The 144,179-nt window shown below is 36.1% G+C and overlaps 9 protein-coding genes, 1 long non-coding RNA gene and 1 other non-coding gene across 16 annotated transcripts; 3 read left to right on the forward strand and 8 right to left on the reverse strand.

Annotated features, from left to right (window-relative positions):
* Positions 1 to 17,463: 17,463 nt before the first annotated feature.
* LOC104232741 (protein MAIN-LIKE 1-like) lies at positions 17,464 to 18,147 on the reverse strand. Its single transcript, XM_009786006.1, has one exon. The coding sequence runs from the start codon at positions 18,145 to 18,147 to the stop codon at positions 17,464 to 17,466; it is 684 nt and encodes a 227-aa protein (XP_009784308.1).
* Positions 18,148 to 20,345: 2,198 nt separating this feature from the next.
* TRNAS-UGA (transfer RNA serine (anticodon UGA)) lies at positions 20,346 to 20,427 on the reverse strand. Its single transcript has one exon. It is a non-coding gene; the product is annotated as a tRNA-Ser (tRNA).
* Positions 20,428 to 25,678: 5,251 nt separating this feature from the next.
* LOC104232738 (protein NUCLEAR FUSION DEFECTIVE 4-like) lies at positions 25,679 to 29,719 on the forward strand. The gene is made up of 3 exons (XM_009786003.2): positions 25,679 to 26,059; positions 27,393 to 28,327; positions 28,628 to 29,719. The coding sequence occupies exons 1-3, from the start codon at positions 25,724 to 25,726 to the stop codon at positions 29,133 to 29,135; spliced, it is 1,779 nt and encodes a 592-aa protein (XP_009784305.1). The 5' UTR covers positions 25,679 to 25,723; the 3' UTR covers positions 29,136 to 29,719.
* Positions 29,720 to 29,784: 65 nt separating this feature from the next.
* LOC104232737 (large ribosomal subunit protein bL27c) lies at positions 29,785 to 32,439 on the reverse strand. Of its 2 annotated transcripts, none has more exons than XM_070155819.1 (4): positions 32,358 to 32,439; positions 31,897 to 32,187; positions 30,270 to 30,371; positions 29,785 to 30,187 (listed from the first exon to the last, which is right to left on the reverse strand). In XM_070155819.1, the coding sequence occupies exons 2-4, from the start codon at positions 32,176 to 32,178 to the stop codon at positions 29,999 to 30,001; spliced, it is 573 nt and encodes a 190-aa protein (XP_070011920.1). In that variant the 5' UTR covers positions 32,179 to 32,187; positions 32,358 to 32,439; the 3' UTR covers positions 29,785 to 29,998. The 2 variants fall into 2 exon arrangements, with proteins under 2 accessions (XP_070011920.1, XP_009784304.2); XM_009786002.2 differs by having other exon boundaries at positions 32,292 to 32,426.
* Positions 32,440 to 32,851: 412 nt separating this feature from the next.
* Positions 32,852 to 37,239, reverse strand: LOC104232736 (uncharacterized). Its single transcript, XM_009786001.2, has 7 exons — positions 37,092 to 37,239; positions 36,904 to 36,944; positions 34,761 to 34,818; positions 34,040 to 34,133; positions 33,741 to 33,825; positions 33,600 to 33,665; positions 32,852 to 33,312 (listed from the first exon to the last, which is right to left on the reverse strand). The coding sequence occupies exons 1-7, from the start codon at positions 37,168 to 37,170 to the stop codon at positions 33,199 to 33,201; spliced, it is 537 nt and encodes a 178-aa protein (XP_009784303.1). The 5' UTR covers positions 37,171 to 37,239; the 3' UTR covers positions 32,852 to 33,198.
* A 4,920-nt stretch (positions 37,240 to 42,159) lies between these two features.
* LOC104232735 (B2 protein) lies at positions 42,160 to 45,634 on the forward strand. Of its 2 annotated transcripts, none has more exons than XM_009786000.2 (6): positions 42,160 to 42,260; positions 43,163 to 43,728; positions 44,272 to 44,372; positions 44,859 to 44,942; positions 45,054 to 45,164; positions 45,261 to 45,634. In XM_009786000.2, the coding sequence occupies exons 2-6, from the start codon at positions 43,173 to 43,175 to the stop codon at positions 45,300 to 45,302; spliced, it is 894 nt and encodes a 297-aa protein (XP_009784302.1). In that variant the 5' UTR covers positions 42,160 to 42,260; positions 43,163 to 43,172; the 3' UTR covers positions 45,303 to 45,634. The 2 variants fall into 2 exon arrangements, with proteins under 2 accessions (XP_009784302.1, XP_070014569.1); XM_070158468.1 differs by having other exon boundaries at positions 42,220 to 42,368.
* Positions 45,635 to 46,441: 807 nt separating this feature from the next.
* On the forward strand, positions 46,442 to 51,564 carry LOC104232733 (plastoglobule-localized metallopeptidase 48, chloroplastic). 3 transcript variants are annotated; one of them, XR_712404.2, is made up of 9 exons: positions 46,443 to 46,763; positions 46,905 to 46,962; positions 47,689 to 47,756; positions 48,360 to 48,539; positions 49,086 to 49,182; positions 49,966 to 50,075; positions 50,174 to 50,307; positions 50,402 to 50,583; positions 51,321 to 51,564. XR_712404.2 is itself a non-coding variant. In XM_009785996.2 (8 exons), the coding sequence occupies exons 1-8, from the start codon at positions 46,530 to 46,532 to the stop codon at positions 50,520 to 50,522; spliced, it is 1,002 nt and encodes a 333-aa protein (XP_009784298.1). In that variant the 5' UTR covers positions 46,443 to 46,529; the 3' UTR covers positions 50,523 to 50,653. The 3 variants fall into 3 exon arrangements, 2 of the variants coding, with proteins under 2 accessions (XP_009784301.1, XP_009784298.1); XM_009785996.2 differs by lacking the exon at positions 51,321 to 51,564 and having other exon boundaries at positions 50,402 to 50,653; XM_009785999.2 differs by lacking the exons at positions 50,402 to 50,583; positions 51,321 to 51,564 and having other exon boundaries at positions 46,442 to 46,763; positions 50,172 to 50,301.
* Positions 51,565 to 51,728: 164 nt separating this feature from the next.
* Positions 51,729 to 64,548, reverse strand: LOC104232732 (uncharacterized). Of its 2 annotated transcripts, XM_009785995.2 has the most exons (15): positions 64,272 to 64,548; positions 63,601 to 63,715; positions 63,378 to 63,489; positions 63,234 to 63,278; positions 62,970 to 63,037; positions 62,810 to 62,864; positions 62,656 to 62,735; positions 62,489 to 62,572; positions 62,208 to 62,321; positions 61,486 to 61,604; positions 60,712 to 60,829; positions 53,660 to 53,790; positions 53,382 to 53,532; positions 53,121 to 53,200; positions 51,729 to 52,163 (listed from the first exon to the last, which is right to left on the reverse strand). In XM_009785995.2, exons 1-15 carry the CDS (start codon positions 64,463 to 64,465, stop codon positions 52,076 to 52,078), a joined length of 1,554 nt encoding a protein of 517 aa, XP_009784297.1. In that variant the 5' UTR covers positions 64,466 to 64,548; the 3' UTR covers positions 51,729 to 52,075. The 2 variants fall into 2 exon arrangements, with proteins under 2 accessions (XP_009784297.1, XP_070012566.1); XM_070156465.1 differs by lacking the exon at positions 62,489 to 62,572.
* A 4,340-nt stretch (positions 64,549 to 68,888) lies between these two features.
* Positions 68,889 to 75,362, reverse strand: LOC104232731 (triacylglycerol lipase 2-like). The gene is made up of 9 exons (XM_009785994.2): positions 75,025 to 75,362; positions 74,506 to 74,616; positions 71,206 to 71,346; positions 70,977 to 71,087; positions 70,597 to 70,740; positions 70,086 to 70,126; positions 69,773 to 69,852; positions 69,570 to 69,665; positions 68,889 to 69,466 (listed from the first exon to the last, which is right to left on the reverse strand). The coding sequence occupies exons 1-9, from the start codon at positions 75,235 to 75,237 to the stop codon at positions 69,147 to 69,149; spliced, it is 1,257 nt and encodes a 418-aa protein (XP_009784296.1). The 5' UTR covers positions 75,238 to 75,362; the 3' UTR covers positions 68,889 to 69,146.
* Positions 75,363 to 90,831: 15,469 nt separating this feature from the next.
* Positions 90,832 to 94,773, reverse strand: LOC104248909 (uncharacterized protein At3g27210-like). The gene is made up of 3 exons (XM_009805262.2): positions 94,336 to 94,773; positions 91,718 to 91,798; positions 90,832 to 91,496 (listed from the first exon to the last, which is right to left on the reverse strand). The coding sequence occupies exons 1-3, from the start codon at positions 94,514 to 94,516 to the stop codon at positions 91,078 to 91,080; spliced, it is 681 nt and encodes a 226-aa protein (XP_009803564.1). The 5' UTR covers positions 94,517 to 94,773; the 3' UTR covers positions 90,832 to 91,077.
* A 47,392-nt stretch (positions 94,774 to 142,165) lies between these two features.
* Positions 142,166 to 143,127, reverse strand: LOC104248910 (uncharacterized). The gene is made up of 2 exons (XR_011402413.1): positions 142,922 to 143,127; positions 142,166 to 142,794 (listed from the first exon to the last, which is right to left on the reverse strand). It is a non-coding gene; the product is annotated as an uncharacterized lncRNA (long non-coding RNA).
* Between the last annotated feature and the right edge of the window lie 1,052 nt (positions 143,128 to 144,179).

Genomic DNA, 144,179 nt, shown 5'->3' on the forward strand with positions numbered 1-144,179 from the left:
ATTTTGCCATAATGTTGCACTGGGTCAACAATTAAATGAAGAAGTTATGAATGCTTTTTATCCTAATGAAACTATCTTTGAAAATGATGAGGAAAATGATGATTTAAATGAAACGCAACCGGATTTAGATGATACACCTACTAGTCCTGTTAATAACCCAAATGATGCCCCGCCTGACCCTCCTATAGTAACCCCTACTTTTAATAGACAACCTTCTAAACGGCCCGAAACATCTCTTGTTTGACATTTTTTTACTCAACTAAGAGAAAAAAATAAGGCTAAGTGTAACACTTGTGGGTCTCAACTAGTTCATAAATTTACTGGAGACCGTAGCGGTACGGGCAGTTTGACTAGACACATATTGAAACACCCTAGAGATAAAGCTAGATTTTTACAAATGAAAGCTGCGCAAGAGGGGACAAGTGTAGATAGTACGGTTAACCCTAGTACAGGTTCAAATCTAGTTCAACCGGGAATTAGCACTATTACCGGTGGCATTTTATATTATGATCCAAATAAAGATCGTGAAGAATTGGCAAAAATAGTTACTGTTATGTGCTTACCCTATAGTTTCCTTCTAACTCTCATTTTGTGCATTATATTAGAAGAGTTTTTAATCCTACTTATAAAGGATAGCCTTGCGCAACCGTAAAGAGCGATATTTATAAATATAATTATGAATATGAACAATATTTGCGCTATTTATTTACTCATATAGATTGTCGCATTGCTATTACTACTGATATTGGTAGAAGTGGTAATGACTGTGATTATCTAACTGTTACAAGTCATTGGATAGATGAGGAGTGGATAATGCAAAAGCGCATTATTGCTTATAGAATAATTAATTCACGCCACACAGGTAAGTTTATTTCCTTTTAATGGTGGTATTAGTACCTTATTGTGCTCATTCCATTGGGGGGAGGAAGACTAAGAAAGATATTGTCATTCTTTGTTAATGTCGTAATAGTAAAATAAATAAGACATTCCCTTGAATATTTCTTTGCAATTTATTTTGTGTTTAAATTTGATATAGTATATATATTATATATCTAATACATATAAACTATATATATATATATATATATATATATATATATATATATATATATACATACTATACATACTATATATATTTATATAGCTATATATAAGCAATTTATACTAGTATATACATATATAGTTTACAAGAAAGTGTCTTAGATAAAAAAAAATAAAAAAAATAGTCCGGAATGTGTGTGTGTGTGTGTGTGTGTGTGTATATATATATATATATATATACATACATACATACATACATATATATAAGGCAATATATATTACATAAGGCAATATATAATTATATATACACATAATACACCCTTATATATACATACTATATATACTATATATATTTATATAGCTATATATAAGCAATTTATACTAGTATATACATATATAGTTTACAAGAAAGTGTCTTAGATAAAAAAAAATTAAAAAAATAGCCTATATATATGTGTGTGTGTGTATGTATATGTATATATATATACATACACATATATAAGACACTATATATATCTATATATATATATATATATATATATATATATATATATATATATATATATATATATATATACATACATACATACATACATACATACATACATACATACATACATACATACATACATACATATATATATATATATATATATATATATATATATATATACATATATATATAAGGCAATATATATTACATAAGGCAATATATAATTATATATACACATAATACACCCTTATATATACATACTATACATACTATATATACTATATATATTTATATAGCTATATATAAGCAATTTATACTAGTATATACATATATAGTTTACAAGAAAGTGCCTTAGATAAAAAAAAATAGCCTGGAACGGAAAAAGCCCGTTAGGCCCGCGGGCCTAACCCATTTAGCCCGGGACCATGTGGGCTTAGGACCGTCGTGGGCCGGTTCCACACATTGGGATCATTTGGCCCGGGACCGTTTGGCTCGGGACCGCCTCAAGCTCAGGCCCGTTTGGCCTGGCCCGTTTAGGCCCGTTTGGCCCGGACCACAATACAGCATTAGTTCCATTTCTAAGGTGCAAAGACTACTGCGATTTGTAAGTTGCATTTGTCAAATTCTGGTTATTATGTTATACAAAGTATATATTATACTTGTTTAACTTTAAATCCCAATATTAATTTTAGTTAAGTAAAATAAAATTGTCCATGACTAAAACCTAGAATATCAATCAATCGAAAGGCACTTACGGCTCGTTTGGTATGAGGGATAAGGGATAACTAATCTCAGATTTAAATTTGAGATGAGTTTATCCAATATTTGGTTGGGATAAAAACGTGGTATAACTAATCCCCGGATTAGTTATCTTAAAATTATAGTATTTTTTTATCCCTATGGCAGGGTGGGATAACTAATCCCAAAATCATTAATAATGGAATAACTTGTTTTCCAACCAAACAATCCCTTAGGGTCTTTTGGGTGGAGTCCGGAACCAAAATGTGATTTTTTTAGAATCAAAGAACAAAAATATGTGGAAAAAAAATATAGTGACCAAAATATGTATAACTTCTCTGTTAAGGTATAGCGCCTTTTTAAAAGATGCTATATGTATAATGTTTTTCACTAAGACGCTATATATATTATGTGAGGCCACAAATAATTCTTCTGGGATTAACTGACATAACAATAATTCAACTGGGTATAGCATCTTAAGCTAAGACGCTATACCTCAAATAATTGACCCCCGGACTGGTTTTTGCCTTATAAAAAAACGTTAAAGATTTTGTAAAAATCCATTCAGAAATATTCTCAAGTCTTGTGAAATTTTTCTTTGTTAAATTGTTTTGCATTTTGTCATAATGTCTGAAGAGCGAAGAATTAGGGTTTCATTATATTAAGGGGGAGGGGATGAGGTTGTGGTGGCGAATAACTTAGTAAACTATAGTTTATCTCCACAGTCTCATGTTAAGTTGCAACTTACAATGGAGTACGATACATTGGTATCGTTGTTATGTAAAAAAATGAGTGTGAGCAAATGTTCGGTAAATCGTAAAGTAATCAGAAGATATCCATATTTTGTGACTCCGCAAGGGATTGCTTGTTATGCTGAGTTTAACATCAAAGACGATGAAACTCTGAGAAATTTTTTGAGCACTCCGGATGAATACCGAGAATTTATTATGATAAAACTATTCGAAATATACGTCAAGGCTGAAGACGTTCGCAATAATGAGGTTGCGCAAAGTAGGGAAATCCCTCAATCATTGGGTGGTTATTTTGGAGCAGTTTTAGCCAAACAAGTTCCGGCTGAAAGAGTTTGGCTGTCACAATCTGGATTTTCCACCCTCGGGAGTCGTAATGGCGCCTACTAGTGGAAGCTAGTCAAGCCGACCATTTGCACAAATTACTCATTTCCTATTTTAATTCCTTACCAAGTGTAAATCAACAGTTATAAACAGCGAAAATTTAAAGCAAGCGAAAGAAACGATAAACCATTTGAATATATATCCAATACAATGTCTTAAGCAAAAATCTACTCAGAACTGATGTCACGCTTCACAGACAGTCTAGAACTACTACAAACAAGGTCTGAAAAATAACTAATACACTGTTTCGGAAATATGTGAATGAAACAGGATGAAGGGTTAGAGGGAGATGCCAAGGCCTGCGGACGCCTGCAGGACTACCTCGGAATCTCCAATTGGACTGAAGGCAGCCACCCAAGCCAAGGTCTGAATGTTGCTGCTCCGGGATTTGCACACTGTGCAGAGTGTAGTATCAGCACAACCGACCTCATGTGCTGGTAAGTGTCTGGCCTAATAAACCTGTGCAATTATATCATATACAACGGAAAATAGAAATAGAAATATACAACTAAGGATGGGAGGGGGGCATGCCGCGGGGGAATATCATTTACCAACTGTAACTCAGAAGAAAAGCATAAAGAACAATCTAAAATTTGCGGCAGAAAGAATAAAGAAACTATAACCAATCAATAACCACTTTTATCATTTATTGTTGCGGCGCGCAACCCGATCCAAATAATAAAAATATTGTTGCGGCGTGCAACTCGATCCATACTATTTATCACTGTTGCGGCGTGCAACCCGATCCAATTATAATGTTGTTGCAGCGTGCAACCCGATCCAAATATAATATTGTTGCGGCGTGCAACCCGATCCACATATAATATTGTTGCGGCATGCAACCCTATCCATATATAATATTATTGCGGCGTGCAACTCGATCCACATATAATATTGTTGCGGCGTGCAACCCGATCCCAATATATAATTCAACACCAATCACAAGAAAAGAGTCCCGGCAAGGGAACAATAAGGAAACAACACTATCCCGGCAAGGGAATCGACAATATAAGTAAATACGCCCCGGCAAGGGAGTCAGCTATAACCAAACTTGTTCCAACATTTAACTTCACAAGAGAAACCTCATCTAGCACCAATACTCAACCATAAGCACTTACACGGGAATAATCATAATTCTTGCCCAACACAGAAAATCAACAACTTAGGCATTCGTAGTACTTATTAAGAACACAACAATTTCAATTTAAGACTCACGGGCATGCTTGACACCAACGTATAGATACTCGTCACCAAGCCTATACGTCGTACTCAACAAATAACACATAGCAAATAGGACACAACTCCTAAACCCTCAAGATAAGGTTAGACCAAACACTTACCTCGATGCCACGAACACAATTCAAGTCTCGACTATCGCTTTACCTCTTGATTCCACCACCAATTCGCTCGTATCTAGCCACAAGTTACTTAATTACATCAATAAATGCTAAATGAATCAATTCTAATGCATGAAAATAAGTTTTTTAAAGTTTTTCCCAAAAAGTCAAAAATCGTCCCCGGGCCCACATGATCAAAACCCGAGGTTTGAACCAAAACCCGATTACTCATTCTCTTACGAACCCAAATATATAATTTGTTTTGAAATCGGACCTCAAATCGAGGTCCAAATCCCCAAAACTTAAAAAACCTAGGTTCTACCCAAAACACCCAACTTTTCCCATGAAAATTATTGATTTTGAGTTGAAATCATGTGAAAAGATGTTAAAGATTGAAGAAAACTAGTTAGAAACGACTTATAATCAATTTGGAAGAGAAGTTGTCTTTGAAAAATCGCCCAAGAGTGTTTTGGTTTTGAAAGAGTGTGAAAAATGGTTGAAATGCGTCTAAGTTATGAATTAACAGGTTGCATGTTGTGACCAGGGTTCGCAATTGCGAACGCAGAAGTCTACTACTCTCGCATTTGCAAAGGGATTTTCGCATTTGCGAAGTCGTTTTTGCGATAAATCTGTCGCATTTGCGACACTGGGGAAATCCAGGCCACTTCGCAAATGTGATGTCCCTTTCGTATTTGCGACATCGCTTTTGCGATGACTGCTTCTCATTTGCGACCCCAAGGCAGATCAGGTCCCTTTCGAATTTGCAGCGATTTTCTCGCATTTGCGAAGCCTGCAGACCTGACCATACCAGCTGAAAAACCTGCAATTTTGCTAAGTTAAAATTCCACTCTGTGGCCTATCCAAAACTCAACCGAGCCCTCGGGACTCCAAACGAAACATGCACACCAACCTAAAAACATCATATGGACTTGATCATGCATTCAAATCACCAAAATAACATCAACAACTATGAATTTAGCATCAAAATCATGAAATCGCTTAAGAACCTCAAATTTTCCAATTTTTTCTCAAATACGGTCCGATTCACGTCATTTCAAGTTTGTTTCTTACCAAATTTCACAGACTCAACTTATATCACATATAAGACCTGTACCGGGCTCCGAAACCAGAATACGGGCCCGATACCATCAAATTTTAAACACATTTTATTTCCAAAAACTCATAAATATTCCAGAAAATAGTTTTCTTTAAAAATTAATTTCTCGGGCTTGGGACCTCGGAATTCAATTTAGAGCATACGCCCAAGTCCCATATTTTTCCACGGACCCTCTGGGACCATCAAATCATGGGTCTGGGTCCGTTTACCCAAAATATTGACTGAATTCAACTTAAATTCATTTTAAAAGCAAAATTCATCATTTTTCACATATTTGCACATAATGGCTTTCCAGTTACGTGCTCGGACTGTGCACGCAAATTGAGGTAAGATATAAAGAGGTTTTTAAGGCTTCGAAATGCAGAGTTTATTTCTAAAACAATGGCTGGATCTAAGCTTATCTCCACGGGCGAATGAGGAGCGAAGAAATAATTTCTCCCCTGGTTTACATAATCCATTAGCCTAGTGGTAAACTTTAATTTTCCTTTGTATTGCGATGTATATTTTTGTGTATTGTATTTGTATTAACACTCATATATTCCACAAAGGGTACCAACCAGATATGACTTTTACAAGTTATGAACTAACGGGCAGTTGGAATATACCTAATTTTGGTGTGTTGGATCATGATAGTCAATCCGGGAGTCAGCATCAACAAGATAATGTGCATCATGGGATATCAACACATTATGATTTGTAAGTGAATAGTAAAGTTATATGTATTGTTTGGACCAATTTGAGTAACTCATTATTTCTTCGGTTGTTCAATGAAAACGAGCAAGTTAATGGTCCTATCCTTACTCAATTGCCCGAAAATGACATATTTAATCGGGATTTAGCATATGCGCAAAGTCAGGAAGAGAATAGTGATTATGACAATAATGCCGATGAGTTTGGAGATGACACACCCTTCCCTGACGAGGGTGATGAGGAGGAGGAAGAGAATGTTTAACCTGATTTGACGAGGGAGCATGCTCCACCTCCCGTTAGACCAAGAGTGTACGAGTCCCAAGTGTCGTTTCATTGAAGGCATATTCCATACCTTGATCATTTGTCAAGTATGCCGGATGTGGATGCCCTCACAAGGGATATTGACGAAATTCGAGCAGTAATGTGGGATGAATCTAGATCAACGATGTTGTCAAAGGGCATGCTTTTTCCTAATAAAGCGCGCCTAAGCAGGGCGGTAAAAATGTACAGCGTAAAAGAGTGGCATGAGATAATGGTATGGGAGTCATCTCCGGATGTATACAAGGTTGTTTGCTGGTAGATGGTTTACGGGTTGTAATTGGATGTTGCGTTAGAGGAAGAAGAAAATAAATATGTGGGTTGTGGGTAAATACATTGGCACCCACAATTGTGAAATGGATATATTTAGTGGGAATCACTTTAACTTGGATATTGACTTGATTTCTCTTGTCTTGATTCCACACATTGAAGCCTCCATAAGGTACAAGATCAAAGAGTGTATTACATCTGTCCACCAGGAATATGGGTATGCCATTACCAAAAGAAAGGTATTTCTCGGGCGCAAACGTGCATTTAAAATTATTTACGGTAACTTGGATAAGTCATTTTCATCTCTAACCAGGTACATGGCCGCATTGCAACACTTTAACCACGGGACTATTGTTGAATGGAAGCTTGAGCGGAGTCCTGGAATACGAGAACATATATTTAGATATGTATTCTGGGCCTTCAAACCAGCAATTGATGGTTTTGTGCATTGCCGGCCGGTAATATCCATAGACGACACTCATGTCTATGGAAAGTATGATATTAAGTTGTTGATCACTGTTGCATTAAATGGTAATGGAGGTATATTTTCCCTAGCTTTTTCTATTTGTGCCAATGAAAGCCAAGAGACGTGGACGTTATTTTTGAACTACTTGAAGGAGCATGTTGTTAACTAACGTTCAGGTATTTGTGTTATATCTGATCGGCATGGTGATATTTTAAGTTCTACCAATGTTAGTATGTGAGGCACCTGAAGGCCAATATCCAGAAGGCACATCCCAACAGGGACTTGCATGGTTTATTGTGGTTGGCTGCAACTGATCACTAATAGTGCAAATTCAGGAGGCGCATGAAATCAATCAGGCAGGAAAACGAAGGAGCATATCATTGGTTGATGTGACATGAGCTTGACAAGTGAACATTGCATGCAGATGGTGGCAGATAGTGGGGAACCCTGACTACAAATATGTTAGAGTCTTTCAATGGGTTATTGAAGTCTGCACGTGAATTGTCTGTCACTGCCATGGTGCGGATGTCATTTAAACAAATGGCGGAAAGGTTTGTTGAAAGGGCTAGAGGTGCATCGTCATTGATGGAAAGGGGTGTTGAATTTATGCCAATACCAATAAAAAGATTTAAGAAATACAGGAGGCGAGCACATTGGCATTTATTTTTACAACATTGCAACGAGCGAAATATTTTTGAAATTCGCACCGCTATTCATCAAAATTGGGGGAATAATACACGCACTATAAATGAAGCCAGAAGGTTGTGTTCTTATGGGAAATAGTCCATCTACCACATGTCGTGCTCACATGCCATGAAGTACTTTCAACATACAAGCTTCGCGGCAACCAGCTATGTTGATAAGGAATATAGTATTGCTGCATACTTAAACACCTATAGTGGACAGTTGCAGCTAGTGGGTGCTGAGCATTATTGGCCACCGGAATCATTTAAAATTGTGTATAACAAGGAGTATTTGCGTAAGCTACAAGTGCAAAAAAGAACACGTATACATAACCAAATGGATGTTGGTGATACCGTTTATGTGCGTAAATGTGGCATATGCTCGCAAACAGGACACGACTGTTGTAAATGTCCTTCAGCTGGTTTGGGTGGCGGTAGTAATCCAGCTCCTGGTGAAAGTTCTTCTAATGTACCCAACTATCAAGGATACACGTAGTATTTTGTTTCAGTAATGTGGTTGTAATAAGTGTATGTACTTGTTTATCTTGCAGAATGTATGAAATAAAATTATGTTTCCATTAATGTTAAATTTTTTTTATATTTAACATTAATACTCCAGTACAACAATCTAACATAAACCCATTTAAAAAAAAATTGTCTTTCGCCATATTTTACTTCTTTTTGAACCACTTGTTAAATATTAGTGGAACTTTTTAATGGATGTTGTAATGTTTATTCAAAAAGTCTTTGAAGTACATATGACTTGGTTTAGTTTAAGAAGCTTTCTTATACCCGAAATAATTATTATCACGCGAAGAATAGCGCGGTTAAATACCACGTTATGTATATTATCTTGTCGACCTGAAAAAGCCATCGTTATGAAAAAGTTGTCTTCTAGAAAAGCTTTATTGTACCATAAAGAATCATTAGCATGTGAAGCATAGCACAGTTACATACTACGTTATGTGTATTGTCTTGTCAACCTGATAGAGCTGTCGTTCTGGAAATGATATCTTCTGGAAAAGTTGTATTGTACCATAAAGAATCACTAGCATGTGAAGCATAGAGCAGTTAATTACCACGTTATGTTCTTTTTTCTTGCCTATAAATGACTAGTGCATTTTAGTTATTATTTGCGCTTAACCAAAACAAATAACAAAACTTTCCATAAATTTTTCATTTTTCTTGCATTAACAAATGTCTGGACGCAATGACCAACCAAGGTGCTATTGTGGCAAACGACATATTGGTCTGATGGTAATGTTGGCGCAGATACTGGATGTGTCAACAATTGTTTGGACGAAATGATGGAAATCATTATTGTCACACCTCCTTTTTGCGCGTCCGGCCCCGAAGGGTTAAATGCGCGAGGGAGTTTTTCCAATTTAAGTGACAATATTCGAAATGGGATTATTTATTTAATTCAGAGTCGCCACTTGGGAAAGGTTTGGTTTTTGGTGTCCCAAGTCACCGGTTTATCTTGAATCCCAAATCGAGGAAATTTTCGACTTTTCCAAATGAAGTCTGCGAACCAGAAATTCTAAGTAAGGAATTCTGTTGACCCGAGGGAAGGTGTTAGGCACCCTCGAATCCCGTGGTTCTAGCACGGTCGCTTAAATTGTTATAATGGCTAAATATCTGATTTAAATACATGTTGTGACTTATGTGCTTTTATTAAGTTTTAACCGCTTTTATTATTATCATTTATTTTTATAGAATTGCAACGTCGTGAAAATGTATCTCGAACCACGTCACAATCAATGCACCCGTAATTGTTAACACATTTCGACTCCATTGAGATTTGAAATTGGGTCACATAAATGCGCACCCGAATTTAGGAATGTAATTTGATTAAGTCGCGCCTAAAGAATCTAACGCGTTATTGTCTTCGGGGAGGGGAGTGGAATTCACTAAACAGCCCGTCCCAAATTCTAAGTATTTATTATGACCAATTATTGAGGGCCCCGCAATTTGCCTTTTGATTCGGCGAGGCTCGTCTCATTATTTTAGAAGGGTACCCTACAAGGACTACATTTTTACTACATTTATCTTTAAAGGGAAGGATGATGCCGAATTTTGCTGGTTTAGACAAATACGGACTGAATCCTTATTATGTTTGCCGAACCTAAACTTGTTTGATTACCTGATTGATTGTTCATGAGGTGAAAGCTACGGCATTCTTTGTCTTCAACAAGTGAATATGCTTATTAATTCGCTAAGTGAGATTGCAAACAAACTAACAACATATATTGAGTTATGTTTTAACGACCTCCAAGTTCTATTCTTAACACTCTAACCTATTTGAAATTGATAAAAGAAATCGGCTGTTTTATTAGGAAAAATTACTACTAATTGAACTCAAAAATGATTATTAGTTTTTCTCAACAATCATTACATCATTTCGAAACGAAGAATCTGTACCGAAACCTGATATCAAACCGGCATTGGAACAAATAAACTGACAAGCGAAACTGGCATTCATAGCCAGACTTTTAATATGACTGCATGAGAGTTTGTTTGGGATACATCTATCCCAGACCTAATACCACAGATTTGTCGATTCAGTGGTCTAGGCAGAAATACATACAATGTTCTGTGTTATATAATCATTACCAACCAAACTAGATTGCTAAAACATATGAAAACATGTCTAATCGATCTAGCACCGTGTTATTTAACAGTCCCAAAATCGCGTCTGAGTACGTTCCGATTCACACAAAGTAAATACAATTAGGATGAGCTTAAACAATCACAAACTATTTTATCATTCATCCTATTACTACATCTTGAGCATAGATATTGTGAAGCAGACGAGCATTCGTTTTATTCATTTCAAACTCCAACCTCAAGCTTAACATCAACACATGGTGTCAGAAATATGTACCTGGAAATGCTTACAAATGAAGAAGAAGATGGAAGCAGAAAGTCAGCCACGACTCAAATGGCAGCAGTGACCACAAATAAACAGCAACGAACAGCAGCAGTAGCAACAAATAACAGCAGAACAGATTCCAGTGCAAGAATGCAACTATAACCGATGGAAAGCAGTAGCAAAAATGACAGCAGCAAAACAGCAGAGTAGAACCAAGACCCCAGATGGACAAACCCAGAAACAGGCCAATGAAACAAGCACCCGGTAGACTCAGTTGGGACTTGGAAATACCAATGTTAATCAACAGGTCGAAAAGGTGAAATCAAGATAACACTGGGAAAACGGTTTCTGATTTTCAGAACTAATGCCCTGAACTCTCTACTGTCTGATTGACCCTTTCTAATTCAGAACTATTTTCTCTCCTAATTTTCTAACTTCAGTCTGTATCTCTCTCTTTTTCAAATCTATGTATCTATTTCTCTCTATGTGTCTATATATGTCCCTAACTAATGGAAAACCCCCTCTATTTATCCCCTATCAGACCACTTTAAAAGCCTCTTAGACAAACTGAACCCCCTCCCATGTGGCCTCTTCTGTTTTTCCACTCACCAGTTTAAAAGAAAAGATAGCCCATCAGATTCCCCTGACAGACCATCTCCTCTTATTAAAATGGTTTATCATTTTATTAGTTTGAACATGTATGGGCAGCAGGGGTGTGTTCTGACAGCACATGCTGTCCATTTTACTCTAATTCCTTAGCAGCTGACAAAACACATGCTGCCCAAAACCTAAACTAGGTGAACATGCTATCAATTTAAACCAAAGTCTGAAATCTAACCTAGACTGCAGCTATAGATCAATTCTTAAATGCTTTCTGACTTAGCTAGGAGACTAACACACAATGACAATCAATTCTCAACTGATTTGAATAAAATCAAACCGACAGGAATCAAATTACTATTATCCCAAACAGAAACTGTTGGACGACATGTATTGAATCGACTGTGTGAATTACAATGCTTTCATTCAAATCATACCAAAGGAATCAGAATCAAATAGTACTAAAGGGGTGCAAATTGTACTGCCCAAAACAAAATTAAACCTGAAACTAATTCATCGACCCAATGTATTTTCAATCGATTGAATAGTTTACACACATACACTTGATCAATTAATGAAAAAAAAACTCGACCAAATAAAAGGTCTCATGAAGACAGGGGGGAATTGAAAGAACATGCCGGAAATAATCAAACAAATTAATTAAACATGCTGACAAACTAATCTAAACTAAAATAGACAACAAAGGGGAAAAGTGAACAAACCAGAACAGCTTAAACACAGATGACCCAGGCCCGAGCTTGATTTGCCCATCCGAGGTGGAACAGATATTAATTGAGGTGTTCTCGACCGAGAACACATTCGATTAAGGTCTATTAGACCCCAAACTTCCGTTTAAATCCAAGCAGATTCCATAAACTCTTGTGTTCTAGGGTTTGAATCTTCAGATTTGGGTTTTTGGGATTTGTGGGTAGATTCGGACCAACCAAGCTTGGTTTGGTCACGAGGAAGGTCAAGGGGATACCTGGTATGAATTTGGGGTGGTTTGGTGTAGATCGAAGTCCGGCTCGAATCTTCAAATGAAGATTCGAGAACCTAGGGATTGATTCGAACTAAACGGTTGGTGGATTTGGATTCAGGGTGATTGGGTGGTCCTAGGGTGTTAAGGTGGTGGTCATCGGCGTCCTTGCCGCCGGCTTTACGGGGAAGGTGCACAGGGGCGGCTAGGGTTTGGGAGGTCCGTGTTTGGGACGATGAAGGAGGGTGTTTGGATGGGGGCGTGGGGTAAGGTTTTGGATTTATATAGTTAGTGAGTGATCAGATCCTGGCCGTCGGATGAAGCGAGATGAAGGGCCAGATCTTTCAGCTGGTGAGGAACGGTGTCATTTCAAATGCAAGGGGTTAGGTTGGTCCGGGGTTGAACGGGTCGGGTTTAAATGTGGGTATGAGAATGTGATCTTGGTCGTTGATCCTTTTGAGATCAACAACCCAGATCAGGCATGACCAAAATGACGTCGTTGGGATACCCCTGAGGCCAAACTGGCCTGGACCGGGCACAATAGTGTTTTTGGGCCTGATTCTGGGTAGGGGTGGGCATCGGTCGGTTCGGTTCGGTTTTGAATATTATCGGTTTTGCCTATCGGTTATCGGTTTACAAATATCATAACCCTATAACCAAACCGATAAGATATTGGTTATCGGTTATCGGTTAATCGGTTATTGATTATTATCGGTTCGGTTATCGGTTTACCCGATAAGGAAAAACTAAAACTAAGAGTGCTGATTGCTGAACGCTGAAGGCAGGCAGGTTATAATCCCCAGATAAATATCCCCTAATAAGATAGTGAAATCAGATGCATATTAGTAAAGTTTTAACTCATCAAAAAAGTTATATCAAAGTGATTCACATAGCTTGGATATATCAAACAGATGGGTCACATGTATAAATGATAATGGTACATACACTATTTACATGTTCAACAGATCAAAAATTGTTATTGCAAATGATAATAATGTGCACGTTATTCATGTTTCAACAGATCAAATTTATCAAAAAAGACTCAAGTTTCTGTTTCTGACAACTTTAGGAACCAACCTTGTACAAAAATCGGAAACCAACTTTGTTTCTTGTCTACATTCATAAATATAATAAGTCAAACTAGTCCCACGATCTCTTAAAGAGAAATAAACTACATCATATAAATGGAACAACGGCAACATCTACTTGAACCGAAAACAGAATAACTGTTTCGGTTTAATGGCACGGGCTACATGAATTAATTTCCATACCTGGACAGCTATGAATGAGTACATCGTGTGATTAAGTTTCCAGTGCCCCAGCTCATGCGCAATAACAGCAACAACCTCCTCATCATTCTTGCACTACATACCACCAGCAAATAAATTAGAGGAAAGAAATCAAACTGAGAAAATGTTTGTTATGTTAGAATTTGGGTATTAGCATAGTAGAGTAATATCAAAATCATGCAGTCTAGCTATAAAGGATACCAGATGAGAGAAGCAGCCCTATCATATAATGCAGCATGCTATCCACATTCTATCTCTTTGAATCACCAAGAACAACATTTTCTCAAAGTAAAAAAGAAAAAATTGAAGAGCCTCCTAATAAACATAAACACATATGCCCCGGAGTGAGCTTAACTGAGGAGTGAGGACTTCAAGAACAGGAAACTGAGGAAAGGAAAGGAGTTAGTGAGGCTGAGAGGAGGCGGACAGACTAATGAAAATGAAACCCTAGTATTACTAGACTAAAGGGTATACTAGTAAATTAGTAAACCCTTATTGGGTTATCGGTTTACCCAATAACAGATTTGATAAACCGAGCCCGAACCGATAACCCAATAAGAATTTTTTTTAAACCCGTTACCGAACCATTAGCCCAATAACCCAATACCGATAACCCAATAAGTAATTAACGGTTCGGGTTATCGGTTTTACTCGATATATGCCCACCCCTAATTCTGGGTCCAATTTAACGGCCCAATTCCAATTTAAATCATTTCTTTTCCCTTCTTTTGATTTGAATAAAATTCCTAACTAAACTGTAAAATCAAAATAAAACCATACAAATATTAATTAATACTCAAACAACAAATCTCACCTTAATTAAAATAAAATCATTTAATGACAACAAATAGAATAAAAGACGTATATTTTTTTATGATTTTCCTTTTAAAACCAAATTGTAGTTTGATTAACTCCTAATAGTAAAATGACATCCTAAACTCACATGCGACATATATATTTTGTATTTTGTTCGACAAAACTAAACAATCATAAATAAAACTACAAATAACTGCCAGAAATGCTACATAAAATCCAAAAATTGTACAACAAAATTATTTGTTTTATTTTTTCTTTTGGAGTGATTGTCGCGTAAACAAAAATCACGTGCTCACAATTACATGTTTGAGGAATGGTATGATGAACTCATTAACTAGGAACACTACAAATCAAGTTTGCAGTATGTTTGGAATATGAACGGTGAATACCAACGCCAGATCTCTGAAATGCAATAAGAAATTGTAGTACTGCAGGAGAAACTAAAAGAGGCGGAAGAAGAAGAAATAAAATAGAAGAGAAATTTAAGTGGTTGGAGCAGAGAATAATGGGCGGTAGTGACTAAACAAATACATGTATGTGTTGAGTGTAGTATTTTATCTTTATATTTTTCGCATCATGTATTTTTATTAGTTGTATCGAATTTAAATTATGTTAAGTTGCTATGTTTGTTTTGCCCAGTTGTTATATTAAAATAGCAAAGAAACCGAGAATAAAAACATAATGTGCATATAATGCTAAACCATAGATAAAGTTGCTATTATTTACTGAGTGTCATATGTACATAAAATAAAAAAAATCAATGTGTCCCACAACCTTTATGCTTTAAGCAGCCACTGGCCTCAGGTGTATCTCATCCTTCCCGGCTACACTATCAGGATCATCCTCATCATGTTGTCTCTTTATCGGAGGATGAGTTGCAGCATAATCGTCAATAAAGTTGGCAGGCTCGGTAGAATGGGCCATCGGTGCAGTAGTAACCTACAGAATAATGAGATATTTTAGTATATGAAATATATATTGGTAATGTATGTGTTAGCTAAAAAAATTAAAATGTCTTACATGTCAGCGGGCTCTTGAATATAATCATCCGTCTCAGGCAAGTCAGTATCGCACAAAGTGGCCTCTGTGATGGGCGAGGATGATGGCTTCAAAAAAATAAGCGTTAGATAATTATGACTAACCAATGGGATAAACACAAATATAAGTAATAGTAATACAAACTAACCAAATCCTGTGGGAGATCCTCAGCATCCCTCCGTGATGAGCCATAACTCAGTCGGCATCCACTATCCACATCTCGTACCGAACGAGCATCAGCAACCGTAGATGCCTCTGGAGGGTCAGGAAAATACGCATCCTAGTCATGTGAGATAATAGTCATGCCCGCGATCAACGATAGAGCTGACGGAGTCACCAGCGAAGTCCCTGGAGTAAGTTGCAGGTTGAATGAGGGCATATCACTAGGAGCATGATGTGGCTCAGGGTGGTCACCTGGTTGATCAACTCCAACATCCTCAACAGGTGCCTCAATGCCCCCTTACTATGGACCACCTCCTCGCCGACCTCCACGACCTCGTGGGATACCTTTACCTCATGGGGCACGCATGCCACGTCGACTAAGTTCAGGTTGCACTGCTAGCCCATGATGGTACTGCGTTGGCCTAAGCGCTCATCATCCCATGTTCGCTGCAATGTCCGGGCAGCCAAATCTGTAACTTGCCGGCCATAGTCGTGCAAAGCGGCCGCTCCCTCGCTGGTATGCTGCTGCATCTGTAGTCCCAACTGGTAGAACGGATGTAGGCCAATAACTTGCACAATATGTAAAATATTAATTATGGAACAGTAAGGTTAACAGTATAACTAAGTATACCAAATAACATACCAGCGCCTCATGCCTCCCAGCATATGGAACAAACCAACTGCCAGCGTGATGAAGGGGATTCCCTATGAGCAGTCGAGTAATGCTGCGGTACCAACTGACATACGTATGTTCACTATCCATAAGATCGGGTGGAGGGGGTGGCGGAATCAGGTCACACCGCTGATCCCAAATCTTAATCTGCATCTCTAGACATACCTCGTATGTCTAGTCAATCGTAGAACGATCATCCCGCTGGTAATGTGTTATAATCTAAGTAGGCGGTGTGTATAAGTTGCGGTCAACCAAACTGCCGAAGGACTCGTTCGGTGGCATGATGCTCGACAATATCGAGACATATTAACGGGATGGAAGAGCTCCATATAAGTCACCAGGTCGAGTAATAATCGTGCAAACCAGCTATTAGCTCGTCTTTGTATAGCCTCCAAATGAACTATCACGTAAAAATAGGAACTGTGAGTATACGCAACACATATAAATCCAGGCCAAGTAAACTTAAGTATAGAATTACCTGTGCGACCTCCAGCAAATCCAACAAAACCCTGCAATAAGGGAGATTATGTCGAGCCTCGTACTCGCATCTGTATCCTCTCTTATCAACCCACCTCCTAGCTAAAGGGAGAAACGACAGAGGTGGTGCATCTTGAGCTATGAGTGGTAGAGGTGGCTGAAATTGCACGAACCGCTCCCAAGCCCAAACCTTATATACAATTTGGACATAAAATTTAAGGTATATTTTTATGATGTATGTTATAATGAAGAGAGTATTTAACTATATTTTCACCTACAGTAGCAGCATAAATCCTGCAACATCTTGCTGGGTGCCCATGCATGCCCGACACATCTGCCAGTACAAGTAACCAAGAATAGCAGCACCCCAGTTGTACCAATGTAAATTATCTAGCCGCTCAAGATGATGAAGAAATCTCAAGCTGACTAGGTTTCCCAAAGTGTTTGGGAATAATACGCCTCCAAATAGTAGCAACAACCTCGTGTACCGGTTACTATGAAGATCTGGTGTATTATCTGTAATGTCAGCATGCATCGCCTCCAGATGCAGCCGGACGGGTGTCAACACAAGACGACTAGCCCCAACCAATGCACCCTCATCTGCTGGCCGGAAACCGGTGAGGCACTGCAACGTCTCCAGGTACTGATCTCTCATATACTCTCTCATGGCATGTGGCAAAGCAACAGGAAGTGCATCAACCGATAGCCCATACAGAACCTCCACGTCATGCAGCGTGATAATGGCATCACCAATGGGCAAATGGAATGTGTGCGTCTCTGGTCGCCACTGCTCTATCAAAGCTATGATCAACGACCAATCCAGCTGCAGCCGGCCAATTTCAATAATCCTATAGAAACTTGTATCCTGCAGGCGTCTGACTATACAAGAATGGAGATTGCAAGTCTTAAGAAAGTCCCACATATTATCTATTCTTCTAGCACGGAAAGTCTGGTCCATTAACTACCCCTCCCATATGTAGGAAAACCCATACTCAGCCTGTAGCAATAGTAGCTCTAGTGAGGCAGGTCCGAGATGCAAAAGCGGAACCTCCATGACCACGTAAATTGGACAAAATTAATTACTTCATTTTTCTTTTACATTGATAAATATATTGCAATACCTTTAACATTAAATTTTATTCGATATTTTTACTATATTGTTAATTAGGTTAAAATATTTTTAATACTATAATTTTATATTTTATATATTAATTTAATATGTTAGTTTTATTATTTAATATATTAGTTTTATTATTTTATATGTTTGTTTGTTATTCACTTATTTTTCACTATAATAAAATTAAATAATTAATTTTTATAACTATATAGGATTTAATTATTAAATATTCACATTTTGGTTCCGGACACAATATTTGAGGCCCAGTAGCACCAATGCATCCTGAATTCTTATGTTTATAATGAGAAAATTTCCCCAATTTATCACTCAACAAGTCCGTTATTTTATATATTAATTTATTATTATATATGTTATTTTATTATTTTATATGTTAGCTTTATTATTTTATATGTTTGTTTGCTTGTTACTGACTTATTTTTTACTATAATAAAATTAAATAATTATTTTTCATAGCTATACACGGTTTAATTATTAAATATTTATATAACAATACTTAGTTTGACAAATATTGTTGTTTTCTCATGTTATTTTCTTACGTTTGTTGACTATAATTGGAGATAGTTTGTTTTGAACTATAAACTTTTTGACGTATTTTTGGGAATAAAAGATACTTAAATGATTAATTTCTCTAACTACAAGGATACTATGCTAAAGGGCACGACGTTTTACTATGCTAAAAGGGTATTACATTACAAATAGGAGCACTACATTAAGCCACAAGATACCACTACAGGGAACTAAAGTAACAATTTATCTAGTTTACTAGTCTTTTAGCAAATAAATAATCTAAACCGGATAAAAATAACAAATCAATTTAATCACAAAACAATCACGAAAATACATATAACACAGTAAAAAGTAACTAATCAATATTTTTTTAACAACTAATAACAATTTCTCTATTTTACGATTTTTTTTAGCACACTAATACTATAGTCGGATAAAAACAACAAATTAATTAAATCGCAAAACAATCACAAAATAACATAGAACACATAAAAAACAAGTAATATGCATTTTTATACAAGTTTTAACAAAAACTAAGTCGGAATACTTCGATTTAAGATTTTTAGAAAGTTGAAAATTTTGTGATTTGGAGCCGAAACGAGCAACTCACTACGAGATAACGTCTTAGCTAGGATGTGGGACCGAAATTTTTTACTTTTTGCGGGACAGGTGGGCTCCACTCAAGTTTTTCGATTTTGTTTTGTTACTGTGGGGAAGACAATATTTATATATGTATAGCGTCTTTTATTAAGACGCTAGACGCTATACTTTCCCGCTTTATTTAATTCAAAAATAGCGAGGGCTGATCTACGACCACCCTTTCACTCACGGCACACATGCTATATGTGTGATGCCGACACCCTGATCTAGACATCCACTCCAGATTATTTACCTTATTTATTTTTTTTCACACATTTTTATTCTTTGAGTCCAAAAGAATCATATTTTGGTTCCGGACTCCGTTTTGGTGTAAGTAATGGTGGAATGTTTCTCATTAAATGAAGTTCCAACTGAGGATGATCACTACTTTAGTCTTGGGCCTAAAGTTTCAAGTTTGGAAATACTGCATGGGCTCTTATATCAATCAGCAAACTCAAAAAATTGGTAATTGCATTGGTCCAAGAAGACTTCTCCAGATTAAATAGAGTTTACTACGAATAATTACAATCATCGTAAACAAGATACCTCTCTAAATTTAACAAATGAATTTTGCTTTTCTGATTAAGGTTTAACTCTTCAATCTGGGGGACTGATAGTCATGCTATTATCCTTCCCTGAAAATGGCTTTTCATTCATTTAACCATTGCCTGAGGTTAAAAGCTTTATTTTATTACGCATTTTTATGGTACTAATATATCATCTCCTATTGCTTTTTTGAGCCGAGGGTCTCCTGGAAACAGCTCTGCGTACATATTACGCAGTATAATCCCACAAGTGGGGTCACCTCTACCCGAGGGACAGAGAGGCTGTTTCCAGGAGCTTTCAGATATATGCAAAAGAAAAAGAAATAACGTCGACAGCAGGGTTCGAACCTGCGCGGGCGAAGCCCAACAGATTTCAAGTCTGTCTCCTTAACCACTCGGACATATCGACTTTGACATTGTAGTCGATGTTATAATTATATTTCATTGAGCATAGTGTAGAGTTCTTATATTTAGAGACAAGTCTAGGCCAGATGAAATGATTCATGTTTGGGATTGTTTATTTACAACAACAATATACCTAATATTATCCCACGTCATGGGGTCTGTTGATTGTATATTTGTAATAATCAATTTTAGCATTAAGTCAATGTTTAATAACTTAATGTATTGTTGAGTTGTGTGATATATGTTCCACTTACTAACATATGTGTATGACATTTTTAAATAAGTTGGACAATGAAATGGATTTTGAATAATTAGGATATGAAAGGGGTTCTATATACTAATTATAAGTTATACTATTCTGTCTTTTTTATTCTTTCAAATTTTCCTTTGTATTCTGACTTTTCCCAACTTCCTGATTTTGCTTTAACACAACAACAACCAAGACGATCCAGTAAAGTCCCAAAAAGTGGGGTCTGAGGAGGATAGTGTGTACGCAGACCTTACCTCTACCCTGATAGGCAGAGACGGATTTAGGGGGGCGCAAGGGTGTTCACGCGAATACCCTTCGCCGAAAAATTACACTGTATATATAAGATAAAATCTATTTTTTATCTTTATATATTAAGTTTTGAACACTCTTAACACAATCCAAAAGTGTATTTTAGTGGTCAAGGGGGTTCAGAATCTTCATAATGTCATGAGTTTAATTCCCACTAGCTATAAAAAAAAATTTTGAACCCCCTTCGTGAAGAAATAACAGTTCATTAACAGCTTGGCATGCACCACCCTCTAAAATTATTTTAGTACTCCTTGTTTTCTTAAAAGTGAAACTAAAGTGAGCTGATGATGATGGAAAAATATTCTTTTCAGTCTCTCCTTTTCACTTTTCGTTTTGTTTCTTTTCCTCAATACCGCACATACAACAATAAGTGTTTCAAGAAAAGCTTAGGTTCGAATAATGATTTATAGATTTTTAATTAAACTGCGTCATTATTACTTAGTATTTTATTGCGTAAATGACAATTTCTTTGCTGACTTTGCCAATTCTTCTCTTTTTTAATGAGCGAGAATCTGATTCAACAGGTCCGAAACGGGGTGTATATAAGTCGGATTGGTTCGAATTTTTCAATTACCAAATTAAATCAATGGTGAATGATTTTTAAATTTATAAGCCAAACCAATCCAATAAAGTCAGGGTTTTCAATCTCGATTTTTCTCAATTTTTTCGATTTTTTTTCGGGGTTTCAGATTTTTTCAGGTAAAGTCTTCATAGCACAAAATACGTAACGTGTGCTCCAATATTTCTTTAGTCTTAGTGAGATACAACTATATAATATATTTTTCTAAAAATAACACAATAATATGAGATAAGTCGTAGCATTATGCTAAAATATTCAATAACAAAGATAATAAAATTACATAAAGCAAATATTATTAATAAATAAATTATAATAAAAATTAACATTACTATATATGTCATGCTAAATTAAGTATAGCTAATAAGTACGATTAATTACATAACTAAGCACTAAAGAAAAAGATTAACTAAGTTGTGCATTTTCATTACAAACCAAATGTAAAACTAAAAAGTAGATATCCAACACTATCGTCATTCCTAGTGTTGAATTGAATTTATTTTGTTAATATACTATTAATTTGAACTTTGTTTGAGTTACTATATTTATGGGCTATAAAATTTATCTACCATTCAATAATGTTAAGACCAAACTTGAAATAATACTTCAAAAGATAAAACATATGAAAAAATTTAAGAAATATTTATAAATTATATTACAATAAATATTTCTATGTATAAAATATTTTAAAAAATTGTATAAATGTACTGTCGGATTGGTTTAGGCTCGGTTTGACTTTTTTTAGTTAAAATCAAACCAAACCGATTATGATCCCCAATACCAGACCAAACCACGATTAGTTTTCTTTTTTTGTTTGACTCGAATTATCGATTTAGTGCAATTTATCGATTTTCTCTGTAAACCCCTAGCTACTTCATTGGAGAATCAACAGCATGAGTTTAGATTCGTCCAATAAAAGAAAAACAACATGAGTTATTATTAGCTTCAGATCCAAATGTAACGTTTGATCTTTTTTACTTTATCCTTGTTTTTTCATTACTGCCTGTCGGCTAGGCGTGGTTAGCCAACGAAAGAGGAAATTATTGAAAACAAAAAGAAAAAGAATTGAATTCGTACAGGAGACGACATGTTAAAAACTAAACTAATTAAATAGATTGTATCTGCTCAGTTTTAATTTACGTGAATCTATTTTTTTTGTCCGTTTCAAAATGAATTTTTTTGTTCTAAGTTTGAAAATAATTTAATTTAAACTTACCCTTAGTGAGACGATTTTAGAGTCACACAAATACTATGATATGTTTAAGAGCTTCAAAAGAATTATATCCACACAAATTTTATGATTTGTTTAAGAGCGCATAATTCAATTTTTTGTTAAAATTTCGTGACCAATCTAGGTTCACATAAATAAAAATAAACAGAGTAATAAGATATTCCAATCTCTAATAAGTTTACCATATATAGAGAGAGAAAACAAGCGACTAATTAACTTGTTAAACCATAAAATCAAGTACGCCTAGGAGTATAAAATGTCCTATGGTACAAGACAATACACTTTAAATAACAAAAAGTTAAAAAATGACAGTTCGTTGCACAAGGTATTTCGTGTTCACTCAATATCTAGAGAAGAGCCATATCTCAAGAAATGCGATGTAGACATGCAAGTATTAGTGTCTACTACCACAACTCAAACCCGTGACATCGGGGCGGCCCTTCCATAAAACAAGTAAAGCAACCGCTTTAGGCCTCATATTTGTGGGTGCCTCATTTTTTATTAAACCTAATAGACTATGTATAAGTTTAAAAAAAACTTCTGTAAAGTGAAAAAGTTTGATTTCTTTCTAACAAATATAGAGAAGAAGGATTTGCAACTACTATGATTTCTACTAAGGAAATTGCACTTGAAATGAATATCAAACCCGAATTTCGTAAGAAACGTGTGATATATATGAAGTAACAATTGATGCGAATGTTGATAATGAAATCTCAAAATCTTTCGAAGAGTCCTTTAGAGTTGATTACTTTTATACATAATAGACAAGGCTATTTTTTCGCTTCAAAATAGATTTGAACAATTCAAAGTGTATGAAAATATTGTTGGTTTTCTATTTGGCAGTAAAAACTAAGATCACTAGATGTTGAAAATTTGAAAAAATATTGCCTTAATCTTGAATGTTCCTTAAAACATAATAATCAATTCAATATTGATGATTTAGATTTATTTTCTGAATTAAAAGTATTAAGGAAAATAGTACAATCAGAAGATAACAGTTTAATTAATACACTTAATCAAATAAGAAGATTTAATTCTTTTCCAAATGCCTAAATTGCTTATGGAATAATATTCATAACTCATGTTACCATTGCTTCAAAGGAAAGAAGTTTTCAAAATTAAAATTGATAAAATCTTACCTAAGAACAATAATGTCACAAGAAAAGTTAAATGGATTAGCTATATTGTCAATTGAGAAATACTTATTAGGAGTTATTGATTATAAGAAAATTATTAATAACTTTGTATATAAGAAAAGCTAAGAAAAATAGAGTTCAAATAAATAATAAAAAATAAAAAAGTTAAGGTCCTTCATGAAGTTTGGCTTTAGGCCACAAAATTTATCGGGCCATCAGTGACATATAAGTTAGAGGAAAATAACTTTATTGTTGCTTGAAGACTCTCGTTCGGAATAACGAAAACAACAACAACAAACAACCCAGTATAGTCCCACTTAGTGGGGTTTGGGGAGGGTAGTGTGTACGCAGAGCTTACCCCTACCCTAGGGTAGAGAGACTGTTTCCAAATAGACCCCGGCATCCTTCCCTCCAAGAACTTCCCACCTTGCTCTTGGGAAGACTCAAACTCACAACCTCTCGGTTGGAAGTGGGGGTTGCTTACCATCGGAATAACGAAAAGTAAATAAAAAATAAAAAAAGATAAGCTTTAGACTGCTAGAAGACATATGGTGAGTAGCGACTAGTGATGAGGAGGAGGCCAATATAAGCCCCCACGTAAACACAAATTAAGTAGAGCATGCAGGAAGCTGCGTTAATGTTTACCACTCAGCGTACAGTGTCGTGTCTCTGCAACATACAACTCTTCGATCTGGTTACATGCGACAGTACCCTCTCTTTAATTTGTTTTCTTCTATACTCTCAATAGTATTTCTTTTGGATCGTTATCTCCCACCCTTTCCGCTAGATTCTTTTCTTTTCATTCAGTTACATAAATTATGGTACATTACAACCAGACAAAACATCATACTTACTAGAAAGTACTATGATATACTCTGTCCCCGACCTTTATCCCCTTCTCTTTTCACTTCTTTAAAAAAAAAATTAACAATTATGTGCCGTTTCATAATGTATTGTAATGTACTGTTTCGTTTTGATATATATATATATATATATATATATATATATATATATATATATAATATTTGGATAGATTATATTGTTTGTTCTTGTTTTATAAAGAGTAGACTTGTAATATTATGAAGAAAAAATAAGGTAAATTTGTTATATAAAAAGATAGGGTAAAAGATAAAGTATAATAGAGAGAAAAATAAGGTAATGATACAGTTACATCAAATTGGTCATTTCATAAAATGGTGTTTTTTTGTCGTTACGCAACGAGAGATTTAGCGATACGATACGATAAAATTTAAGTAACAATCAAAACAAATACTCCCTCCGTTCCAATTTATGTGAACCTATTTGATTGGACATGAAGTTTAAGAAAAAATGAAGACTTTTGGAATTTGTGGTCCTAAACAAGTCAAAAAGGGGCCCAAAGTATTTGTGTGGTTATAAAAGCTTCTCACTAAAGGTAAAATTGTAAGTTTAAACTAAATTGTTTCTAAATATAGAAAGAGATCTTTCTTTTTAGAACGGACTTAAAAGGAAATAGGTTCACATAATCTGAAACGAGGGAGTAATAAGGAAGGGCAAGATGATGAGAGAAAAACAAGGTAATGATACAATCACATTAAATCGGTCATTTCATAAAATGATATTTTTTTATCGTTATGTAACGAGAGATTTAGCGACACGATACTATACGATAAAATTTAAGTAACAATCAAAACAAATATTATATTCGTAAGAAAGTGAGCATACTTACATGATAAAAGCAAGGTCTGTGGTCCTTTGATTAAAAACCATACACTTGATCATAAGCTTAAGAATATCTATCTCAAGACTCTTGTAATAATGGTTCATTTGAAAGAGAGTGTTGGTTTCTTCTTTAACAACAGATGGCTTGTTTTTGTAGCTGCAATGTGGATTCAGACATGTGCTGGCATTGGATATTTATTTGGCAGCATTTCTCCAACGATTAAGAAGTCTTTGAATTATAATCAGAGGCAAATTGCGAGGTTGGGTGTGGCTAAAGATTTGGGTGATAGTGTTGGATTCTTGGCAGGAACTTTGTGTGAAATCTTGCCTTTGTGGGCTGCACTTCTTGTGGGTGCTATTCAAAACTTCGTTGGCTATGGTTGGGTTTGGCTCATTGTCACTTCTCGAGCTCCTTCTTTGCCATTATGGGCTGTGAGTACCTCATCTTTTATCTTCATCTCATCTGTTTAATTCTGATTTCAGAAAGACCAAACTTTCATTCTTAATTTCTAGTAGTTTTTAGTTGAAAAGGTAAAGGTGAAGGCAGCGTTGGGTGTAACTGGTAAAGTTGCTACCATGTGGTCACGGGTTCGAGCCGTGAAAACAGCCTGTTACATAAATGTAGGGTAAGGCTGCGTATAGGCCCTTCCCGAACCCTGCGCATAGGGGGAACTTAGTGCACCAAGCTACTCTTTTTTAGTTGAAAAGGTCTACTCTGTTACTGTCCTTTCTATTATCTATGGGTATGGTAAATCCGCTTGTTAAATTTTTTATGAATTTAAGTTATTTGTATATTATTTTTTTCACCATCGGGTAAATATGACCTGCAACAATAGGTAACAATTGGTAATTCTTTATATCAAGTTTAATATGGTAACATGAAAAATAGAGTGATAACCTGCTATATTGGTTAAATTGCATCGATAGTGTAAAAATTCTTTATATACGCCGTCAGTGTACAAAACTAGAAGGAGAGCCTTGGCTTAACTGTAAGGTTGTCTCCATGTGACCAGGAGGTCACAGGTTCGAGCCATGGAAACAGCCTCTTGCAGAAATGCAAGGTAAGTTTGTGTACAATAGACCCTTGTGGTCCGGCCCTTCCCCAAACCCCGCGCATAACGGGAGCTTAGTGCACCGGGCTGCCCTTTTTAATGTACAAAACTTATATCCATTCATTAGTAGTCTACTAAAACCTATTTTGGGTGCTATACATTGAATTTATAGGCCAAGAAGGTATAAGGTTGCACAGGTTTAGATGTTTATCCAAGTGACAAACTTTTCTTAGTGAAAACCCCTTGGAAGTGCTTTTTAATCTTTTATTTTGCAGTCCTGTTCGCTTTTGCATCAGTTAGTAATAGAAAGTGCTCCATATCTTGATATTTATCCAATTTTCTTCATCAGACAAGAACTATGCTTATTTTCTTGTTTAACAACAATTTTAGACTGTAAATAGATATTTTAATTGATTTACATTTGAATATTGCCTTGTGAAACTGATTTGCTTCTCCTAGAATGTCCAGTCATTCATTTGAACATGTTCCGTTAAAGTTATGTTGCTTGGACTCTTCGAAAATGACGCCAGTTGTGTGTCGGATCTCCAAAAGTAGTGCATTTTTTAAGGATCCGACACGGGTGCGGTAGCATTTTGGAGAGTCCGTGCAACATAGGATCAAACTCACTTATTTTCAGACCATGTTGATCATGCAGTGTTGTGGACTCCTAGTTTGATCTAGCAATTGACATAGTTTTAGCTGCTTCTTTCCAGATGTGTATTCTTATATTTATTGGAACAAATGGCGAGACCTACTTCAACACAGCAGCTCTGGTGTCATGTGTGCAAAATTTCCCTAAAAGTCGCGGCCCTGTGGTGGGGATACTTAAGGGATTTGCAGGTTTGGGTGGTGCAATTTTGACACAGATATATGCAGTGATCCATTCTCCAAATCATGCTTCACTTATATTTATGATAGCTGTTGGACCAGCAATGGTAATTATCGCGCTCATGTTTATAATCAGGCCTGTTGGAGGCCACAAACAAGTCAGGCCTTCGGATGGTTTAAGTTTTTCGTTTATTTACAGCATATGCCTCCTCTTGGCTTCTTATTTGATGGGAGTTATGCTTGTTGAAGACCTCATTGATTTGAGCCACACTGTCATTACAATCTTCACGGCTATATTGTTTATCCTCTTGGCAATTCCTATCGTGATCCCTATCTGCTCGAGTTTTTTTCAAGATCCAAGAGAACCTGTAGAAGAGGGACTTCTATCTGAGTCAAAGAAACAAGAAACTGGCAAATCTGAGCATGGTGATGGTCATGAAATTATATTTAGTGAAGTGGAAGACGAGAAGCCTAAGGAAGTGGACGCGCTTCCAGCTTCAGAAAGGCAAAAAAGAATCGCGCAACTACAAGCAAAACTAGCTCAAGCAGCTGCAAAAGGAGCAGTGAGGATCAAAAGAAGAAGGGGACCTCATAGGGGAGAGGACTTCACCTTAATGCAGGCTTTAATAAAGGCAGATTTTTGGCTTATGTTTTTCTCACTACTTTTTGGTTCGGGATCTGGTTTGACTGTGATCGATAACTTGGGTCAGATAAGCCAATCTTTAGGATATGATAACACACATGTATTTGTTTCCATGATCAGCATATGGAATTTCCTCGGCCGGATTGGAGGTGGATACTTTTCTGAAATTATAGTCAGGTATGCAGAAACGAAGTCAGAATTTTCGTTAAGGGTTGTCAAAATTTTATAAAGTTAATATACGAAGAAGTAAGAGGATTCAACGCATAGTATATATACATAAAAACATAAACTTTTACCTATCTAAATAATATAATTTTCCGATGAAGGGGTGTCAATTTTGACACTCCTCGGAGCTATGTGACTCCGCCATTGGGTAATGACATTCACTTCTTACTTGTCGTGGCATTAACAGAAGTTTACATGAATGTTCAATTCTAAGAAAACTTTTCTCGTATAACATTGTTCTTTTTACAACAGGGGTTATGCCTATCCGAGACATGCAGCAATGGCTGTTGCTCAAGCCATAATGGCCATTGGACATTTCTTCTTTGCTATGGGTTGGCCTGGAGCTATGCACATTGGTACTCTTTTAGTTGGACTAGGTTATGGGGCTCATTGGGCGATCGTGCCAGCTGCAGCTTCTGAATTGTTTGGCTTGAGAAATTTTGGGGCTTTATACAATTTCCTCACTCTTGCAAATCCTGCTGGTTCAATGGTATTCTCTGGTGTTATTGCTAGTAGTATATATGATATGGAAGCTGCAAAGCAGGCCAATGAGTATCGTGGCACTGAATCAAATTTGGCATCAGTTTTGTCTAGCTTTCTTTCTGTAGATGAACCTCTGAAGTGTGAAGGTGCTATATGTTTCTTCCTTACTTCCATGATAATGTCTGGACTCTGCATTATTGCAGTTGTCCTAAGCATGATTCTGGTACATCGAACAAAGATTGTATATGCTCATCTGTATGGAAAATCTCGTGGATAATTCATCCATCACATGAAACAGGGGTAGAAATTTGATTTTTCCAGAAGACACTATCAATGAGCTTATGCTTCCGAGACCATAGGGAGGTGACACTGCAAGCCATCACTATTAGCACAACTCCAGGCTGAGATCAAGCAGTAAAGAACAGGGGGAGATACCTTTGCTGTTTAGACCAAGGGTCTCATTCTCTTAGCTTATAGCCTACAACCTGATCTTAAAGCATATTTTTGTGTTCCAGTCCCTTGTATTGACCACCTTACTGTATTTAATCATACTGGCTTGCTGAAATAATGAGTTCTAGAAAAACTCAAAGTCTCCTGTTATCCACATTAAGGGCAGCCCGGTGCACTATGCACTAAGCTCCCGCTATGCGCGAGGTTCGGGGAAGGGCCGGACCACAAGGGTCTATTGTACACAACCTTAACCTGCATTTCTGCAAGAGACTGTTTCCGCAGCTCGAACCCGTGACCTCCTGGTCACGCGGCTCCCCTAGGCTCCCCTTTTCCTGTTACCCACATTGAAGTAGTTTAACTCTGTGCTTGAGGCCACCTAGAAATATCATTGTCTTTATGACTTTTATCAGTTGGGTGTCTTGCATTTGAAGGGAATTTAGCCCTAGACAGAAAGGAAATAAGAATTATACAGCCAATTTTGTAAAGGAGTAAAGAATCAGGATTAGACATTTCACTCTGTATTTATGCAACCTGTCACAAGGTCTCATGCTTTGAGTAATGCAAAATTTACAAACAAAAGACATCAATGGCAGAAGCACAATGTAGAAATGTGGCCTACATATGTTCCAAAGTGAATGCTAACAAATAACCAAAATGACCACAGAATTGTTAAACATCAAAAGACCAATATCAGCAAGTAGGACTGGCATTGTCCTCAGAGGATTCAGCAGCAGCAGAAGCAAGTATCAACTGAGGCTGAAGGATGACGCCCTCTCGTCGAGCCTTTCTGCGTTCACGCTGTAATCTGAAGGACTCTCTCTTTCGGTTTCTATAACTGTTGGGGTTTTCAGGTTGCACCTCACGTGGATAAACACTTATCTGCACATTTATTCACATTCAGTATCAGTTAATCACACTGGTGTGACCACAAAATACAAGCAGTGAGCAAGAGAACTCAAACCTTTTTCCTATCAGGCCCAAACTTCTCGAATTTGACTAGTCCATCAATCAAAGAAAAGATCGTGTGATCCTTGCCAAGTCCAACATTCTTTCCTGGGTGGAACTGGAAAAATCACCAAGGGATGATTGGTATATCAGCAAGAAAACAGAATACATAGCAATGCTAAATGGAGGAATGCAATTTTTGAACTAATCTTAAAGCAAACAAGCCAATAATAACAGGGGCAAATCTGAGCAGAAAATAATGTTCCAACCATTGGCATCAACTCCTTTATACCCATTATGCAGCTCAGCGTAAGCATTACATTATCAGAAAGTTTCACCTTTATACAAGCATCGAGCCTTAAAGTATCAAAAGATTCACGTCTTGATCTCAGAGAAATGTTTAGAGCCAATTACAACTGCTTCTCTCATTCCATCCAGACAACTTTCTATAATGTTTAATGAAGGTCAGATATCAGGGCCCAGAACGTTAGAGTTCTAACATCTTTCCTTTTTAATGACAACAACTCCCGTTATCTTCCACCTCATTTTGTAGACAATCTGCCTTAAGGAAATCCACAGATATCCGACAAATAAAATACAAACCAATGCTGAAGGTCAGAAGATTGAAGGAAATCGACAGGAGTTCAGGACCTAGTAGGCACATATATGTTTGTGTGGCATTGAGCTGCGAAACTGGAATTGCATAGAACCACACTCTACTTGGGTGGTTCATCTAAATTCATTTCAACCACCACTTGTTCAATCAAATAAACTATCACAATTTCCATACCACAATTTATAAGGAAGATGTAAGCATTCTTTAGTGCAAACCCCTAACTGCAAAAGAGCAAACTGCATTGTAGAGGACCAATTGTTTATCATCAACCTACAACCTTGTGTAGCTAGACACCAATTACTTGTCTCTATTATGGACTTCACTAAAGAACTAACTTGATAGTCTACGCAAGCTTGAAATCACAATGATTGCCAAAAGGAGACATCCTCACTACAAAATATAACACTTCAGAGACACTAGCTGAGGAAATGGCTAATTTTGTGCACATTCCCGGAACAAAAGAGATGGAACGATCTACTTCTACCAAAATCAAGAAATGAGAAACAATCGCAAATTATAAGAGATATTCAGACCTATAAAGTCCAAAACTAGAACGAGTATAAAGCAAGACAAACGGAAAAAATAAGAAGAGATAAAATATATCCAATAGTGATAAAGGTGTTTCTTTAGACAAAGAGTCCATTTTTCCTATTTTCAGATGATAAATATTTCTCAGAACATGAAGGGACTATACTCCAGACACCATGGTCTTTAGCTCTGAGCTACAACCCCCAACCTTTCTCCAGTGGATTTATTTGTTAATTCAGTCCTTCATTTGAAGAACACACCTCTACTCCTTTTTTAAAATCGTGGCAGCCTGTATAGCCCACAAGCAACCCCTTTTACTGTATCTCCATAGTTTATTCCTTAAATAGCATTTCTATTCTTTCTAATTATGCACACCGAATGGCTGATTCTAAATATAAATAATCCGACAGAGTCGTGAAAATACATACAAAAATATGAACTTTTAGCAAAAATTGGCAGAAAATAGAGGAAACCCATAACAAGAAGTAAAAATTGAGACCTTAGTACCACGCTGGCGAACGATAATAGAACCGGGCTTGGCAACTTGGTCACCAAAAATCTTGACACCAAGTCTCTGACCAGGAGAATCTCGACCGTTCTTAGTGCTACCAGCTCCTTTCTTGTGAGCAGACTCAATTGTCAACGGAGATTTCAACGGAAACGAGACCGAGAACTTTGGAGCGACGGGAAAAGCAGCACCAAAGTCACCTTTAAGGAAAGAAGAGGAAGAAGCTAAAGAGAGTCCTTTGAATGCTCCAACTAAACTGAAACTCACTGCCATTTTTACACGCTGCAAAAGGAAAAACAACAAATGAAGATAAAATTGTTCAGTACGTAAATGGAGGTCGAGGATTGGGCTTGGGGGGAGGTGGGGGGGGGGGGTGTGAAGCTTACCCTCAGAGGGGGAAGGGACTGACGTTGCCAAAAGAAAAGGGAAGAGAGCGAGTGATATTAAAAGACCTTATCGCTTATCCACTTATGGATGCGTCGCACCAAATCCTTTTCTCCCTCCCAATTGATTTATACACTATTTTTTGGTAAAATTACAGCCTGCAAGTATAAGTTTTAGAAGTATGAAAAGAAAAATAGAAGAAAATTTAATTCATATGACTCAAAGTTTTCCAAGAATTTAAATGATTAAACTGGCTTAGATCTAATATTGTTAAGATATTAATAAGTTTTTACATATAAATTTATACTTTGTACCGAAAGTTATAGGTGTACGAAAGTTATAGGTTCACCCGTAACCGAAAGGCTACATCCGCTCTTGCCATCAATCATCATCATCAATTCTTTGCCGTGTGAATCACTCGTTTAAGGTTGCCCAATTTCTACTTTCAATATTTCCTTCTGAATGGCTAAATGAATCGAATTCCTAAGCAAACAACATTTGATGTACAAGTGAGGCCGTGTGAAGTTCCATTTCTGTTAAGCTGCAGAACTTCTAGTATTACTTCAGCGCAAGAGAACGGTATAATTCCATCACTAAATAGATAACAAATGTCTCCTTAAACCACTTCATAAATAGACTTTGAAATACAAACGAAATTAATACTACTTAATTCAAGCAAACAAACTGAAACTACAGCCCTCAGCTTCCTCGATTTCAGCCAGTATATACTAGACAGCAGAGCAGAAAATTTCCACCTAACCATTTCATTGCAGCAAACCAAGCAGCTGCTATTGTTCACTCGTTTTCTTTTTCCTCTTTGTGTGACAGGGGGAGCCATGGTTCAACATCTAATGGCACAGTCGAATTAAAATGCAAGTAAAAACTAGAAACACCAGGAAAGCTCCGTGATTATCTGGGCTGGAACAAAGGTGATACTCTCCGTCGAACAACATCCTGCATCTGCTCCACTGTCAGCACAGAAGCTTCAGTGTCAAAGTTGGCCTTCTCCAACTGCTGGTGAATCTGTCAAACATGCCAGTCAATTTAGAAAAGCATTGGTACAACATGCAAAATAAGTTGCTAATTGATTGGGAAATCTAATGTAAGTTTCATCACTTTTATGGAGTTGTAAACTCTGACAACAAAAGCTCGTGGTCGACAAACCCCATTACTTCGGGTACTCTTCAACTTCTAAAAATGTTATCTAGACTTATTCAAGCAGAGATTTCATGCTTTTTAATGTTCTATTTATGAAACCAGCATCTTCATTCATGGGGAGATCGTCTTAATATGTAGTCTTTCATCATTACCTTCTCAAGTATTGCAGACTGATCATCCATGTGAAAGTTGCGCATGTACTTCAGCATCTCCAGTTGCTGTCAAAATGTTTATTTCCACTATTATTACCACATCTATAGCATAATTAAGCATCAAGAGAAGAGAACTCTTACCTGCTCTTGTAAATTTTGTTGCATCTTTAATCTTTCAGCAAACCCGTCAGGACCAAGCTCGGCCTCTTCACAAGCCATTTCTTCTCTTCATGGCCAGTAAAATAGAAGGAACAAAATCCAAGTTATTTTCTTCAGAGAACTCAACATTCATTACATCTGTATTGGATTTGTTAGCAAGAATGGCCTCAATATCCTATTGAACACTGTGCCAAGAAATTTTCTTCAAAAGGTATAAAGGGGAAATAACACAAAATGGAAGTTCATCTTAACAATACGCAGATGGAATAGGCTGATCTTACTTTGCAACAAATTCATAAAAACGAATCATCAGGTCTCGATCACTCTCATAGGTCATGTTTATTTTCCCCAAGCAAGCAAGACCAAATCTTGGATCTGCGGCAGAGAAATAAAGATCTCCCGTTGGTTATAGTATTATTATGATATAACTATATGAGGCATGAATAACGATTGGAGGTATGCTTTTTCCCCATTTATTAGATGACACCGCATATCACCAATGGTAAACTTTAGTATTAGTTTTTGAACCAATGAAAATAACAAAAAGAGAGCAGAAACTCAATCTAACTTCTTATCAAATTAAACTAAGAAACAAGCAAAATGACAAGATTATCATCCTGTAGAAAGTGGGCAATATAGTTCTTCTTCCAAGCTAAATATACCATTTTATGAAATAGCAGAAATACCATCGGCATCACAAGTATATATTAACATCTGCAAAATCACATTGTAACAGATCTGCAATTCTGCCCAGCTCTATCTGCAAAACTGGTGTTTGGCATCTCTTTTTTGAAAAACAAGGACCACTATATAATGACCAAGCAACACGGTTCAACTAGATTAGAGTAAAAAGTGCTTAGTCTTTGCACGAATGCTCGAACATATGTACAGACTAACATACGTATGATATACAGCAGAAAAAAGAGCACTTGCTCTTTAATACTCAAAAATTGCCTAAGTTGAACTGTCCTTGAAGTAAAGCACGAGTAATTTAAAGCTCACCAATTCCCATCTCGGAAAATATCTCCTCTTGAATGGCAGTGGTAACAGCAACAGCCTCCTGCATACAACGATGTTCCATCTTTCAATTTCAAAGCACAACCGTAAATGGAGAAAATTAACTATTGATAGAATATGGAAGATATGGACATTAAACAAGTCAATGGAGATCACAACTATTATATTCATGAGAAAGGCATTTTTGATTCTCCAAAAATCAACTCTTACCGTATTGATACAGAAATAAGACGCCAATCACAAATGATCCTCCCAAGTCCAACATTGTTGGGTTTAAGCTTCTTAGAGCTTAAAATAGAGTGAATGAGAAATGGTGGGAAAATGAAATTTTTTGAATTTCCCTCTTTGACAAAGGGATATTGTCTCATATTGGAGGAGGAAAAGAGTTTTGATGTGTATATATACAATTGCACTTCTTCTAGCACTTAAGGAGTTGAGAAGAAGGCAAGTCTAACGTCGTCGTCGTCGTCGCTCAGCTCGGCTTTGGATTTGGATTTGATCAAATTATTTGATTGATTAACTTATTGGACCAAATTTATTTATTAATATTAACGCAATATTAATTAATCCAAATTAGACTGTTTCTATAACGGTAATTCTATTTTCCTCCGTTTTAATTTACCCATTATAATTTGAATTTGGCGGTTTGCATAAATGGCCGTTTTATAAAACAGCCATTTTGAGTTGCAAGTTGCAACCTTACATGAAGAGTTGTAACTCTTCAGTATAACCCAACTTTTTTGGCTATAAATACCATGAACTCTCCCTTAGATTTTCCTTACAAAAATTCTGATTTCTCCTTCTTTCTGCATTGTTTTAATAGAAACGAAAGCAGTAAGTGTGATTTACTACTGTTCTTTGCGTTCGTTGTCACTGGAGTTTGAAGTACCGTTACACCAGTGAGGGTAATCCGTTCTATCCTGGGAGGAAATAATCCTAAACCTCGAGTACTAGGTGGGGATTTAGTTCCTTAAGGAAACACTGTGAATTCAACGGGCTCGGTATAATTTTGTTCTTCTGCATTTATGCTTTTATAGCATTTTTTTAATTTTTGAATATATTTTCGAATACAGATTGCTAACAAACATGCCATGGTATTTGTTTCGTTAAGAGTTCACATGAGGTACTCTTGTTCTAACATTTTCCATTAAGGCACCATTGGCAATTCATTGTTGCACCTTATAATGATCCATTTAGGTTTTGATTCCCCAATAGAGGACATCGAGAGGAACAAAACCAACTAGGAACTTCCTTTGAGTGCATAGGTAGTTCATGCGCCAATGTAGTACATACAAGATGAACAGAAGTCCCATGACGTCCTACCCCCTAGGAGTGGGGAATATACACTTGGGCTCAGGGGATCATTATGGCCTTTTCCAAGCAGAGAAGCAGATTTGATGCTTTCCAAAAGGAGTTTGATTAAATTCATGGATGTAGAAACAAATATTATTGCATATCTTAAGTGATAATTTGTCCACTCATTTATTTCAATAGGTCCTTCAAAAGGAAATTCAAAAACTGAATCTTCTCATAGTAAATCCCACAAGCATTTCCCGTAAAATCAATCATTAAATCAACCATTTGTTAACTAGAAAAGACTCTAGTATAGTAAAATAGTAAACTAATAAGTTATAATTTTTCATTTATCATACATTTGCACGACTCATGTCGTCCACACTCCACGTGCATACTGCAGTCTCACGGCCCAATTATAATTATATCCATAAAGTTAATAGCAAATTATTGCAATAAAAAGTTAATTTGAATATTGAGGAAAAACTTTATGAATGATAAAGTGACTTCACATAAAGATGAACCTCTAAGAAACCTTATTTCTTAAGAATCGACCACAAAGTAACCAAGTGGAAATAATTTTTTTTACAGCATGCCAAAAGTGAATAAGAAGAGTATTCTTTCACACAATTACCAAAATTCTTTCATATAAGCCTTTTTTTGAGCTTTTAGCTGCTTCAACATTTGCTTAATAGAGCTTAAAAGAACCTTTGGTATAGCTACACGGAATCAACTGCTTTAAAAGCAAGCTGCTACAGATGCATAAATTCAATAAACATAAAATTACACTTAAAAAAGTTGAAAAAACAGTTATTTTCAAAGACGAAATTTTCACCTGCTTGTCGCTGACAGCATCAGCAATCCTTTTCTTGACATCTGTTGAGAAATAAAAATAATTCTTAGCAGTAAGAAAAGTAAGGAGAAATGGTAAATCTCTTACATATAGTTATAAAAGAAATTATAAAAAAAAGCAAAGAAAACGTAAAGATGCAAATGAAGTTGAAGAAAGGAAGAGGTCTGTACCAGGTTGGGAGGTGAGGAACGCGAAGCGATCAAAAAGATGAAGCAATTGCTCCTTCGATAGCATTTCTGAGGCTGCCATTTTCGTGCGCCGATTGCCAGAAAAAAGCAGAGACTAAAATTGGAATGTGTAACTAAAGTACAGTGACTATTTCCAGTGCGACGACGACGTTTTGTTTGCTTGATATTAGCCTTTTGCCTCTTCGCGTGTGTGGCCAAGGTAAACTCAAAATCAACGGAAAATTTTATTTTGTGTCCCATGCAACCGATACTATTGAGTTATTTTTTTATCTCACAGTTTTGTAAATTTAGAAGTGTAAGATTGAGGTCCACAAATTTGTGAGATAAAAAAGAGTCTCACACAACTAATGTCAATTGTGTGAGACGCACAATAAAGCTTCTCGTGGTTTTAATTATTTTAAAGAGTATATGTCATTTTGAGTATACAAGTTTCATTTGTCAATCACTACAAATCGCATTTATGATTGTGAATTATAAAACGTACTTGTCATTTGATTTATAAAACAATAGTGATTTATAAGCGTATTTTTTAATATCGATTTATAAGTCGTTGTCACGAGTGATTAATTATGAATTATAAGTCGGTTAGCGAATGTTCGACAATTGTAATTTATAAGACGTATTTGACAATTGCATTTTATAAATCACAATTATGAATATTGACTTATAACTCGCATTGCTCAATGCAGTTGCGACTTATAATCGATTAGTATATTGCGACTTACAAATCAGATTAGTATATTGCGACTTACAAATTAACGTATTGCTACTTACAAATAGCTTCTGTATATAGTTTGCACTTTCAAAAACCATCCAAATTAAAAAGGAACAGACAGTAGCAAATTGGAAAGCCACTACACATAATTTCTTTTCTTTTTTTATAGATATTGCAATAATCGCACAACTTTCTCACCTTTTTATTTTTTTCTTTCTTTTCTTCTAAAGAAGATAAAAGTTATGTGTTGCAGCCAAACGTACACGCAAGTATACGCAGTCGTCAAGTAATAAAGTGACTAAAAGTCGGATGTCGAATCTACGAGGACTTGTGATTAACTATTAACAAAATTAAACTATCCTAACTATCTAAACAAGAATTAAAACTAGAAGTATTTGATTCTAAACTAATTAAAATAAAGAAAATAAATAATGAACTTTAAACAGAGGAAGAGCAGATTTTTTATGTTATCAATATGATAAAAACGATCTGGGGTTATGGCTATCTAACATTCCTATTATATTCTTCAATTGAATTGACTAATTAATTTATCTAGTTTATTGTTTTACAGGGTTAATATTGCTCATAAGAATGTGTCGAGTTCTTACTCGTCTATTCAAGCTAACCTAACGCCTATATGTCTATGGAATTGGAACTAACTAGAGCGCATTTATAATTCCTGTAACTCAACCAAGCAAGGCAATTAGATATATGTCTATCCTAACTGTGAATCGGTTCCTCGATGCCCAGGTTCAAGAACTTGCCAGACTAAAGCCTTGTTCAGCCTGGCTTTTGGATGGCCTCGCAGGCTAAAGTCTGGTTGAGCTGGCCTTTGCCTGGCCTCTCCTTTTCACTGTTCTCGAGCACACTTTTAACGTTTAAGTATCTCTTTTGCTCTACTTTCATCTTCAATTCACCTACACATAAAGTAGACTCCATTACGCACAAATAAAGTGTAATTTATCATTAAAGTATGTAAAATGCAAGGCACATAATGTACGAAACTATGGAATTATAGCCACACATCAGCCAACAAATTTTGAAAACAAGACTTTTATAAAATTACATGACACTTCATAAGCAACAATTTAGAAACACGTGGTGACATCTTTCCCTCTTGCCCCCACAAGTACGGATACATATTTACAAATAATATAATGTATCAATTTAAGACATGCTTTTAAAGAGAACCCCTCAAGAAGAGTAAGTCTTAATCAACTTACCTCAACCTTCAACCTCCAAAAAATACTACAATGCTTCAATTGATTAAAATGCTCAAATATTGCCCACAATTCAGTATCTACACTTAAATATCCCAACTACAAAATAAATACGAAAAGATTCATAAATATTCATTTAGGCTTCACAATTTGGCAACAAGCCTTCAGCCATCCTAAATTTTCCAATAGGCTGACCCATTAGCCTATTCAATTCCATTCTTATCATTTAATACTCATTTCAAATCATTAATAACACCACGTTAATTATCTAATATCATGAAGTCACTATTCATTATCTTCTCCAACAAAATTCTAGGTTACAAGAATACCCATTTTAAGAACTAGTGTTGCATCTTGTCCAAATGGTGATTCCCTATTCAATTCGTTCATCAATTACGTTATCAAAGTCTATTGGAATCATTAGAAACTCGACATAATCCCATTTATATCAATTCATCACTATTCATCTTCTTCTTTGTCCAAAATATCATTTTCAAGGCCCACCCTTAGGATTCATTCAATATCCCATTACAACTTCAAATAAAACTCATAAACTTGCTACCCATACTCGAATATGACATATATATGAAGCTCAAGTGAAGGGATTACCTCTTGGTGGAAGAATCTCACTTTTCCTCTTTTTGATGTTCTTGAAGATTCAACCCATTTCATATGGATTTGATCCATAATAGTATTAGTGTTATCACCAAATGATGTAATATAATCATCCTTGTACCAAAAAAACTTATCTTGAAGTGTACCCATGGTGGAAGAGCTCCTCATTCTCTCTAGAAATCAATTCCAAGTTGAAAACTAACTTTTTCTCTGTATAAACCCCTTGTTTCAGCCCCTTTAAAATGGCCCCTAAAGCTACGTAGCCTATGCCTAAAACCTACGGAGGAGGCCTTTCCCTTGGCCAAAATCTGAAATTGGCTACGCAACTGCTACGTAGCTGCACTACCACCTTCCGATAAAAAGCTCATAACTCATTGTAGAAATATTCAAATGACGAACGGTTTGAAGAATTAGAAACTAGACACATAGACCTTTCATTTAATAGGTCATACATCATATAACACTTCATATCTTGAGATTTATGCTTGTTTGAAATTAAGTCTTGTGCGAACTCACTTGAAACTTTAGCCCATCATATAATTTCCAACTTGACTTAGCCTTAAAGCCTTCTTTAGACCATAAACCATTACTAATATACCTCATACACATATTATCACGTTCAAGCGATATCATTTATGTTATTGGCCCTTGATCACACGCGAATTAATATAATTAGCACATGCCGATCTTCTTTAAAGCGTTTAAACACTTCGAAATTTTTCTCGGGGTGTTACTGTTCCAATGTTCAGACGGACGAATGCTGCTAGGGGATTGCAGAATAGACCAGCTGAAGATGGAAGAGTGAACGTTGTCAAGCCTACATCTTTAGAATAAAATCCAGTTAGAAAAGGAAATCCAATTAGAGATAAGCTGCCCATGAGCATCATTCATATATTACCTTCCTATATTTAAAAAAAACACATAAATAAAAAATGTTAAGATATTCTTAATGATCTTCGGGCTTCTACCCAACAGAGTCTTCCATAACTGACCGACCGGTGAAAGGATAGCCGGACCCGTTGAAAGTTGGCAGTTATTGATGGCTCGGAAAGCCACCCAATGTAGGACGAATTACCTCCCATCCGTTCTAGCTACTCCACACTGGCCTTAAAAGCGCCTACTTTTTTTTTTTTTTTGAGCTCTCACATTGAGCCGATCTTTTTCAATGGATTTTGACTTTCTCACTTGAGCTTTCTATCGAATTTCCATTGATGGACTAGTGGACTCATTGGACTTTCTATCTAAGCTTGAGCCCGAAGCGAGTGAAACTCGTCCTTCATTTCATACCTCAGTCTGGTGCCTAAAGTCGCATATGTGAATTCACCTTATAAATCGCATATGTGAAGTCACCTTATAAATCGCATTTATGGAATGTAACTTATAAAGCGCAATTCCACTCTCATTTGAATCCCCTCCAATTAATGGTTAATAACCTAAGATTAAACCAATAGAGAAAACCAAAAATAAAACTCTAATATAATGCTAGCTTAAGCAACAACTTGGGTTTAACAAATTATATAATACCCCAACCACTCCCCAACTCATGAACATGGGGAACAATGAATGTGGCCTGAATATTGTAGTTTGTAGAGCACATGAAATAGAATCTACACCGAATTTAATATTGCTGGAATCTGTTTTATTATCTTTTAGTACTTTTTTAAAATTAAATTCAGAAACTTTTTAAAACGAAGATGCAGCCCTTTTTGGTTTTTTATATAGTTTTGATACATGCCCAATAGCACATTAATAACATCACGATAAAAATTTATTCGCATCAAATATTTACAATAATTTATAGCGCTACCTCTATTCACATACAACACACTTGATTAGTATTCTTAACGTCCAAATTTTCAGTTACACACTTTTTCGCCATTTTATGTTCTTTGATTTTATTTTATACAATAGTACATATTTGATTATACTCGACATTTAAGATATTAATTTAAGTTCTCAAGTATTTTAATGACAATGGGAGAAACTATTAGATTAATTAATAAGTTAGTTTGATAAAAGAAAATACATTAACTAAATTTAAATAGTTAAAATAAACCTAAATCTTTCAAAAATTATAAAAGTGTGTATAAAGTAATATTCTATCATCTTCATCTAATAAGCCATTTCTTCATTCTGTCTATTCCAAAAGATAGATACCTTCATATATTTAGATACTTTTTAATATTTACATTCTCATTTTGTCTTTAATAATATATTTTAATGAAGTTACCATTGCATGATAAAAACCACTAAATACCAAAAATATTTTAATTTGTTACTCCATATATGGCCTCTTTGAGCCGAGGGTCTCCTGGAAACAGCCTCTCTGCCCCTCGGGCAGAGGTAAGGTCTGCGTACATATTATCCTCCTCAGACCCCACTTGTGAGATTATACTGGGTTGTTGTTGTTGTTGTTACTCCATATATATATATGAAAAGAGTTTCTGTTCCAAGGGAATTTGAGAATGGGCATGGCAGTAATGTAATTTAGCTCATAAGTGTGGGCATCTCAGCTGAAAGTCTTGGCTATAAATATCCAAAAAGCTGGCCCAGCTTCTCCTCTGTCGCATCTTCCGGAGTTTCGCAGCGTAGCAGATAAAGGTCTCTCTCTCTCTCTCTCTCTCTCTCTAGATTTGGATCCCAAAAATCTAGGGTTATTCTGAATTGAAGATTTTTTTGGCTGATCTGCAAATTACCTCAATTTTCGTAGTAAGACTAGCTTTGAACTTCATTAATCTTTGATTACATGCATCTGTGCAAGTCAAATCAGTTTATTGCTGCATTATAGTTAGCATTTCCATGTCGATGCTCTGATCTGTAATTCATTGGATCGCCATAGCTTGATGTTTTCTTAACTGCCCTGTCTAGGGCTTGATTTGAGAATTACTTATTCTTTACTCTTTAGTCACATTTTTACTTATTCTTATTTGGACTGAAGTTAGTAACTTTACTGAAATTATTGTTGATTCAAGCCTTATTCTTAGCACACTCTTCTTCTCTCTTTTTTTCCCAGCTTTTACATGTAAAATTTCGTTGCTGTTATCTCTACAAGATCGAATTGACATAATAGTTGTTCAGTTGAAACTGCTTTCAACTAAGCATTGCTTTAGTTTTTGACTCGTCTTGCTATGATTATATAGGTGATACCTGTTACCTACTAGCTGAGAATAGGTTTTAGTATTGTAAGTAAGTTGAATTTGAACCTTTTGCTTTTTTAGGAGTATTTTGACTTTATCATAGGTTTATAAGCCATTAAAAATATAGAAAACTTCTAATATTGTTATTATCATTATTATTTCTCTCTCTCTCAATATGATCCTTGAGGATTCATATAGCCGACTGCAATATGTTTGGGAGTGAGGCGTTGTTGTTGTTGTTGCTATGATATGTATATAGCCTCAATTTCTATGATGGACTCACTTGTCACGAGTACTTTAGGCTTTTTATCTGTTTTAGCTGAAAATATATTCATAGTGATTCTTGGGGTATGCTTTTATTGTCAGATATTGCAGCATGGATAGTCTTCACAGCTATTGGCAGTTTGGCGACGAGCTTCGAGGTCAGTCAAAAGTTTCAGAGGATCATCAATGGTCAACGGCTGCTATGAAATTGGCTCAGCAGATAAGGTCCAAGGGTGAACGGAGGAATAACCTAGACCTTTCGAAGGGCTCATCTGAAATTAGGCCCAGGGATAATATAGGGTTTCAGGAAGATAACAAGTGGGAAAGCCTTAACTTCTACATGTTGAATTTGGATACCAAGATGAATGAAAATACGTCGAAGAGTTCCATTACAAAAGGCATGTATAACATGAATTCAGCTTATCTTAAACCCAACGCCAACAACTTGGGAAATGTGTCTTTAAGCAAGTTCAACATTGGGAAAAACACAAAGGAAAGCAACAACAACAATAACAACAGTGAGAGCGCCAATGGGAATAATGCCACTGACAAAAGGTTTAAGACTTTGCCTGCTGCCGAGACACTGCCCAGGAATGAGGTTCTTGGTGGATATATATTTGTTTGCAACAATGACACGATGCAGGAAGACTTAAAACGCCAGCTGTTCGGTATTTCTCTAGCATCTTAAGCTTTCTGCCTAAATGGTCTTGATTTTGCGACATGGAATATTATCATATTTATATCTTGTTAATACATAAGATTATATAAACAATCTTTCTGCATTCTGATCTTTGAATAAAAATTGTGGACGGAATAGTGGTCTTATACCTTATTCCTTGTTGTAGAAGCAAACCGTATGGAAATGATAATGAAAGAGTGATGATTGAAGGACAAGAATGTCAATTTTGTTACTTGCTCCTTTTTGTATAAACATCATTTACCAATCCAATCAAAAATCTGCTTTATTTAAGTCGTCAGTTTTTATGTATCTTATATCTTGTTAGCTTTTTGGTGTTTGTGGCTGCCTTGATGTAGAACCACTTGCAAAGAAAGGAGAATGAGATCCTTATTGGATTTGATTATTAGCATGTTCTAGGATTCTATTTGTGCCAATAAAGCAAACTGTTGATAAAAGTTGAAGCTACTGATAAGTAGATGGTGATGAAAAAGAAGTTGCTTCCACTGTTACAAGTTCAATCATTCTTTCGCAGGTCTACCTCCAAGGTACAGAGACTCTGTGAGGGCGATAACACCAGGCTTACCCTTGTTCCTCTATAATTATACTACTCACCAGTTACATGGTATCTTTGAGGTTAGTTGTGCCTTTTTTTGTTATTACTGGTGTGACAACAGATATAACATCAACTGGTCTACACTATTAGCTAAAAGGCCAGAAATTATGAAAAATTGTATGCATACACACTCATTCCTTCATCCGTGCTTGCAGTGTGTATCCTATTCTTTTTTCCCGTGGAGCAGCAGTGAATATCTGTTCTTTTCGTAGTTTTTTTCTTCTTGTTTTATGTTAAGATTTCATTATCCTTCAAGCATAGTGGTTTGAAGAGTTGTTGTTTGCATTCCTTTCTTATCACACCCCCCCCTCCCCCCCTCCCCCCCAAAAAAAAGAAAGGAATTTCTGTTTGCAATTTACTTGGTGAGGGGTCTTATTGTGTTGCTGTCTTAAGTTGCTGGCCTCTTATTTTATACCTGTCAAAAATGAGCTATACTAGTTTTCTGTTGCGTGCTTTATTCAAAGCATAGAATCTCTTTGACCATTTCTTTAACAATTTTCTGACAGGCAGCAAGTTTTGGAGGTTCTAACATTGATCCAACAGCTTGGGAAGATAAAAAGTGCAAAGGAGAATCAAGATTCCCTGCTCAGGTAAAGATATGGATCCACAATTTATTTTTATTTCATAAAAAATGGAACAACAATTATTTATTTCTATAGGTATTTGATGCATCTGTATTGATATCATGCATTTGCACTTAGGTGAGGACCTGTGTTAGGAAAATCTGTAAGCCTTTGGAGGAAGATGCTTTTAGACCAGTTTTGCATCACTATGATGGTCCCAAGTTCCGTCTTGAGCTCTCCATACCTGAGGTAATATGAGAAATGTTGTCATGGATTGTTTCCCCTGCACGTGACAGTTATTGTAAGGTTGAAAATTGGTTATCTAAAACCTTATTTGTTATGCAGACTTTGGACTTGCTAGACCTCTGCGAAAAAGCTGGTGTCTAGGAATGCTGAAGTAATGGACTAATTGGCATAAAGAAATTGTAGCAGTGTATGTGAATGTTATAGGTTGTGTTGTGCTTGTCAGTGGTGTGCTTTCCGCAGATTTTCCAAAGCGCAAGCTTCGGTGGTAAGTCTGAAGGGACTTAGTTGTAGGATTGTCTTTTGTAGCCAAATAAGTGTAATGGTTCTCTGTGGAGATGTTTGCAAAGTAGCTTCACAAATCTTGTACTAAGCTTGAGAAGTAATTATGATTGTGTAATGAGTAAAGATCGTATGTATTTCTATTTCTGCATGGAACTCTGCGTAATCCAATTTGTGCAGTGAATTCTGAACTACCTGTATTTCTGTCTTTGCTGGCTGCAATTGTTTTTGCCAGATCGATTTTGATCCGCCAAGCTCTAAGAGTATTCGATTGATGGTGAAGGGCAGTTGGCCTAAAAAGTTTCTCAATTACTCTAACTTCTGGCTCGGAGGAGAAAATGATATTCTGAAAGTAGAAAGAGAACATGCCAATCACTTTGTTTAAAGAAAGAACAAATAGTTTTATGCATGCAGGCTGGGATTATTATACCTTCTCATGATGCATAAACGGTGTATAAGGGTTTTGCCAGTGCATTGCAATATTCAGTAACAGATAATTTGAAAGTGGACAATAGTTTTCTTTTCATAACAAATTAGAAAGGCTTTATTCAATTTGAATTGGAGAAAACAACAGTATCAACTTCAAAGAACGTTGGTCTAATTGTCGAGATAAACGTTACGTTTAGTAAATTTGTGTTTTTAAATGCATAAGAGGCAGGGCGTAAAATTTATGTGATCTCTTCTCATAATTATACTAGTACCACTTATATCTTTAAAAATAACACACACACACATATATATATATATATATATATATATATATTCAAAAATAATAAAAAAGGTACTAAAAGGAAAGAAAATTTCATTGTAAGAAAATTTGTTTACCGTTTTTGTGTAATAACAGATAAATTGAGATATTTAATTAAGCAGCGGATATTTGTTTAACAAGAGTCAAAGTCAAGGGACAATGAAATGGCGGGGAATAGTTACCAAGAGTACGGCTGTGGTCAGAAACTAAACTACGCTTCCATAAAAAGAACAAAATATTGCGTGTGGCGACTTTAATTAAACCAATTAAAGGCCTGGATTAGATAGTAGAGAGCCAAAGAGCAGAATTCAGACGCTAGCAAATCCAATCCAGGACCTCCAATGGCTTCCGTTCCTCTTCCTATGGCACCATTAACGCTAAACTTATCTGCTGCAAAAGCATCTCTTTTCATTAATTCTTCCTCTAACAATCCTCCTATCAATTCGCTTTGTACTGTTGGATTGGACAAGTTGGGGACGAATCCAAAAAGGTTGAGGTCTTTTGTGTGTCGAGCTGCTTCAGTAACTTTTCGTGATTTGGACGCCGATGATTTTAGACATCCTCTTGACAGACAGGTAAAATGCAGACTATGTTATCGGTACAGTTGTTTCTGCTTCTGTCTTCCTATAATTAAAAAAAAGAAGCAAATTTATTCCGTTTTAGCAAAAAAATAGGTTGATTTTGGTCTTTTGATGTTTAATTCTTATGTTGCTCAGAATACGTTGCTTTTGAGAGCAATACCTGGTCTCAACGACATTGGAAAAGCTTTACTTGGTAAGTGCTTTTGTTTACGAACCATGGTTGTTGCAGTTATGTAAATCGCCTTGTCTTAAAACATACCACTTATATTTATTTATTTTAACTCTACAAAATGTCAAATGTAAGCTTTGGACCACGTAGGTGAAACATTTTTATGGTGAAGGTGAAACATAGGCGGATCTAAGATTTGACATTTATGGTTCCTACAACAATAATAATTGGTTTTACAGTCAAATAGTTAGAAATATTTAATGAATTTCTTAATATATATACATGGTCTGGGCAAAAGCTACTTGGTTCACGTGAAACCGTAACCAATACTATAACCGTAACCTTGCTTTATGTGATAAATGTTGAATTTTGTAAGCCATCTCAGTTAGAAGCTTGAAATGTTAGGGATATCACAGTATTATTTATATAGTTAAAGTCTGCAACACTTTAGAGAGATGACACTTTTATTTATTTATTCAAAGTATGCAACAATGGGGAACCCTTCAGGTACTCTATATATAACATCTATAAACCAATAAGGTGAAAAGGAAAATATCTGCAATGAATACTTGGTTGCGTGGAAGTTCACCTGGAAAAAAGTGCCTTACTATCCTGTCATCTTGACATAGCATGGAAATTGGGGAGTTATTTAAGTAATAATGAGTTTTTATGTTAAGGCTAATTGCTTTTTCTTTTCGTGACAAATGGTTGAAGTCAATCTGTATATCTGATCTGAAGATGCTATCACAGGGAGTGTTTCGGAACAAGTTATGCTTCTGGAGAACATAGGGACATCAGTTCTTGTTTCTGAGAATCAGGTCATTCATTTTTCAGTTTAGACCTCTATGTGATAATGACTTAATCCACGTTGCTGTTAGATCTTTTCATAGCACTTCTTCCTATGCTCTATGGACGCTTACTTGTGTAGTAGAATCATCTCTCGAAATCACATAAAATTGTCAACTTCCGGCCTTGTCGATGGTTGTTTACCTTTTAATAGTCTCAATAACTTGTTTCTACAGCCTTCTCATATGCTGATTGACATCCCTAATTATGTTTATGGAGCAGATTATTCTTTAATTCTCATATGCTTGTAATTGGTTTTTCTAGAAAGGTTTTGATAGTCATACGACATCAGCTTAACAGTTGCTCACATGCTTCATAAGTAAATGGATTACATCTTTGAGGAGTAAAACTTTCTTCCTTCCAGATTTATCTTCTATTCGGATTTCCTTGTCTTAATCATCACATTCAGCAACTCTGAATTCTTCTTTGAGCTTGTATTGACTACTATGAAATAGCTTCTTACGTTTATTAGTATGTGGACTGGGACCTCGTGCTGGTTCCAACGTACTTTGTCGTTAAAGATTAAGAGGTCACAGAAAATTTCTCTCATCTAACTGATTTGGCATGTCTTTCAGCTGCCTGAACTTCATCGCTTAATGGTTGAGGCTGCTAGAATACTCAATATTGAGGCTCCTGACTTATATGTACGTCAAAGTCCTGTACCCAATGCATATACTCTGGCTATCAGTGGTAAAAAGCCTTTTGTAGTTGTTCATACAAGCCTTGTGGAGCTGCTGAGTCGAAAGGAGTTGCAGGTCTTGATTCTTTCTTTAACTTAGATTAACTTTCAGATCCGGTGCTGTTAGTTTCTGTTCTTGTGGTTCTTGTATGCATTTTCAACGGAAGGCAGGTATCAGTTGAACTACTGCAAAAGAGTCTAAGATTGCTTGATCTTTTCGTTAGTATATCCTTATGACAGGTTTAAGAATTATTTGAAAATCTTAATGTACTTCGATTTGTCTTCCATTTTTTCCTATTTCATGCATTAAATCTGTTGAAGTATGTAACCATCTCATCTAAAAGCTTAAATTGTTAGAGAGAGCATACTTTTATTTACTTAATTATGTCTTGAACAAAATCATCCCAACATTTTTGGCTAACTCGAATTCTCAAGCTCAGGATGTGATTCTTTCTCTTTTGACATCCATGGTACCTTAATTTTCTAATCAAGTAAACTGGGATGTGATTCTTTCACTTTTCTCTTCTGTGGTCCCTTATGTTTCTTGTCTATTTCGACTTATAACTTTTGTAGCGTATGTTTAATTTGCCTCTTTTATGTCCTTTGTTGTTTTTAATTCCAGGCAGTCTTGGCTCATGAGTTAGGTCATCTCAAATGTGATCATGGTGTGTGGTTGACATTTGCAAATATTCTCACTCTTGGTGCCTACACTGTTCCTGGTATGACTTACATTCTACTTTGCATAACACAGGAAATTGTGAGACGAACACAACAGTAACAGAGAATCCAGCCATTTCCGGTTAATAAACCCTCAAAAGGGCTAGGATATAGAAGTTAAACAATAGATAACATAGGCGACTTTTGTAAGTTAACCATGTTAAATATCAGCTAGTAGTAATTGTTACTATATTCATATCACATAATTCTTATGGAAGTGCTTCAACATGTATGGGTTTAGAACTGATCTCTTTACATATTAATTTGTATATTTTTACTGGATGTCCGTGAAGGGGGACTATATCATATATACCAAAATGTAAAGTTATATATGTCAGGTAAGTGTTGTGCAAAGCTTTTCTCTAACTTGTTTGGTACGTGGACATATTACATGAAGCGTCCTTATGCTTTTCTATTTAAAAACATCTTCTGTTTGACAGATTCATAGTTTTTATCAATAACCTGATAATGTCATCTCTAACCCTGGAGAACAAAAAGATCGTTGCTCTGAATTGATGATTCAAAACTAGAAAACTTGTTCATAACATTTGTTTGTTAGATTTTGTTTGCCCAAAATTATATTCTATGGGATGTTTGGGTAAGGTTCAAAATGGATTTCATCTTAATGCTGGTATAATATAATATTCAAACTTGAAGCTGCTTGAGTGTGAATCAATTGTTTCTTAGCTGCCAGCATGTGTTATATGGGATTATAATTAAGTAGCTGCGTGCAAAGAGGGGCTTATTTCAGTTACAAATGATTTTGAATTTTTTTCCACCCACAGGTATTGGTGGTTTGATTGCTCAGAGGCTGGAAGAACAGCTCTTCCGCTGGCTTCGAGCAGCAGAACTCACTTGTGATCGTGCAGCACTTCTTGTTGCTCAAGATCCAAAGGTAGAGGAAACTCAAACAGTCAATTCTCATTTTAGGGCATTAACCACATTAGAAAATCTTATCCATGATTTTCCTTTCTTTTCATGCTCCCACAAGAGGTGGTCGTTTCAGTACTAATGAAACTAGCTGGCGGCTGCCCATCTCTGTCGGATCAACTGAATGTGGATGCATTCTTAGAGCAAGCTCGCTCTTACGAAAAAGCATCATCAAGCCCAGTTGGGTGGTATATTAGGTACGTATAGCTATCTTGTATCTTGAGATAGGTCGGCTGCAATTTTCTTATTTTCTTAAACTCTTTTAAGTTCTTCAACATGCTTTCTCTTCAGAAATGCTCAAACAAGGCAACTTTCACATCCACTCCCTGTTTTACGTGCACGTGAGATTGATGAATGGTCGAGAAGTCAAGAGTATAGGTCTCTTCTTAAGCGTGCAATACAGACTGTGTGAAATGTTTAGCACTACGTGAGGATGAACGCCAAAACTGAATACATGTAAATATCCAATACAGGTACATATGGTTTACTCTTCTATGCACTAATGTCTAGGAATTGGAGCTTTTTGTAAATGTTTTAGTACTACATATTCTTCCATTTTGGATTGGGTTAGAGGGGTTGTTACTAAAGGTATGAGGAGCATTTACTTTGGCTAGGTCTGTATTAATGCTGCTAGCTGAGCAGGATGCCATTTGAGAAAGTCCTGTGGATATAAACCAGGAAAAAGTGCTTATTGTGTATGGTTTACAGTAGTGGCAGATACTCGAGGGGTTCCACAGGTACTTACGACTATCAGCTCGAACCAACAACAACAACATACCCAGTGTAGTTCCACAAGTGGGGTCTGGGGAGGGTAGAGTGTACGCAGGCTTATCCCTACATTTAAAAAGGCAGACTATCAGCTCAAACCCCATGTATATGTATCTGAAAATCAAGTATACATTAAGTTAAATGTGTATTTCAGCGACTCTCATCTCAAAACTATAGTATCAAAATTTTAAAAGCCACCACTATTTTACAAGCCGTTATTTCTACCAAATCCATCGATGAGATTTTCTATCTCTTTTCATCCTCCTCATTACTATATTTATTAAAAGATGACAGAAAGGTTTCCTGCCTGTCAATGGCAGTTAATGAGAATTGGTCTTATATGGCTTGCGACCTTTAATTTTTCTTTGCTTTGTAAGTCATTGTTTAACAAGGTTCGTGTAGTCTCTTTTGAGCATCTTCGTCCTAACATACAATCTTGCAGGATTATAGGGTACAAGTGCGGCTGCTCAGGCCGCAGATTTTACGTGGAATATAAACCCACTTCAGCAGTTGATGACTTGATATCAACCTACCATTGTAGTTTCAGTTGTCGAAGTACTAGCTTTGAGTATATTTCCTTGGTCAATATAATGTAAAAGAGGTATGGTCTGAATTTGTATAGTCATTAACTATGTGTATATCATCAATAGCTCTGTACATTCAAATACAAAGAAACTTTGGTTTGATGATGGTCATCAACGAGTAGAACTGACCGGCAACCACGATTGTCCTGCGTTTTAGCTCAGGCTATTGCACGATCTTGAAAGATCTCTTGGAAAGGAACTTCCACCGATGTCTGGCTATCTAGAAGTAGTATTTTAGTACATTTAGCATCAGATACTTTTGCATATCATAGAATAAAGAACAATAGTATTGCTACTATCATACTTTTCATTATAAAGCATCCAGATGTCCAATGCTCTGTTACCTATAGCAACCTAAAAGATAAGAACATTGAAACGATAGAGACCAAGCAGAAAGACCGGGGAGATGCTTGAAGAGCCAAAAGATTATTTCTTGCTACACATGAAATCATGAATTCTTCTCCCTGCCCCAAACAACCCCTACATGAGGAATGCTCTTATGCCTTCGAAAGAATTCCAGAACGGGGGCTGCTCCTTTCTCCTGTTCTGTTCCTTGTAGTTTGCTTCAGTTGAATATGAGCTTCAACATTGACTTCTTCTTTTGCTCGGTTATTCAGTGGGGTCTCTTTTGTTTTTTCCCCGATTTCTTCTTCTTGGTGCTAGCTCCTCTGCCGCGTTTAAAGACAGCTAGAATCTCAATACTGCATCCAGTCAGATTAATTTCTTTAAAATGATCAGTTATGAAGCTATGCCCCACAAACATAAAAGTCACTGAAGCAGTCAAAAGAATGAAAGTTCAAGCAAAAGCATTTGAGCATCACATACCAACCAAGCAAGGGACAAAGATCTTGAAGAACAGATAAGAATATGCATAAGGAAAAAATAAGATGTTAGAAAAAAGAGGGGACATTTTATATTAACAAGAATTATCTTATGACCAAAACAGAGGAAATTTTCTTTCTATTCAGTTTCTTTAGAATGTGAGCATCTACAAACCCTGCCCCTCCAACCTCTTGGTCCTCTGCAATGCCTATTTCATTCCCTTGCTATCTCCAATGGGATTGGTGAGTTCCAGTTGAAAGCAATATTTTCTCAACAATCAGGGAACACTAATGCACAATCTCAAATGTAGAAATGTCCTTATTACAGTCATACTTAAAAATTAGTAAGTCCCTTCAACACATCTAACAAACATCAAGTAGCAATTTCCACATAGAAGTGCTATTCATTGGCATGTCTGAGTATTTGTGAGTGGTGATTCCTTGGATCATAAACTAGGTGATAATGGAAAGGAAAAGAACTGAAAAAAGAAAATGTATAAGAAAGAAATATCATCTCTCCCATATAGATGTTCCTATACAGAAATGCCAAGAATCTTCCATCCTCTTCTCCATAGTGGCACAGGCATAAAGCCTTTTCATTTAGTTTCTCCCCTTATTGGAACACTATACTGGAAGACCATTCGGAAATTTTTGTGCAACACACAGTTTCTTCCTTCAAGCAAATGTGTTTATTATGCACATACATGAATGAAATAATAAATAATACTTGGTAGTTTTTTGTAATCATGTTCGATGAAATTTAATTTTAGTTTGACACAGATGCAAGTTTAAATTTGTTTGTAGGACTACATGAATTACAAGAGGGAAAGGCAAAACCTTTGTGTTCCAGGAAAGAAATTAAAGCCATGGGCTTTATGCAAATGCCATTCCTTACTAGCTAGCAGTGACAAACAATCCTGCATGAAAAAGGACCTATAATCAGCTTCAAGATGACATAGTTCAGTGCCCAAAGTTGAATTGCATTTTATGAACCAAAAACTTGATGAAATTGAATGGTAGTTCAACGAATTGTATTAAGACACAGAGATCAAAGAGCTGCATCTCAATCTAATATGGATTTGAAGGAAGGCCACATACCTCTTTAAAACTTTCCCAACCACAGCTAATATAGATAAGAATCTGAGGCAATGATTGATCTTCCTCATGTACAGTTGTGTTTTCAATTTGAATTGCAGCTTCTCTGGCACGCAGGACCCATGGTCTCTTCTCGTCTCTTACCTTTTCAGGTCTACCATAACAAATAAAACATAAGTGGATGACAGGAACATCATTGAATGCTGTAGCACATCAATGATCGTGAATTTTCATAACAATATAGCAACCCATTTACTTCCCAGAATTTCCTTTTACTCTACCTTTTAGATGAATTGGTTCTCAGTTCCAATGCTGAGATGTGCCGTAGTTCCTTCACCAAGGACGGGTCCAGCCCTTTCCTCGGAGGGTCAACCACAACAACATCCGATCCCAAGAGCCATGAAGTTGGTTCCTATGCAAGTTGTTACTTGAAGTGAAAACTTATGCAACAACAAAATCATATAGAGCTATACAGCATACCAAGAGAGTTCTAGGGTCCGGAAAAGAAGATTAAAACAAGTTGAATCCATACGGATAAAGCAAAGTTTCCACCAGTTGAGTTTCTCTCCGGAACTAAATTAAGAGGTCAAAGAGATATAACATAATGGTAATTATGATGAAGCAAATAAATGACCAATACACTATATGATGACATCTAAATCACATGCAAGACCCCGAGGATACTGATAAGAGCTATTAGAACAAGAAACCCCCCAAGGAGGTGTTTTCTATCTCCACATCACAACAAAAACTTTTTTTTAAAAAATCTTTTTTATTATTCTTAGCGGAGAAGGGGAAATAGGGAGGAGATTACAAGGTGGAGAATCGACCCAAGGGACCTCCCCCCCGCCACCCTCCCCCCCCCAAAAAAAAAAAAAAAAAACAAGGGTGGAAGCTTAGGTAGCCAACCAACTGGGCTACCATGATTCCCCACAATAAAAGCTCTTCATGCCTCCAGAAACAGCTTAACTGGTTTTCCTTTCTTTTGGTTAAAGGTGGTAGTTTTTTTTTTTTGGTTTGGGTTTTGTTGGGGGGGGGGGGGGAGGTGCTACCCATTTTCACTACTGAATCCAATCCATAGAAGGAACATTAAGTATTTGGGAGCAATAGGATTCTCAACACTGATTAACACTAAGAACCAAATGCATTGATAACTCCTTTATCAGGAAGTCTCCAAGAGACTCAGCTTCCTCTAAAATTTAAACAATTTAAGGAGATTTAATAATTATTCCAAATGATCTGTTACTTTAACAGGGGAGCATCCTGTACCTCCCAGGGAATACATCCCATGCTATCAACCTTTATGCCACAAAACTGTAGATCAGAACACTCAGTGCCCCAATTGCTCTCCTTTACCATCATAGATGATGCAAAATTTTCCATTAAATGGGTGCCATGCCAGCTTATAAATAGGCGTACCTCTATTTATCTTACACTAAACTGATCAAGCTATTACATGTTCTGCCCACCTAAAAATAATATGTAGCCTACATTTCCAGGTGATTTTGAATTCTTAATCTTATACTGTTTAAGAATAAACTGTTTAATTAACTGCAGACATTCGTGAAGAACTGACCTCCTTCCCGATTCCCTAGCTTTACAGAGTAAATCAATACCTCTCCATATATTGTTGCTGCTTTTTTTAAACTTCAAACAGAGGGAACAAAGAAATAAACATACACACACATGTACTGCCAAAGTCACATAATTATTACTTGGGTGTGGGTTATAGCAATGCCCACACTTCATTACACAGTATCTAAATGAGATGGAATATCTATAAGTATGTTTGTTCTGTTAATATTTTAAGGCAATTAGGGCTTACATGTTACTCCACTGTGACTAAACTCATTGTTAGATAATGAATGTAGACATAATCTTATGCAGTATACATAGCTAGCATAATTATAGGGATTCACAGCAGATTTATAGGATTTCCTTTATTATCCTTTCCATAGTTAGGGCTCTATGTACTTGTATATATACTTGTTACTTCTTGAATACAAGATAAGAGGGATTGCTCTATTGTCTCTGTACTTTATACTTTACATGGTATCCGAGCCTATTGGCTCGATCGTTTGACCAGTCATCTCCGGCGACTGGGTGTGAAGAAAGTGGATGTCACGCGCCACCTGTAGCTCCGGTCTGTTCATCACGCGCCGGTGCGTGAAGGTGCATGCACTGTCAGCTTTGCTTTTTGTTTCTGTTTTGTTCTCCATCCTCGTCTTCTCTTTTCCGGCAGCTTCTGTGACTTGTCTGGTTAGCCGAACTTGCTGGAAGTAGATCTTCGAGTCACAACCTGTTTGGTTCGCTTCTTGGGTTGTTTCAGGTTTCACAATACTGTTTTACTTTGTAAGTATCTCATATTTGATTTCTTTTGCTTCTGTGGCTGTTGGACTCTTGTTTGGGAGTTGGGCTGTTTTATTATTTGTGGGGATAGCTATTCCTTTCTTGGTTTAGCCGATTGGTGTTGGTATTATTTATTTGGGGGTCATCCTTTGCTTAATTGCTGGTTGTCTGGAATTGATCATTATCTTGGGTTGGTTTAAACTCTGATTTGGTTTCTCTGGTGCTTGAAACACAAAATATTTGTCTCCAACTCGGTCAGTATCAGATTTGCAAGAAGTTGCATTCGGTCGAACTTCTTAAAACTCATATTGCTTACTGATTTTGTTTGGATCTTTACTAATCACATTTGGGACCTCAGATTTGGTTTGAGATATTTTTATTGGTGCAACTTCAGGGGTATATTTAATAGTTGAGGAATTTTGCTAGTTCCTCTGTCAATAATTAAGCTCAATTGGTATTTCTTCACATAGAACTTTTGTTGGGTTCTCTATCATCTGTTTTGATACTTTGAGAATTTTATTGGTTTAAAAAAAAAAGAATGGCTACCAATAGTAAACAAGGAGGAAATAATGCTACAGCTCGTGGTCCAACAATTTTGGTTTCGGATGAGTTCATGAAATTCCTTCAATATCACAAATCAATTAAGTTATCTTCTTCAGTTGCTTTTGCTGGGTCAGATAAAACATGTCTTTTCACCTCTTCAAATAAATGGGCGATTGATTCAGGTGCCAATGGCACCAAATCACATGACGGGTAATCCAAATATTTTTTCTAGCTTTCGATCACACAAAGTACCCTATCCGGTTACTGATGGGTCAACTTGTAGTAGTGTTGGATCTGGGATTGTTGAACCAACTTCCTCTATTACCCTGTCATCTGTATTATGTCTACCAAACTTGGCCTTCAATTTGATTTCTGTTAGTAAAATCACCAAAGACCTTATTGTTGTGTTGCGTTCTTTTCTAATCATTGTTTGTTTTTTGATCTTACAACGAAGCAGGTTATTAGTAAAGGATATTTATTTGGTGATCTCTATATTCATGATGAATGGGAGCCACGGCCTATTGCATGCTCCATTGTTGTGTCTCCTTTTGAAGCACATTATCAGTTGGGACATCCCTCTCTACCTTTGTTGAAGAAGTTGTGTCCTCAGTTTCCAAATATTTCATCATTGGATTGTGAGTCATGTCGATTTGCAAAACACCATCGCATCTCGTTAAGTCCAAGGGTTAATAAGCGAGCGGAGTCATCTTTTCATTTAGTCCATTCTGATGTTTAGGGACCATGTCCGGTTGTTTCTAAAACTGGGCATAAGTATTTTGTCACTTTTGTAGATGATTTTTCTCGAATGACTTGGATTTACTTTATGAAGAGCCGCTCTGAAGTGTTTACTCACTTTTCTGCCTTTTGTGCTGAAGTCAAAACTCAATTCAATGCTTCGGTACGTACTCTAAGGAGTGATAACGCTAAAGAATACATATCAGAGTTATTTTAGTCCTACATGAGACAACATGGTATGTTACATCAGTCTTCATATGTTGATACACCCTCTCAAAATGGAGTTGCTGAGAGGAAGAATAGACATCTACTTGAGACAGCTCGAGCACTTCTGTTCCAAATGAAGGTGCCTAAACAGTTCTGGGTTGATGCAGTTTCTACGGCTTGTTTTCTGATTAATCGGATGCCATCTACTGTGCTCGGTGGTAATGTGCCTTGTAGTGTTCTTTTTCCGAACAAGTCATTATTTCCGGTGGAACGTGGAAGCACATGTTATGTTCGAGATGTTCGACCATCTCTTACCAAGTTAGATCCTAAGGAATTGAAGTGTATTTTCTTGCGCTATTCTCGCCTTCAGAATGGGTATCGTTGTTATTCTACTGAGCTTGGCAAATATTTAGTGTCAACTGATGTGGTATTTTCAGAGACTACACCATTCTTCTATGCACCTCCCGTTTCTACTAGCCAGGGGGAGGAAGATGAGTGGCTAGTATATCAAGTTACCCATACTTTGATAGAACAATCAGAAGATACTCTTCCATCTCCCAGTTCTGTTGTTGAGCATGAATCGACTATTGTGCCTTCAGTACCTGCTCCAACTGTGTTAGCAAGACCTCCAATTGTTCAAATTTATTCGCGGAGGTGAGAGACAAATGATACATGTCCCGCACCAGTTCCTTCATCGTCTGGTCCTCCTTTGCCTGATCCTCCAGGTAACCTTGACCTTCTTATTACTCTTCGTAAAGGTACACGTACTTGCAAATAAACATATTCTGTTGCTAACTTTGTTTCCTATGACCACTTATCCTCTACGTCTAGATCTATGATTGCTTCTCTAGACTCCATCTCCGTACCCAAAACAGTGAATGAGGCTTTGAATCATCCCGGATGGTCTGAGGCAATGCTTGAGGAAATACATGCTTCAGAGGATAACCACACATGGGATTTGGTAGATTTACCAAAGGGAAAGAAACCAGTGGGATGCAAGTGGGTCTCTACAGTTAAAGTTGATCCAGATGGTTATGTGGCAAGACTTAAGGCCAGACTTGTGGCTAAAGGGTATGCTCAAACTTCTGGGGAGGATTATTCTGACCTTCTCCCCGATTGCCAAACTCAGTTCTGTCCGCTTATTTATTTCTCTAGCTGCGTCCGAGAATTGGCCTTTACATCAGTTGGATATCAAGAATGCGTTCCTTCACGGTGATCTTCAGGAGGAAGTGTATATGGAGCAACCACCCGGTTTTGTTGCTCAGGGGGAGCACGGGAAAGTCTGTCATTTAAAGAAGTCCTTGTATGGCTTGAAGCAGAGTCCACTTGCTTGGTTTGGCAAGTTCAGTTAGGTAGTTCAGGAGTTTGGGCTGAAAATGAGTAAGTGCGATCACTCGGTCTTCTATCGGAAATCAGTAGTTGGCACTATTCTCCTTGTTGTATATGTTGATGATATTGTTATCACAGGAAACGACTATGCCGAAATTTCTTCCCTCAAGTCTTTTCTACATGCTAGGTTTCATACAAAGGACTTGGGCCAGTTGAAATACTTTTTGGGAGTAGAAGTAAATAGAAGCAAGAAGGGAATTCTTTTGTCTCAGAGAAAGTACATTCTTGACTTGCTTGCAAAAACTGGAAAGTTGGCAGCTAAACTTTGCAGTACTCCAATGGTTCCTAATGTGCATTTTATGAAAGATGATTGTGATCCTTTTGACGATCCAGAGAGATATAGGAGGTTAGTTGGGAAATTAAACTACCTCACCGTGACTCGTCCAGATATTGCTTTTGCGATAAGTGTTGTTACATGTCTACACCAACGGTCAAGCATTGGACAGCTTTGGAACAGATGTTGTGTTACTTGAAAGGAGCTCATGGACTTGGCATATTATATAGCAATCACAATCATACTCGTATTGAGTGTTTTGCAGATGCTGACTAGGCTGGATCCAAAATTGATAGAAGATCTACTACAGGTTATTGTGTCTTTGTTGGAGGAAACCTCGTATCATGGAGGAGTAAGAAGCAAAGTGAATCTCGATCCAGTGCAGAATCCGAGTATAGAGCTATGTCACAGTCTACGTGTGAGATTATGTGGATACATCATCTTTTGACTGAAATTGGGTTGGAGCATCCAATACTAGCAAAACTCTGGTGTGACAATCAAGTTGCCCTCCATGTTGCGTCAAATCCGGTGTATCATGAAGGAACTAAGCATACTGAGGTTGACTGCCATTTTATTAGTGAGAAGATTCAGGAGAGCTTGATCTCCACTGGCTACGTGAAGACAGGAGAGCAACCAGCTGATTTGTACACAAAGGCATTGAATGGAATTCGAGTTGATTACCTTTGTAACAAACTGGGTATGATCAATATCTATGCTCCAGCTTGAAGGGGAGTGTTAGATAATGAATGTAGACATAATCTTATGCAGTATACATAGCTAGCATAATTATAGGGATTCACAGCAGATTTATAGGATTTCCTTTTTTATTCTTTCCATAGTTAGGGCTCTATGTACTTGTATATATACTTGTTACTTCTTAAATACAAGATAAGAGAGATTGCTCTATGTTCTCTGTACTTTATAGTTTACACTCAGCAAAGTGGGAAGCGGAATTGGCCAAGTGGAAGAAAAATGAATTTAGAAAACTTATTGAGGCAGTTCTTCCAATAATACAGGACCGAAGAGGTCATTTTCTGAACTACATCCAGCTTCTCAACCCAAAGACTTAATGAAGATTTGAGGATGACAGTGACCAAGGTTGATTGGAATACCTTTGTCAGTGTAAACAACATATCTTACTATTTAGCTCCATTCTATGAATTTATGTAGGATCAGAATGCTACTAAGACTTCTGAAATAAGGAATCCCCACTTAATTAAATCTCCTACTCTGTGATACTACTACCGAACAGCCGCTCTTTTAGAGGGCAGTCCAAAACTGCTTGATGAGAACATGGATTGGTGCAGATGGCTTACTCAGTTGCCATAGCTGATCCAAGATAGTCAGTTGTTCAATTGACAAAAGTGTGTAGTGAAATGGGATTAGCTACTAGTCTGCATTTTGTTCAGAAAGTAAGAACAGATCCTTTCACAATAAGCAAATCCCTTTGAAGTGTTTGTGTAGGACAATATTCACTACTCTGCTTAGGAATTTCTAGGTGTATGGCATGTGCCATGATTGAAATGCCATTGGGAACTTAGTTAGCTTAGGGATATTTTGAGTAGATTGTCATGTTCCTCCTACTGTATGCCCCTTGTAACTTTGTAATGCTACATTTTATCTATTCTTGAAGCAATTATATTATACTTAAAAAGAAAAAGATCTATGTGTAGGTGTATATGATAAAACAGAAATGTGTTTCTCAAAGTCAGTATGACCACATGAATAAATTTGAAAACCATATATTGAAGTAAAAATGCAGACAAGTTTATGTGACTAAAACCAAAGTTGTGCATGCTTGTGATGATTATATGTAATTGACTTGTTGAGACTGACTATTGAAGCGTCTGCATGGTGCCAGCTGATATTGCTTTCGACATTGGTAGGCAAGCGCTCAACTGTCTTCTCAAAAGATTGCTTGGACTCTTTATTAACCTCAACACATTTAACTGACCTGAGAAGAAACGTAAATTTAAAGAGGAAAGTTCAGACATGTTATCTTCAGACAAGTTATCAGATATTTTTTTTTTTTTTTTGATAAGGTAAAATTTTACTAATAGAAGTACCAAAATGGTAGCTGGATTGTAAAAAGAACTTCTACATATCAACTAATTCCAAATCCCCTAAATCCATATCACCTAACTCCTCTACAAAGTTAATTGTTCCAGATTTTCCGAAATAGTTCTTTTACACCAAAAATACAAATTTAGCAGACAACTATTTTTAGTTCTGGAGATATTCTGTTTTCTCCCTTCAAAACAGGCCCTATTCCTTTCTAGCCATATAATCCATACCACACATAAAGGAATTGTCCTCCATACAGAAAGTTATCAGATTTAAGTTTGCTATAGACGTGTTAAAATTAGTCCTAGAAGATGTGAGAGGGTATTCATCCACAAAAGAAGGGGGGGGGGGTTATAAAATGTCACATCAAATTCAAAATAATACGTTGGAAAAATAATTCAAAATAACGCGAAGTGATTTTATCAAATGTTAAGCTTCAATTTTTGAATCCAATAGATTTTTCCATTTCCAGAGAGATTAATCTTTTTGGGAGTGACTAAAACAGACAGTAGGTCAAAAAAAGGGGTAGAAGACTGTTATTCTGACCGACATTTCCTTGAAAAAGCCAAAGATAACCCAATTACACCAGCTCCTGCATAGAGATCAACAACTGATGCACCGAGTGGGACATATTTCTGTAACTTCCGCAGCAAAGAGTCAAAAGCCTGAAGAAGGACAAATGATTAAGTAAAATCGAGAGAAAAAATGTATCGTAATGGAAAAATCGGTCAAGGTTGTGTGGTGGGTTACCAAATTAAGAAAAAATGATAATCAGAAATATGCCCCTAGAAGCAAAATGCATGGACTGTGGCTCAAACCAAGTTTAGTTCATCCTTAAGTAGGTTTAGTGTAAGCTAAAGTAGGAAAATAATCATCAAAAACATGCCATTACATGGTCAGAAATTGTGGATTGGCCCAAGACAAACCAGAAATGGAAGAAAGTGGGGGGAAAGAATCAAACAAAGTTATCTACCCAAAAGAAGACATGTCCAATGTAAAGAATAAGGATTCTATTCATTTTTTCCTGATAAGTGATGTGTGATACGGATTTATTGGCACTTATCCTGCCGTGTCTAAATTTACTGGAGAACTAAGAACCTCATTCATAGCAAACTCTGGCAGGAGAAATCCACTATTGTGCTTTATCTGTGAAGTGTGTTCTATGTCTCATCTGTGCTACTCAGAGCGGAGCTCAAGAAAACGGTAATAAACATGATTGCTCTTTCCCTTAAAAAAGAAAAAAGAAAATCCTTTTTAAAGAGCTCTACCCGTGTATTTGCTTGCCCAAAGCTTGATGGAGCTAAAGAGACATCAATCCCTCCAATGTGCTCCCAGAAATCTCTTTCCCCTAACAAATGTCTCCATCTGTTTCCAAAGATAATCTGCATACCAGAACGAAGATATCAACTAACTGCTGCACTCTTATTAAAGATATCACAGTAGTGGCCAAATTATGAGCAACATTTTCCAATCACATATATACTGAACATCTATTCATATGTGTGCATATCCATGGGGTGGAGAAAGAGACAAAGAGAGACTTGCTCACATTATTTGATGATGTCTGGAAATTAGCCCAAACTGAATGAATTAAATGAACTTTTCTCTTTGGCCCACCATTTGCCCAGAGGAACTACATTAGCAAGTGAGAATTTGTGTAAAATTAATGCAATTCATTGATGAAGAAGTCTAGTATTGCTAACATCACTGTCTTACATTGGCTAAAGCATTTAATTTTCCAGCGCTAGCTGAATTCTCGCTTCTTGAATTCCAAACCAAAGAGACCTGCACTTTACCTGAAATAAGACAATTTTTATCAACTCCATCAAAGATCATCCCAAGCCTCTTATTCACTATGACATGTACAAACCATTCTTATATCTCTCCGGGATAGGAAGGGATGTATCATGCGTTGTGACGGCCATCTGCACAATAATGAGTTGCATCTCAGATAAAGAACAGCAAAATTCTCAATCAAACTATCTCATCGACCTAATTCTTTCCTCTGCAAACTTATATGTATTACTCACCTGAACATACCTCAGGTCACCAGTGCCTTGATCTTCATCATATGGTTCAACATTCAACTCAATTATCCCTAGAGGGACCCAGACGATGCCAACAGTGAGAGAGAACAAGAAAATCCAAATGAGAACAAAGAATAGACAAATAATTACGGCAGCTGTTGTTTAAATAAGTAGGTTCACACGAATTAATACACTTCGAAAGAGAATGACAAACAAATTACTACATAAATTTGGGGGAAAAGATAGGATGCAGGATTAGGAACAAGCCTTGCTTCAGGAGCTCCACAGCAGCATTGATGTTCGGATGATGAGCTGAAACAGTGTCACATAATTGCACTTAGATAATTCTATTGTCTATGCATAGACAAGTGTACCACAAAAATCAGATATGTGAATACCCAAATAGCAGACCTTTACAGTCCGGGATATCAACTACATTATGAGTGCCCTCTTCATAAAGCCCAATCAGGGGCTTGCTTGATGAACCGCGAATAGCAAGCTTTGCACGACATCTCCATCCCCACTGCATCCAAAGGACAGTTAATCTAAGCTCATACTTCATGCCATAAAATAACTCCACCAAAAATACAACAAATCAATTTAAGGCACAATAAGATTTACATCAATCACATACTAATCTACAACTATCAAATGAAAAATCTTTCACGCCGAGCTTCTTGAAGTAACCTATAGCTTCATCAATAACTACTGGACGGTGAAGATCAAACTCTTGAGTGCAACCAGAACACCTGTAAAACCACATTAAAATTGAGGCAGTTAAACACAATATATACTACAATCAGAGGTGGATGAAGTATACCAACATCCACAGACTATACACAATATTATACTACAATCAGAGGTGGATCCAGTGTACCAACATCCACAGACTATCTTCCACTCGAACTATATACTATCGGAAAAAGGTCTAAATTTTTGCACATATACTATCCAAAATTGCTCAATTTTGCGCTCCATTACACTTTTGATCCTTTTATACCCTTGCTATTAGCAAATCGTCTCATAAAAACGATACAATTTTATCCCTCAAATTTTAACTAAGGTTTAAAGTTACACTCAAGTAATTGGCTAGAGCTCAAGGGATAAACAAGACTTTTTCCTAATGACAGGAGTAATATTAGACCAAAAGTTTAACGGAAAGTAAAGATGTCTTATGCTATATAATAAAAAGGTTTAAAAACTACTGAGCTGAATACAGATATTAAGAGGGATAGTCAATAATGAATAGTAATGAGCTTGTGGAGCTAAGAATAATGGAACTACAGGAAAGAAAAAGGTACGTACGACTGGAAATGAGTGCAATTGAGGGCGCAAGATAAGGAAGATGGAGGAGAAGGGATAGGATTATTAGGGTTTATAGAGAGAGCTGATGATGATGGGGCAGCGATGCGTTCTGCGCACAGCTGATTGGTCGTAGCTTGACAGCTAATAATGCGATGGATTGGAACTGCCGGAGAGAAGAAGAAGCTCAGCGCCATTGGAAATTGGAACCGTTAATTTCTGAAAGTGTTCGTTACACTCTCAGCTGCGGGTGGCGGGAATGGATAAAATAATGAAGAGCAGTATCTATACCCGACGCCGACATACTAATATCTCAGCCATGCCCGATTGCCCGTGCTCATCTCTGGGTGGGTGGATCCAAGTCGAATTATTTGAATCCGAACCGTTTTGTGTTATGTTGTTTTCTTAAAAGTAAATTGACCATTGAGAGTTATATGTCTCAAACTTGAAAATAAATTGGGAAAATGCTCAAATATGCTACTAAACTTGAGGAAATGGCTCATATTAGTCACTCGTTAATAGTTGGTCTTGAATATGCCCCCGTTTATTACTATTTTGGGACATATCTGCCGGTATTCACTAATGAAACTAAGGGTGTTAAACGAGTCGGGCTAACCTATTAACGACCTGGTTCAACTCGGTTTAGCCCGGGTCAGCCCGATCCTGTAAGGAGTGGGACGGGTTGGCTAGGATAGGGGGTTGTACCTGACGGGGTCGGGCTATTTTTGGCTACTGGTGCATCGGAACCTAGTTAGCTCGGTAACCCGTTTACGGGTTTTTACCGGGTTCCGGCCCGGTATCCGTTGGAATTTTTTTTTTTGATCGTTGCCAACGGTTCAAATTCAAAAATGACCGTTGGGTAATAACCATTTTTTGCAGATTTAGCCATTTCGGCCTACCCCTTTAATAAAATAGCCCCCACTCTTAATAATTGATAAATTACATTTTTAGCCTTTTAAAAACTATAAATAGCTCCCCTCCTCTCCCCTTCTTCATTTTTTCTCACAACTCGCTCTCTTTTTCTACTCTAATTCTCTCGCAATTCCCTCTTGATTATTGAATTGCTAATTGCTCTCAAGTTCTCAATTAATTGTTATTTCAAGTTTTATCAAATTTTTATGGTAGCAACTACAAAATTATAAGTGAAGTGTGGTATCATCAAATATCAATTGAAGCGTGATATCAAATGTAGTGCGGCATCCGGACTCCCGGTCTTTCCATCTATTTTTCTTCTTTGGTGTTTATTTTTATTTTATTATTTAGAATTATTAACTTAGTTTTATTGATTTAATTTACAAAATGGATATATTTAGAGCAGCCAAAAAAGCGTGTACTAGTAGGGGTGATACTGGTAAGAGTAAATATAGTAAAAGATCACGAGGTGGTGCTGGTTCTTCTAGTAGCTTTACACATATTTCTGAAAGTTCACCTGAAAATTTAAATATAGACTACGAGAAATTTCAAGAAGATTATGGTATATATGATAATTTTGATGATATTGAGTCACCTGATAATCTTGAAATACCACCACCCACACCTGGTACTGCTAGTCAAAATATTAAGAGTGTCAGTAATATAGGTAAGCCTCCTCTCCGTATTAAAAAGAATCGACGATTAAGAAGTAAGTGTGTGCAATTTTTTGAAAGTCTAGAAAAAGATAAAAATTATGTAATACTATTTGTCGGGAAGTTTATAAACATGAGACCGGAGGTAAGCAAGAGGGGACGAGTCAACTTCGTAGGCACATGGTAGATAATCACCCTATTAAATGAGGTGCTGATGAACAATCTGGCCAACAAAAACTTAACCCGGGTACTGGTGGTTTAATAGGTAAATACGATATATTAAAAGATTGAGAAAAATTAGCTAAAATGATTGTTTTAGGTTGTTTACCTTTTAGCTTTGCTGCTTTACCATATTTTGTTACTTATATTCAAAGAATTTGTAACCATTTATTTAAAGGTATTCCTAGAAGTACTTGTAGATCTGATATTTTTAGGCTTTTGGACAATATCATACATATATCCGTTATTTGTTCGCTAGCCTTCCTTGTAGAGTTTCTCTTACTTCTGATATTGGTCGTGCTGTTATTGAAAATGATTATTTGATTGTTACATGCCATTAGATAGATGATAATTTTTGTATGCAAAAACGTATTATTGCTTTTAAATATTATGAAGATCAAAGTCATACTGATGTATTTATAAGTCATACTATCCATGAAGTTGCTATATACAATCTTGAAAAAAAAGTTTTGTGTATGTCATTTGATAATGCTTCTAATAACAATGCTGTTATTTCACTATTAAAACTGCATCTACACCCACCAATTCCTGAAATATTTCATGTGAGGTGTGTGCATGTCATATTTATAATTTAATTGTTAAAAGTGGCCTTGAATTATTTACAAATGAGATCACTTTGGTTAGAAGAGTTGTTGGTGTAATTCAAGAAAATAATAGAAGTGCTAGATTAAATGCATTTAAGGATAAATGTGTACATTATGGACTAAAACTAAGACTCATGCCTTAAGAAATAGTTACTAGGTGGAATTATACTTATTTATTCTTAAGATGTTGTTATAAATATAGAATGCCTATACCTAAAGTTGCTAACTCTCATTGTATCGATCCTAACCGTTTGTTAACAGCTAGTACTTGGGATGTCATTGAAGATGTTGAGTTTTCTGGAGCTTATTATCCTACTATTGCAAATGGTTTAGATCATATAGCTAAAATTTCTCTTGTACTCCATAATTTCAAGAAGAAATAAGGATATAGTTCTGTTGTTGAATCTATGCTATATAAATTTAAGAAATATTTCTATCTTATTTCCCCTATTTATCTAATTGGTGCTATTTTAAACTCTTCTATCAAAATGACTACTTGTCGCCAATGCTTTATATGTTTGTATGGATATTGGACCAACTGAAACCCCTGATATTGAAACTTGCATTTTTGATCCACACAAACATTTACAAGCTTTATATAATTATTATGCTAACACTGTTGATGTTTCTTCTGCTGTAGATGCAAATGAAAATATTCCTTCAAGTTCAGTTTTTACATTTGCATCTGGTGCTATGGAGGATAATGATGGTATTGAAGATAATTTAATTTGGTCTACACTAGGAGAGCATCAACAAACCAATAGCAAGAATATTGATGAACTCCAATTCTACTTGCAAAAGAAAACAGAGTCCCACACAAAGGAATTTCTACCGCTGGCTTGGTGGAGGACCAACTCAAATCAATTTCCTATTTTTCGGTCATGGCTCGAGACGTGATAAATGTGCCAATTTTAACAGTTGCATCAGAGAGCGCATTTAGCCAAGCAAGGCAGCAGCTAGGAGATACCCGTTATTCATTGAGTAGCAATGCTTTGAAAATTCTAGTGTGCTTCGGAGATTGGATAAAATTAGAACGGCAAAATCAAGGACATGAAGAGGTAGATGAACCGAAGGACCAAGAAATTGGAGATATAGTAGTTTATGGTTCCGATTCAAGCAATGCTGAAAACCAAGAACCTCACATTGACATGGATGAACTTACAAAAATGATACAAAGCATGTGATGTACTCTTTCTTATTTTTTATAATTGTTGTAACTTTTAATTTGCAAGTTCAAAGTAAAAAAAAATTAAAATAGAACTTGCAAATTAATTTGAAATATTATTATGTAATGAAAATATGAAATAAAAGTTTTTGAAATTTGATTCTTACATATTGGTCTTATTAAATAATTTTATGTAGCCACTTAATTTCAATTTTCAAATTTTAAAATTCAAAATTCAAATTAAAATTTTAAAGTTGAAAGTTTAAAAGTTTAATTTTGTGCCTTAAAATACTTATTTTATTATTTAAAAGTTCGCAAACACTTGAGTATCAATTACATTGAACAAAGAAATATAATACACTAAAAAAATATAATTAACCCGGCCCGATCCGAACCCGAAGCCCGAATTTGGACAGGCCCAAGATAGCCGGGAATATCTTAGCCCACTAGCTACCAGCCCGGAACCCCATCCCACTAATCAGCCCGCTCCACTAACCGGACGGGCTATTTTTCCCATGTTCAGTCCAGCCGGTAAGCACCTCTAAATGGAACCCTGCCTTGTCTAAGTACTACTTTCTTTCGTTTTAATTTAGATGTGGTAGTTTGACTCGACACGAAGCTTAAGAAAAAAAAACAAACTTTTGAAACTTGTAGTCTTAAAAGCTTAATTAAGGGTAAAAGTTTGTGGGACCTAGACATTTGTATTGTTATAAAAGCTTCTCATTAAGTGTAAAAAGGGTAAAATGAAGAGTTTAAAGTTAAATTATTTCCAATTGTAGAAATATATCATTCTTTTTGGAATGCACTAATAAGGAAAGTGTATCATCTAAGTTGATACAGAGGGAGTACTAGATTTTGTCACGTGACATTATCTAAACCCTGTATTACTTACCAACCCCCTTTCCTCTCACCCCTTTTACGAGTGGCATATATTATCATTGAGTACAGTCGCATATTTGAGCCTCAACATCAATCATTTGCAAATAAGCGCAACACTAAATCATTTTTGTGAAGGCAAGGATATCAAACTATTAAGAAAGACAAATGTTAACTATTTTCGCATAACTTAATGGCAAATTTGGCCTTTTTGTTTCCTTTTAAGTATAAATATGACAAATCATTACAAAGAAATTAATTAGTCTGGTAATGTTTGTCCCTAACATTCATGTGTATATAGCGGTCGACTTATTGGTGAATGAGATTGAAAATCTCGCTCTTATCATCTGTTAACACTTAAAAGCTGAAGTTGAAGCCTCTTACATATAAATTTTAAAAAATCATGATGAATTCCTTTTCCTTGCTCTTATTCTCCTCCTCGGGGTGATTAGCCATGGTTTCTAAAAAAGGAAACAATCTGGTTATAAACAAGATCCTTGGCAGTAATTCCCATGATAAAGTCAGCGTGAGCATAATTCTTGATATACTGAACTGTCAACTTGTTTACATCATGGAGCTTTAGAGCGTCGAGCAATGTCTCAACATCTTTGCCATCAGAGAGTGCATCTTGGCCTCCATAACTGAGAAATAATGGAAAATCGCGAGGAATGTTGGTTAAATTATATTTGGGAGGTTTTGCTTCACCATAATGTGCCAGATTGTAGTCGCTCCCGTAGTCATATTTCGATAATATACCATCTCTAACAGCTGCATTAATTCCAAACAAGTTAGAGTCAGGTATATGGATCTTTAAACGTATACTTGAATTTTTGCGTGCTAGATTATTGTGTAATTATTTGAGAGAACTTACTCTGAGCCAAATGCACCAGGTTCTTGGTTGAAGTGGATTGAGGCTCGTCGTTCAAGAAAAGCTCGACGGTAGAGGCATTCAAACAACAGTTTTTCCCTTTATTCAAATGGAAGGTAATATTAATTGAGTTGTAGTTTTGGGAAAATTAATATTTATCAACTAAAATTTGAATAATTAAATCTACTTTTGGAGAAGTTTAGTACCAGTAAGCGCACTCATTAAGTCATAGCAGTCCACCCCTGGCTGAGCACACAAGAACTTGAGTAAATTGGATACAGGTCCACTAAAACACACACAAAACAAAGAAGTGTCATTAATTAATTGAGATAAATTGCCCCAAAAAAACTATGTTGCTGGGACTATTCAACTATAGTCAAGTGTGTGCCGGATTCTTCAAATATAGTGTATTTTTAGAGCATCCGATACGAATGCGATAACAATTTTGAGGAGTTCGAGCGATATAACTAAAAAAAGAATCATTGTATCGGGAGTTGAAAATTGAGTGAAGTTATTTACCCTTTTGGATTAAACTCTGCGAGACCAAATATTTTGGTGATCTGTGAATATGGTAAAAAACACAAATAAGATTAGTTGCTTTGTAATTTGGTAACTAATAGCCTGTTTGACCAAGCTTCTTCAATCTTAGAAGCACTTTTTCTTCTTTTTTTCTTCAAAAAAATATTTTTTTTCAAAGTTAAAGTGTTTTACCAAGCTTTTGGAAGAAAAAAAAGTGCTTCTGAGGAGAAGCAGAAGCAGAAAAAAGTAGTTTCTCTCCAAAAACACTTTTTTGAAAAGCACTTTTGAGAAAAACACATTTAGAAACAGTTTTTAAAAGCTTAGTCAAACACAAATTAATGCTTAGAAGTACTTTTCAAATTAATTAACCAAACACAAATTGCTTTTCACAGAAAATACATTTGAAAAAAGCAAGTTTGAGAAAAAACACTTTTCAAAGTAAGTTGATTTTTGCAGCTTGGCCAAACGGTGAAAGGGCGGAAAGTATGAAGAGAATTAATTCAGTACTAACTTCACCAACAAAAGCTCTAGCAGCAACATCACCAAGTGCAGTTGTCATATGGCTCAAATAAGCTATTGGACTGAGCAATACTGCTGATTTCACCTTGTCTACTTGTCTTCCTTCTGAGAAGGATGCCAAAGCTATCAAAGTTCCCTGTTAATTTATAACATGTCCAAATTAAATTTCATTACTCCATAGACACGAGAAGTTATATTAATCCTTAATTTTGTCACAATCTTTTCTCATAAAACAGTTATGATTGAGCTACTGTTACATCTATTTATTTTAAATAGAGAAGAGCCACGATTTCAGCTTTATGAGTTCTGAATTTTAAAACGACGACTTCGATCAGTCTACCACTGCCCCCTGAGTTTAGACTCTGAACTTACCATTGAATGGCCTACATAGTGAGTTTTTTGTCCAGTTTGTTTGAAGATGAAGTCAATGACAGCTGGTAAGTCATGGGCCACCAAATCATCCCATGTCCAATTCCAGAATTCCTGCAACCCATTATTGAGATAACAACACAAAGATTTAAGCTTTCTTTACTTAGTTGCTATTGTAATTAGGACAGACAAAAAAATGTGTTGTTCTTTCAGGATTTGAAGGTGATATTACCGAATCGTTAGGATCAAGGGTAACGTGGCGACGACTGTATCTGGTTCCCCTGATATTGGAGATCCAAACATCAAAGCCATTATCTGCCAATATCATCGCTAGTGATTGTTCAGGTGGATTCAACAGCCATGTCGCGCCATCCTGCAAATAAAAATGACCAATTTTTATCTTTCAACACCCCTGATTAAATATTATAATCCTAACTATTTTCAATTCCTTATATGTTACCTAGTGGGGTTTAAGTTTTATACATTATCATTATAAGAAATTTTTATACCATCAGCAGGGGCGGATTTACGTTAGGCGAAGCGGTGTCATTCGACACTGCTTCGTCGGAAATCTTTACTAATTATATATACTGTTTCCATATAAAATATACAGATATATGTAAAGTAAGTGACATTGCAAGACAGCAGGTGCCGTATGGTTTGCTGGTCGAGCGGTCAAATTTGCAGCATACCAAGGTTCGAGGGTTCGAAACTTGATTGCACGCGTGTTGTTTTGGAGGTCTTAAGCCCCTTTTGTTAAAAAGTAAATCCGAATTTATATTAAAAAGTGGAAGCTGTAAAGGTTCAAAAAAAATTTTGGTCAAAGAAGTGGTAAGTAATTTTTATTGTCCAAAAATAAAAATAAAAAAATTCACAATAACTCGAGTTGATTTAGAACCCTAATAATGTTATTATAGTGGCTCGTTCATTTGGGCACTTCCTGTTCGACACCACTTATGAAAAATCCTGCTTACGCCCTTGACCATCGGGTCACCTGTACTTCAGGAATTCTGTCTTATTTTCAAGATTATTTTCATATCTTCGAAGGCGGCACGATTTTAACTTATGGGTTTCAACCTTTAAGTGCTCGTTTGATACGAGGGATAAAAGATACTTAATCCCGGGATTAAATTTGAGATGAGTTTATCCCATGTTTGGTTGGGATAAAATTGCAGTATAACTAATCCTGGGATTAGTTATCCCAAGATTGTAGTGTTTATTTATCCATATGGGAGGATGAAATAACTAATCCCCGGATAAGTTATCCCTGGATAATTAATCCCGGGATAACTTGTTTCCAACCAAACGACCCCTAAGGTTATTAGTATAAAACCCATTATAGTTCTAAAGTTATGGATTCATAGCTATTATTTGTTGTAATTTTACTGAACTTTTACGCATAAATGCATGCTCATTATCGGAAGTACTGGGTTCAGATGAACCCAATATGACTATGTTGCATCCGCCCTTGCAAATCTCACATTTCAATAATGACTTACTTGTAGATATTCTTTTATTGACGTGATAGTTTAAAATACTAACGATACATAAAACTTAAATTCTTTGTATTTACTGAGAGAGAAAGCTTTGTTAAGAAAAAGGACAAGCATGGCGTATCCGGTTGTTGCACGGATATACAGCCATAGTGCCTAATCGTAACGTAGGGGTACGAAGTATATGTACTATGCGGATAAGCATTTGTGAAAAGCTGCATATTTTCAGGAAACTGGTATTGTAAAGTAAGGGAAAAATATGCATTTTGCTAACAACTAGCATCACAAACAGCCAATGATTAAGCCAACCTGACATGTGAGTCTGTGCCTATAAACACAATTCTATGGCATTTTGACACTTAATGGATGGATGAGATCCATGACAAAATTTTGCAGTACGTGGCGAAGCTGCAATCATGTTATGCAAATTCAAAGAGGCTGGATATAGATACAACTCGCCAAATCATATTGCCCATCGCTTGTTTTCTCGGGATTTCGCAGACTGTTTCGTTTGTGTTTCTTGATATCAATGAACCTATCCCCTATATTCATTTTAGTATCAACACTTTTGCGTCACCAAAAGTGTGCAAAAGCCGATCAAGAATTTTAGTTGATCAAGGTATAGATTATCCAGCTCGACTTATTAATTACTCTTTGCGGGTTCTGAGTCATTAAGGGAGCAAAGTGAGTAGCTCTTAGGGGATGAAAAAAGAAGAAGAAGATGGTCCGAATTGGATATCATTGCTAGTTTTACTTTTTTTAGCCACTTAGAAAATAGTTTAAAACTGAAATAATGTAACTTTTACTGTGAGAATATGTGAAGATAAATATACTATGTAGACCTTCTGTTACTCCGTAAATCACGAAAAACTGAAAGTAGGTTTTCTTACTTTACTCTCTCCCTCCGTTCCAATTTATGTAAACCTGCTTGACTGGACATGGAGTTTAAGAAAAAATGAAGACTTTTGAAATTTGTGGTCCTAAACAAGTTAAAAAGGGGCCCAGATTATTTGTGTGGTTATAAAAGCTTTCTCATTAAGGGTAGAATTGTAAGTTTAAGCTAAATTATTTTCAAATTTAGAAAGGGGTCATTCTTTTTGGAACGGACCAAAGAGGAAATAGGTTCAGAAATTTGTAATGTTCTTCTTCCAATTAAGAGTAAGTTTAATTTTATTTTTTTTTGCTCAGAAGTGGGATCACTAACTACAAATTGATACTCTCCAAACCCCTTCAGTAGTGGTCTGCAGCAAGCTTGGGTATAAAGAATCCTAAGGAAATTATTCTTCCTAGTGAATGCTGGTGAATATTTTAATTGACAAGATTGAAAGCTAGATTCTAGAAATCAGATATTTAATCTCTTTGTTAAACTTGCAAAGGATAACTAGGTGCAAATGATAAAAGACATTGGCACAATAAGGTCCACCACTTACTGTCTTTACTTTTTGATTGAAATAAGTAATTGGTACCTTGGCATGCCCGAGGCAACATTATCAACAAGACGCGCAATTGCACTGTTTTTCCATATGGTCAAATTTTTAATGCAGATTTCACACTATAAATCCTCCTCTTTTAAGAAATCATGATGAACCCCTTCTTTAATCAGTGAGCTTGTCACTAAGAAATCATCGTCACTTTTTAGTATTTTTGTCCTTAAAATAAATGGATAGATAATTTTTTTTTTTACTCGAGCTGACCAGTCAAGCGAAATGAATCGTGATAAAGTTCACTATCTCCCAAGTTTTACTCCATGAAAATCGGATCTGTTTTTCTTTATATTATTTATATAGTTGAATCTGTTACAGACAGTTTGTTACCATATTTATGAGATTACTAGGTAATGTAACATATCTTAGAGATTAATGACATGATTATTAAAGATTTAATTTTACGTTACGAATGTATAAAAATTAAACTCGGAATGATATAATTACAGTAACTTTTTTGTTGCTGAGAAAATCGCTTTCGTTAGTAATTTCCTCAAGATGGAAGTGATGTACTAAAAATAAAGCTAGAGCATAAAAGTAAAGCTTCTTAATTACCACAAGAACACCGTGCTGCAACAATACTGGCTGCCTGTTTTGCCCACCACCTCCTACGCGGCCTTCTGGTATTCTTTGCACACTTAATATGTAGCCATCATCAGTTCTTACCTGAGATATGCAAAACAGAAACACATAAAGACTCTGTAGAGTCAACTAAACTAAAAAGGACGATAGTTCGGTACACAAAGCATCCCGTATTCATACAGGGTCCGGGGCAGCCTACCCTGATGCAAGCATTAGTGGCCGATTCCACGGCTCAAACCCGTGACCTATAGGCAACACGGAGATAGATAACTTTAGCGTTTCTCCGAGGCTCCCTTTCACTCTAACTGGTTGTCATAATTGAATTCAAAATTTGAAGTGAGTGGATTCAGAATATGTGTGATCAACTGGTTGGGAAAGCACCCACAAGAGGCATGACGTCTCGAACCAATGATCTATAGGCCAGGGACAGACAACTTTATCGTTGTTCCAAGACTACTCTTTAGGACAGTATATATAAAAAAAATTAGTTACCTCAAATTCTTGGCATTTGTAACCATGAACGGCGACGGTGGAAGCGCACATGCCAGCGGGTGGTGCAGTATCCACGCCATTACTATCATGGTTGATGAAGCCGAAATGTCTTTCCCTGCTTGAACCAAAAACTCGACAAGGCTGATCAAGCACTAAGATAACTAATGATATTAGGCTTAAAACACGCAAACATGACAAGATTCCGACCGCCATTAATTCTGTTTTAGTACTTAAGTAATGGAGAAGGTAAGGGAGGTGGGGGCAGTGAGCAATGGTGGAGTTGAGAAAGCTCAAGAGATATATCTATTTATAGAGAGAACAGAACAGAGTGAGATAAAAAGTGTGGTACGTGAACAGAAGAGGAATGGACACCCACTGGGAATTATCTGGATATAGAAAGTGTGAAAACGATTTTCTTTTGTTCTAATGAGCTTTTCAACTGACTAACTGGTCGATTTTATCTACCTTTTCCAAAAGAGGATTTGTTTAGTACTCCCTCCGTTCACTCTACTCTGCATGTATATTAAAAATAGATTTTTATTTTTACTTATCACTTTACGCATATTAAGAGAATACAATTTTTTTTCCTATTATACCCATAATATGTATTACTCATTTCAAATATTTTCTCAAATCCAAATCAATTAATATGAGTATCATGGTAAATTATGCATTTCATTTACTATTTCTTAAGGGGCGTGAAAAGTCAAAACGTGCCAAGTAAAAGTGAGCGGAGGGAGTATTTGCTTTTCTATATCGCACTACCATAATTTAGTTTCCAACGTGAACAGAGTCGGGCAGTGTTGAACATTGGGCGCCGAAACATGATTTTCACCAAGGAGAATCAAAAAATAAAAAATTAAATACGAAAAAAAACTAAGGGGATTCAGCACCTAAAATATATATACAAAAAAAAACCAACCTTATATATACAATATAACTGAATTCCCTTCCGCCCACCTAGCTTCGTCCCTAGTGTCGAGGACAAAGATTCTCTTTAAAAAATTAAAATATAAACATGCGAAAAACTAAGGGTATTCAACATCTAAAATATAAACATGGATTTTTTATACAGCACCTAAAATATACACACACACAAAAAAAAATCTTTACACAAATAATCGATCGAATTCACTGTTTACTTTTTTCATACATAAATTATATACTGATTATATACGATTATACGCATACTATACATGGATTTTTCATATATTATATGTCCATCAACTTTTTAGTTAAGCGGTTAATAAGTGAACGTCTATTTAAGTTACTTCTTCCCTCCCCTAGAGTTAGGGCCAGGGGCGAAGCTATGTTAGCCCAAGGGTGGTCAACTGACTACTCTTTGTCGAAAAATTATACTATGTATAAGGTAAAATATTACTTGTTATTGATTAAAAATAGACTTTGAACACCCTTGCATAGCCCACTGGCAAAAAATGTTCAAAATTTAAACACCCTTATTGAATTTTCTGGATTCGCCACGGATGGAAACAGCCACGGGAAGAAGAATTTAAATAGGCACGAGACGACGTATAGATAGGAGTCTCGTACCAATTTAAATTATTTACAGCCAACGGATAGAAGGCATTGAAAGCAAAGATCTGGTGACAGAAAGGAGTCCAAATTCATTATTAAATACTTGATACGTTACGAAATTGGTATTTAATAGGAATGATTGTATAACGGCTTATTTAATATCATTTATTACTCATGATTATATCATTAAAGCTGAGGCTTCATTCCTTTACCTAGAATTATCTATAAAAGGAAGAAGTATCATCATTTGTAAGGACACGGAATACTATTGAGAATTTATTGAAATATACATCTATTTGCTTCTTTACCATCGTTCTCAAAAGTATTTTATTTTTGTCTCCTGATTATCAGTAACCCGAATTTCTTTTTAGCTTTGACCAAAGACTCAGATTTTTGGTTAAACAAATTGGTTCCGTTACCGGGAATCTGATAATCTTTCCTTTTAAGCTATATCTTATCTATTGGCGTCACCATGTCAAACAACAACGCCGACAACAATAGTAATAACACATTGGGAAACCATGAGAATCAAATACATCAAAATCAAGATAACGTGGTTCCCTCTCCTCTAAATTCACCACGTCAATCTCGTGAAGGCACTCCTGTTACTGAATCCCGTGCTGATCAACAAGAGCAATCTGAACATTTTGAAGGAGTTACAACTGAAGCTTTGCAAAAGCTAATTGATGCACAGGTCGGCAAAGCTCTTCAGGCACTTGTTAGTCGATTGCCTGCTGCGCCACCTACACCAACTCCTAATAATAATACATTGGAGAACCCCCGTTCTGGTCTTGATAATTCTGGAAACGGAGCAACCCCCAGTGAACCACAAGAAGGGGGACCAGGTAATTTAAATAATTCGTATTTGCAAAATTTAGTACTAACCTTGCAGAAACAGCTTAAGGAACAAAATGAGCGTATTGAACAAATCCCTGGAGTTCCACCTGTAATAAAAGGAGTAGACATGGACAAATACTCACAACAACCATGGAAGCCTAGTGCTGCTCCCCTTCCAATTCCGAAAAAGTTCAAAATGCCTGACATCCCGAAATATGATGGTACTACAGACCCACGTGACCACGTGACTGCATTTACAACCGGCGTAAAAGGCAACGACTTGACCAAACAAGAAATTGAATCAGTATTGGTCAAGAAATTTGGAGAAACACTCACCAAGGGTGCATTAACCTGGTATTCTCTTTTATCTGAAAATTCTATTAATTCTTTTGCTGAGCTTGCAGATTCTTTTATTAAAGCACATTCGGGAGCACAAAAGGTTGAGAAAAGGATGGAAGATATTTTCAAAATCAAACAAGGGGATTCAGAGTTGCTTAGAAACTTCGTTGATAGATTCCAGCGTGAAAGAATGACTCTACCTCGTGTGCCTGACAATTGGGCTGCTATAGCTTTTGCAAGTAATTTAAATGACAAAAGTTCTGAAGCCACGAGACGACTCAAAGAAAGTCTTCGAGAATTTCCTGCAACCACATGGAATGATGTTTACAACAGGTATAGCACGAAGCTGCGAATCGAAGAAGATACCATACCTAAGCTCCATCATGAAGAAAGGGGCGGTACCCGAAGGTCAGAAACCGAAAAAAGATCAGGTAAAAATAGGTACGATCCATATATGGGACCCGCAGGAAAGGACCCATGGTCGAAACAAGATAGCCAGCAATATGATCAAAAATCAAGGAACCGGGATTCTGGCTCTTCTTCAAAGTTTAGGAATGATCGGAACAGACAAGAATCACGAGATGATGACCGGAGTTTAAAGGCACGATTCGGTGGATATAATTTTAATGTTTCTACCTCCGAGCTCGTAGCTGTTTTAAGAAGCATGGGAGATAAGGTACGGTGGCCAAAAGAGATGCGGTCAAATCCAAGTAGACGCAATCCGGATCATTGGTGCGAATTTCACAACGATCACGGGCACAAAACTTCAGAATGCAGATTCCTGCAGAGTGAAGTGGATCATTTATTGAAGCAAGGGTACCTCACTGAGTTATTTAGTGAGAAAGGAAAACAAGCTTATATGAAAAACAGACAAGAGCCACCACAACCTCCTTCACCCAAGAGGACAGTGAATGTCATAAGCGGGGGAGAGGACATTCACGGCGTAACCTACACAGCCTCCAACAAGGTTTCTAAGGTAACAATTACACACGGGAAACGGGTGCGGCAGGTCCTTGAAAATGAAAGTATTTCGTTCGATGACGCAGATACCGAAGGAGTGACAACTCCACATAATGACGCACTGGTAATATCTTTACTTGTACATGATACTAATGTAAAACGAGTTTTGATTGATCCAGGGAGTTCTGTAAATATTATATTACTAAGGGTACTACGAGAAATGCAAGCTGAAGACAAAATGATACCCAAGGCGCACACCTTGTCAGGCTTTGACAATTCAAGTGTAGTAACAAAAGGTGAGGTATTTCTAACAACTTTTGCTATGGGTGTTGTGAAGGAAACTAAATTTCAGGTAGTTGATATGGAAATGGCCTACAATATGATCATGGGGAGACCATGGATACACGATATGGACGTTGTCCCATCAACTCTACATCAGGTTATTAAATTCCCATCACCATGGGGAATTTGCCAAATTCGTGGGGATCAGCAGATGGCTAAAAGTGTCAACGCTGTAACAAGTACGAGCGCCGAAAATAAAGAAAAGTAGCAATTACAGGAAACAGTTGAAGGTAAAAAAGATCAAACTTCAACTGAACATGAAAAGACGGATTTGGACTCAAGACCTGACACAATTCAAGAACCTGAAGAAAATGAAAGCATCAAAACGACAATTGAAGAGCTTGAGGCAGTGATGTTATTTGATCAATGGCCTGAACGGAAGGTTTATGTCGGGGCCAATTTAAGCACGAACATGCGAGGTATGATAATCGAATTTTTAAAAGCTAACTTAGACTGCTTTGCTTGGTCCCACGCTGACATGACAGGTATTCCACCAAATGTGGTGACTCACAAACTCAATGAGGACCCTTCTTTCGCACCAATAAAGCAAAAGAAATGGAAACAAGGTGCTTTCAAGAACCAGGCGATTCAGGAGGAAGTCCAAAAATTATTAAAAATCGGATCAATCCGTGAGGTAAAATATCCTACTTGGTTAGCTAATACGGTGGTCGTACCCAAGAAAAATGGTAAGTGGCGTGTTTGTGTAGATTATACCGATTTAAATAAAGCCTGTCCAAAAGATTCCTTTCCCTTACCGCATATAGACCAACTAATTGATGCAACCGCAGGTCATGAACTTTTAAGTTTTTTAGATGCATACTCAGGATATAATCAAATTAAAATGGATCCTGGTGATGAAGAAAAAACTTCTTTCATCACAGACAGGGGGACTTACTGTTATAAAGTAATGCCCTTTGGCCTCAAAAATGCTGGGGCAACCTATCAAAGGTTGGTCACCAAAATGTTCCAAGAACATTTAGGGAAAACAATGGAGGTATATATAGACGATATGCTTGTCAAAACCCAGCAATCTCACGACCATATTTCTCATCTATCTGTTACTTTTGAAATTTTGCGAAAATTTAATATGAAACTCAACCCAGAAAAATGTGCATTTGGTGTTGCATCAGGTAAGTTTTTGGGTTTTCTTGTTTCTAATCGTGGTATTGAAGTGAATCCTTCTCAGATCAAAGCAATAGAAGAAATCCCGGATATACTTACTAATAAAAAGGAAGTACAAAGATTAACGGGAAGAATTGCAGCTTTGGGGAGATTTATTTCCAAATCCTCGGAAAGGTGTTTTAAGTTTTTCTCTGCACTTAAAAAGCAAGATCATTTTGAATGGAATGAAGATTGTCAACAAGCCCTTAGAAATTTGAAAGCTTATTTGTCAAAACCACCGTTGTTGGCAAAACCGAAGGTGGGGGAAAAACTTCTCATTTATCTGGCCGTATCTGAAGTCGCAGTAAGTGCTGTTTTAGTCCGCGAGGACCAAGGTAAACAATCTCCTATTTATTATGTAAGTAAGTCCTTATTGGAAGCTGAGACACGATACCCACAGCTAGAAAAATTAGCATTAGCTTTGATCATGACATCTAGAAAGTTAAGACCTTATTTTCAATGTCATCTCATTGTAGTAGTTACTGCTTTTCCACTTCGAAATATTTTGCATAAACACGAACTTTCAGGAAGATTAGCAAAATGGGCTATAGAACTAAGTGAGTATGAAGTTATTTATCAACCCAGGACCGCTATAAAGTCTCAAGTACTAGCTGATTTCGTGGCTGATTTTAGCCAGGGGATGCATTTAGAAGCAGAAAAAGAATTATTAGTTTTTAATGGTGCGAACCCGGGGACTTGGGTTTTATACACTGACGGTTCATCTAATGTAAAAGGGGCAGGCTTAGGAATAGTCCTCGTACCACCTGCGGGTGAGACCATTAGACAGGCTATAAAATGTCATTCTATAACTAACAATGAAGCAGAGTATGAGGCTGTAATTGCAGGTTTAGAATTGGCACGAGAACTCGGCATAACACAGATTATAATCAAGAGTGATTCTCAACTCGTGGTTAATCAGATGCTGGGGACTTATACAGCCAGAGAGTCACGAATGCAAGAATACCTCGCAAAGGTACGGGAGTTAATAAAGCAATTCCAAACTTGGAAAGTAGTGCAGATCCCAAGAGATGAGAATGTAGAGGCAGATGCTTTAGCAAACCTTGCATCCGCAGCAGACGTGGCAAACAATACAGATGCTTCAGTCATACATCTATTTCATTCCGTTCTTGAACCTGATAAAAACGAGGTAAATTTTAATCATCTAACATGGGATTGGAGAAATGAAATTGTTGCCTTTTTACAGCACGGAACCGTGCCTAATGACAAAGGAAAGGCTTACGCGCTTCGCAAAAAAGCTGCACGATATTGTTTATATCAAGGTAATCTTTATCGAAAGATGTTCGGCGGACCACTAGCAAGGTGTCTCGGTCCCTCTCAAACCGAATATGTCATGAGAGAAGTACATGAAGGACATTGTGGGAATCACGCAGGAGGACGGTCACTGGTAAGAACGTTAATTCGCACAGGATATTATTGGCCTAAGATGGAAGAAGAGGCAACCAGTTTCGTGTCCAAATGTGATAAATGTCAAAGGTACGGCAATAATATGCACAGACCAGCTGAGTTACTACATCCTGTTTTAGCCCCTTGGCCCTTTATGAAATGGGGAATGGATATCGTAGGTCCACTTCCACAAGCAAAAGGTCAGGTAAAATTTCTACTTGTACTTACAGATTATTTCACTAAATGGGTAGAAGCAGGGGCATTTAAACAGGTACGAGAAAAAGAAGTTAAAGACTTCATATGGCGAAATATAATATGCCGCTTTGGAGTACCAAAGGAGATCGTGTGTGACAATGGACCACAATTCATTGGAGCACAAGTTACAGAATTTCTTCGAAGTTGGCAGATCAAAAGAATAACGTCTACGCCATATCATCCAGTGGGGAATGGACAAGCAGAATCAACTAACAAAGTTATTATCAATAACTTGAAAAAGAGGTTACAAGATTCAAAAGGTAATTGGCCTGAGGTGTTACCTGGAGTACTATGGGCTTATCGTACAACGACCAAAACAGGCACTGGAGAAACACCATTTTCGATGGTTTATGGTACGGAAGCCTTAATTCCAGTTGAAATAGGTGAGCCAAGCACACGATACGATCAGGCAACGGAGGAATCTAATAATGAAGAGATGCGGGTTAGCCTAGATTTACTTGAAGGAAGAAGAGAAGCTGCTTTGATAAGGATGGCAGCACAAAAGCAAGTAATAGAACGATATTACAATAGGAAAGCACGCCTCAGATTTTTCAAAATTGGGGACTTCGTGCTTAAAAAGGTGTTCCAATCTGCAAAAGCTGCTAACTCAGGAAAGCTAAGTCCAACATGGGAAGGACCATACAAAGTCCGTGGCATTGCGGGAAAAGGAGCATACCAGTTGGAAACAATGGATGGTAAAGTTTTACCCTCACATTGGAATGCTGTCCACTTAAAAAGATATTACTTTTAAGAAAGTACCTACGGTCAGGTATCATCATGTTAAAATTTCTCTCTTGGTTTATTAATATTTTACTAACGATTTTAGATGCTAGGCAAAATATCCTAACTCGTGCCAAATGATGAGTCACAACCTGCAAGGCAAAATGGAGTATTCTTAAATTCCTAGCCCAGGGTTACAATTAATCTGATGGAAATACACACGAGTTAGGCAGTCTTCATCTATAATCGCACCGTCGAGTCCCGTATATCTTTCTGTTTCAGGAAAAGGGCCAAAGTAAAAGAAATAAACAAGTGCTCGAGGCTTCATACTTCACCTCTCAAACACTTGAGGGACTACATATTATACACAGATATGTGTAGAGAAACAGATACGAGTATCGAACAAAAATCGGCTACAAAGAAGCAAGTGTTGAGAAAAAGTTACGAAGTCTTCAGCATTCATGAGAACAACAGAGTCATCTCTCAAACTCATAAACAAAGTCACCTCTCAAACCCTTCTTAACATGTAAAGATAGGGTCATGACTATGTACTGAAACAGGTTATGAAGAAAAACCTTGTTTATTTTATGTTATTTACAAATCTGTTACAAGAAAAACAGTTACGAGAAAGTTGTAGATGTATTGTAATACATGTAACAGTCAAACACTTGTTAAAAGTTTATGAATAAAAACTTGCCAAAGTTGTTTCATACAAAACGTGTGTTTTCCTATTACTTTCATCGTATTATAACACCATTATGAAGTTGAGACGTCTTCTTCATTAAGTGTCGATAAAATAAAAGGGCCCTCTTTTATAAGCCTCATGTTAATAAGTCATGAGAAGAATCATAAAGCATTTTCAAAGGATAAAAATGCTAAACTATTCTATAAGTCCTAAATAAGTAAGGAAAAGGCAAGAATAGAACACATTGAAGTACTAACAAAACTTCTTAATATAATTAAAAAGACTAAGTAGAAACTTAGTCAATAAAAATTTATACAAGTGCCCCATTATGATAACTGGGGACTTTCACCAAAAAATCCCTTAAAAACTAAGGGATAAAACCATCATCCAATTGAAGGGGTTAGCACATCAGAAGTTGCAATATTTATTTCACTTTCAGCCACAGGCACGGTGGCAACTTCTGAAGAAGCAGCAACATGAACGATTTCAGCAGAGCTTGAAATGTTAGGATCAATGAGGGAAACAAGAGTCACGGAAGCTTCAACTTCCACAGACTGGGTCATAGAAGTTTCACCCTCTGAAGCTGGAATTGCAACATTTTCAGCTGAAGCAGGAATTGTAATCCCAATTGCTGCAGTATTCACTTCTTCATTTAAAAGTTCTTCTGTTCCAGGAACTTCAAGTGCAGGAGAAGGAGTATCAGTAGACTGTTGGCTTTTCTCGATGGTATCTATGACTTTGGCCAGTTCAGACTGCAAGTCAAAACCTTCTTGAGCAGCTTCCGTCAAAGCATCACGACGAGATTTCAGGAAAGCCCAACTCACTTCTATGTTAAAATTTTCCTCTAGAAGTCCATATTCCTTTTCCCACATAGCAAGATCGTTTTTTAAGATTTGATATTCAGCTAAATGGGAATCAAGGGAAGCTTCAAGAGAAGCATGAGAACTCTTCAAGGCATGAATCTCGTCAGAAGAAGTCTGTAAGTCAGCCTGAGCTTGAGTCAAGCTTTGCACTAACTCTCCTGCATATTCTTCCTTCCTAGCCAAAAGTGCCTTCAGCTCTCTAACTTCTTCACTAGCCCTGGATAATTGTTCTGACAAAGAGCATTCCAAAAGCTCTTTGTCTCTTTTCAATTGGTTTGAAGAGGCTTTGACAGTTGCCAGTTCAGAAGGTAAACCACGGTTTTGCTGCTCCAGGAGATTTTTATCTTCTTGCAACTCCTCTATGGTCCCTTGAGCATTCTCGAACTGCTCCTTCCAATTGGTTGCTTCAAGCTAGGCTCCCCTAGCTATTTCCTCGGCCTCGTGGACAATCTTTTCAGACTCACGAGCTTTTCTTTCTAGTAGGGAAATTCTTCCCATTAATTCCATGCCAATAAGGTTAGCCTACAGAGGAAAGTCATGGAAATGAGAGATTGAAGATAATTAAAAAAAAAAAACTTGTTGGTAAAAATACCTTCAAAGTAGAATGAACTACGTCATTCATCAGAGTTAAGAAGCTATGGCTCTCCATCTTCTTCTTCTCGATATCTCCAATTAGAGGTTCGAGCCAAACATCGGCTCTGCCGGTCTTCCTCAAGAGGCTATGATTGGCAGGAACCTCCAAAGTAACACTTCTCATAGTCATACTTCCACTGCTAGAACCTGTCTCTGTATGATGAACAGAGGGAAGATGAGCAGTGGAAGGAATGAAAGGAAAATATGTAGAAACCAACACAGGAGCGGAAGTAGGTGCGGTAGAAACAGCCAAGGGAACGGATATAGGAGCGGTAGAAACTGGCAAAAGAACGGAAGTCGTCAAAACTGGTAAAGAAATACTTACGACTGGCAGAGGAATGGAGGAAATAGGAACAAATGAGGAAAGAGGAGCTTCATCAAAAACAGGGCCGAGCTCGCCACTCCCGAAACCACTGTCAAAAAGATGCTGAATTGACTCATTATTATCTCTTGGTTCGGCATCCTCATCAGATTGAATCAAAACAGGCTCGGTGGCGGAGGTACGAGCAGGAGTGTTTTCAATTTCATCATCAATGATTATTCGTCTCCTGACTCTTGGCCTGGTAATTAGGGAGGTACCCTCCTCTTCTTCTTCAGAACTTTCCTTTGTAGCTTTCCTTTTAGGCAGCAAGGCTCGAGCCTTATCCAAATCAAGAGCAGCATTCGCAGACATGCGAATGGCCATAACTACTTCAGCCGTCATTCCTCTAATGCCAAATCCTGATTAAAGGATAGATATACATGATTAAAGTTGAGGAAAAAGTGCTTAACATGTAAAAAAAAATCATATAAAAGGGGGATACCATGTGTTTTGACTTTCCAGCCATGTAAGGAAGAAATTGATTTCCAAGTTCTCTGCTCCCTAGAAGCAATCTTCAAAAGTGAGTCTACCCAACCACGAAAGTTGGGAATAGGTTCCACATCTCCCATGGTTGCTACAAAAAACCAAGAAGGGACGAGGTTAAAAACAACTTTCTTTTGAAATTCTCAAAAGTAGGTACGGTAAATAAAAGGAAACCTACGTTCAAAATTCCACTTCTCAGGGAAGGGAATATTTGTTTCGCCAATCAAGTCCACTGTACGGACAACAACGTAACGGATATACCATCCACGATCTTTGTCATCCTCAGGATTTACCAAAACTTTTTTGCTCCTTGCAGTTAAGGTAAAAACCCCATGGCGTATTAAGTTAGGATGGTATAGATGAATGAGGTGAGAAAAGGTGAAATTGACATTGGCCTTGGAGGATAAATATCTCAAACAAGCCACTGTTCTCCACACCAATGGACCGATTTGGGCCAAACAAATTGTAAAGAAACGACAAAAATCGAGAATAACTGGGTCAATCGGAGGATTAAAACCTAAAGTGAAGGGGTAAGTGTAAACAGAAGAATACCCACTTCTAAAAGAGGAAATTCTTTGATTTGGGGAAGGAATTGACATTCGGAGACTATCCTTCCAGTTACAATCTCTTCTTATGGTGGGGATTGTAAGCTCGGTTACTATTGTTGGGTAAGTATCGGCTCTTTCTAAATTTTTAATTTGTTTTTGAAGAGACGTTTTGTCACTTTCAAAAGACAAATCGCCGGGAACTATATCATCAACTGAGGGTTCTTGAGAAGGATCAAGAATTTCCCTACTTTTAGAAGAAGGGGCTTTTGGGATAGAACTCCTTGAAGAAGAACCAGAGGAGCCGCCTCGCGTAGATTCTAACCCTGTTCGAAGCCTACCTCCTCCGCCTCTTCTGTGTCTAACAGGGGCGTTGGGGAATTGATCTAGAATTGGAACTTTTTTACGGTTAGGGTTTGAAGAAGACATTGTTAAGAAGGAAGTATGTGCTGAAGATTTGTGAAGAAGACAAAGGAAGACAAAGTTATGTGTAAAATGGGAACCGTCAACTTTTTAAGTGTAATGATGAAAAGCCTATAATAAAGGCAGCTATCACTTCGTAAATAGTGAGAATGAAGAAGTCTCGAAAAAGGGTATGAATAGCGGAATCAATTAGAAAATGACACATGGGCAGAACATTAAATGGAAAAGACTGCTGAGACGTTAGTACTGTCATGAGCATTAATTGTGGCAAAAATTCCTTTTACATGAAGATCCACTTCCCAATTATTTAATTGATAAAAAAATGGAAAGTGGGGGGACTATCTGTATTGGAAAAAAACTGAGTTTATATTAAAAGATGATGTGGCATGACACGTGGATTAGTTAAATGGTCAAAGCGCAGCAATTGACTAAGAGGCACGGATGGAAACAACCACCTGAAGAAGAATTTAAATAGGCACGAGACGACGTATAGATAGGAGTCTCGTACCAATTTAAATTATTTACAGCCAACGGATAGAAGGCATTGAAAGCAAAGATCTGGTGACAAAAAGGAGTCCAAATTCATTATTAAATACTTGATACGTTACGAAATTGGTATTTAATAGGAATGATTGTATAACGGCTTATTTAATATCATTTATTACTCATGATTATATCATTAAAGCTGAGGCTTCATTCCTTTACCTAGAATTATCTATAAAAGGAAGAAGTATCATCATTTGTAAGGACACGGAATACTATTGAGAATTTATTGAAATATACATCTATTTGCTTCTTTACCATCGTTCTCAAAAGTATTTTATTTTTGTCTCCTGATTATCAGTAACCCGAATTTCTTTTTAGCTTTGACCAAAGACTCAGATTTTTGGTTAAACAAATTGGTTCCGTTACCGGGAATCTGATAATCTTTCCTTTTAAGCTATATCTTCCATGCTATTTGGGTCAATGTAACTGATTATAAATGAATGTACGTGCATATAATGATATTCATTTGTGATAGATAATGTAATTAAGGTAATGTTAAATGGATATTGTCTGATGTTAGAAGCTCAGTCACTAGCTAGTTCCTGTTAGAAATTTTATTAATCAAATAAGCTGAACCAATATTTAGGGAGATGGATAAAGTGAGGTCAAGTTGGCGGCTTTAATGCAATAACAAGTTATTAATTTTTAAGAACTCCATTTATATATGCTGATGGCATAAATTTTTAATGCAATAACAAGTTATTTAAATTATAATTATAATTAGTTGTCTATTAAAAGAATTAATTGATACCTTTGTGAAAGAAGGTAAATAACTTCTTATAACTTTTTGTCTACTTAAATTACAGTAGTAAAACAAAAAGTTTATATAGTCCGTATATAAAATTCAAATCAGATTAAACAATTTTCTCGTAAGCCGTTCTTGAAATAATAGACGAAATATATATATTTATACACACACATTATGTATGTTATATATAAAAAATATACAAATTTTATACATTTTTCGGCTATAGAATATAAATAGTTTATGAGCGGACAAAAAGTGAAAAAAGCCCAATAAGATTTTTTTGATGATGTGGGAAACTTAAAAGGGAAAATAAAATAAAATAAGAGAAATAGCGAATGGAAAAGAAGTTTGGAAGGTGCTGTAATTGGAAAACATCCACACGTCAAAGCAATCATACCACTGAGTCATAGTTCATGGAATCTGTTGCTGTGCTCATTTCTATTTTCTTTTTAAGTACATCATTTTTTATGACACAATGAGAGTTAAACTAACTAATTTTTAGTGTGAATTTGAAACTAAAATTTTCATTTTAAAAAAAATAAAATTTACATATTTAGAAATTGCATAAATATACTATAAGTCATTGTAATTAATAATTTAAAAAGTTTTTGAATCGTGGTCAAACAAAAATTGCTTTGCCTTTTCAAATAATAATTGTGTAGTATAACAGATTGAGTACATTATAATTATTATTGGAAGGATAACTTGCTTCAGATTTAAAAAAGCGTCGTGACATTAAGAACTAACCAACAAATAGTAATGGCAAGAAAATGGGAAAAAGCTTTGTGCACTTTTTTAGCTCCGACCAAAAGAAGTATGAACATGTCTTTCATAAAATGAGAATATATGCCATTCTCGTATTTCAATGTCTATATAAAAAGCAAAGGGAAGATATTCAAGTGCCCATCATCATATGCTTAACAACCATTATTGTAAAGCCACTCGGCCGTTTGGTAACAGCCATAAGAAGGTATAAGGATGATATAAAAATTTAATATCACGTTAATATTCTGTTTGGTTAGCAAATTAGGTATAAATTATTCCGGTGTTAATTTTAACATTGAGATAACTTATACCTTATAGAAGATGGAGTAATTAGCACCGATATAACTTATATCTTCTTCTTAAAAATTATGCAATTGTTGTTCTTAATACAACATACCAAACAATGAATAAGTAACAATTCCAGCATAACTAATTCCAACATAATTTATCCCAATATAACTTATACCAGCATAAATCGTATTCCAGCCAAACGACCCCTAACGCGCAAGATAGGATTCACCTATTTAATTTTGACGAATTAACCTAAATAGTTGTTTATATCCGACCGGTTAAACAAAATACAGCCGACGAATATATATATATATAGAGAGAGTGTGTGTGTCAAATAGCACATTCTTGGGTACTCCATGCATTGCCTTTTCTTGTTAAGACAACAAGCACATGCATACAACTTAACTTCTGCTTGATTGCTCAAACTATGAAAATTACGTTGAAACTTATGATCTTTATCTATCTATCAGTCAATACTTGCTATTTGTGGTTTATGAATGTGTCCTATCCTTTATATAAAGTCACAGTTAGGGTGCATAAGTACCAAACCGACACAACAATTATAAGGGAGAAATTCAAAAATAGCCGGATTTACAAGTTAAAAATAGCTACAGTTTCAAAAGTAATTGAAATTTAGCCACTTTTCATGTAAAGATAAAGTCGAACGAAAACACTGTTCAAAATCGGAAAAAATACGCCAGCATAATATACTGAAGTTTTAGTATATTATACTGGAACTCCAGTCTAATATACTTTTATATTATACTGGAGTCAGCAAAATATACCGGTCCAGCATAATATGCTGGAAATTCATACATAGGTACACCGAACTCCAGTATATTATGCTGGACCGGTCTCTATTGCAGCAAAATAGTGGCTATTTTTCAATAACTAGGCAAACACTGACTATTTTTAAATGACCAATTCGAAAACTGGCTAGACCGTACTATTTTAACCGATTATAATTAACCATGATATCTCATCCAAGGGCCACAGCGACAAACGCATTTTTATTGTGTAGTAATAGCGCGAACTAGCCAATTTTTAGCATTATAATTAAAAAATAGCCACTTTCATGAAGTTTCAAATTCTACAGGTGAAACTCCATGACATTATCATCGCGTTTCACCTGTGAATTTGAAACTCCATGACAGTAGTCATATTAAATTACAAGGGTAAAAAAGTGGTTATTTGTGAAATTTATCCCATTTCATTATCTTTGGGCCACTGGCAGAGTGGCAGGCCCATACGTTTTATACTTAATCAAGGGAGAAATTAAAAAATAGCTAGATTTACAAGTGGTCATTCAAAAATAGCCACAAATTCAACGGTAATCGAAATTTAGCCACTTTTCATGTAAAGATAAATCTGAACGAAAAGATTATTCAAAATCTGGAAAAATACTCCAGCATAATATACTGGAGCCAGCAAAGTTTACCGGTCCAACATAATATGCTAGAAGTTCATATACAGGTGCACTAAACTCCAGTATATTATGCTGGACCGATCTCTGTAGCAGCAAAATAGTGGCTGTTTTTCAATAATTTGACAAACGCTGACTATTTTTGAATAATCAGTCCGAAAACTGGCTAGACTGTGCTATTTAACCTAAATCAACAGCATAATTATGAAAGGTCCTCTTATCAAAATCACGAGGAGCCTGCGTCCAATGGAGGAAGCAAATCTTGGGCTTGAGCCCTTAAGCTCATTTTTCTGTTGTAATTTTCTTTTAATTTATATTACTTTTACCTTCAAAGAGACACATTATCCAAAATATGTCCTTTGATTATAACTTTATCAAGAAACAAATAGTTCTTATTTTAGTTTCACAAAAATAAAATAAAATAAAAATACTACCGGCTTTTTCTATGGTAGCAAAAATGTCAATCTGCTCATTGACGACGCAGAAATAAAAACATGAAAATAAGCTACTGGTTGATTGTTTGACAAAGCTGTTCTTCTATATCTTTATACAGACAAGAGCCAAATTCTAGAATGAACATACCATAACTCTACGTATTTGTGTATTCGTGCCGAAATTTCATGGCCATTAAGTTTTTACTGACCATTAATGATCACATTCTATACCTTAAAGTCCCAGAATTCCTGATGAACATGCACATATACACATACCTTAAGAGAGATAACTTTTGTCATCAGCCAACATTACGCGCAGGACTCATTCTACTCCTCCTTCCGTTAAAGCTACGACTTGAGAGCAACCTTGGAAGACAACATTGTGCTGACTTTGACGTTTTGACGTCAGATTTTAACAGTCCACTGGGTGTTCTTTCGCTACTACACACGGATGCATAAGGTGTCCCAGGTGTGGATCTTGGTGGAAGTTGAGTACCAGTTGACGCAGTTTCTTTTTTAGTGTTTGTACCATTTTGTTTTTCTTCAGCATTTTGCCCATTTTGGTCCAGATCGCTTCTCAAGCTTTCTTCAAAAAGTTCAGACAATCTCTTCTTTTTATCTGTTGGGGATGATTGCTGAAAATAAGCAGGGGTTCTGTTCCCTGTTAAATTTCCAGCCAAGGGATGGACAGGTGTATTTCCACGAGATGGCGTAAAATCTGGAGTCAAGTTCAGAGAGATTATAAAAATACAAGATGATATACACGACTAACTAAGAAATGGCTGATGGACAATTCTAAACACTGGTTTTGGACTGAAGAACGCACATCTGTTAGCTGGATACAATAAATAAAGTGCCATTTTGTAGCTCATTTATGAAGACAAGGAAAGGGAAAGGGGAGAAGATGGAATAACACGGACCATCGATTGAAGATCTTACCTCCATTCACGCTTAAGAAGTCATCTTCACAATCTGAATCCAACCAAGGCTGGGAATCAAAGAAGGTCTCCTCCTTGCTACCTACAAGAAAGAAATGTCTCTGACTCAGATAAAAGATGCAATTAAATTAGACCACCGTAAATATAAACGCACGCACTATGCATGAAAATTTTAAACACTTAGCACGGTTTCCTCTGTTTCATGCAGTGAATCAGAGTGGTACTTTGAGAAACTAAAGAAGAAAACTGAAAAGGAGGATACACCATGTCCTTATCGTTATTCAACCAGAAGGCCAGATAATCATATCCAAAATAAATCCATCTAACACAGATAAAGAGAAATGAGATTGGTTGGGAACACTCATTGGCAAACCACAAATGACTTTCAAGAAAGAGTGCTATTATTAGGCAGATGATTCAAGAACACAAGATGATGCAGCGGAAATAACGGTGGATATGATGTTAGTATCCTCAACTAACCTTTGTTAATCCACATGAATAAAACTGAACTATGAGAAGGCTGAGGCCATTAGCCATATCAAACTAATTGTAAAACATTTATCTTCTGCTAGAAACAAGGAAAAGATTCAAGAAAGACAAAGAACTTAACATATTTCCTTAAAAGTGAGGTAAACTAAAAGCTGTACAGTGTGTTTATTTTACTTGTAAAATTTATTTAGTTAATTTAATTCTCTTCATTAAACACTAAACTTGATTCATAGCAAGCTTCAACTCGTGATGTGTGCCTACCACACAACACACAATGTACTACCTTAACCATTGAACCAAAGCTCCGAGAATACTGGTAAAATTACTTTTATCCTTAGGAAAAAAAAAGGAGAAAATTGTCGACTATTTGCTGATTATTATAGACGGATAGTAGAAGTGATGGCAGTGTAGACCCACAACATGATATGTCAAACAAGGGCAGTGGTTTTATAACAAATGTCAACCTCAGTTTTAACTATCTCAAAGAATATTTTAATACAACAACTCAAATATTCTCTTAGACATGGAGATAATGATGAATACGACAATCAAGACATGAACTAAGATTTCCATAGGACCATCTGATCATCAAATGTTAATGATATTATCCTCCCTTTAAGTGACGAAGAGGAACAACAGAAGCAAGAGGCAATATTCAGCAAGATTGATGTCCATGTCAAGTGCATAATGGTATAATGTGATATTGGCCGGTGTTAGTGAAGATGGCTTTTGAAGGGGAGCCTTGGAACAACGGTAAGGTTGTCTCCGTGTGACCTATAAGTCACGGGTTCGGGCGTGGAAGCAGCCACTAATGCTTGTATTAGGTTAGGCTGTCTACATCACACCTCTTAAGGAACCGGCCCTTTCCCAGACCTTGCGTGAACGCGGGGTGCCTTGTGCACCAGGCTACCCTTTTCTAGTGAAAATGGCTTTTAATAGTAGAGGAAGAAATCTCACTGTACATATTACAATTGGTAAATAAAATTCTTTAATTACCAAAAAAATAAAATAATAGTGGCAGCAATCACACACATTTTTATATAAGAAATATTTGTTTAATAAAAGTAGCAGCCCAGCAAAAAAGAGAATGCTCCAATGACTAATTACAAGGCTGCAAAGACTCATTCTTTACAATTCATGTAATGAGCTGAGGAATGCTAAAAAGTACCACTTTGTATATAATATTAGAAGTACTACAATATCTCCTTTGTTTAAGGTATACTCCTACGCTAAGTATTTCCTTTTTCTTTTCTGGTGATACTTTAAGTTCCTAACTTAATAATTTTCTCCACAAATTAAAAAATTGCCCTGCCCATGATAACAAGTTCTGCAGATGGCCCCATCAACTGAAGAATTTTTGGCATTATTCAAGATTCTGAAAATAGCTTCTTGGTCAATATTTCTAAGTCCACAAAGGGAATAGAAAGCTACTCTGTAAAATATAATAAAGTGTTTCTTTTTAGGCCACCAACCTTAACTGTTCCTATAACAACAATTTTATCTCAATCACATATTCAACTAATATCACAAAAAATACAAAAATAATGTCCATCAGATCAAACAGAACACCTCTTCAACTTTCCTTTACATTCCAAAATGCCCAGATAATCAATAGTCAGTAATCAAATAACATGTGTGTCTCATAGAAATTGAAAAATACCAAAAATTAGGAACACCACAAAACCTATTACCAGAGGCAAGAATCTAATACAGCATGACATGGCGACACGCGGTAAAGAAACGGACTTTGGGTATAACTTAACTCTAATACGGCATGAACGGACTTTAACTCAACTCTAAAAGCTAAGTCATGGGGTGAGATTGCGCATGGACAACATAATATAGAGCCCAACATAGGATAAACCAAGAAATCGTACAGGTCTAGCTCTGTCACCGGTACCATATAAAGAAATGAACCTTAGGCCTCACATCCCACAACCAATGTGAGACAACTCAACACAAACTAATTACTCAAAAAACATTCAAAACCAGAAACATATGTTAACCTTCAATTCAAAAAGACAGCAACTTTCCCCTTTTTTCCACATTGCCAAACAATATAACAGAGTTATCACAGAGTTTCTGTTGTAAAATAAAAAAATGAATAAAGAGAGAGTAATAGGGTAGTACCAAAGTCACGAAAAGCAGTAACAGCAGGAGTTTGAGATTTGAGTTGAAGATCAGAGACTTTGGTATCATCTTTGTTGAGAGGTGAAGGAGTGACAAGCTTGTCAGTTTTGGAAGAACCAAAAACAAGACGAATTTTCATGGCTGATTCAGAGTCTTTATGCACTGAAACACATGAACCCATTTACTAAACACACAACACACACACACACACCCTTTACACTCACAATTCCATTATCAAACAAAATTTCTGCAGTAGAGAGAGAAAGAGTGAAGTAGAAGTGAGAGAAAGGAGAGAACACTAAACAGGTTTGCGTTACAAATAAAAGAGTTGAAAATTCGTCAGTAACAGAGTTGGAAAAAGATAAAATTGGGGCTTGAAAGCGAAGTTATCGTAATTTGGTAGTAAGAGTAGAGGAGCAGAAAGGTCCCACCCAAAAAGAGTTGGAATCATTGCAATCTACTGTTCTTTAGGGGTTTGGCTTTTTGTTTACCACCATACAATTATTCCCTCGTTCCAAAAAAAAAAATTGATATATTTTGAGATTTAAAGAGTCAAATGAATATTTTTCAATTATAATTTTACATGTATTTTAAATATTTTATATTATTATTTATTGTAATTATTTTATTTTTATATAATTTTTAAATTATAAATTTTGCTTCAAAAGTGGAGTTTTAATTTGACATAATTGGTAAAATTGATGCCATGGGTAGGTCACGAGTTCGAGCTGAGAAGTTTGACTACTTATTTAGGATATTTATGCCTCCTTGACTTTTTGTGCATTAGTTCCGGGTAATAATTTTACTTACCAAGGTTTAATTAGTAGAAATAGATTATATAGTAGTATATAATTATTCTCTTTCTCGAATTTAAGTCCCAGTTTATAAGAATTTCATGGTTATTTAATTAATCGCTAGACTACAATCTTTGAATGCTCGTGATTTTGTGTTCTTAACAAGATAAAAGTAGAAGTTGGTGAGAGGAAAATAATTCAATATTGGTCATTTTGGGTTAGAGAAATTATGAGTAAATCGATTTATGATCCATTCAAATATACTTTTAATTATATGATTATTTTAATTAAAATTTTAAAAAATATAATATAAAAGATCGACAAATAAATAAAAAGAATCTCCACAGAATCATCTTTTTTATTTTAATTTCCAATTATAGCAAATGATAGAAGATATTTTCTCGGAATTATGTGCCTTTTACAATCATTGTCATGTGGTGTTTGCATTGAGATGTGGCTGGCAAGTGGCAAAGCTTATGGGTTCAGCAGCTTGTGCCTTTTGTCCCGATTCCCCTTTTTCCCAACTCTCTTTTTTGCTGCTCCAAAAGCTCTTTTATGGTTATTTTTCTCCCTCCCCCCCCCCCCCCATTTTTACCTCGGTAGACAAGAGGGGTTGGTTCACTTCCAACCGAAAGATTGTGAGTTCGAGTCTCTCCAAGAGCAAGGTGGGAAGTTCTTGGAGGGAAGGATGCCGGGGGTCTATTTGGAAACAGTCTCTCTACCCTAGGGTAGGGGTAAAGTCTGCGTACACACTACCCTCCCCAGACTCCACTAAGTGAGATTATACTGGGTTGTTGTTGTTGTTGTTTTTACCTCGGTAAGAAAAAGAAGAAAAAAAACACTTTTGTGGTATACTTTTTTGGTATTTTGATACTCTCACGTTTTACAGATAGTTAAAGGTGTCATATTCAAACTTTAATAACATAGCGAATTTGTATTTAATTTACTGATCTCTTCATTATACTATTCGTTTAAATAAACTTTTTCTTCTTCTTCTTCTGTGTAGATTATAAAAAAAAATGTATTTTGCTTGGACCTCATGCACCATGTCGCGTCTCAATTTTAGAGCACTTGTCCTTGATCGATTGTGTAAAAGTTTTCAAAGAGATTTAAATGGTCTTGAATAATTATGTCCATTGTCTTAAGATTTTGGATTGAATGCTCAGATTATTTCACACTTCTAAATTATACAATTGGAGGCAAAACAAAAGGAAATTAAAGAAGAAAATAAATAAAAGGTCTGCAAGGTCGTGTGGAAAAATAAATAAGCTAAAAAACCTAGCATGGAAAGTCATCAAGACTCAATAAGTGATGGTTACCACTGGAGAAGATATTTGGTAGAGAGGATGGTTACAACATTAAATAAAACATTTTTTTCTACTTGGTTGGACCAATATGCAAATAAATATTAATTGATGGTTTTAATATTTTGGTCCCGACACTGCGAAGTGGTAAATTGTAAATGTCTACCCTACAACTACAAGAATAAGACATGAGATCAAAGTAATGAGGTCGTCTCTGTACATAAGTTGTAATAATATTAATGCCTTATCTACTGAACTTTATTACTCTTTTTTTTTTTTTTTGTTGAAAAGATGGATAATATTGCATTAATACTAGGAAAGTTCAAAGGGCATACATTCAGTACTAGTGTAACTTTATTACTCCTTCAACCAAACAGAAATTAAAAAAAAAACAAAGAAAAAGGCCATAGAACTTAATTTTATGCCGTCTCCAAAAGTTATTGTTGTTATTATTTGTATTAATGTTGTTGCCATTGTTAATTTAATGTTATATTGTTATTAACTCATTAAAGAAAATGATATAGAGAAAAAAAAAAGTCCATTACTAGCTAGATATAATGGAAACATTGATGAGAATATGAAAGATAACGGTTTTTACTGTTCCAAAACGTGACATAGCCAAACTTCTTTTCGGTCAAAAGTGTTTTTTTTTTGGCCAAAAGTATTTTTGACAAAAAATTAAGGTGTTTGGCCAAGTTTTTGAAAGGAAAAAAAGTGCTTTTAAGGAGAAGCAGAAACAGTTTTGGAGAAGCAAAAAAAAAAGTAGTTTCTCTCCAAAAACACTTTTTTGAGAAGCACTTTTGAGAAAAATACACTTAGTGGAAGCAATTTTTTAAAGCTTGACCAAACACTAATTGCTGCTCAGAAGTGCTTTTCAAATTAATTAGCCAAATACAAACTACTTCTCACCAAAAATACTTTTGAGAAAAACATTTTTGAAAAAAAAAAAACACTTCTCAAAATAAGCTGATTTCTGCTGTTTGGCCAGACGGGTTAATAGTCGTCATTTTTCAACTCAAATAGGTGAGGCTCTGATTAGACATATTATAGTAATGACGAAATACATCATCAACATTAATCTAACTTTATGATCAATATCTTCGCCACTTGGGAGTCCTAATTAGTGGGCGTGTGGACATAAGAATGGTAAAACTCCGAAAAAGTGAAATTATTTTTTCAAGTGAAAATATTTTCTAAAAATTAGAATTGTATTTGGATATGAATATAATTTTGGGTTGTTTTTTAATTTTTGTGAGTGATCTGAATAAAATATTTAAAAAACAGCTATTTAGAGTTTTCCAATACAGAACCTCTAGGCGTAACGAATTGAAGAGTGATATAAAATCGGTCTATTTCCGATATCATATCCATAGTTAGCCCATCCGTACCCCGATCAACCTCTCAGAAATTTCAAGTTGGCTTGAGTCATTATGTATTGAACAGAAGCAAGTATATACTCAAATTTCGTTCTTTCATTAGCAGTACCGTCCCTTTTGAATCCAGAATTGATTTTCCTTGATACCTAACATAATGCAAGAAATGATCCTTGAATAACCATAGGGTAAGTAGATTATTTTTCTATTCCTTTCCAAAATTCCATAATCTCTTCGGTGGCTTGGTCATTGCATCCTAAACGAGTCATGAAGGGTATAATGAATATACTCTGTCAAATTTTTCTTTTCATCTTCAAGTGAAAATTGAAAATTCACTGATTTAAAAAAAGAGTGAATTTTTTTAGAAATAAAGTGAAAAAATTTCCATGGCCAAATTAACGGGCTCTAGTTTTCTCTTTATTTGTGAGGTGGCTTATCTTCAATTTTCTGGTAACTTAAAAAGGATAACGTGGAGATGTAGTACCAAATTAGTTCCCCATTTGATGTACCTCTTCTATCAATTACTACTAATTTGACTATCATCAAACTTGATCAACAGAAGCTAGCAGCCTATTTGATTACATTTGTCTGTTGTTATTTTGTTAGTTGCAATAGGTGTTGGAATTGAAAGGAAATTCGGTTTTGTACGTCGTAAGGTGCCATATGAACATGTGAAGTAAATCGCTATGTCATTTTCGTAGGGAGTGACTACTGAATGTTGAAAGGATGATATTTTAGGCTGCTAAAATTGACAAATGGATAGGAGTCCGTCCCCCACACACGTATTCAACCAACCTACTAATGCTAACCCTTTGAAAGGGGAAGTTTTTTTTATCTTCACTCACTAGATATTAGTATTGAGGTCCGACTAGATTAGATTTCGCGTTGAGAATTTTCGCATTGGAAGTAAAGTGCTACCTAACAAATATGATTTCATACTCAGGTTTTCTAGCGAAAACCTCTGATCAAAGATGAAGGAGTACTTACTGTTTTACTACAATCTTTGTCGGTCTTTGAAACGGGAGTTGAGAGACGACATTTGAGGTTCAAAGTATTAAATTACCAGTTTGAGAACTATTACCATAATTTAAAAAGTATTTATATAATTAAATTATTTAAAAATATCATTATTTTCTAATAAGCACTATTACTTGAGTAATTTGATGAAAATGGTAACTCGCATGCTAGTTGTCATAGGTTAAAGTCGCAGACTCGCATTATATATAATTGAAATCCTTAAGTAATTATTATAAAGATAACGGAGAAATATCTAAACAACTCGTACAAAACTGAAAATGACTAATTTGTTTTATTCTTGTTGCCTTATTATCTGCTTCATCCCTTGTTCTCCTGAACCTTTCTAATCCGTTCAAGAATCAGAAATTAGAATGGTTCTTACTCCAAATCTCCTCCTTTACAATATTACTATGCATTTTAAACTTTTAAGTTCAAAAAGTAAAATTTTTATTTTATTTAAAACTATGTTACGTGGGCCCAAGAAAGACTAAGTGAAAGATAAAGAGAAACACGTAATTACTTTGTTATCCAACAATATTTATCCATTTTGAAGAAGAAAACATTAATGTCATAGACAGGATGGCGTCTGCTCATCATGTGTATGAGCTAAAATTAAAGTTGCTGCACCGTTTCACCGAGTGTGGTCATTTCACATGTATAAAGTCCTTTAAATCCTGTAGGAAAATTGAAGATACTTAGTATCCGTTTGGCCATAGATTTTGTTAAAATAAATTTGAATTTTATTTGGCAAATACATATTTGGCCATAAATTTTGCCTATATTTTGGCAAAATCTTAAATTTCAAATCCCAAAACCAGCTCAATAGCTGATTTTGGGCCAAAATATTTACAAACACTAATAATATACATATTTTTCCAAAATAAATTTGGGAAATATGTTTTGAAAACGTATGTCCAAACACATTTCATTTTCAAACCAAACTTTACCCAACTCAAATTTTTCAAAATAAATTTGAAAATTTATGGCCAAACGCTAGCTCAAACAAGAGACAACACCATAAAGAGAAAAGCTTTTATGGGGGTTAATTTCACTGATGGTCATTGAACTATCTTTCAATTTCAGTAAAGTCATTTAACTATTTTTTGTCACTTAAAAGTAACTAAACTTTATCATTATCACTTAAAATCATTTTGCCTCAAACCTCTACCATAAATATGACATGTCATAAATTTTAATAAGAAAAATTCAAAGAAAATGCCACATAAGCTTAAATGGGTCATACCCACTTTAGATCCATGTCTTCCTTAATATGACTTGACCCAAACTCCAGATGGACTTCGATTAAAAAAAATATTAAATTCCACATTAGTTTAAAATGATTATTCTATACTACAAACTTTTTGCCTTTTCTGTTACATAATGCACATTCATAATTATTCTATACTAAAATAATTTATGCTAGAAAATTATTATTTTATTTGTATGCCTTATCCGAGTCATTTTATAACTCTATTGAAGCTAAAATACTACTGTATCCAACTCACATAACGTATTTATACCATTCTATTAATTTCAAAATGTTGCTTATTAAGCAACACTAGCATATAAATAACCTGCTTAGTAAGCAAAAGATAAAATTAAAGTGCATAATAAAAATTATCAATAGACACGCAATTACAGACACAGCCTATAGCAACTGTTTAGACAAAAGGACACAACGTCACTAAGACTGTATCTGAATGATCAAAACCCAAAAAATAATTTACAAGACCTAATTTTTCTTAAGCTCCTTAGACTTCTTTTTTGGCACATCAACCACGAAATCAGACATGATTTTTCTCTTCACATTCCTGCCTCTCTTTGAAACAACTACAACATTTAGAGGTTGGATTACATCAAGTTGTGGAGGAGCAACAACCTCATTAGATGCCATGTCATATTTATGGTAGAAGTTTGAGGTAAAATAATTTTTAAGTGACAATAATAAAGTTTAATTGCTTTTATGTGACAAAAAATAGTTGAATGAATTTATTAAAATTGAAAAATAGTTCAATGACCATCAATGAAATTAACCCCTTTTATGGGCAGCGCAAGAAATAAGTGAGCTTATTTTCACTCTTAAGTAGAGGATTCAAATTCGAACCGTAAGAATGGAAAAATTATGACAAAAAGTTTTTCCTCTAAAATGGACTTTATATGTCGTAAATTTAAATTAGTCGGGATCCTAAATTGAGTATCGGACATAGAATTTTTGTCCTTTAGCTTTCTGACAACTAATATCAGTTGTAGGAGACACAAAATAATTTTTCCAATTGCAGATAATTACCAGCGCCACGACACACCTCGCACTGCCGACGCCTCTATCTTTAGGCTGTTTAAGTGACATTTCAATGTCACATCTTTTTTTCGGGTGGGGGGGGGGGGGAGGGTGGTGTTAAGCTTAAAATATTGTACTCCAGTACTTAAAGTAATTAATTTCTTGGGATAATCAGTTGGGATTTGAATAAAAACACATCTGGACACTACCTTTTCCACATGTGCTTTTCCTACTGATACATCTCTAAATTCCGAAATATTGTAAAGGTAAATAGACTCTTTTCGCCCCCTTTTTTATGTCTGCCTGAGGACCTGTGTTAATATTTTGGAAAGGGGATGTTCGCCTTTTGTAACAAATAGACCCACGATACGGACTAATATATGTCCTTACCCGTATGTCAGTTTCTCAGTCCTCACTTACTGGTGGAAAAATGGTTTAAAAACATAAAAATGAGTTGGTTAATGAATTTTTTAAAAACAGGTCGAATATGAATATGAACCATATTATTCACTTAGAAAATGGATAACTAATGGATTTAACTTTTACATTTGTAATGCTCCTCAAGTTTGAGAAACAAGGAATTCTCCCAAAAGTGATCATATTCAAGAATACATGGATCGACCGAATAATCCATTTTTTTATCCGTATTAAATATCAGCCGGATCGAATAATTTATCTTTTTTTGATCCGTTCATATCAGACTCGACCCATCCGTTTGACACCCCTACGGTTACTAATCACCTCTCACCACTCATTAAGGATAATAATACAGCTCGTCCAAATTCCCTAAAATGAATCTATTGCAATGGTTTCCCAAATTCTTTAGTTTCGTGTTTATATTTTCGATCCTAATGGGATCGATATATGACATAACCCTTCCTCTATCCTTGCGCTGTCTGTGATCTTGTAGAAGGTATATACGAATCATTAATACATGTAATCAAGAATACAGAGACTGGTTAGTAGTAACTAATCTTATTTTAAGAGTAGTTGATACAAAAATAGTGGGTGACTATTGCCTGTTTGGTCAAGTTTTTGGGAGAACGAAAGTGTTTTTTTCCCCTTCGAAAAGTACTTATTTTAGATAATTAAAGTTTTTGGCTAAATTTTCACGAGAAAGAATAAGTGATTTTCTGTAAATGCAGAAGTTATGTTTCATAAGCTGAAGAAAGTAAATTTTCCTCATAAGTAGAAGTAGAAGCTATATTTAATTTCCTCTAGACAGAATTATCCTTAGCAAAAGATTTTATAAACCAAAATAACTCTACTTCGGGTGTGTTTGGCATGAAGAAAAAATATTTTCATGGAAAATGAGTGGTTTTATCAATTATTTTTCCTCGTTTAGTTGGTGAGTGAAAAATATTTTCCAAAAAATATTTTTTAGTGTTTGGTTAGAGAGTAGAAAATATCTTTTTAGGAAAATATTTTTTTATGCTACTCTCCTCAGCCCCCTCCCTTCTCCAGGTCTCTAAAAATTTACACAAACCCGAAGGAGCTAATGTGTTGCTTTATTTTTTTACACAAAAATAATATTGAAATTTGTGTTCCATAACTAAAAAGAAATACTATTTTTTTGGTTGAAAAAGAAAGTACTCATTCTAAAACATGAAAATAAAGTATTCATTTTATTGAAATAAAAGAAATATACTTTTTTACATCATGAAAAGAAAATACTCACTTCGTTGAAATGAAAAAAATATTTTTTTTTCATCATAAAAGGAAAATATTTTTTTTTTGTTGAAATGAAAAAAAAAAATCTATATATAACAAGAAAAGAAAGTACTATTAATAATATTTTTATTTAGGACGGGGTGAGGTGGAAGGGGTGGGGTGGGTAGGTGGGGTTGGGGGGTTGGGTTGGGTGGTGTGGGGTTTGGGGGGAGGGGGGATTGGTGGGGATGGAGAATAGGGTGGGGAAGATTGAGAAGAAATTTTGAAAAATATTTTCCTTTCTCTTGATATAGAAAACATTTTCCTCCAATTGGAGTAAAATGAGTTCACGAGGAAAATGTTTTACAAAATATGTAAGCCAACCAAGCATGAATAAATTGGAAAAAAACATTTTTCGAAAAATATTTCCTTCATACCAAATACACCCTTCATTGACTAATATTTTACGTTATTCTAATCGCGATTCTCCTGTCTGAAATTATTTGTCGGTCTTCTTCATCTAAGTTTAATAGTAAGTCAATCAACGTCAGTCAAAACCGAAGTTTTTTGAATCAAACAATAGTTTTTAACTTTTTATATGTGTTGAATGGTGTTTGATATATTTAAATCATCTTAAAAGAATAAATTATTTTTAATTTTATTTTCATATTTATTTAAATAAAGATGAAAGTCTTAATTATAAATTTTCATGATAAATATTTAAAATTATTTATACTTAAATGATAGTATTAAGCTAATTTTTTTTTAATTTTCTTATTAGTAATTTGAGATTCAAATATATTTTGATTTTAGATAAAGTAGAGTAATCACCTTTTAACTATATATATATATTACCCAAAACTTTAAACTCATTTGCTTATTGTGATTTCAAACAAATTTCAAAACGTTCTTGTCTAGCATGCCGTGGCCGTCCCCTATATTCTCTTTCTGGTTCTCGACTTATTACGTACGAAACCATAATATGTATTGTCAGAATCACTTTTCTTCCACTGAAAATCCTTGAGGCCCTATCCGCCTGCTCTCAAATATCTTGCTTGGATTTTTCTCCTAATTTTGTCACACTCGTCAAAAGAGTCCTACAAGATGAAGAGTGATGATGGGTAATCCAAAAGCACCTTAGGAATGAAGCCGGAAATATATAGCCCAAGGCAATATTGCTAACACGTGAATTTGGAGAAAATCCACAGTGATGAGAAGATGAACGAACTCTAGAATATGTCAGTGCAGAGGGAGAGTTCAGAGAAAAACGTGAAACCTGTTCTTACTCAAAATCTGTACAACTAATACAATTAGTGTATTGAGAAAAATTGAGTTTACGTATTGAAGTGATTGAAAGATAACGTGTCATGACAGAGAGGCTGGTCAAAGGATGATGATTAGCAAAGAGACACGAGTTGCAACAGATACGAGCAGAGGCACATGAAGAGGCACGAGCGGTTATTCAGAAAACTCAACGCTCGTACCTATTTAATCCAAAAATCAAGGAAAATGAATCTGACAGCACAAGAGAGTACATATACAGTATTTAATAAGCATTAAATACTAAAAACGTTAGGGAATCTATATTGAATCACAAAGATTATGTAACGTAACATTTAATGCCTTTAATTGTCTATAATGACCTTATTATGACAAAGGCATAACGTATAACTTGGAGATAACTATAAAAGGAAGAGAATAAATCATTTGTAAGGACACAAAATACTATCTAAATACATTGGTTTACTTTGTTTTCTTCTGATTATCTTATTGTTGACAAAATCACTTTCCTTTATTCATTCTTTGATTATCAGTAACCCGAGTTCTTCTAAATTAACGTTTTAACCGAAATTTCACCTTTTGGTTAAACAAATTGGTTCCGTTACCGGGAATCTGATAATCTACTCTTTCTTAGCCTAACCTTTTTTGTTGCATCAACTATGTCGAACATCAATGACAACACCCAAGGAAACCAACAACTCCAGGAGAATCCACATGATGATCACATCCCAATCCCTTCTCCACAAAACTCCCCTCGACGATCTCGAGAAGGCACTCCTGATGGATCTCATGCAAATGGAAATGCTCAATTTGAAAATGTTGAAGCTATTGATGAAGCTTTGCAAAAGCTAATCTCTCAACAAGTCAACAAAGCTCTTGAGGCTTTTGTTAATCAATTACGTGCCGCACCACCCACACCTACTCCAAATAACAACACTTTGGAGAACCCTCGTTCTGGGCTTGCTAATTCAGGCAGTGGTGGAACCCCCACTGAATCACGAGAAGGAGAACCAGGTAACTTAGTTAATTCTGATTTATAAAATTTAGTATTAACATTGCATAAATAGTTCAAGGAGCAAGTGACCGCATAGAGTAAATTCCTGGGGTGCCGCCCGTAATCAAAGGGATAAATATGGATAAATATTCACAATAATCTTGGAAGCCAAGCACTGCTCCTCTCCCAATTCCAAAGAAATTAAAAATGCCCGATATCCCAAAATACGATGGAACAACTAATCCACGAGACCGCGTGACTGCATTCACAACAGGCGTAAAAGGCAACGACTTGACTAAACAGGAAATTGAGTCAGTATTGGTCAAAAAATTCGGTGAAACACTCACTAAGGGAGCATTAACATGGTATTCTCTTTTACCCAAAAATTCCATAAATCCTTTTGCTGAGTTTGCAGATTCTTTCATCAAAGCACACTCGGGGGCTCAAAAAGTCGAAAAAAGAATGGAAGATATTTTCAAAATCAAGCAAGGGGACTCAGAATTGCTTAGAGAGTTCGTGGATAGGTTCCAACGTGAAAGAATGACGTTACCGCGTGTACCTGACAATTGGCCAGCTATAGCCTTCACAAGTAATTTGAATGAAAAAAGTTCAGAAGCCACGAGGTAACTCAAGGAAAGTCTTCGTGAATTCCCAGCCACAACATGGACTGACGTTTACAACAGGTATAGCACGAAGCTAAGGATAGAAGAAGATATTATCTCACGGTCTCAAAAAGAAGAAAAGGTAAGTTCGAGACGGGCGGAAACTGAAAAAGGTCCGGTAAAAACAGGTACGAACCATACATGGGACCAACGGGAAAAGACTCACGATCAAAATAGGACAATCAAAGGTACGATCACAGGTCGAGGAATAGAGAGTCGGGCTCGTCATCAAGATTTGGTAATGATCGAGGCATGCGAGAGGCACAGGATGATGATAGAAACTTAAAGGCGAGGTTTGGCGGTTATAATTTTAATGTAAGCACTTCCGAACTCGTAGCTGTTTTGAAAAGCATGGGTGACAAGGTACGGTGGCCAAAAAAGATGAGATCAAATCCAAACAGGCGCAACCCTGATCATTGGTGCGAGTTTCACAACGATCACAGGCATAAAACAGCAGATTGCAGGTTACTACAAGGGGAAGTTGATCATCTATTAAAGCAAGGGTATCTCATTGAATTATTCAGTGAGAGAGGCAAGCAAGCATACATGAAGAATAGGCAGGAGCCCCCAAAGCCACCTTCTTCCAAAAGGATCGTTAATGTCATAAGCGGAGGTGAAGACATCAATGGTGTGACGTACATAACAACCAATAAAATTTCTAAAGTCACAATTACTCAAGGAAAGCGCGTGCGACATGTCTTATAGGAAGAAAGCATTACGTTTGATGATGCAAACGTGGATGACATATTATCCCCACATAACGATGCACTAGTAATATCTTTACTTGTACATGATACTAATGTGAAACGAGTTTTGATTGATCCAGGTAATTCCGTGAACATTATTTTGTATCTCTGTCAATAGCTGCACATATGTATTCTGTCTAAAGTCGTCATCTCATCTGTAGCACGCAGCAGAAAGTTAGCACTGCTATACTTCAACTCTAGAGCTGAAGTTTTTGTGTTGTAACTGGGAAACTTCACGAGGTATATTTGCTGATATAATCATCTTTGCAGTCCATTTTCCCTAGAATTCAAAGTTACCATTGTAATAACCTTTCAGTTAGAGCAATCGAAGTTACATCCAAAATCCAATTTCAAAACTCTTAGATCATGGGCGAGCATCTTTGTATCTCTGTCAATAGCTGTACATATGTACTGTGTCTAAAGTCGTCATCTCATATGTAGCACGCAGCAGAAAGTTAGCACCTTGCAATGTTATTAATAATATATAAATATAGCCTTCTTAAATATGTTCGAGGAATGCTGAAGTTTTTGCGTATGTAAATGGGTGAAAACTCGCTTCCTCAGTATATTTGCTTTAGCTTCATTAATCAAAGAGAGCAATGTTGAAGTCATCGTTGTAGAAGAAGAAAAAAGAAAATGAAGGAGGAGAAGGAGGATGAGAAAGGGAGCTGAAGTTGTTTAAAAAGTGAGTACAAGTTAAAAGTTTAAAAAAAAATGGGTATAGGTTAAATGGGAGCGACCAAATAGAGCGCCCCATGCAATTTTGACACTTTAACACTTCTAACTTCAGCTCCAACAAATATATATCGACACTATTAGCTAGGAACGATATATCTTGGAACTTCTAATTTTATTTTTAATTACATAATTTTATAACCACAATAATGTCGGAAACGAGACAATCCCGGTGAATTTCCGATGGAGCGTTCGTCGAAAATTCCCGTTTTTAAGTATTGACTCTAACATTTCCTACTTTATTATGCTCTCTTCGGAAAACCAAGTATGCGCAGTTTCTGTTGCTCAATCAGAATAATACTTAGCCTGATTTCTGATGCGTAATCGATGAGGATATGCGCATAGGTATCCAATAGATAGTCTAGCTCACGTATCATGTACTGGTCAAAATTTTAGCAAATACAGAAAATATCGCGTGGACCAACGTGTATGGTCTATTTGGTACTACCACCATGCACCATCAGCCACTCCTGATTTTAAAAAGTCTGTGAATCTCGACCTGGCAACAAACTTTACTATCAGAATCTTATTCCTAAAGACAAAAACAAGTGGCGGATTCGTGAATGCATGAATTTCCATGCATATGCTGATATGCTAAGATTCTTTAAGGCAACCACCCTCTCCAAATTTTAACATATATATGCATATATGGATTCAAAATTTGAATTTTATTGACTTTTTATTATCTCGAGTTAATATACAATACTAATTGAAATAACTTACTGACTTTCGAGCTAAATATTCTTATACATTAAGGAGTCGTTTGGTAGGGTGCATAAGAATAATGCTGAATAGGATGTATTAGTAATGCTGATATTAGTTATGCTTGTATTAGTTATGTTGGTATTAGTTATGCTGACATATTTCTTATCTATTATTTGGTTTGATGTATTAAAGCATTGCACAATTTCTAAAAGAATTGTTTGTTTACAAAAATGCTCCCAAAACCAGTCCATCACTCTAACTTTTTAAAAGAAACATATGTTGAGAAATGTTTTTATATAAAAAAGTTTAAAAAAAAAATATTTGATTTGTCTACCTATATTGTAATATAGAACTAAATATTTATTTATAAAAAAGAAAATATGCTAAGTATTTATTTATTTACTAGGGAATATTTTTTTTTTCATAATTTGGATTATTTAAACTTGCATTAATATAATAACAAATATATTTTAATAAAGCATAAATTTTGAAGGATAATTTTGTCTTTAACTAAGCTAATGCACATCCATTGCATTGCTAATATTATGGTTTTCTATGCATTAGTTATGCATATGATAATACCACATAGAATATATAACTAATGCTTGCTTAACTAACGTATAGATTCAAAAATATCTACCAAATAAGATATTATTAATACACAAAACTAATACATGCATTATTTTATCAAATGCCTCCTACCAAACGACCTCTAAGTAGATTTCTTGCTACAAATATAAGAGGTTCAGACAAAAGTTACTATATGCATACCAAACGAATTCTTACCTCATATATGCATGACACTATATGCACAATCAGTGAAAGTGGATTCTCGACAAACGAAATCTTTCTTTGACTCGGAAAGTGGACTACTTTTTAATAAGCAATAAACCCCTAGCTCTCTTAAATATATATATATATATATATGCTTAAATAAGCAATAAACCCCTAGCTCTCTTAAATATATATATATATATATATATATATCCCTGCTTCATTTCTTTGGGAAGAAGATAGAGCGAGGGTGCAAAGAACGTGGACATTTACTCTTTCATTTATAATTCTTTTTTCTTTCTTCTTTGGTTTTTACCAAGAAAGATGACTTAATAATTGCCAAAACAACTAAAGCAACATGGTGCAGTAGACTCTTGCATCGGCTGACGGATAAAGTATACTCATTTACCGGTGAAACTATCACAACAAAAAGAATAGGTTAAATAATGTATATTACTTCAAGATCAATCAGAATGAAATAGGACTTAGTAGTATGCTTTTGTATTAGTTGTGAATCTATGTATTTACTCTAATTAATGCAATGCATGTACTCTCTCCGGTCACTTTTACACCTTTTGATTTTTCACGTCCCTTAAAAAATAATAAATGTAGTGTATAATTTACCATGATATCCATATTAATTGATACATATTTTATTGGATTTGAGAAAATGATTTGATATGAGTAATAAATACTATGGGTAAAACACAAAAAAATTTATTGTCTTCTCTTGATATGCGTAAAGTGTCAAGTAAAAGTGAACATTTATTTTTAATATACATGACAAGTAAAAGTGACCGGAGGGAATATATATGTAAGTTAATAGGTTAATATAAGATTAACTTGAAAGGGCATGTATGTTCTAAATGAACATAAATAAAGACTCCAACTCCGAGATGTATAATTAAGGGGTTGCCAGCTTTTGAAGTAAGGATTACTACTAAAAAATATACATACAAGAATTGCAGCATCCAAGACTCTATAGTCAAAACATTTCCCTTTATAGACGCCTATTGTACAAATCCAAGATATTCACCTCGTAGTGCCACAAATTAAACTAACTTTTGATAAGCTGAAACTTGCAGCATTAGCCTTCAACCTCGATACTAATGCAGTCTACTGAAAGTATAATTAATTGCTACTAATAACAGATCAGAAGCAGGTAATTTCAAACCAGAAATCCTTAGCTTGCACCAGCTGCACTCTGATTTCCACTTGAAGTTGAAGGGTAATAAGTGATGGGATTAAAGATTGGTGGATGGGAATTGGAGGGAAGAAAGTGGAGAGAAAGTGAGCTCCTTTTTGTTTTGGAAAGAGCAAAGTGTTCCTTATGGTGGTAGAAAGAAAAATGAATGTGCTTATATTGAGAAAACACTTTTCTTGTTGTCAAATGGGTTGGAAAGAAAATAAGTCTCGCGTCGTCGTCGTCGCTCGCTCGGCTGCGGCTTCGGCTTCGTTCATCAAAGTTTTTAGTACCAATGGGAGGATAATATTCCAGCACCTTGGGTACTTGAGGGGAATACTTTCCTTAAGGACACACTGTGCATTCAGTGTGCTCGATTTATTCCGAAATTATTTTCAGATATTATTTCGACATTCTGTTGCTACTAACTTTCTGTTTCTGCTTCTATTTCAGAAAGTTTACTGTTTCGTTATTCATTATAGTAACACAGATTAATAACAATATTAAAGAAATTATTTTTTATTCGTAATCTGTATTCTGTTTGTGGAGATTAAAACCTATGTAGTTTTCTATTCCTTCTGAATTTTTTTAATTCTGATTTAAAGATATAAAAGCTTCATCGGAGTATTAAAATTCAGAAATGATTTGAAGAACATAAAAACTTCATCGTTTTCATTGAAACAATACATAAAAACTTCGATTATTATTTATTAAACATATTGTTTATCGTTAATTACAGTATTGTTTAATGTTCTATTTTTTTGTCATTAATTGAATTCTTCTGTTATTGACATTGAGAAATGAATATTGATAATGGAAATCCTTCTGCGACTGTTGCGTCAACGACAATAGCATTGTTAAGATGAACTGTTGTTCCATCGGCCAAGAAATCGGGGAAATTTTCTGGAGCCAACTTCAAAGGATAGAAGCAAAGGGTGTTCTTCTGGCTTACCACACTTGGTATGCAGAAATTCACCAGTGAAGAACCTTCAGTGCCTGCGGCGGACATGCCGAACAACGAGAAATTTATGATTGTTGAGGCGGGGAAACATGTAGATTTTCTTTACAAAGGCTATATCCTAAGTTCTTTGGAGGATGACTTGTACAATGTCTACAGTGCTATGAGTACTTCGAAAGAATTATGGGACGCACTTGAGAAGAAGTACAAGACTGAAGATGCATGCTTGAAGAAGTTTGTGGTTATCAAGTTTCTAGACTGTAAAATGATAAACAACAAAAAGATTGGAACCCAACTTCAGGAGCTTCAACTTATTTTTACGACCTTATTGTTGAAGGTACGGTCGTGAATGAAGCATTTCAAGCAGCTGCAATGATTGGAAAATTGTCTCCTTTGTGGAGAGATTTTAAAAATCATCTTAAGCACAAACGCAAGGAAATGAAGTTGGAAGATCTTGTGATTCGTCTCAAGATTGAGGAAGACAACAAAATAGCTGAGAATGAGTCTCAAGGAAATTCAACGATCATGGGAGCCAATATCATTAAGGAGACTGCTCCAAAAAGAAAGAAGAAAAAGAGGACTTCTAGACAAACTACGGAGCAGAACAAAAAGAAATTCAAGGAAAACTGCTGCAATTATGGAAAAGTTGGTCACAAAGCCCCTAATTGTCGTCTCCCGGAAAAGGATAAGAAGAAGGGACATGCCAACATAGTGGAGAAGAATGATGACATTGATAATATGTGTGAAATGCTTTTGGAATGCAACCTTGTTGAAAATCCGAAGGAGTGGTGGATTGACTCTGGAGCCACTCGACATGTTTGTGCAGTCAAAGAAGCATTTGCGACTTACTTTACTACTGGTCCCGAAGAAGAGCTTTACGTGGGAAATACTGCAACAACCAAGATTAAAGGCTATGGGAAGATATTTCTGATAGATGACTTCCGACAAAGTGTTAACGCTCAACAACGTTCTTCATGTTCCTACTATTAGGAAGAATTTAGTTTCTACTTCTTTACTTGTTAAGAATGGATTCAAATATGTATTTGTATTTGATATAAGTATTGTAAGCAAGAATGAAATGTATGTTGGAAAGGGCTATCTCACAGAGGGCCTTTTCTAACTAAATGTAATGGTTGTTAATAGTATGAATAAAATTTCAGCTTCTTCTTATTTATTCGATTCAAATGATTTATGGCATATTCGTTTAGGAAATCTCAATTACAAAACCATGCGGAAATTAGTTAATTTAGAAGTATTGCCTAAATTCGAGTGTATCTAAGTTTGTAAAATATCCTTACAAGTCTGTTGAAAGGAATTCAAATCCTTTAGACTTAACTCATACTGACATTTGTGATATGAAGTCGACACCATCTCGAGGTAGGAAAAATATTTTATTACTTTTATTGATGATTGCACTCGATATTGTTATGTTTATTTGCCTAATAGTAAGAATGAAACAATTGAAGCATTTAAGCAACACAAGAATTAAGTGGACAATCAATTGAATAAAAAGATCAAAATGATTAGAAGTGATAGGAGTGGAGAATATAAATATCCGTTTGCAGAAATATGTTCCGAATATGGAATTATCCATCAAACTACTCGTGATGACCCAAAAGGTTATCACTTGAATTACAAGTAAATTCTATGTTCCGAGGCCTTAAAAACCTCCTTTTACCTCACCTCAATTTGTGTGCACGATCCGGATGTATATCCGGAACGCTTTTATGTGAAAATATGATGAAACTGTTAATTTGGCCTTTAAAATTGAATTTAAGTTGACTTTGGTCAATATTTTGGGTAAACGGACCCGAACCTGTGATTTGACGGTCTCGAAGGTCCGTGGGAAAATATGCGACTTGGGCGTATGCCCGGAATCGAATTCCGAGGTCCCAAGCCCGAGAAATAAATTTTTGAAAGAAATTATTTTATTGAAAATATGAGAGTTTTTGGAAATTTGATTATATTTGAAATTTATGGTATCAGACAGTATTTTGGTTTCGGAGCCTGGTACAAGTTCAATATGATGTTTGAGTTGTGTTTGTAAAATTTGGTAAGAAACGGAGGTTGTTTGATGTGATTCGGACCCGTATTTGTGAAATTTGAAACTTTGAAAGTTTTGAGATTTTTCTTAGATTTCTATGCTAAATTCGTTGTTTAAGATGTTATTTTGGCAATTTGATCGCACGAGTAAGTCCATAGGATGTTTGTGAGGTAGTGTACATGTTTGGTTTGGAGCTCCGAGGGCTCGGGTGAGTTTCGTATCGGCGTCAAAGTGTTTTTGGACTTAGAACATCTGGTGTTTTTGCTGTTTCTTGGTGTCTAGGTTTTTGTGCTATGCGATCGCATAGGAAGGTTCGCGATCGCATAATGTAGTCTTAGGGGGCCCTATTTTGTGCTATGCGATCGCATAGAGTTAATTCTGGGGGTCACCATTTGTTCTATGCGAACGCAAGGCTTCTCACACTATCGCACTGAGTTAACTAGGCCTGGGAAAGGGAAACCTATTTTCCTCTATGCGATCGCACTCCCTGCCTCCGCGATCGCAATGCCCATCCCTCCTTACCCTATGCGAACGCATTCAATTGAGTGAGAATGCATAGGTTCCCTGTCCAGTTATTTTAAAAACAGTAGCAAAACGAGATTTCTTCAAAACTTCCTAACTTTTTCACTTAAACTCGAACTTGGGCGATTTTTGAAGGGGGATTTCACCACAAAACCATAGGTATATATTCTTAGACTTTTTTTTTCTTTAATTTCCATTAACACCCATCAGATTTCTAGGCCTAAATCATGTTCTTAAGGGTAGAAATTGGGAATTTGGGTAGAGCTAGGACTTTTTGAATAATTGGAATTTAGACCTTGTTTTGGAGTCGGATTCCGAAACTAATTACATATTCGGGCTCGTGGGTGAATGAATGATCTGGTTTTGGTTCGAACCTCGCATTTTGACCAAGCGGGCCTGGTATCTATTTTTGACTTTTTGGGGATAATGATAGAAAACCTATAATTTAGCATTGGGATTGAATTATTTAGCATTTATTGATGTTGTTAAATTAATTTAGACTAGATACAAGTAATATGTAGGCGAATTCTAAAGGAAAAGCGGTGTTTGTGGCTTGAGTTGGCCGTGGAAGTTTGAGGTAACTGTTTGGTCTAACCTTAGCTTGAAGGATTATGAGTTGTGTCTTATTTGCTACGTGTTAACTGTGGAGTACGACGTATAGGCATGGTGACGAGTGTTGATACCCAATTTTTCCTTATATATTTTAAATATGCAAAATACCTTCAAAATAGCATATATATGCATATATAAGCATGTACAAGGTTTTTATTATTTTTTTCATAATTTTAAGGTTTTAAATTGATTTATTTTCTCCCCTTTTATCCATAAAATCCCCAATAATTATTTTTAAAATTATTGTTTTGATAATTCATCTATTGAATTTCTATATTTATCCTAAAATATGGCTAATGTAATTGTTATATATTTTTATAATTATATTTAGTATTTTTAAAGCTAAATTGCACATAATTGCAATACTAGCCCTATTAAGATTTAATTATGTTTTATATGCATAAAATTGGATCCTGTATTTTTAAATTACTAATTATGTATTATAAATTATTTTAGAATTTTAAATTATTTTTCAGAAATTATCTACTATTTTTTAAAAATTAAATAGGGAAAAAACTGGTTATTTAAATTATAGACAAATTGGCTTTCAATTATAGCCAAATCGGACCCCAATTCCAGCCCCATTTTACCATTAAAAACCCGACCCACACCCCATTAACCCATACCAAAACCCGGAACCCACCTACCCATTTAATCTCGACCGTTAATCTCCCAGATCAACGGTCCACGTCATTCCCTTCCATAATTAATCCCAAACGACCCCCCAAACCCTTTCATTCTTACCAAAATAGCCGCCTCTGAATCCCTCCTCTCCCAAATTCTCTCTCAACTCACCCTAACCCTAATCACCATTACCGGCGAGAGCCTCCTTCATATGGTGTTCTCATGCCTTCTCCGACCACCTCTGGTCCCCTATACTCCATCACTTTTCAACTTCATGAGTCCTTGAGAAGATCTCAAGGAAAGCCAACCTATTCTGGTTTGAAACTCATTCACTGGCTTGTCTCCGGCCATTTTCATTTGTAAGAAAGGATTTCCTCTTGTTTTTCGTTTGAATCCATGAGTCTTTAACCGATTTTCTTCATCTCTACTATTTTCGAAAACCCTAGTTCGCTACCGTTCGATTCTTCTCAGATCTTTATAGATCTGAGATGATTCGAGTATTATTAAGCGTTTCCTTTAAAGATCTCTTGTTTTAACTAACTATTCCGATTTTTAATCACTCTTCCTAAACTAGGGTTCATCCCAAGATTTTTTTAAAGGTTTTTCTGACTTCTAAGTGTTTGATTAATTATCCTTCGTCTTCGTGGCTGATTTGTGCAGAATATGAAACCCTAGGTGATTTTGTGTGGTTCCTTCAATCTTTGCTTCGATTTTGGGTATTTTTGTGGTACCAGTCGTGTTAGTTCACTCTATCTTTTGGACTTAAACATTTTCCTTATTAAATCCAGTATTTATGTGGTTTTGCCCTAATTAATCCTTGTTAGAGTTCGAACCTCCTTTTCCGGCTAAGTTCTATATTTTATGTGAGGTCTTACTTAGTTTAATATCTATCTTATGGGATTTGAGTAATTCTTTTCGGAAATCACTATTCTTTTGAAGGTTTTGCTGATTACTTTACTCTATTAAGATTCGTGTGCATAGATTATATTTATTTCCTTGTTTATGACTTTAATTGGTCATCTCTCCCTTAATTGATTGCCTGTATAATTCTAGGATTCTTATTGATTTCTTATTTGGTATGATTTGGACTCCTTGCCTTAATTAAACCCCTATTATTACCGTTAATCAATTATCCCTAATTAAGGGGGTCTATTCCGAACCCCTTTAGGTTATTTGATTCTATAATTTTGTGATTGTCCCTAATTGACTGCCTTCTGATTCTTTTACCTTATTGGTTATACTCCTAAAGCGCTATATATACACTCTTGTTTTACCTCTCAACACACGAATAATTAGTTCACAAACACACACACATAAAATTCTCCCTTCTCTCTCTCAGCTACTTGTGTTAACTGCTTGTCTAGCCGGCTGAAAGCCAAGGCTAGACTATGGAACTCTACTTGCTTTACTTTCTGTATTTGCTACCTTAACTGGTATATTCCTAGTTCAGTTCTGAAACTCAACTCTATGTGCTCCATGTCTATTAATACATGTCTCCTTCTGCACTAATTTAATGGCTAATGTATTTAATTGCTCTTCTTATTTACTGCTTTATTATGCATGTTTAAGTTTTGCCCTCTCTTGTTCAAGTGTGTACTCAGCATGTCTAGGTATCACTTGTGTTGTTTGATACTCGGCCAGCATGTCTATTTGAGTTCTTGTTTATTTCCCTCAACTAGTATGCCATGTTAGTATCATAGAATCCTAATGTACTTGATTAACACTAAGCAACATGACTACTCCCATACCCTGTCCCTATGTCTTATTACTGTTCTAATTTCGAGCATGATTCTCCTGTTAACACTTTGAAGTAGTAGTTTTGTGTTCTGGATGCCAATGGGTTACTACTTGTTCTTTGTACCTGCTGGTCTATATGTTTCTTTTCTCATCCATGTTTATGTGTTTCTGATTTGGGCTCTCTGTGTTCCCAACCCCTTACTTCCCTGCTTGTGAATGTTGAAATGATACTATTCTTTGAACTTGTTCTGTGTGTGCTGGCTTGTTCCAAGTTGTTGCTCCTATTCCCTTCTCCTTTCAAAACTGTTTTGTTATTTTGCAAACTTATTTCAAACATGCTGTTTCAAAACTGTTTCCAACTCAACTATTTTAAATCTGTGTCAAGCACTCTCACATATACTCTTAGACCACTAGGTTCTTCCCCTTTTGTGTGAGCCTTGCCTTGGGACCCTTGAGTTCCCTCTTAACTTGGATACATAAAAGTTGGCCTTTCCACACTGCACTTACTCTATCTTGGTTATGCAATCTGGGTGTGAGCACTGCCCGGGATCCCTTGAGGTCCTTAGGGAACTCTGACACACCCAGATATGAAAAGGGATATGGAACAATCTTGGCACTTGGGGTAGTTTATTACATAACTCAGGGAGGAAGTCCTAATTAGGTACTGAAAAGTCTGGGCCTCTTTCAGGCTCCCTATAGTGTAATTTTTACTTTTCTCATGTAATTCATTCACATGGTCTGTAATAATTTGTAAACAAATATTGGGGTAACTAGTGAAAAGGGCGGGTATTTATATGTTTGTGGGGTAAGGCGTGTAGAAATCATGCCTATAGGACTTTATATTTTATTATGTTTGCCTTACCATGTTAGAAATTATGCCTATAGGATTTTACTATGTTTGCCTCACCATGTTAGAAATCATGCCTATAGGATTTTACTATGCTTCCCTTACCATGTTAGAAATCATGTTTAATAGGATTTTACTATACTTGCCTTACCATGTTAGAAATCATGTTTAATAGGTCTCAAAATTAGTTTCACAAATAGATGCCATACCTATAGAATATAATTTAATCCAGCTTCTGTTATAACAAGTGTCATATGTTTTCTTTCATTGGTCATCATGCCTGCAAAGTTTCTGAAATCAGTGTTAAACAACTAGATGTCATACCTATAGGGAATAATTCTAGAAATGCTTCCTATAGATCTCAACTAATTTAATTTAAATAAATCAACCCAATCTGCATTTTTGTTCGTTTCGAAACTGGTTTATGTTCTCTAAAACAAGTTCTTTAAAAAACTGCCTTGATTTGTCATTAGATATCATGCCTATAAGGATTCAAGAGTCCGCTTTAAAAATCTGCCTTGTAGTCATATGTATTCCGCGCCTAGGCAAACCTTAGGCAATCAACTTTAAATAAAACCAGAACCATCTTTGTGATTAGCGTTTAACTGTCAGTGTGTTAAAATCAGTAGGCAAGCTTGATTCAGACTTTTTTTCTGAGTGATGTAATAAATTTGGTTCTATTGTTATCACTTAAATACCTTGTTGGGATCTGAATGTGGACCTTACCTGTGTATGAGTCGTGCTGTCTATGTGCATTACTTGTGGAGGTATATCAGAGCCTTCTATCTGTTTCCTGTGTTTTCCCCCTAAATGCAGTCCTATGTGTTCTTATTTGTCGCCTAGTATTTTGCCTTTAACCTGAGGGTCTGCCTAGAACCCCCTATTTTTTTATAGGATAGGAGTCCTAAATTCCTCTGGGGCTGATAGGAAGGGACGGGTAACAGCATGCAATAGGGGTCGAGACCAACCCTCACTTTAATTACCTTCACGGGGTGGAAAAGGGTAGATATGGATATGATGACTGGTGTGTTAATACCACGTGTAGCCCCTCTTTGAGGAGTATCATATCGGGTATTGCATTGATGTGATCCATATTATAAACAAACCTAGGACACCCCTCTTTACACTCACGAATATGCTTAGATTGTAATTCTTTTCAAAATCTAGTCCTTTCATTAGTTGTTTTCTTACACATGTGTATTTAAACTTAAATCCCCTATTATTTGAGCCCTACTTGTCGATTTGCTAATTGTACAATTTCACAAAAATTGTTTGGTCGGGAACCACACTAGTGGATCCTGAGGGGTGCCTAACACCTTCCCCTTAGGATAATTTCAAGCCCTTACCCTGTCTGTGGTTACCAAACGTAGTTTTAAATGAACCCTATAGGTGTCCTAACGCCCCTTAAATCATTAGGTGACAACTCTTCAAAAACTGCAAACCCCCTTTCCCAAAAGGAAAAAGTTGTCCCAACCAAAAATGTCATAAATCCGATTCCGCGAGGAAAAAGAGGGAACGACAACGAGTATCTATACGTCGGTGTCAAACATGCCCGTGAGTCTTGTATTTTAATTTTTATGACTTCGTTGTGGTTCATTCCTACTTCAGATGAAAATTATATTATTTTTCCCTTGCCAGGATGTTGTTGTGATATTATTATTCCCTTGTCGGGATGTTGTTGTAATATTATTGTTCCCTTGCTGGGATGTTGTTATTATGCTATTGTTCTCTTGCTGGGATTCTTTTATGATTGGTGTTGATAAATGAAATGGGAGTGAGTTGCACGCCTGCAACGGTAATACATGAAATGGGAGCGGGTTGCACGCCTGCAACGATAATATATGAAATGGGAATGGGTTGCACGCCTGCAACGGTAATATATGAAATGGGAACGGGTTGCACGCCTACAACGGTACTATATGAAATGGGAGCGGGTTGCACGTCGGCAACAATACTATATGAAATGGGATCGGGTTGCACGCCTGCAACGGTAGTACATGTGTACTTGTTTTTCTTATTTCCTTATCTTTTGCTGGTAATTAATTTATGGCGTTCCTTATATTTCTCTACTATTATTCTATTGTTATCTGTTACTCTCCGCAATATGTTTCCCTCGCCCAACTTTAGTTGTAATTATCTGCTTCTATTTCTGTTGTGTATGATTTAACTACACAAGTTTATTTGGTAGTCTTGCCCTAGCCCCGTCACTACTTCGCCGAGTTTCGGCTAGTGTCACGACCCTAACCCCGAACTCGGTCATGATGGCGCCTCTCGTGAAGACAAGGCAAGCCAGACCAAAACAGAACACCTCATTTAAATAGTTAAATACCATAAATAGTTCTAAAACATGATATAATAACCATAATTTGTGAAAATAGCGATAACAAAAGTAAAAACCATCCCAACACAGCCCAAACCGGGCTGTCACAAGTCATGAGCAACTAATAAATCCGGATACTAGTCTACTAGATACGAAATTCGATACAGAAGTTCAAGGACATGAAAATAGTAAGGGAGGCACAAGGGCTGCGGACGCCAACAACTACCTCGTAGTCTCCGAAAACACTGCCTAGACTGGGAGGATCAGCACTCAGGAGCGGACTCTACGATGCCTGAATTTGCACACACGATGCAGGGAGTAATATGAGTACTCCAACTCAGTGAGTAATAATCATAAATAATGACTGAAAGCAAGAAAACACGTAAAGGCACAAAGCAATTCTATATCAAGCAGTAAAAATTGCTTAAAGCAGTAAATCAGTGAAGAAGTCAAGTGAAATCTCTTTTAAATCAGGTAAAATGTGTAATTTAGCAGGTAAATAACAAGCAGAAATCCACCCCTCGGGCACAGTGTCAATCACTCAGAGTAGTATCAGCTCCTCGGGCTCACTCTCATCACTTAGTGCTCATTCTCAGCTCTCGACTCATATATCTCTCATAATAACAGAAATCAGAATAACCGCTGCGGCGTGCAGCCCGATCCGTACATCGCTGTGGCGTGCAGCCCGATCCATATAGATAGTCGACTGCGCTCACTGGGGGTGTGCTGACTCCAGAGGGGCTCCTACAGCCCAAACGCTATATTGCTGCGGCGGTGCAGCCTGCTCCATATAAGTATTGCTGCGGCATGCAGCCTGATCCATAACATATATAATATCCTCACCATTGGGTTCTAAACCCCTCTCAGTCATTTACCTCACAGCCTCTCAGGAACAATAATAGAAGATAGGGATCTTAGCCCACAAATTCCTCTCATTTAGGAATAGTATGATAAAAACCGGCTCGAATCATTTAAAACAGATAGAAACATGACCGAGGATATGATTTTTAGCAAGTAGAGTGCAGAAAATCAGTCAAAATCCCCGAAGGGTTCAAATAGTTGGCACGAAGCCCAAATATGACAATTAGCCCAACTCATGATGATAACAAATAAGTTTCAGTCAAATACGCGGTAAAATCATCAGTCGGGACGGACCCAGTTTCAATCCCCAGTAGTAAAGACCCCACGCTCATCATCCAGCGCGTGTCTCACCTCAATATAGCACTACGATGTGCAATCCGGGGTTTCAAACCCTCAGGACATCATTTACAATCATTACTCACCTCGAACTAGCTACAACTCTAGCTCGCGATGCCTTTGCCCCTCGAATCGGCCTCCACGCGCATCGAAACTATCCAAAAGCAGAACGAATACGTCACAATATGCTAAGGGAACAAAGGCCAAGCGAAAACAATCAAAAAATATCAAAAATCCCGAAATTAGCAAAACCCGAGCGCCAGGCCCACTTCTCAAAACTCAGAAATTTTTACATCAACGGGTTCCTTATCCTTACACGAGTACATACATATTAAAAGTTATCAAATCCGACCTCAAATGGTCCTTCAAATTCCAATTCAAAAGTTTAAAATCCCAAGCCCTAGTTCTTCCATTTTTAGCTTAAGTTCCATGAATTTCTAGGTTAATTTCATAGTAGAATCATGTTTTAGGTTCATAAATCTTACCTCTAATCACTTCTCCTTGAATCCCTCTTCAATCTCCCTCAAAGAGCTCTCAAAATGATCAACTATGGTGGAAAAATGACTCAAAATTGCGGATGAAATAACTTATAAAATTTCTGCCCAGTTCTGACTTTCCTTCTTCGCGAACGCGGTCAAACTCTCGCGTTCGCGATGCACAACTTATCATGACCAAATTTTCCTTCTACACGATCGCGACATGGGACTCGCGAACGTGATTCTTTGCCTTGGCGACCCTTCGCGAACGCGACATCACACCTGTGGACGCGAAGCACAACTTCACTTCTAATCCTCTGACTCGAATCCTTCTATGTGAATGCGACAGTACCCCTCGCGAACGCGATGCACCAAGCTCACTCCCCTTCACGAACGCATGGCCTGCCTCGCAAATGCAAAGGCCAATTTCACACCTTCCTCCGCTTACTCTTCGCGAACGCGAGGACCCTTATGTGAACGCGAAGAGATAAATTGCTGCAACTCCTGAGATCAATTTTTCTGCAACTTTCGAAACTCAAAAGTGGTCCGATTGACCACCCGAAACTCACCCAAGGCCCCCAGGACCTCAACCAAAAGCACCAACATATCCTAAAACCTCATTCAAACTTGCTCCAATCATCAAAACACCTCAAACAATACCAAACCCATCAATTCACATTGAATTCAAGCCTAAGTTTTTTAAAAACTTCCGAAATACGCTTTCGATAAAAAACGCAACCAAACCGCGTCCGAATGACCTGAAATTTTGCACACACATCACAAATGACATAACGAAGCTACAACAACTCTTGGAATTTCATTCTGAATCTCGGATCAAAATCTCACCTACCAATCGGAAATCGCCAAAATACTAACTTCGTCAATTCAAGCCTAATTCTACACCGGACCTCCAAAACCAATTCTGATCACACTCCTAAGTCATAAATCACCTCCCGAAGCTAACTGAACCATCGAAACTCACATCCGAGATCTCTAACATACAAGTCAACATCCGGTTGACTTTTCCAACTTGAACCTTCTCAAAAGAGACTAAGTGTCTCATTTCTTACGAAATCCACTCCAAATGCAACCTACTCAACTCAATCATATAAAACACGAATAACGAAGCATAATAAAGCATAAATGGGGGAAACAGAGCGGTAACTCATGAGACGACTGGCCGTGTCGTCACAGCTAGGCACTTACTAGTACATGAGGTCGGTTGTGCTGATACTACACTCTGCACTGTGTGCAGATTCTAATACCGGAGCGTTTGGACCGCAGTGAGGGTGTTATCTTTAGTCTATTCAGGCGACCCTAGGTAGTCTTGCAAACGTCCGCGGGCCTTGGCGTCTCCTCCTATTTTTTATCTTTCTGTTTTTACTTATTCAGAGACAGACTCATGTATTTCCATTCAGACCTTATTTGTAGTATTCTTAGATAGTACATGACTTGTGATACCAAATTCTGAGTAGTTTTGTACTTTAGATTATGTAGAAGTGTTTGGTTGAATTACTAAGTTTTGACTTCCGCATTTCTGATTATTTAATTTATCCCGCTGTTTAATCACTTATTATTTTAAATTATTGAACATGTTTAATAAAAAGGGTAATGATTTTATAATATTTGGCTTGCCTAGCTTCCATGAGTAGGCACCATCATGACTCCCGAGGGTGGAAAATCCGGGTCGTGACACTACTACCCTCTACATACCTCAATCTAATGGAATTGCAGAAATAAAAAACCGGACATTAAAGAAAATGATTAATTCTTTATTAATAAGTTCCGAATTACCGTAGAGTGGGGGAAGCTATCCTTACAACTAACCGAATACTCAACAGAGTACCCTATAGCAAAACGTAATCAATTCCATATGAAAAATAGAAAGGAAGAAAACTCAACTTGAAATATTTCAAAGTGTGGGGGTGTTTAGCAAAGGTATAATTACCTTTACCCAAAAGGGTAAAATCAGACAGAAAACTGTGGATTGCATTTTCATTGGATATGCTACAAATAGTAAAACTTGTCAGTTTTTGGTTCATAAATCTGATAATCCCGAAATTCATGTTAATACGGTAATTGAATAAGATAATGCTGAATTCTTTGAAAGCATCTATCCATATAAAACTGAATGTGAGTCGTTAAGTGAAAGACCTAAACGAACACAGGAAGAACCAAAGCAAAATACTCCAAGTGAAGAAGATCCAAGGCATAGCAAACGTCAAAGAACATCTACTTCCTTTGGACCATATTTTGTGACGTTCTTGCTTGAAAATGAGCCTTAAACTTTTAAAACAATTATGTCATCTTCCAATTCAACATTTTGGAAAGAGGCAGTCAATAGTGAGATTCAATCAATTTTAGATAACTATGCATAGGAATTGGTTGATCTTCCTCCAAGAAATAAGCTTTTAGGTTCGAAAAGGATCTTTAAGCAGAAAATAAAAGCTGATGGCACTATTGACAAATATAAGGCAAGACTTGTTGTCAAAGGTTATAGACTAAAGGAAGGCTTTGATTACTTTGACACTTATTCGCTAGTAACGAGGATAACATCTATTAGGGTGCTAGTGGCACTAGCGGTCGTGTATGGTCTTGAAATCCATTAAATGGATGCTAAACAACTTTCTTAAACGAAGAATTGGAGGAAGAAATTTACATAGAACAATCTGAGAATTTTGTGGTTCCCGGTAAAGAAAAGAAAGTGTGCAAACTTGTTAAGTCGCTTTATGGACTTAAACAAACACCCAACAATGGCATTCCAAATTTGACCAAACAATATTGGCAAGTGGGTTTAAAATCTACGAGTGTGACAAATGTGTTTATATTAAAAACACTCCAGGTCATGAAGTCATCATTTGTTTATATGTTGACGACATGTTGATAATGAGCAAAAATATGACAGATATAAATGCTACTAAGTGCATGTTGGCTAGCAAATTCGACATGAAAGACTTAGGAATTACTGATATGATCTTAGGAATCAGAATTCACAAGACTCCACAAGGTCTAGCATTATCTCAGTCTCACTACATTGAAAAAGCACTTGACAAGTTAAAGGGTTTGGATTTCTAAATTGCCAAGACTCCAATTGACGTGAGTTATGCACTTCAAAAGAATGAAGGTGAAAGTGACTCACAACTGGACTATGCAAGAGTATTGGAAAATTTGATGTATATCATGAATTATACGCGACCAGATATAGCATGTGCTATTAGCAAACTGAGTCGATTTACAAGTAATACCAATCAAATACATTGGACAACAATGAAACGAGTTTTGGGGTATCTGAAACTTAATCAAAATTATGCTTTGCATTATAACAAATATCCCTTAGTGATTGAGGGATATAGTGATGCAAGTTGGATCGCCGGATCATCTGAGGTTAAATCCACAAGTGGATATGTTTTCATAATTGAGGGTGGAGCAGTGTCTTGGAAATCGTCCAAACAAACGTGCATCGCCCGTTCTATAATGGAATCTGAATTCATAGTTTTAGATAAGGCCGGTGAAGAAGCTGAATGACTCTGGAGTTTCTTGAAAGATATTCCATTTTGGCCCAAACCTTTGGCACCTATATGTATACATTGTGATAGTCTAGCGGAAATAGGCAGGGTAGGGAGCATTATGTATAATGAAAAATCTCGTCACATTCGATGGAGATACAATACCGTTAGACAACTACTCTCTAGCGGTGTTATCACGATTGACTATGTAAAGTCAAGAGATAACATGTCGGATCCACTTACAAAAGGCCTATCTAGAGAGGCAGTTGAAAGATCATCAAAAGGAATGGGGCTAAGACCTAGGACAAGTTATCATGGCAGTAACTCTACCTAGTAGACTGGAAATCCCAAGAGCTAGGTTCAAAGAGATCAAACAAAGTTATGAATGACGGTTCAACATTGTCAAATAACTCAACCTATTCTCGTGATGAAGACAATGTTTAGAAATCAAGGTAAAGCATTAAGGCTTTTTGATGAGTCAATAAAGCTTAAAGCTTTTTAGTTATTTGCTAAGTCTGGCAGGATATGACCAAATAGTGTGTCTATAGGATTATACGTCTAGAAATCACTTATGTAAGTATGAAGTGTAAGCAGCTTCAAGGGGAATAAAAGTAAAGGCCCATTCTCTAAGCACCCATGAAGCTAGGCAGTGTTTATGGCTGAAACGAACACAACTGTGAGAACCATAAATGGTTAAGGGTTGATTGTATGACTTATGTTGTCTAGGTATACAACAAAGCTCGACAGTTCAAAGATATCAAATCTACCGATTGATCGAGTATATCCGATATAAGTTCACTACGGAAAGTTCAAAGGGAAACTTACTTATCCAGATGCAATTAATATTTGCATGTAAATCACACACTCGCCCGTGCATTCCTTTGTCTTATAGCCATTCCCCAATTATGTGAGGGATTGATGGGATTAAAGATTGGTGAATGAAAAATGGAGGGAAGATAGTGGAGGGAAAGTGAGCTCCCTTTTGCTTTGGAAAGAACAAAGTGTCCCTCATTGGTGGTGGAAAGAAAAGTGAATGTGCTTATATTGAGAAAGCACTTCTCTTGGTGTTAAATGGGTTGGAAAGAAAGTTAGCCTCGTGTAGTCTTCGGCTTCGACTCCAGATACGGATTTAGTCAAAGATCAATTGATTGATTAATCTTTTTGGAAAAAGTTTCTTTTAATTATTTAATTAATTAATGCAAATTCAACCCGAAATAACCCAGGACCCCTGGCGTGACCCGGTCCGGTCTGTTTTTCTTTCCCGAATTATTTTGATTTCGTTTTCCGTAATATTTCAAACAGAAATATTCCCATGTGTTCCAACAACCATGTTTGTTAATTCTGAAAGGTTGAAAACCTTTTCAGAAACAGTGCCAGAAAGTCTATAAATATGCTTTGAATCCCAGAATTTTTCCTTACGAATTTTCTGAACTTCAAGACTTCTTCTTCTTCTGCACAAATCTATTCCAATGTGATTTACAACCATTAAGTGGTTTGCAGTTTATCAAAGTTTTTAGTACCAATACACTTGTGAGTAATTTCTATCCTGGGAGGATAATACTCCAGCGCCTCAGGTACTTGAGGGGAATAATTTCCTTAAGGATACACTGTGCATTCAGTAGGCTCGATTTATTTGGAAATTATTTCCAGATATTATTTCGACATTCTGTTTCTACTAACTTTCTGTTTTTGCTTATATTTCAAAAAGTTTATTATTTCGTTATTCATTATAGTAATACAGATTAATAACAATAAGCTCACACTAGGCTCATTATTTTATAGGCGTTTGGGCATAAAAATTGCAATTTTTGAAAAAAGTAGTATTTGGAGTAAAGTTGAAAAATGGAATTTGAATTTTGAACTTATGTTTGGACATGAATTTCACTTGAAAAGAATATTGCACTTTTGTGAGTGGGGAAAAACTTTTTTTCGGAAAACTTGAAAAAATGATTTTGGTTTTTGAAAAACTCATTTTCGAATTTTTTTCAAAAACTTACAAATTTTCATGTACATACACATTTCTGAATAAAATTAAAAAAAAGAAAAAAAATTTATGGACAAATAGGTCCTTAGTCAATATAATCAAAAGGAATAGTTCACTTATATACTTGTAATATTTCCACCATATTCCCAATTCTTACTATTAATTTCCATAAAGTTTCTTTGTTGGGAGTGTGAATAGCTGAAAAAATTAAGAAAATACATATAAGGTATAGGGCGAAGAGAATAGAGAAAAACAATGAGTAGCAACTTATAGTAATACCATAAAACTTTGGAATTTCTTCTTACTTTTATCTTTTCTTGGTTTGCCAATTACATTTGAACTTATGTATTTGATAAAAAGTGCAAGATAATCCTTTTAACTGAAGCATTTTCAGTGAATTAAGTATTTGACTTAACAAATATGAAAAGAGGGTCTAATATCCTTAAATAAACTTAGGTGTCTTACCTTGTAAACTGAACTTAAATTACTTGTGCGCCTTTGACTTTTAAAATAAACTAGAAAATAAAAATTGATATTACTCAAGAAGAGGAGATCGAGAAAGAGCAAAAATCAACAAACTGTTATAAATAGAATTCTATTTAAGGTGAATGTCTATATTTTAGAAAGATCTTAGGGTTTGTTACTTGGTGGTTAAGTCATTTTTTTCCTATAAATAGAGGGGTTATTCCATTATAAATGATCCCAAATCAATAAGAATTCTCTCTCTCTACTTTTCTCCGCGATGCTCTTTTACTTCTTTTATTGTTTTATAACACGTTATCAGCACGAGACTCTAACCAATTGTGTAGAAGCTTTGGGATTGAGCATAATGATTGTCATCCATGAACTTCCTTCATGATTAATTTCTTGATTTAAGGTATGTATTTTACCGTATTTTTCTTTTTTATTCTATAATTTGATTTTAAATACAAGCAAAGAAAATAAATTTTGATTATAACTCTAATGGAGTTAATAAGAAATTATAACCACTCGAAGTGGTAAAATTTCTATGTCTTGCCATTGTCAAAGTCATGTATGATCGTGAGCACAAGAAGTGAAAACCCGTCCCATTAAATTTGCTTCATTCTCATTCCCTTAAGATAATTCTCATTCCCTTAAGATAATATGATGTCAATATGTGATAAGTCTGAAAGAAAATAAAATTATTACCGTGAAGGTATAAATGGATGTGGACGTGACAATAGACAAAATTACAATCAGCATCATTGTGATAATGAGAATAATACGGATTCTCAAAATAATCCTTCACTCTGTGAAAGTAATATTTGTCATCGATTTGACATGAAATTTTATAAAGCACATATAGATGATTATGGTCCATTCATGATGTGAATGTGACAACATCTGATTTATGAATATATATTCATTCTTGGAAGGATATGAACGTGCTAGTGGTAGTGAATATACCACACTCACCTCTAGAAGGAGGTTTGAGAGGAAGTAAGAAAATGATGTCATTACTATGGCATGAATGGTTATTGGTCACATACCTAATGCACTCCAAAATATCTTGGTAATGTGATTACTAAAGAATAAGATTAATGCAAGAAACATATCTTGCATATAATTTTGATCATAACCATAATGGTATAACTTTCTCTTTAAAAGAGATATTCACCATATGGATGTTGATGAATATGTGGTAGTACCAAATTAATTGAGAGCTCTGGAAGAGCCAATTATTACTATTTTGGAGAAATAAAATTGATTATCAATAAGGCATTGTGTTGTAGTAAGTCTCAAAGAAACTTATTCAGTTTCCAAAGTATTCGCGAAAGCGGTTGGTTATATTGAGACTACAAATAAAGGAAAGATTTAATATCTTTTATTACTACAACTTGTAGCGAGTTAATATGTATGTAAAAAGTTACCCGCTTTATTCTCCAGTTTGTACTACACAAATAAAAGAATACCACAATAAAGTGGATGATTATTGGTATAAAAACCATATCATAATAAATTTGAAGTTTATTGATAATTGCACATGTCATGGTGTAAACCTGAACTTTATTAATATTGATAATTTATTCAGTTGGCATAATTGATTTAACCATATCAATTTAAGTATGACGTACAAAAATAATAGAGAATTCACATAGGTAAATATTAAAGAACTAGAAAGTTCTTTATGAATTCTCTTATGTTGCATGTTCTCATTAATTAATATACCAACTAAAATTGGGATTGAATCCCATGAATGTTGGAAATATCAAAGGTGAATATGGGCTCATTCACCTGCCATGTATACCACATAATATGCATCTATGAGATGGTTACATGTGCAATTATTATTAACCCGCAAAATGGTATTTTGCGAGGTAACTTGCTCAATAATTAAATTTCGAGCATAATTTTCAGATTTTCTATTCAAGAAGTTCATCTTGATAAGTTGGTTTACATCACAGTTGGTTTAGCAAAATAATTTATTGAGTTCCTCCACTTAATAGCTAAACTATTGCTTATGAGAACAAAGTTATTTATATCAGTTTGGTATATGTTATATATATACGGAAGTATATTACCATAAAGCGCGATCCAAGATCCATGATACGAAAACCAAAATCAGAATAACGAAGAAAAAGACATTGTGATGTAAGTCTGTTATTCCTTGCATTATAGGTGTTGCTGCGTCTTGAGATCCTAATTGCCATGGTTTCGCTGCATCACAAGGAGCAATTGTGAGGAATAGCCATTCTAGAACAATCATTTGGTTTGGTTCATTCTTTGACTGCTCTGCTCCCCCCCCCACAAAAAAAGATTCTCCCCTCTCAAGTGGTTCAGGGTCAAGAACCAAATAATTTTATTTTATTATTATTGATGTGCAGTGTATATTTGGACTAACACCATAATGCACAAAGATGTTTTCAAAAAGTTGAGGAAACAAGTTAGTTTTTTTAACATGAGGGGGAGACATGATAAACAATTTAGAAAAAGTTATTTGAAATGAATTATCATGTGTACATCTAGATCCTCGAATAAGATAATATGAACTTCAAGTTCATAAAAAGATAATTCTTTTGCAATATATTGCAAAGCATGCTAGACGCATTTGCTGACCCAAAGAAAGTAACTATATTCTCACTGCAAATGCTCCTACTAGAATAAGTCCTAGAAGGACAAAGTCTATGGTACGCTTAAAAGCGTATAGACAAATCGGTTTCAAATAAATTCTTGATAAAAAAGATAAGTAAATGATCAAAATGATCATAATAAGGAGGCAAGTGATCTTGAAAATCACATGACATAACACTTCATAAAATCTCAAGAGAGATTTAGGTACCTGAATATATGAATGAAGAGATCTCTATGTTATATTTTTATGAAAAATAAGGAGGTTGAAACCGATATAAAATATTCATCGACAACATCTATGATAGTGCTAAGTATAGATGAGGATCTTAAGTCTGTCGAATACAGGCACAAAAATATTGGCTAAATGAAAGAGACATAATTCGAATAGAATTGGTTTCATACGAAAGACATATAGTTTTTGACCTGTAGTTCAAACACTTGAAAGTATAATGTCAATGGTATGTGCAATCAGTTTTCGATATCTTATTTGTCTAGCATGACATGAAAACTTGATATGCATCTAACTAAAGTCTATTATTTGGCTTATATGACTTAACAATCCTTGAAGGATTTAAATTACTTGAAGCATATACGATTCTTGGTCATGAAGTACCATATGATAAGTGCAATTTGTGCACATATGTATCTTGCTATAACTATAAGCATAATAATGTGATAGCGAGAATACCTCTATGGAGATATTGAAAAGACTATTTTACGACATTATATGAAGAGATTACATATATACAAGAATGGTGATTTCAAGGTGCAACATATTCATTCAAGTGATAATATGAATGATTTGTTTATCAAATCTCTACCAACGATCTTTTGAAGATGATGCACATGATTGGAATGTGAAGGTTCAAGGATGTGAATTAATGTTGTCATCAGGGGGGGAGGGAGTTAATACGTGTTGTACTTTTTTTCCCTTACAAGGTTTTATCCCATTGGGTTTTCCTTGCAAGGTTTTTAACGAGGCAACTATATTGGGAAAAATTGTATTTAAATATAAAGGTGACGTGTCGAGACATGTAGACTGGTCAAATGGTCAAAGAATTACAACTAGCCAAGAGGCACGGGTTGCAACAGATACGAGCAAATGGCAGAGGAAGAGGCACGGACAGTTATTCAAATAACTCAGCGCTCGTACATATCTAAGTCATTTATGTCCGAGAATCAAAAGGAATGAATCTGACAATAGGAAAGAGTGCAGATACGACATTTAATAGGCATTAAATGTGGAATACGTTAGAAAATTTGTATTGAATGTAATGATTATGTAACGTAGCATTCAATGTCTTTAATTACTCATAATAACCTCATTATGATTTAGGCAAAACGTATATCTCCAAGATATCTATAAAAGGGAGATATCTGATCAATTGTAAGGACCCGAAACACTATTGGAATATACTTTGGTTTACTTGTTTTTCTCCTGATTATATTCTTGCTACTTAAATTACTCTCTTTTACATATTCTTTCGATTATCAGTAACCTGTGTTCTTCTAAATTCTAGCTTTGACTAAAATTCCATTTTTTTGGTTAAACAAATTGATTCCATTACCGGGAGTCTGATAATCTATTTTCTTTTCGCTTAACTTTCCTTGTTGCATCAACTATGTCGAACAATAATGACAATATTCAAGGAAACCAAGAAAACCAAACAAACCAACAACTTCAGAGAGACCTTCAGGATAATAACGTACTAATTAGTTCTCCACGAGGCTCTCCTCGGCGATCTCATGAAGGCACTCCTGATGGATCTCATACAGATGGACAGAGTCAATTTGAAAATGCTGAAGCTGTTGATGAAGCTTTGTAGAAATTAATTGCTGCTCAGGTCAACAAAGTTGTTGAGGCACTTGTTAACCAGTTACCTGTTGCAACACCCACACCTACTCCAAATAATAACACTTTGGAAAACCCTCGTTCCGGGCTAGTTAACTCAGGCAGCGGTAGAACTCCTAGTGAATCACATGAGAGAGAACCAGATAATGTAATTAATTCGGATTTATAAAAGTTAGTACTAACCTTGCAGAAACAGCTCAAGGAGAAAAGTGAGCGCATAGAGCAGATACCCGGGGTGCCGCCCATAATCAAAAGGGTAGATATGGATAGATATTCGCAACAACCCTGGAAGCCAAGTGCTGCTCCACTCCTAATTCCAAAAAAATTCAAAATGCCTGATGTTCCAAAATATGATGGAACAACAGACCCACGAGATCACATGATTGCATTCACAACGGGTGTAAAAGGCAACGATTTGACTAAGCAGGAGATTGAATCAATATTAGTCAAAAAATTTGGTGAAACGCTCACCAAAGGAGAGCTAACATGGTATTCTCTTTTACCCAAAAATTCTATAAATTCTTTTGCTGAGCTTACAGATTCTTTCATCAAAGCACACTCGGGAGCTCAAAGAGTAGAGAAAAGAATGGAGGATATTTTCAAAATCAAGCAAGGGGACTCAGAACTGTTTAGAGAATTCGTGGACAGATTTCAACATGAAAGAATGACATTACCACATATACCTGACAACTGGGCAGCTATAGCTTTCACAAGTAATTTGAATGAAAAAAGCTCGGAAGCTACGAGGAGACTCAAGGAAAGCCTACGAGAATTCCCAGCTACAACGTGGAATGATGTTTATAACAGGTATAGCACGAAGATGAGGATTGAAGAAGATACTGTTCCACGATTTCAAAAAGAAGAAAAGGTAAGTTCAAGACGTGCTAAGACCGAAAAAAGATCCGGTAAAAATAGGTACGAGCCTTACGTGGGACCTACAGGAAAGGACTCACAGTCAAAGCAGGATAATCAAAGGTACGATCACAGATCAAGAAACAGAGAATCAGGTTCTTTATCAAGATTCAGGAATGAGCGAAACAACTATGAGTCACAAGATGATGATAGAAATTTAAAAGCGAGATTCGGTGGTTACAACTTCAACGTCAGCACCTCCGAGCTCGTAGCTATTTTGAGAAGCATGGGAGATAAGGTTCGATGGCCAAAGGAAATGAGATCGAATCCAAACAGGCGCAATCCTGACCATTGGTGCGAGTTTCATAATGACCATGGACATAAAACAGCAGATTGCAAATTTTTACAAAGTGAAGTTGATCATTTATTAAAACAAGGATATCTTACTGAGTTGTTCAGTGAGAAAGGCAAGCAAGCTTACATGAAGAACAGGCAGGAGCCTCCAAAACCACCTTCTCCCAAAAGTACTGTCAACGTTATAAGTGGGGGTGAATACGTCAATAGTATATCATATACTGCAGCTAACAAAATTTCTAAAGTAACAATTACCCAAGGGAATCGGGTGAGGCATGTTTTAGAGGAAGACAACATTACGTTCAATGACACAGATGCAGATGGCGTATTAACCCCTTATAACGACACACTAGTAATATCTTTAATTGTACATGATACTAATGTAAAATGAGTTTTGATTGATCCAGGTAGTTCCGTGAACATTATTTTTCTAAGAGTATTACGTGAGATGCAAGCTGAAGATAAAGTGATACCAAGGGCGCAAACTCTATCTGGATTTGATAATTCTAGTGTCCTCACGAAAGGAGAGGTAACACTCACCTCATTCACTGAAGGAGTCGTCAAAGATACAAAGTTCCCGGTGGTAGATATGGAGATAGCTTACAACATGATTCTTGGGAGACCATGGATCCACGAAATGGATGATGTTCCTTCAACCTTGCATCAAATTATTAAATTTCCATCGCCATAGGGAATCTATCAAATTCGTGGAGATCAACATAAAACCAGGGCTATCAACTCTGTTGCAGATACAAGCACGAGAAATGAAGGTAAATAGCAATCACAGAAGGCAGTTGAGGATACCACAACACAAACCTCAACTGAACAAGGGCAAACAAATGTAGATTCAAGGCCTGATACCATTCAAGAACCAAAAGAGAATGAAAATATCAAAACAACAATAGAGGAATTAGAGCTTGTCGTGTTATTTGCTCAATGGCCTAATAAAAAAGTCTATGTTGGAGCCAATCTTAGACAAGGTATGAGAGGTAAGTTAATTGAATTTTTGAAAACTAACGTGAAATGCTTTGCTTGGTCCCACTCTGACATGATAGGAATACCACCGGAGGTGATGACTCATAAACTAAATGAAGATCCATCATACCCTCCTGTCAAGCAAAAGAAAAGAAAGCAAGGAACTTTCAAGAATCAGGTGATTTAAGAAGAAGTCCAAAAATTGCTAAAAATTGGTTCCATTTATGAGATAAAGTATCCTAACTGGTTAACTAACACTGTTGTAGTTCCAAAGAAGAACGGTAAGTGGCGGGTTTGTGTAAATTACACAGATCTTAATAAAGCCTGCCCTAAAGATTCTTTTCTACTACCACACATAGATCAATTGATTGATGCAACTGCAGGTCACGAACTATTAAGTTTATTAGATGCATATTCAGGTTATAGTCAGATTAAAATGGATTCGAGAGATGAAGAAAAAACTTCATTCATAACAGATAGGGGGACTTACTGTTATAAAGTAATGCCCTTTGGTCTAAAGAATGCAGGTGCAACGTATCAGAGGTTAGTTACCAAAATGTTTCAAGAGCATTTAGGAAAAACTATGGAAGTGTATATAGATGATATGCTTGTTAAAACACAGTATTCAAAAGATCACATATTACACTTATCTGACACATTTTCAATTTTGCGCAAATTTAATATGAAGTTAAATCCCGAGAAATGTGCATTTGGTGTTGCATCAGGTAAGTTTTTGGGTTTTATTGTTTTTAACCGTGGTATTGAAGTGAATCCTGCACAGATTAAGGCCATTGAAGAAATCCCTGATATACTTTCAAACAAGAAAGGAGTTCAAAGATTAATAGGGAGAATTGCAGCCTTGGGAAGATTCATTTCTAAATCATCAGAGAAGTGCTTTAAATTCTTCTCAGCCCTTAAAAAGCAGGATCATTTTGAATGGAATGGGGAATGTCAACATGCACTTAGGAATTTGAAAACATACTTATCAAAACCACCTTTGCTGGCAAAACCAAAGGCTAGGGAAAGACTAATCATTTACCTTGCTGTTTCGGAAGTAGCGGTAAGTGCTATTTTGGTCCGGGAAGAACAAGGTAAACAATCCCCCATCTATTATGTTAGTAAATATTTGTTAGATACGGAGATGCGGTATCCTCAATTAGAAAAACTTGCACTCGCATTAATCATGGCATCTATGAAGTTAAGACCTTACTTTCAGTGTCATCCTATTGCTGCAGTAACTGCCTACCCTTTACGTAATATATTACATAAGCATGAGTTATCAGGTAGGTTGTCTAAGTGGGCTATAGAGTTAAGTGAATACTAAATCATGTACCAACCTAGAACTGCTATAAAATCACAAGTGTTAGCTAGTTTCGTGGCTAATTTTTGCCAGGGAATGCAATTAGAAGCAAAGAAAGAATTACAGGTGTTCAATAGAGCTAACTCAGGAACTTGGACTTTATTCACTGATGGTTCATCTAACGTAAAAGGTGCAGGTTTAGGGATTGTTTTGGTACCACCTACGGGTGAAACCATTCGACAAGCTATTAAATGTCATTCTATAACTAACAATGAGGCAGAGTATGAGGCTGTAATTGCAGGTCTAGAATTGGCACGGGAACTTGGCATAAATCAGATTATAATCAAAAGTGATTCACAACTCGTGGTTAATCAAATGCTGGGGACTTATACAGCCAGGGAAGCGAGGATGCAATAGTATTTAGAAAAGGTACGAGAATTAATAAAGCAATTTCAAACCTGGAAAGTTATACAAATACCAAGGGATGAAAATGTTGAAGCAGATGCCCTAGCAAATCTCACATCTGCGGCTGATGTGGCAAGTGATGCAAACGCCTCAGTTTAACATTATTTCATTCAGTTCTCGACCTGATAAGAATGAGGTAAATTTTAATAATTTAACTTGGGATTGGAGGAACGAGATTATAGCTTTTTTGTAGTATGGTACCATCCCTGATGATAAGAAAAAAGCTCATGCGCTTCGAAAAAAGGCTGCTCGATACTGCTTAAAGCAAGGCAATCTATATCGTAAAATGTTCGGTGGTCCCTTAGCAAGATGCCTCGGACCTTCGGAAATGGAGTATGTAATGAGAGAAATACACGAAGGGCATTGCGGGAATCACGCAGGTGGAAGATCACTGGTAAGAACCTTAATTAGGGCAGGTTATTACTGGCCTAAAATGGAAGAAGAAGCAGAACGTTTCATGGCCAAATGTGATAAATGTCAAAGGTACGGTAACAATATGCATTGACCTGTGGAGTTATTACATCCGGTCATCGCGTCGTGGCCATTTATGAAATGGGGAATGAATATCGTAGGTCCATTACCACAAGCAAAAGGATAGGTAAAATTTTGATCGTACTCACTGATTATTTTACTAAATAGGTAGAGGCAGGAGCATTCAAACAGGTGCGAGAAAAGGAATTCAAAGATTTTATTTGGCGGAATATCATATGCCGATTAAGTGTACCAAAGGAGATCGTATGTGATAATGGTCCTCAATTTATAGGAGCTCAAATCACGGAATTCTTTCAAAGTTGGCAAATTAAAAGGATTACGTCTACGCCTTATCATCCGGAGGGTAATGGGCAAGCAGAATCAACAAATAAAGTCATTATCAACAATTTAAAAAAATGATTAAAAGAGTCAAAAGGGAATTGGCCAGAAGTGCTACCTGGTGTTTTATGGGCATATCATACAACGACGAAAACAAGTACGAGAGAAACACCATTTTCCTTGGTTTATGGAGAATAAGCTTTAATTCCCGTTGAGATAGGGGAGCCAAGTACAAGGTTCACGCATGCAACAGAAGAGTCCAATGACAAGGAGATGCGTTTAAATCTTGATTTACTCGAAGGAAGGAGAGAAGCTGCACTAACAAGAATGGCAGCACAAAAGCAGGTCATAGAACGATACTACAATAGGAAAGCATGCTTCAGGTTCTTCAAAATTGGGGACTTCATGCTTAAAAAGGTTTTTCAATCTACAAAGGCAGCTAACGCGGGTAAATTAAGTCCAACATGGGAAGGACCCTATAGAGTTCGTGATATTGCAGCAAAGAGAGCATATGAACTGGAGATAATGGATGGCAAGATACTACCTTCACATTGGAATGTTGTTCATTTGAAGAGATACTATTTCTAAGGAATACCCACGGTCAGGTATCACCATTTTAAATTTAATTTTTGAATTGTTAAAATTTTACTAACGATTTTAGATGATAGGCAAAAAGCTAACCCGTACTAAATGATGAGTCATGACCTGTAAGGCACACATAATAGCATAAAATTCCTGGCCTAGGGTCACAATTATTCTGATAGAAATTCAAACGGGTTAAGAAGTCTTCATCTATAATTACACCTCCGAGTCCCGTATGTTTTTCCTTTTCAGGAAAAGGACCAAATGAGAGAAACTGTCAAGTGCTCGAGGCTTCATATTTCAACACTCAAACACTTGGGGGACTACATAATATACACAGATATGTGTATAAAGAAGGCAAAGAAGATTGAGGAAAAATCAAGCCTAAAAGAGTCAAGTGCAGAGTAAAAGTCGCAAAGTCACGAGATGGAGCCACGAGCTAAGGCCAAAGAAAAACCTCACTATAGTTAGGATAAAGGCTATGTACTATAACGAGTTATAAGGAAAAACCCCGTATCTATTATTCTTCTTTTGTAAAAATCTGTTATAAGAAAAACAATTATGAGAAAGTTATAGATGTAATTCAAATACATGTAAAGTATTATTCAAAACTTGTCAAAGTTATTTCAAAGAAACATGCGTGTTCCTATTTCTTTTATCGTATGATAACACTATTATGAAGTTAAGACGTCTTCTTCATTAAGTGTCAAAATATAAAAGGGCCTTCTTTTATAAAACTCATGTTTAAATTAGTTAGTCATGAGATTAATAGAAGCATTTTCGAAGAACAGAAATGCAAATTATTCTATAAGTCCTTAAAAATAAAGGCAAGAATAAAGCAGACAGAAGTTTAAGATAATAACATGAAAAACTTCTTAATACTTAAAAATTGAAGACTAAGTACGAACTTAGTCATAAAACTATGAAATTATTTATACAAATTGCCCCATAAAAGACTTGGGGACTTGCGTTTCCAAAACCAACCCTCAAATGAAGCTAAGGGTTTGATTACAATTTTTCAAAATAAAAACAAAAACAAAATCATTCAAATGATTAAAACTGGTCATTGAGAAGTTTGTGGAACTGAAGCAGGAGCATCAATAGCAGCAGACTCAATTTAGGTAGGTGCATCAACAGATGCGGTTTCAACTTGGCTTGCAGCAATAGGCTCGATTGGGCTTGAAAGAGTTGGGATACCCGTATCAGCTTCAACATTCACGAGAGCTTCAACCAAAGGAGAAGGGAAGTCCTGAGTTTGCTGAGCTTTTTCAATGGTTTCATTGATCATAGCTAACTCCGACTCCAAGTTGAAGTTTTTTTGGCCAGCTTCAATTAGGGTATCACGACATGAATTCAAAAATGCCCAACTTACCTCAACAATAGATTTTTCTTCAAGGATCTCATAATCCTTTTCCCAATTAGCAATCTCATTCTTTAGCTCTTCATTTTCAGCCAAGGCGGAGTTATAAGAAGATTAAAGAGAGGCATGAGAGCTCTCTAAAGCACACACCTTATCAACAGAGACTCGAAGGTCTTCTTGTGCTTGAGTTAAATTTTACACGAGCTCCCCAGCGTAAACTTCTTTATGACTCAAAAGAGCCTTCAACTCTCTGTTCTCTTCAGTGGCCTTAGATAGTTGCTCTGAGAAGGAGGATTCGAGATGTTCTTTTTCTTTTTTTGCTTGGCTTGAGGAAGCTTTTTCAACCGCTAATTCTGAAGTTAAAGCTTGAACCTGCTGCTCTAAGGTACTCTTGCTCTCTTGTAAATCTTCCATATCAATTTGTGCACTCTCAAATTGTTACTTCCAATTGATCACCTCCAACTGAGAATCACATGCTATCTTCTCTGAATCATGTGCTACCTTCTCTAAGATTGAGATTCTGTTCATCATTTCTGTGCCGATAAGATTGGCCTAAAAAAAGAAGGGAAATAAGAATCCCAAAGATAAATTTTTTTTACAAAGTAAAGAAGGGAGAGAAGGAAAATACCTTCAAAGTGGAATGCACGATATCATTCTTTAGAGTCAGGGAACTATGACTCTCCATCTTTGCTTTTTCAATTGGGCCAATTAAAGGCTCCAGCCATACATCTGCCTGACCTGACTTCCTCAAAAGGCTGTTATCAGTAGGAACTTCAATAGTTACCCTCCTCATAGCGGTACTTCTACTTGAAGAACCCACTTCCGTATGATGAACGATAGGAGGGGGAATCGTCAAAGGAGGAGCGGTAGAAGAAGTAAAAACAGTAGAAGAAGGAACAGAAATAGCTGGGGCTGGTAAGGAAGGAATCACAGGAACAGGAGTTGAAAAAAGAAGATAAGGGTATTTCATCTAAAATAGGCCCTAAACTTCCACTACCAAAACCAATGATGAAAAGTTGATCAATAGACTCACGGGTATCATGAGGAGTGATGTCATCGTCGGGAATTATTACTGGGGTTTCAATAGGTTCGGTAAGAGAAACAGAAAGACGAGGGGAAACTTCAGCTTCGTCATCAGAGACGATGCGTCTCCTAGCTCGTGGCCTCGTCACCAGGGAGCCCCCATCTTACTCTTCTTCAGAGTCTTCCTCTTCAACAACTTTCCTTTTCGCAGAAGAAGAACCCAAGACTATTTCTCGGGCTCTTTCTAAAAAGATACAGGTCCCCGAAGGAGTACGGGTTCCCAAAGAGACACGAGAGGCCGCAACTACTTTAGCAGTAACTCCTCGAATAGCAAATCCTAATAAAAAGAAGGATGTGAGTTAGAGCAATAAAGAAATATATATGCGTGAAAGATGAAATAAAATCTCTTACCATGAGTCTTTACTTTCCAACCGTAACGGTTAGAAAGTGTTCTCCAAAACCTACCATCTATTGGTGAAGTCTTCAGCAATTTATCTACCCAACCAAGAAAATTGGGAATATCTTTCACAACTCCCATGGTTGCTAAGAAAAGGGCAAAATTAGAGAAGTTGATAAACTTGAAGAAAAAAGGCACGAGAAGGATAAAAGACTTACGTGCAAAATTCCACTTCTCAGGGAAGGGAACGTTATCCTCACCCACTAAGCCAACAGTGGGGGCAGCAACAAACTGGGTATACCAGCCACGGTCCTTGTCATCTTTAGGGCTCACCAAAACCCTCTTACTCCTGGCCACTAGGGTAAAAACGCCATTGCGGAAAAGCCTAGGAGAGTAAAGATGAATCAGGTGAGGGAAAGTAAAGGAAACATCAGCTATATTGGTTAAATGCCTCAAACAGGCAACAACCCTCCATATGATTGGGCCAATTTGACCCAAACTGACATTAAAGAAACGACAAAATTCAAGAATGACCGGGTCAATAGCTGGTTTGAACCCTAAAGTGAAAGGGTATGTATAAACAAAAGAGAACCCAGTCAAGTAAGAAGTAATTCTCTGATTTGGATTATGGATTATAATGGAAAAATCATTACTCCAATGGCAGTCTTTACGAACTACAAGAGTCAAAACTTCTGTAATTTGAGTGGGATAAGCATCAACACGATCTAAAGCGAAAACCTGGTTTCTAAGAGATTCCCTATCATGGTAAAAAGATAGTTCTGTAGGAACTATCTCCTCTACTAAAGGCTCACGTAATGGTTCAGAAGGTTCTTTACCCCTAGAAGAAGATTTATGAGAAAGGGAACCTCTGGTTCTAGAAGAAGGACCAGAACTAGGAGAAGGTATAGACGAACCACCACCACGAGTAGACCCTAAGCTACGAAGCCTACCTCGCCTTCTATGCCTAATGGGGGCATTGGGGAAGGTATCAACAATGGGAACTCTCCTAGGGTTAGGGTTTGGTGAAGACATGACGAAGAAGAATAATGTGAGGAAGAAGTGAACTGAGATTTGAGGAATTAAGTGTTCAATAAGCTTTTATGTGGTAAAAGACAAGGAAAGAAGTTATATTTATATTATAAGCAACCGCCAAAGGTAAAAGTGCAATGATGGAAGGACCATAATAATGATAACTAGCACTTCGTGAATAGTGGAGCTGTAAAAAAGACTTGAAAAGGGCTGCAAAACTGTAGAACCAATGGAAAAATGACACGTGTATGGAGCATTAAATGGAAGCGACAATTGAAGCGTCAATTTTGTCGTAGCATTAGTGGTGACAAAAATTCTCTTTTAATGAAATTCACTTCCCAAATATTCAACTGATGAATAAATGGAAAGTGGGGGGACTATCTGTATTTGGAAAAATTATATTTAAATATAAAGGCGACGTGTCGAGACATGTAGACGGGTCAAATGGTCAAAGAATTACAACTAGCCAAGAGGTACGAGTTGCAACAGATACGAGCAAATGGCAGAGGAAGAGGCACGTACAGTTATTCAAATAACTCAGCGCCCATACCTATCTAAGTCATTTATGTTCGAGAATCAAAAGGAATGAATCTGACAATAGAAGAGAGTGCAGATACGACATTTAATAGGCATTAAATGTGGAATACATTAGAGAATTTGTATTGAATGTAATGATTATGTAACGTAGCATTCAATGTCTTTAATTACTCATAATAGCCTCATTATGATTTGGGCAAAACATATATCTCCAAGATAACTATAAAAGGGAGATATCTGATCAATTGTACGGACACGAAACACTATTAGAATATACTTTGGTTTACTTGTTTTTCTCCTGATTATATTCTTGCTACTTAAATTACTCTCTTTTACATATTCTTTCGATTATCAGTAACCCGTGTTCTTCTAAATTCTAGCTTTGACTAAAATTCTATTTTTTGGTTAAACAACGACCAAAAGGCGTATTGTTAGATATGTGTACTCTTTTTCTTTCTCTAGAATTTTTTTCCCATTGGGTTTTATTTTAGTTAAGGTTTTAATGAGGCACATTATCTGTTGAATAGATATTCATGGGGGAGTGTTATAAATAGAATTCTATTTAAGGCGAACGTCTATATTTTAGAAAGATCTTAGGGTTTGTTACTTGGTGGCTAAGTCATTTTTTTCCTATAAATGAAGAGGTTCTATTCCATTGTAAATGATCCCAAATCAATAAGAATTCTCTCTCTCCTTTTCTCCGCAATGCTCTTTTACTTCTTTTATTGTTTTATAACACAAACTCTATAGTTTGAAATCGTAATTGAAAAAAGAAATGCCTTGCATGCCTCAGTGAATAGCCAATCTAGAAATTAAATATCGAGATTGCATGTATATCTAGATATCTGATGCACGATGAACGAGTGATAAATCAAATATGCAGAAAGATTGTGCCTTCATTTTCCAATATAATTTGTCAAGGAAGCGTACAACTTGACATATAACTAGTGTCTAGCCAAAACCCCCGTCACCACAAGGCAGATTAATTTTTTTTTTTTAAAAAAAAAACTCATGTCTAGCTACTCATCATGATCACAAACTCATCAAAATTCAGTAAACCATCGCCATTGATATCATATCTCGAAATCATTCCTCTGCACTCATCAATAGTTCTGGACTCCCCTAATTTATCAAGCATTCTCTGTAAACTCTCCGGAGTAATGCATCCACATCCCTCCATTTCATACATCCGAAATGCCTCCTTCAACTCGCGCGCCTTCTCTTCTTCGGTCCCATCATCCACTAATCTCACAAAATCATCGAAATCCATTAAGCCATCATCGTCCGAGTCATGGGCTGCAACTGCAGCCTTTGCTTCGTCAAATGACATATCTTTGCCGATCAAATGTACACATTGTTGCAACTCTGATGCTGATATTTTCCCATCTCCGTTTTCATCTAGGCGGTCAAATAGTCGTCTGTACTGCTTCTGGTATACTTCCATCCTTAAATTATAATCAAACGAGAGAATGACTAAAGGAAATAGAGAAAAGTGTTTTTATTGATCCTGAAACATGAGCACAAGAAAAAATTAATGTACCCTGGAGCCAAAGAATCCAACGAGGGAATTCAAGAAAATGCAAAAATGACTCACTCAAAGTTAAACCTATGACCTAAAACAAAATTTTAATTACCTTTGCGTTTACCGCTACGCTAGAAGATCACCATGTGTAAAGGGATCAACACAAAAAAAGTATTTTTTACTCTATTTGCACAATATTATAACCTCTAGTGTTTATTGTGATATCACCTTATCAGGATAGGAATGTTTCACCAGGAATATAAACGTGAAAAAGGAAGTATAAATTCAACTATAAGCCTAAAAAGAAGAAGAAGAGAATTCAACGACGCGCTGCGAATTGAAGAAACCAAAACACAAACCTAAATTTATGTACGTTGTTGAAACTAGAAAACGGCAAAATTCCGCGTAAAGAAACTAGGAAGATTAATTGTATGGTGAGTTTGGCGTGTAGGGTTGATGAATTTAATCGATATGTTAGGTTTGGAGAAATCCAGGAAGCAACACAGAAGTATCTGAGAATGTTCCAAGATATGTGGAAGGAGACATGAAAGTCAAATTGTAGAAGAAAATTTGGAAGTCAATTATATTTTAAATTTACTTAAAAGAGGCACTTGATAGGAGGGTATGGAGGTTGGGAATTAAGATAGAATGTTAGTAGATAGACGTCGGTGGTTCCTTTACATGCCGTTAGCATTAGTATTTGTCTTCTATTTTGGTATCTTCTGATTCGTAGATTTCTTTTACTATTCGAATATTCTATCACCCGATCACCTTACCATATTATTTTGTTGTTGTTACTTCTACTTCTTTTTCACTTTTTCCTTGAGTCGGGAGTCTATCGGAAACAGATTTTCTAACTTCACAAGGTGGAGGTAAAATTTGGCGTATACTCTAAGATTGTACCGCAAAAGGAGGTCGCCTCTTCATCACAGCCCACCGGCGACGAAGCTGCGATGGAATATCCTCTTCAGGATTTCGTTCTGGTAGGGTGCCCTACTATTGCTAATTTTAAAACTAAAAAGACCTCCTCGGTACCAAGTCGATGTGAATCGGTCTCGAGGTACGTATGCCCAATAACTGATGATTTCCTTACCAAGGTTAAAGACGATTGCAACTGGGTCGATAAGCATGTGGTGGTACCTTTGCCCGAGGAATCGATCACTACCCACGTAAAGGGCTTTCTAAGTGTTTACACGTACCCATTCACGTTGGGTCCCTTATGCCTTCTGCAAGAGGTACGACATGACCCTTGGCCAGATCCATCCTTCCTTCTGGAGGATAGTGATTCTCCTCTGATTCATCGTAAGCAAAATTGAGGGATGTCCCTTCACCCTCGATCACCTTATGTGCTTTTACAGTCCCCAATTCTA

The sequence above is a fragment of the Nicotiana sylvestris genome, chromosome 9, assembly GCF_000393655.2.
Source record: "Nicotiana sylvestris chromosome 9, ASM39365v2, whole genome shotgun sequence".
NCBI classification, from domain to species: Eukaryota; Viridiplantae; Streptophyta; class Magnoliopsida; order Solanales; family Solanaceae; genus Nicotiana; species Nicotiana sylvestris.

Coding starts and splice junctions, on each gene's coding strand:
- LOC104232741 (XM_009786006.1), bottom strand. CDS start 18,147: ATGGACCAGACTTTCCGTGCTAGAAGAATAGATAATATGTGGGACTTT.
- LOC104232738 (XM_009786003.2), top strand. CDS start 25,724: ATGGTTCATTTGAAAGAGAGTGTTGGTTTCTTCTTTAACAACAGATGG. Junction 26,060..27,392: donor CTTCTTTGCCATTATGGGCT/GTGAGTACCTCA, acceptor GCTTCTTTCCAG/ATGTGTATTCTTATATTTAT. Junction 28,328..28,627: donor TTTTCTGAAATTATAGTCAG/GTATGCAGAAAC, acceptor TTTTTACAACAG/GGGTTATGCCTATCCGAGAC.
- LOC104232737 (XM_070155819.1), bottom strand. CDS start 32,178: ATGGCAGTGAGTTTCAGTTTAGTTGGAGCATTCAAAGGACTCTCTTTA. Junction 30,372..31,896: donor TTCGCCAGCGTGGTACTAAG/GTCTCAATTTTT, acceptor TGATTTTTCCAG/TTCCACCCAGGAAAGAATGT. Junction 30,188..30,269: donor TTGGGCCTGATAGGAAAAAG/GTTTGAGTTCTC, acceptor ATAAATGTGCAG/ATAAGTGTTTATCCACGTGA.
- LOC104232736 (XM_009786001.2), bottom strand. CDS start 37,170: ATGGCAGCCTCAGAAATGCTATCGAAGGAGCAATTGCTTCATCTTTTT. Junction 36,945..37,091: donor GTTCCTCACCTCCCAACCTG/GTACAGACCTCT, acceptor ATTTCTCAACAG/ATGTCAAGAAAAGGATTGCT. Junction 33,313..33,599: donor AGTCTGCAATACTTGAGAAG/GTAATGATGAAA, acceptor CATGTTTGACAG/ATTCACCAGCAGTTGGAGAA.
- LOC104232735 (XM_009786000.2), top strand. CDS start 43,173: ATGGATAGTCTTCACAGCTATTGGCAGTTTGGCGACGAGCTTCGAGGT. Junction 44,373..44,858: donor AGTTACATGGTATCTTTGAG/GTTAGTTGTGCC, acceptor ATTTTCTGACAG/GCAGCAAGTTTTGGAGGTTC. Junction 45,165..45,260: donor TTGAGCTCTCCATACCTGAG/GTAATATGAGAA, acceptor TTTGTTATGCAG/ACTTTGGACTTGCTAGACCT.
- LOC104232733 (XM_009785996.2), top strand. CDS start 46,530: ATGGCTTCCGTTCCTCTTCCTATGGCACCATTAACGCTAAACTTATCT. Junction 50,076..50,173: donor TTGTTGCTCAAGATCCAAAG/GTAGAGGAAACT, acceptor CTCCCACAAGAG/GTGGTCGTTTCAGTACTAAT. Junction 50,308..50,401: donor CCAGTTGGGTGGTATATTAG/GTACGTATAGCT, acceptor CTTTCTCTTCAG/AAATGCTCAAACAAGGCAAC.
- LOC104232732 (XM_009785995.2), bottom strand. CDS start 64,465: ATGGCGCTGAGCTTCTTCTTCTCTCCGGCAGTTCCAATCCATCGCATT. Junction 63,279..63,377: donor TGATATCCCGGACTGTAAAG/GTCTGCTATTTG, acceptor ACACTGTTTCAG/CTCATCATCCGAACATCAAT. Junction 62,736..62,809: donor CCCGGAGAGATATAAGAATG/GTTTGTACATGT, acceptor GTCTTATTTCAG/GTAAAGTGCAGGTCTCTTTG.
- LOC104232731 (XM_009785994.2), bottom strand. CDS start 75,237: ATGGCGGTCGGAATCTTGTCATGTTTGCGTGTTTTAAGCCTAATATCA. Junction 74,617..75,024: donor ACAAATGCCAAGAATTTGAG/GTAACTAATTTT, acceptor TGCATATCTCAG/GTAAGAACTGATGATGGCTA. Junction 71,347..74,505: donor TGCAGCACGGTGTTCTTGTG/GTAATTAAGAAG, acceptor TTTTATTTGCAG/GATGGCGCGACATGGCTGTT.
- LOC104248909 (XM_009805262.2), bottom strand. CDS start 94,516: ATGGGTTCATGTGTTTCAGTGCATAAAGACTCTGAATCAGCCATGAAA. Junction 91,799..94,335: donor TACTGCTTTTCGTGACTTTG/GTACTACCCTAT, acceptor TCTTTCTTGTAG/GTAGCAAGGAGGAGACCTTC. Junction 91,497..91,717: donor CTTCTTAAGCGTGAATGGAG/GTAAGATCTTCA, acceptor ACTTGACTCCAG/ATTTTACGCCATCTCGTGGA.